We start from the raw sequence: 114,672 nt of genomic DNA on the forward strand, positions 1-114,672 counted from the left end.
AGTTTTCAAGTCAGTATAAAATTTTTTACTGTATAGTGGACATGCTACCAATTATATTTTTCATGAATATTTAACTTTTTTAGATTCACTGAAACAGAAGTTGAGGGTTTACTATAAATGAAATTTTAAATGTATTTGAGTCGGGAGTAAATGATGATTTAGGTTCTCCATGGCCGAGTTCACTACATAAGCGAATTATTATGTCTTGATAAGAATTACAAAAATAACAAGTATGTTCTTTATCTCATAAACAGTTATAATTCGAATATCATAAGATAGATATTGATAATGTTGTTAAAACAATTTCAACTTCATATATAAGGATAAATATTTAAGACATCTTTTATACGTAGTTCTATAGTTGAAATGTAACAATTGTATATTCTATAATGCATTTTTAAAATTCTTGTAGTTTTAGGTTATGTTTGCTAAATATTTTGAATGCTCTCTTGTCCAATACTGTGGTTTTGGATACCTTGTAATATGTAACCTTGTAACGTGTAACGTGTAATACTGCTGTATTAAGGCTGAAAAGCTGTTCTCGGCAGTTTAAAAACACTTTTAAATAAATAAATAAATATTTGTATCAAGCAATGTAATTCCGTCATTGTTAAGTGTCTTAATTATCTAAATACTTACTATCAAATGTTTTTAAACAGTTGAAGTGATCCACTCCACACAATTCTTCGCCTTCTAAAATAGATAGAAAAAGTGAATGAGTTGCATTGCAGTGCTCCATACTTAGGAAACTGAATCAGTGACACCAGGAAAAAATGGGTGTGGAGATTGGAGGCGGGAATGTATTCTGGTGGGGGAGGGGGAGTCACATTTTGTGTTCACCTTAATATTAGAAAAATTCATCTTTGGGCTAAGAGAGTATTTATTGAAGAGGTTTACTCGGACAATCAGCCAGAGAATTTCCGGATAGGCTTCCGAGCTTTCGAGAGCTAACGTTACTCTCATCTTCAGGGATATTGTTTTTATTTGCATTAAGGTTTAGATGTTTGTGAATGCATATCATTTGCACATTTCACCAATAAAAGTTACTAGCATCTGCAGCCTATATGAAATGACAAATGAAGTCCAAATTTGCTACATTTTTAAAGCTTCACACGGTAACTCACTTTTGTTAGAGGAGAAGGTCTAAATATGGGCGAAGGTTTAAATATGGGTTTTAGGAGTTATCAGCGCTCTGCAGCCTGGCAGAGGCTATTGGAACTGATCTGTCAAGGACAAAGGTTGTGGCGCCAATTCGCAAGAGAAAGTGGTGGTTAGTTTCGGCTTTGGACGCCGTTATAGAATTGCGACCTCCGAAAGCTTTTTGCAGGTATGTTTTAACTCAACGTTTTCTGAATTCTCATCTGATTTGTATAAGTTATGATATTAGCTGTACATAAAACAAATGTGGGCTTTTATAATGCCATGATTTTTTTGTGAAATACGTACCACAGAGAGCGAAAATAAATTGAAGAAGAAAAATAGCGTGATGGTCTAAATATGGGCTATGACATGAGGTCTTATGTTGATATCACACTTTCAACAAATATTTGGATGTTTTTCTTAATTTCGATTTTTCCCATTCCGCTTGATTTTCAAAGCAACAGATTATTCATAAATATAAATTTTATAATGTTTAGCGATAAATGACTGTTTTTTAAATTTGAATTGCTTTTTGTGATATTGCCACTAGTAGCCCATATTTAGACCACAATTTTGAAATACATCATTTTACCATTTTTTTGGAAAATGCTTTTTATATAAAGAAATGGAGGCCTTCTATACTTTAACATGCTATTACATTTAAGTATATATTTCATTGATATGCATTTTAAAGGCAGGTGCTTGAAATATTAATTTTCTCCCTCCGAAAATGACAACATAAAAAGGAGGGGGGCATATTTAGACCTTTTCTTCTAATGCTTTTCATGCATTCAGCCTTTTCCATCATCCTCAAGTTTTTGTGATTTGTTACCAGACAATACAGAGAACTTCATAATTCTATGAAATCAGTTCATTATGAATATTCTTAAATTTTTATATGTAAAATGTCACACACGTAACGCTGGAATGCCCCCGAAGCAAGAACCTTAATTCGCTCAGTGACTAATTGAACATTATTTCTGTTATAAAAGTAACAAGCTACAGTTCTGCCACACTTTATATAACTTCAAATGAAGGATGCCAATTGGCAGGGTGGGTCGACCCTTCGTGTCGCCCATGGCAAACTGCCCTTACCTTTAGGGGAGAAATATAACGTGCAGTTGCACTTCTTGAGTATGTACTCCATCCTGCATTCCCTGTAACACGACACCCGGTTGTACACTGCGGTGGTGTTTAACCGGATCTCGCCTGCAAAGACACATTTTCGCTTGGTCATCGCAACGGACTTGACCCAGTCCACGCTGTACATGTGCTCTGGGGAAACGAATATCTCCATGATTTTTCTGTGGGCGATCGGAACGAATGTCTTCGTGGAGGTGTCCGGGAAGCCGTACGGGCTGTGCACGTACACCTGAAAGCAGAACAGATCATTGTATAAATATTACCTTAAGGCGAGGGGGGACAATTAAGCACTAGTTATGCATTTATTTCAATATCGTCGGGTTGGGCACTGCTATTTAAAAAAGGGTTTAGTATTCAAGAGAGTATGAATTTCTCTCCATTTTGCAAGTGGAAACTGTTTTTCAAGTTGATTAGTAAGCTAGACACGATGTTTGAAACATACGATTAATAAGTATTTACAGAATCCCATATATTCCTTATGGGAAATCAACTTCAACTTCAAGTTACGGCTAATCAAATGGGAGTTTCGATTTTTCCTTCTACTATGACATACTTCAACGTGTCCTTTTTCCATCCATGTACTTTTCTACGTCATTGGATGTTTGATATTCTCGAGAGGACGAATAAAATAATAGTCCCATAAACCTAATGCATTTCTCCTTCCCTCATACGGCCATCCTGGCAGTGTTGCCAAACCTGAAGTTAATGAAAGAGCTACATTTTACCATTAATAGAGCTAAAGATGACTTCAAGGAGCATCCTAGGGTAATTTTAGGTGTCAGAAGGGTGGGGCGCTGCTATTACCTTTAGCTTTAAAGCTTCACCGCCTAGATTTGGCGGTACCACCCATCTCAATAATCCAATGATGTTCATATGAAATCGAAAACAAAGGATTCCCGGATAATAATATTGTCATCTTCACCTTAGCCACAGCGCTATATATAAAATTAGCTGGGGAGGAAAGAGGTGGGTGGGTGATGCAGCCTATATATGAATATCACGTCACGTGCAAAATGTACACTCATGGCAAAGGTTGGTCCTTATGGGCTGGAGCCAGTGGTGGCATCATGGTGGGGCGGGTGTCACAGTTCACAGCCAAACGAGTGCACGAAAGAGCCAGATCTGGCTCCAAAAGAGCGAAGTTGGCAACAGTAATCGGCAGCTGCCCCAGCGAGAAAGACCTAGGGGAAATTGTCCCTCCTCGCCTTAAGCAGCGCTTGAAGTGGAAAATGTTAGCTGGAGGGATGTTTAGTCTGGCCTTGATGTTACCTGGGGGGATGCTCCTCAGTTTAACATGGTGACAATGAGACAGCTGGGGGGGGGGGGGTTGCTTTGCGAAAATCTTGCTAGCTGGGAGGGATACCAATCTCCTTCATTCCCTCTGACTTCACCCACCCGAACAGAAAGCAACAGAACTTCTGTTGTCTGCTTCTATTGAAATCAAATGGTGGAACGCCCACTATAGGGAAACACGTAGAACCGAAGCCAGAATTCCTGTGCCAGAAGTCTGCAGACAGTGGGGGCAATTGGGTTCCAAACCTAGGGGGATAAAATGCAAAAACTGGGGGGAGGCAAGGACAGTCTACTTTCCCTTGGTACATAAGGTTTAGCATAGTGCGGGGGGAAAATGGCAAAAAGTGGGGGGGGGGGGCATCTGCTCTCCCCTAATCGCCGCTACTGTCTGTAGGTTATCTTAAAGGTTATTGCCCACTGAGACGCGGGAAACGGCTTTGTTGCGTCCTGCTGCCGCACATAGGCGTAGCTACGGGGTGTGCCGGGTGTGCCTAGGCACACCCTAATGGCCTGCTTTATCAAAGAGAATTAAAGATAGATATTTCAATAAGAGAGAAAATAAGCGGCAGTTTATAAGAAGTTGAAAATGTCATTACTTGGTACAAACGTGTGCATTATCGCTGATGAAACGGGTGTCTATAGATTTTCGATTTTTTGATGTCATTGGAGAAAGAAGATATTTACTGCATTCTACTCTGTACTAAAGTGCCTTTCTTCTATACCTGTCACAAACTGCACGTGTGAGACAGAGCTTTCTCCAAGCTTACCCAAGTTAAAACTGAATTAAGAGCAACTCAGAAGCAGGATAGATTGGAAGCCCTGCTCTTGCTATTTGTGGAACAGGAAAAAGCTTAGTCTATTGATGTAAATGAAGTTATTGATGAGTTTAAGAACATTGTACCTTTTGAGAAACGTCTCTTGTTGTAGATGACGTGTATTTTGATGTATTTGTTTGTAACATTTATGAACATTTTGTGTGTGTGTGTAATTTCTATGCAATTTGATTTTTTCTACTACATATATTCAGAAATTTTCAACACTGTCATTTAGTGAATTTATATTCCTTTACAAACATCAGTGCAGTTAAAGAGCCAAGTGATTGTGTTGAAAAATATGCTATTAAAAAGGTACAAGACCTCATTTTTTTCCTTTGTGCACACCCAAATATAAAGTTCTAGCTACGCCTATGCTGCCGCATTTCAGTGGACGATATGTAATGGTGTTGAACAATTCGCCTAGTATTACTTTTGTCGTTGGATGTACAAGTACTCTATTCTGTAAGCTGATTCAAATGAGATACATAAAAACACTAATATTAAAATATACTTACGTTAAAACCTCTAAGTCTGTTATCCTGTTGTAAATATTCATCACTAACATTCCAGAAAAATATTTCCAGACCAGATGTGGTTCCTTGGGCGAAGTTTCTAAAAAATTCCTTCTTCATCCTGCAATTGAGATGTTTGTAGTTTAGATTCAGCGTTTGAAAATATGTGTGTGCTTTTTATTATATTGAAAAGATTGTGCTGTATTGGCGACCAGGTTAATGTATCAATAGAATGCGACAGAATGAAACGACAGTGTCGCAATGTGCACATGTTAAACACCTGAACAGGATGTGTAAAGCGAATGTGGAAGTCACTAGCGCCATCAAGCGGTTGGATGGCAACTTAAAGTTACAAAATCACGGATAAGTAACAGGCTTTTGCGAGTCCGAGGCCGACAAGAAATTCGAACTAATATCATCAAACCACATTGTAGCGCGTATTATTTGTGTTACATTTTGTGTTTATGTTGTAAAATATTGACTCAACAGATCTTAGTGGTCATTTTAAACATAGGGCAATAGTTTTTACTTCATGTTATGTATAATAATATAAGTAACCGTCATTATATTCAATCTATGTGACGTCAGAAACTGTAAATTGGTTTATTGCTTATAAAGAATAAAACATATGGCACCAGGAAATACGTATGTATGTACTCGATTTCTTGTGTTCTTTCGCGATTAGCCACAAGTGGCAGAAAAGCGAATTAAAATAAATCAAATCAATCAATCTTGTGTTCTGTTTCTGACATTTCTTCCTATAGCTGCACAGTGCAACACTAGCGCATAGATATCGTATTTGTTTCATGGATAATTTCACATTTAACCGTTGTTACGTCATCACGAAGAAAACATTCCATCTGCCCAACGTCTATGCTTCTAATAACATTGGTGTAGATGTGGATTGCACGTCATTTCTTGTAGGTGAGTCGTTGAATGGAAATCACCTTTCCTACCTGGTTGGGGAATTAAATTCGGTAATTATGCGATATCGCTCGTTTATTTCGTTAATTTTAGCATTGATACTTACCTATTCTGCATTGCGGAAGATTCTTTAAAGTGAAGTTATGAGTTTTTCCATAAAATAGTGTCAACTTTTCAAATTACGAGTCATTATTTGTTTTCCTTGTTCCGCTTGTGTAACAGACAATGTGGCGTGCACTCGTCATGGATCATCGCGCGTCGTGCTTTTGTTTTGTCGATTTGGAGTGGGTGTGCAGTGTTTCAACCTTCTTAACCGAAAAATACCTACTTTCGTGTTTATTATGTCATCAGAAACCATTGACGGATAGCCCCAAAAAAACATTCACGATACCCCCAGAAACCATTGACGGATAGCCCCAAAAATTATTCGTGATAGCCCCAAAAACCATTCACGATAGCCCCAAAAACCATTCACGATGGCCCCACGGACCATTTCTGGCAAGGTTAGGTTAGTTGGGTTAGGTTAGGTAAGCATAGTTAAAAAAAAAAACAGAAAAAAATTCTCGTAAAAAGAGGCACGTTTGGAAACACTGGCGAGAACGCGTGACTTTCGACGCTCGCGCCATCTGCAGGTACATAATAGAAACAACGGCATAATGTTGTCGCTTTACTGAAAATGCAAGTTCCTTACATAAAAAGTTATTATTCCTTGTTCTGCAGAATTCTATGGTGAAGTTTTCAGTTTCCGCGAAAGAAAATATCTCGAAGAACTTCGACAATGCAACAGAAACTGATTTCAGTAAGTGGTTTCTCCTGTAAATTTGAAGAAATCCGTTCGGGCGATATCGCATATTTACCTTAAATTTAAAGAGGCTAGAGCTAGAACTGGATGTTCGTAGAGCCATACCTTTTGCTTCTGTCCATGACCGTTGCGGAGTTGAAGGAGTAGCAGAAGCCTTCCTCCGTTTCCTGGAGTTCCAAGATGGAGCAGCAGTTGTAAATGTCCCCTTTCCAGCAACACAGAGCGAACAGTTCGCCACAGGTCGGAAGAACCTGGAATGATTGCTTTGCTCATAAAATACTGATATTTGTTGTCGATCATTTTGTAAAACCTTGAAAAATCAGGGAAGTGCGATTGAAAATCCCTAGATTCAGGGCGGCTTAAGGACAGGGCAACTGCCCGGGGCCCCACCCTCGGCGAGGCACTAAACCGGAGTGTCCTCATTTAGTAGCGGCAAAACCTTATTTCTGATTAACTAACCGAGACTATTTGTTTTTTTCAAAAGTTGAGAAGAGAAGAATTCATTTAAGTTACTTCTTCACATCATAATAAATACATATTGCATAATTATGTATAGTAGAAATTTAAGCTAGGAGATTACTGTTATTTTGATATCATTATGTAGGTATTAAATAAATGCATAGTTGCAATAAACGTAACACTAACACTTAAAGTATTTTAAAAATAAGACTATTATTTTTTTAAACCGTAAATATGTAACATGATCAAGGTTTTTATTGGGATGAAAAGTAGGGGGACCAGGGTGGAATATAAAAGGTGTGCCAAAAATCCACATCGTCCAGGTGAAAATGTTATCCCAGACTAAATTGGTAACTGCTGAGTTCATTCAACGCCACTCACTCAGTATGTTGAACTAATGGTTCGGCGTAGATACTGCTGGATAATTGTGATTGTTTTTCTTACTGGTTCGATCTTGAGGGGCCACATTCCCTCCCTCACCATGTTTGCTTTGACACCTTCAAATATTGCAACTTCTTGGCAGCAAGTCGAAGAAATTATACACATCTGGTTTAAGACTGTTCTGGTGGCACAGCATTCAGGAGACGCCTTCAGGATACTAGAACACCCAAGAAGGCCCTGATTTTTTTGGAGACTTGAGGGGCCACAGCCCCATCTGGTGAAATTTTGCTTGATAGAGTCAGAAATGTGGAAAAAATTAACTATTTACTTTTATTTAATATCTTTAAATGTTATCTCTGGTTTATTTTTATTATCACAAAAGCGAAGTAGAATAAATCAAATCAATATCGTATTCCAGTATGTTTCCAAAACCGATAAGATTCATTTTTGTTATAAAAAATACATTTTAATGAAGAAATTTCAAGAACTATTAAAATATATAACCACTTAGCAAATTCCACTACAAATAAGGAATTCCCTACCCCATTGCGTAGTGTTAGGTAGCTATCGTCATCGCCTTGATCCCGGGTTCGATATCCGGTGGAGGAACATCTACTGGTTCGGATATCACTGAAGGTCCGGTCCCGATTAGCCTACATGCTCATAAAGTGGACTTAAAACGAGATCTCCTACAACTAAGTGACTGCGGAGAGTGACACAAGGACCAATAAGGAATTTGCAATCTACCTGCAGCATAAGCTCCGTGATGTTGATGTCCTTCAGACGGGGAATGGTGTCGATCCTGTCCTTCAGGAACAAGGTTGGCTGGTAGTAGTTGGGATAATCGAGGTAGTTGAATGCCTGAATGGTTGTCATGTAAGGCTCCAGCTCGCTTGAGTCGCTTAGGTTGTAATGCCTGTAAGAGAATATCTTATTCTGTATCAGTGAGTGGCGTAATGAAGGCGTTCTCTCTGAAAGGACAGATGCCTCTTCGGTGCCCAGCGGAAGTAATTTTCGCTGAGAAGTTCTATTCCCCAAATAACTTTTTATCAATTTAAGTTTAGAAAGTGCACGTTCTGCAGAGGACAGAGGCCGTGTCCCAAAGGTGCAAGACCGTACTTGAAGCGAGCATCCTCCGAGTATGCTCTTGGAGTGCGGTCTTCAAGTCGTGGACTGGAAGTGAAAGTCTTTCGAATTGCACTTCGACTGCAGCGCCAAATACGATCAGTAGATATAACTGAGTACTGGTTGTTCTCCCCACGTTTTAAACACTTGTTTTTCACCATAGAAATCACGTTGCATTTTCAAATGTTCGTACACATACATTTCCACACACAAGAAGCACTTTAACCAACAACTTGCTGACCCATAACGTATATTTAACCTGTGTTGCTGGCTTTCTATCTCCGCGATTTTAAACAAACGAACAACGAGTGTGGATATCACGTGACCTAGTGACCAACCATCTGCACTGCGATCTACGCACTTGCGTACTCCTGTTCTTGGCGCTTTCGAACTGTACTAGGTGACGTCACTTCCGCCAAGACCATACTTCAAGTCCGTACTTTGTACCTTTCGGACAGAGCCTCAATCACGGGCAAAGTGAGGAAGTTTAACCAAGCAGTAAATAAATATAACATTATTGTTGTTATTATTATTATTCCAAGAATGACACAGCCGACCTCCGTGGTGGAGTGGTTAATATAGCACGCATAGACGCCTGGGCATGGGTGCTCTTCGTGACTGCCCCTTCATCGATTTAATCATATCACACATCCTCATCGTCGCGATTAGTCAAGAGTGGCAGATAAGCGGCGCTAAATAACACAAATCAAATCAAGAATGATACAGATTAATTGTGGCTTAATCAGTGCTTGAAGTGAGGGGGATGCCGGAATGGTATCCCCACAGTGGCGGTGATTAGGGGGTGTGGGTGCAGTTACCCCTCACTTTTTGTCACTTTTGCCCCCGCACTATGCTAAACCTTATGTACCAAGGGAAAGTAAACTGTCCTTGCCTCTCCCCCGTTTTGGAAGCCAATCGCCGCCACTGCTCCCCCATCTAGCAAACTTTTCACAAAGCAGTCCCCTCAGTCATAACCTCAAGGCTTGACCAAAGCTAACATTTTTCACTTCAGGCGCGGGTTTTAAGGGAGTCAATTTAGAAAAGAACAAAAAAAAAAAAAAACGACTTTCCCGTACATCATGTAGGTTCGCTTGGTTCTTGATGTGATGTACAGTGAGTGTAAAAAGTGTCTGGACACTGCTGTAGTTACGTTAATAATGGATCTTCTTGGCGTTGTGGATGATGGCAAGTGAGCGGGATAAAAGTGCAATGGTTCTACCACAAATTCTTTCTTTCTTGGCACAACAACGAAATAAAAATATCAAAACATAAACAAACAATGAACAATTATAACAAAAATGCCCCAAATTATGGGCACAGAAAGTCTTTGGACACTTAGTAAAAAACATTATAAAGGACCTCTGCAAAACACGATCAATAAACCTGGTCTGCCATAGACGTACCACACCCATTCAACCTGTGGGCTCACAGCTATCAGTTCGCAAGTCTCAGTACTGGCAGTAGCTCCACCTCATTGAACACGATAGGGCAACATGGGTCCCGGAAGGAGAGAGTTCACCGTTTGTGAACTTCGGCAGGTTATCCGTCTACACAACCAGTGCAAATCGTTAGGGGAAATATCACGCTTGTCCGGAATTCCTAAAGCAACAGTGCACGTGATCATAGATCGCTTTGGCGAAAGAAAAACAGTAGAAAATAAGCCGAGGTGTGGACGACCAAGAGTGCTTTCTGTGCAAGACGAACGGTTTATTTTGCGAACTATCAAAAAGGACCCCAAAACTAGTGCTCCGACGTTGGCTGCAAGCTTTCAAGACCGAGGTAAGCAAGTTTCCTCCAGTACAGTTCGTAACGCATGCCGACGAAATGCCTACCATGGACGCGTGGCAAGGAAGAACTTTTGGGGTTAGTGCAATAAACAGAAAGAAGCGCCTCGAATTTGCCCTATACCACCGCAATTACGATGCAGACTTCTGGAACAAGGTCATTTTTTCGGACGAAAGCAAATTCAACTTATTTGGGTCGGATGGTAAGCATATGGTATAGCGGCAAAGAAATACAGAGTTGGAGCCGCGAAACATAATCCCAACTGTGAAACACGGTGGCGGTTCACTCTTAGTATTGGATTGTATGAGTGCTGCCGGGGTCGGCAAGTTGCATTTCATAGAGGGGACGATGGACCAGTACATGTACATTGATATATTGAAGAATAATTTGAGCGCTAGTGCGGCTCAAATGAACTTGGGTAATGATTACTTGTTTCAACAGGACAACGATCCGAATCATACCTCCCTTAATACAAAATTGTGGCTGTTATATAACACCCCAAAACAACTTCACACCCCCTCAATCCCCAGAACGTAACCCCATAGAAAATTTGTGTAGTATATTAGAGAGACAGATAAGAAAAGGAAACATATCCAACAAATCCGACCTAAAATTAGTACTGCAGGAAGAATGAAACGCCATTTCACCTCAGATTACTGCAGATCTGGTCAAATCTGTACCAGACAGGCTCCAGGCAGTGATTCGTGCCAAAGGAAATCCATCAAAATATTAAATGCTTGTGTTTTTTGCAGAAAATATGGACAAGAATGGCAAGTGTCCAAAGAGTTTTTGTGTTCAAAATATGTGATATTTTCGTTATTATTGTTTATAGATGGTTTATTTTTTATATTTTGTATTTTCCTGTAGTATCAGATAAACACGTATATGAGGTAGAATAATGTGGTTTTTATTCCACTCGTCTACCTGCACCCATATCCCTGAGCGGATTCCCTGTTTACGTACCATCAATTGTGTCCAAACACTTTTTACACTCACTGTCAATGCCCTCCGATTTTTGGAAGGCTGAAAATGAAAAATGGAAGCGTATTGTAACTGGAGACCTTACCGGATGAAGAACTCTTCCGCCCTCGACCTCTGGACCTTGTTGACGCTGCAGACGGTGACCGCCGGGAATGGTACCTCGTGGACAGGGAAGTAGAGGTCGTCCACCACTGTCCTCGTGGGGCAGACGGCGAACTTGTGCCAGACGGTGGCTGTCATGAAAGTGGCCCCTGCGATCCCCAGCACGCACACGATGCACCACATGAACCTGCAATAAAATATACGAGGATTGTGCTAGGGTTACCAGACGTCCTCTTTTTTCCGGACATGTCCTATATTTTAGACTAATGTCCTGCGTCCGGGAGGAATTTTTTTTAAAAAAAATACAAATGTCCTACTTTTTGAGCATCACATAATTTAAAGTATAGCGCCTTGAATAACGTAGTGTGGAAAACGACCCAAGAAACTGGTTCCCGAGACGAAGACAACATAGATGGCAGTGCGATCAGTACAGCTGCTAATTTTCTTATGAAAGTAATGCGGCTTAGTTAGATTTTGGAATATATTGTGTAGATTTGTTTGTCTTGAAATGCGGTACGTGAATTGATGGAAACAGTTATATTTGTGGAGTGATTTGCAGTCACGAAATGGCATTAATTTGGAAAGAAAAATTAAATAAAATTAATAAATAAATAGCATGCGTAACACAAGAAGAAACATCGCAATGTGATTCCGGGCGTCAGGTCTTGGACTGTGTATTAGAGCTTATTTTTCTATGTTATTAGAATATAAATAGTATCCTGAGAGATATTTCATACCGAGGCGACAAACCACAAGTGTCGCTTGAAAGGGAGCCGTTGGTAATCAATGCAGCCTTTCGAACCGCGGGGACATAAGCTTTGACTGCATCGTTCCGTTAAGGAGATTTTAGATCAAAGCGACATGCGACAAACCATACGGGGATTTCACACCAAAGCGACACGGGTCCTTCCGTCCAAGGCAACTTTGATACCGAAGCGACACGCGACACATGTCTCTTGGAAACGAGCCAATCAAGAGCAACATTTCACATCGTAGTGGCATGACGGGCAGCACAGGCTAGCGTTCGGTTGGTGAAATACTCAAACGATAAGTGTCGCGTGCCGCTTGTCGCTTCGGTGCGCAATCTCCCTAAAGCAAGACACTCATTGCATCGCGCATGGGCGAACAACAAACAACGGCAACACGTTGCAAGCTATTGGGGAAAAGGGCCCAGTATGAGCGACACGTGTGGCTTATCGTGTCGCCTAGATCTGTTGTTGTAACATGCGGTTTATCGTGTTGCTTAGATCTGCTGTTCACATAATTAGCAGCAAACGCTTGCTAATAGACTGAAGGCACGAACCACGTCGCTTGTCACTTAGTTGGGGACTCTTCCTTTAAGAAGCTTTCAGATTGAAGTAACAAGTAACACGCGAATACGGCATATGAACGTGTCGTTTGCTGTTTGGACCCTCATGCGCAATGAATGCTATTTTACAGTCTGGAAGTGTCTGTGTCACTAGTCACATCAGTGTGAACATCCCGTGTCGCTTGTCCCATTCGTCTGAAAGTTTCCTTACACTCATGTCGATGGCACTAAGGAAGTTTTGTGGGGTTCTCCTTGTTGTTTTATGCAATCATCATTATCATCATCGCCGCGATTAGTTTTAAGCAGAAGAAAGATACCAAAAATACAAATGCTTCAGTGTGTATATCTTTAAAACAAATGATGATGATGATAATAATGAACCTTTAGTTACCAAGAGCATTCCACGTGTATTTTTTCTCCCGCATTATTAATGAAAGTATAACGCGATAACAGGAGGTGGTCGACTGTCTAGAATGTTCGTTAATATATTCTCAACCACTGTACCAAATATCATAGCAATTATCACATTCATAGAAATGCTTCATGTAAAAGAATCAGACGTTGCAGCGAAAACTCCATTTACTTCCGTTATAAGCAGTCGAATACCATGCAGCTGTGCCGACACCAGCGCCTCTAGCGGTATCATATTCAAGTGTGAACCAGCCAGAGCTCTCAGAAGAGTTCCGTTTTCCACACTACGATATTCAAGGCGCTGTAATTTAAAGTAAGAAAAAACATGTGCTTCGGTCGAAAAAAAGATATAATCAACAGAAACATCATCCATTAAAATTGTGTAGACTACACTCCCATACCCAATAGTGAAATTAATTGTGATACGCTCCAATAATAATAACTAACTAACTAACTCTCTAGCCTTCTTAAACCCGAAGGTTCATGGCTGCAGCAACACAGGCCTTCCATCTGTCCCTATCTTGAGCAAGATCTATATACTCTTTTCCATCCCTACCGATTTCCTTTAGGTCCATCTCAACGTTGTCCCTCCATCTTCGTCTTGGCCTTCCTACAGGTCTCTTACCATCAGGTTTCCCAACAAGAATCCTGTAAACTCCTCTTTCCTCTCCCATTCGTGCCACATGGCCTGCCCACCTAAGTCTTCTTGATTTAATTATTCTAATAATATCTGGACATGAGTACAAATTATGTAGTTCTAAATTATGTAACCTTCTCCACTCACCTGTCTCCTCATCCCTTTTAGGTCCAAAGATTTTCCTAAGGATCTTATTTTCAAATACTCTCAATTTATGTTCCTCTTTCAATGTAAGGGACCAAGTTTCACACCCATATAATACTACAGGCAAAATTACTGTTTTGTATATTTTAACTTTTAGTTTCTTAGATATTAAACGAGAAGACAAAAGTTTATGAAGAGAGAAGTAACATGCATTTCCTGAATTAAGCCTACTTTTTATTTCCTCTTTAATATAATTTTCATTTGTTAATATTACTCCTAAGTATTTGAATTTGGAAACTGGTTCAAACGAGTTGTTATCAATAATTAAATTTTGATTATTACCTAACACTTGGTTTCGGCCTGTAAGCATATATTTAGTTTTCTCTTTGTTAACTTCCAACCCTATCTCTTTTGCAGTTTTGAAAAATATTTTAGCATTATTCTTAATTGTATTCACATCATCCCCCAGTAAGTCTACATCATCTGCATATGCTAACAACTGAGTCCAATAATAATAATAATAATAATAAAATAAACAGAAAAAAGCCAGAATAAAGATTCATACAACAAAGTTATTGAACAATAAACAACAAAAATGAAACTTCTGGAACCATTTCACGTTATTTTAAGGGCACTATGTTTTCACGAGCAACTTTTCATTCATAAAAATACTCACTGTAACATTTGGCAACTGTGCATATAAATCTTATAATTTCATTATTTTATTTCACTTCATTATTATTATTATTATTATTATTATTATTATATTTTTCATTGTTCCAGATTACGTTATATATACAGCGTGTCGCAAAACTCTTTCAACAACGCTTGCCTGCTGGTAGATATCATAAAAACAAGTAACTTTTCCCCATAAAGATCACCTCGAATTCGCTTAGTTCCCGCGCTATAAGCACTTAAAATTTATCCTGTGCAATATGCAACCCAACACAGCAAACGCTTGCTCTGACATAATTACCAGCGGCGCGTGGCAGGGTTGCCACTAGCGTTCCTCGTTAAGAGAGACGACTTGAAAACAACAACTTGGAAGTCTTGCCTGAGCAAAATCCAAAACATTAATGATACTTACGATGTTGTAAGAAACATTGACAGTATTTATAAACTGACCAAGACAAATAATGGGCAGACTGAAATTCAAGATTAGGTCATTCTAAAATATCTCCATAATTGTTTCATTGATTTGGTTTATTTTAAATCGCCTTTCTGTCACCTTTGGCTAATCGCGAAGATGAGGGTGATATGATGAAATAACAAATGACACCAATGTCTAGGCCAGTATTTAAACCCGAGTCACCTGGCGCCGTAGCGAGCGATACACATCACCACGGAGTGTTTCGTGTATCATGCAATATCAACAATTGCAAGGGACACGTGAGATAGGACGTGAAAATGACGTACAATGAGAAGAATAGAAATTCATAAGAATTATCCCGGAAATTCATTTAGATGTCAGAATCTCGCTCGTTTGCTACAAAACGTTGTTTCCAGGGTGAACTAAAAGTTGACATTTTGGTGCCTTCCGAAAATGTTACTCTTACATTTCAATGTTGATATCAAGTTACTACAATGAATGATAAATATGTACAATTTATGACGTGTATACTTAATGGTTTCCTTTTAATTTTTTTTTCACGTTCGATGATAGGAATGGGAAGCAAAGACACAAAATGAGAAAACTAATTCCCACACATGAAAATAGTGTAAATTACGAGGATTTCTCTTGATGTACCAATATCAAGCGATATCGTTAAGTGCGGAACAAACTAGTACAGGGAGTTTGTACCGAACTCAATGTAATTCCGTTCAATGAAATATTAATTTCTTCCTACAACTTCTTTAATAGAGCATTAAAGATGAACCAGTTTGAGTGGAGAGAAAGAAAAAGAGAGAGAGGGAGAGAGAGAATGAGAGAGAGAGAGAGAGAGAGTTTTTAATTTGCATGTTCCTAGTATTGCAAATAATTTTCAAATAAATTGTAATAACATTGCAGTCTGCATGTTCGAAACCAGGCAGCAAACACATCATGTTTACATTTGTTCGTTCGTGGATTTTCCCTATCTCACGTGTCCCTTGCAATTGTTGATATTGCATGATACACGAAACACTCCGTGGTGATGTGGTTAGAACAGCTCGCTACGGCGCCAGGTGTCTCGGGTTTAAATCCTGGCCTAGACATTGGTGTCATTTGGTGTCATTTGTTATTTCATCATATCATCCTCATCTTCACTATTAGCCAAAGGTGGCAGAAAAGCGAATTAAAATAAACCAAATCAATGAAACAATTATGGAGATATTTTAGAATGACCTAATCTTGAATTTCAGTCTGCCCATTATTTGTCTTGGTCAGTTTATCAATACTGTCAATGCTTTTTACAACATCGAAAGTATCAATAATGTTTTGGATTTTGCTCAGGCAAGACTCCCAAGTTGTTGTTTTCAAGTCGTCTCTCTTAACGAGGAACGCTAGTGGCAACCCTGCCACGCGCCGCTGGTAGTTATGTCAGAGCAAGCGTTTGCTGTGTTGGGTTGCATACGTACAGGATAGACTTTAAGCGCTTATAGCGCAGGAACTAAGCGAATTCGAGGTGATCTTTATGGGGAAAAGTTACTTGTTTTTATGATATCTACCAGCAGGCAAGCGTTGTTGAAAGAGTTTTGCGACACGCTGTATATATAACGTAATAAAAACAAAAGCAACAAACATTAGATACCTATGTTCAACAATTTATGGTTAAATCTGTTTTTCTTTTTCATTATCTATACATATACGCGTATATACCTATATATAATTGTTCTTATTTGTATTGATATGTAATCCTTTTCATGTTTTTATTTTTTTTCTCTCTCAATGTATACTCTTTATTCCATTGTATTAATCTTTCAGACAAGAGTCTGTTGTTAGAAGGGCCCTGAGGCCGAAACACACCCGCTCCAATAAAGACGATTTTACTATTATTATTATTATTATTATTATTATTATATATGGTTATGTTAATTTCTGAATATTCGTTTGTCATTTCATGTAATAATTCAAATGTTTAGAGAGTATTTTCATTAATGTCAGCACAATGTAGTGATGAAGGGGAAAAAAATGTCACAGAGACTGTAAAAGGTTTGGTACTGGTTCAGTATAATTTCAAAGAGGTCAGGGTTCCATAAGTATGTTTTGACTAAATCTGAAATTTTAAGAAAAATTGGCTCCTCTGAGAATATGACTGAAAACACGTGTGGTAAGAAATGTATTGTTTATTACTGATTACAGGTTTGGGATTTTTTCGTCTAAAGGAATCCTTTAAGAAATATTATTTATAAAAACTGAAAATGGGTCAATTTTTACATTATTCACTAACATGTTGTAGAAATGTGTACTATTTACCGCGAATGATTTGTGTCCTACATTTTGACTTAAAAGTCCTACATTTTGGGATAGGAAGTCCTACTTTTTCCTTATAGTGATCTAATTTTTTAATGGTAAATTTCTCGTATCGGACAAACGGATGAAATTTGCTAGTTCATTTAATTTGAATATTCGTACTTACGTATTCTGCATTGAGAAACATTGCTGAAGGTGGCATTTCGCTTATTCCACGGAAATAAGCTCTATTTGCGACATATCGAGTAAGTTTTCTTCGTTTCTTTTTGCCTTCGGTAACACGCAAAATGGCGGTCACAGTTTCACTACCGTACTCGGCATGCAGTGTTTCCACCCCACTGCACCCAAAAATACCTACGTAGCCCCACAAACCATTGACGCATAGCCCCACGAACCATTTCCGGTAAGGTTAGGTTAGGTAGGGTCACGTATAGGTTACAATAGTTAAAAATTGGTTTAGAAAAAAATATGCGTAGCCCCACACACCATTCTCGCATAGCACCACGAACCATTGACACATAGCACCACGAACCATTGACGCATATCACCACGAACCATTGACACATAGCCCCACAAACCATTTGCGGAAACGTACCTTCTTCAGTTAGAAAAACACGTGTTTGGAAAAACTGACCGGGATTGACCGGGATTACACAGAGGCTACATCCACCTGGAAGTAAATGGATGTAAAAGCTTTCGTGCATCGGTCACACATTTATATCGAAAAATAGATGATTTACCGGCAAAATTCAATGAACGATGAGAGAAAACACTTCCCCGAACTTCCACAAGTATAAAGAAACTGCATTCGGTAAGTAATTTCTCCTGTAAATTTGAAGAAATCCGTTTGTCTGATGCGAGAAATTTACCTTTTTAATTTTCTTTTCTTTTGTAATTTTTTATATTAACATTTATATACTTATTATGATGCAATTATGTTGTCTAATGACCAATAAAGTATTCTATTCTATTCTATTCTATTCTGGTAACCCTAGGTTGTGCGAAATGTATATATGAAAAAACGGGTTATTTGAATTAATGAAGCATGTTTGATTAAGCCTTTAGAAAACCATAAGCAAAGAGGTTAGTAGCCTTAACTAAATTTCGTGATCCTGGCTAAATTTTTTGGTAACTCTAAACCAGTGACGTGCAGTGACATTTATCCTTGGGGAAGCAGCCCCAGAAAAATTAAGATACTAAATAATATTCAAAACTATATTTAATAAATTAGCACTAGGATATGGTGAGACAGGCCAGGTTTTGAACCCTGTATAAGCCACTACCTGTTTTTCTAATGCGCAATATCAATATCCCAATTGATGTAAAAACCTCGTACCTGTGGATTAAATACACATTTTCTAAGCAAATGTAGTTAAATCCGTGCAGCGACGTGTTCCTCAGGTACAGTAGGAATACCGCCAAAATTGTCTCCTTCGGCCTTTCGGCACTCTCATCTGTGGTCACCTGGGAAGTCTCCAAAGGTTGCATATTTTTTAACCTGAAAGAACAAAAACCTGCAATTCTTCATGCAAAATATATCCTACACGTTCTTTCGAAATATGTATAGCCTCAACAATTTCACGCACTTTAACTCGCCGATCATCTAATAATATATCGTGTATTTGTTCAATGATTTCTGCTGTTGAACTTTTTGGATGTTCCTCACGTGGGATCATCTTGAAGGCTGGTACCAAGGTTATTAGAAGTATAGGTTGGGCCAATCCGTTGTTTACTCGTGATGACGAAACGACGGTAAGAAGTGAATTTATCAATGAAATGAATTCCAAATCTATGCGCTAGTGTTGCACTATGCAGATAGGAAAACCATACCAGAAACTGAACACACGAAATCGAGTACACAAATGAGCATTTCCACCCATTTACATTTTGTGGCTTTAGACAAATTGAAAATAAATATCGATAGGTACTTATTGTTATGCGGGACAGAATATTATTGATCGGAACGGGATTTTTTTTTTAATCCCGTCATTCGGGACGGGAAATATTCGCAATTTCTCGACTAGTCGGGAAATTTCCGAAATTTTCCGACGCTCTGGAAATTTCAAATTCTACACGTCATTTTCACCTTAAGTGATTGTCCTTGTATTTCTGGAATGAAAACTAACAATTTCCGATAAGTTCCAGGCACTGTAGAAAAGAAAAGAATTAATACCGTTTTCAAATGACCATTCGGTATTTTCCGATTGCTCGGGATCCAGAAAAGTAGGGAAGTCATTTGCTGAAGTCGGGATTGGGACAGAATTTTTCTTTCCGATCCCGGTCCCGACTTTTCTAGATAACGCACACCACTTGTTATTATTATTTATTACAAGATACATCTTCCAAGTACGTTGAACATAATGTACTGTGTATACCAGAAAAGAAAAGTTCAAATGAGCATTTATGTACGCTATATTTACACTAGGCTATGCACTTGTATGTTTTTCTTCAGTGCACAACATGTTTCCTCGAATATATCAAAGTCTGCCTAACATGAAATGTAATAGTGTACAACTTTGCTTTCACGCAAACTTGGCATAAAGTAATATTTCATTCTCACAGGCAGTGGCGTGCCCAAGGCGGAGTTGGTGGGGGTTATAACCCTTCCCGTTGGCCCAGTATTCCTAAAAAGAAAGAACGTCAAATGTAGGAAAAGATGGCAAAATGAGGGATGACTACCAAAAATAGTGTACGTAACCCCTCCCTTTCGAAAATCCTGGGAACGCCACTGCAGTCTCAGGCAGTGATGTGCGTCTACGCGTAAACAACGATAGTCTACATTCTACACGTAGACTATTTTATATACGTAGATTACGTAATCTATGTAAACAACATGGCGAAAGGTGATAACTTAGCAAAGGGCGTCGTGGAATTAAAAGAAAATTATACTGCGTATCAGTTGCTGATGTGCGAAGAGAACTTTTCATACTCTTTCTTCTAAATTCGAATAATTTCTCACCTAGGAAAAAACTAATATAGGAAATATTCTAGTGTTTTATTGGAAAAAGACCACTCTTGCCTCACGACTGCCATCTGTTGTTGTTTTTTGCATACTATTTATCTTCTTCCATAGTTCATGATTGAAGAAATTTTGTTGTACAAGCAAATAGGATTCTTTTCTGTTCGTTAAGAACCAATATAGTTGAAAATGTCACTTTCCTTTCATGAAAGCCTTGAAAATTAATTTTAATGCACTGTAGATTGTCTACGTAGTCTATGTAAACTACAACCCAATGTAATCTACGCGTAGATTACGTGTAGACAACGCATGTAGACGTAAACTTATAGTCTACGGCACATCACTGGTCTCAGGTCAACATGCAAGGGCAGATTTTTTCCACGTTTCGATGTGTAGTCTTTAATTTCTGCAGTAGAAACCAAGTGTGGCTTCTTACCGATGTGTAAAATGATTAATACAACTTTCGTGTCGGTATTTTATAAGCACAACATATACACGAAGTTTTGTTCAAAGCTAAGTTGCGTTACTGCGAAGCCGTAATTAGATTTTGATCAGCTGTAGGAGTTTAGCTTAATGGTTTAATTTTTGCTTTGTAACTTGGCCATAAAGCAGAATTGAGTTGCAGAAGTATTGTATTTTTTAATATCGCTTATACGTTCTATGAAATAAATGTTAATGTGTCTGTAATGGTCTTACATAGTAGTATACATTTTTAAGAATACTTCAGTGAATTGAACACGTTGCCACAAATATTTAAAATAGTATTACTAATTTGTATAATACATTTTAAACTGCTGCTCTATAGAATCCTTCAAATGTCACCAGTATTTTTTTCATACAATCAAAAGAACATCACGTTATGAATCTCCTGCATGTGATTGCAGAGTAATCAAACAAACGCCAAATTATCTATTCTTCCATTGCACGTTAAAGAACAAACACAGACACGCCCTTTTTTTAACAGACTACACAGAGCCAATATACCATTTCCTGTATCATACACTCCCTGTTATCGTCTCCCCACCCCCTCGTACAATGTGGATACTATATAGTTTTGCCCGCCAGATTGGTATTTAATTTTAAAATTTGTGTGTATATGCAAGTCTGTGATCAGTGTTACAGGTCAGTGAAGTGAAGTATAGTATTGCGATATCTATATGACCACAGCTACTACTACGAATTTAATTCTATGGTACTCCTTCACAATTCCCAGTGTTGTACACCTTCTTGACCAAGACTGCCACATACCCGGCGGTGAGGGTCACGAAGGAGAAGAAATACAAACGCTGTCTTGACTTTTTTATATTGTTTAATCAGCACTATATGCCTTAACTTTGTTGAGATGTCAAATGGGAGAGGTCTATGATGCGCTCCTTCAAATAATTGGCGACAATAAAACTGTCCAAATGGTCGCACATGAGGCTCGGTGTATTGCAAACTAGTTGTGTGGCTTTACATTTCTTTGCTCACTAGTTATATGGTACGTATGACTTCTTATTCCACGTAATGTAATGAGCAAATGCCTTCAAAATATTAATCTACGATGTGTTTGATGATTTCTTGCAAGCATATCGGCGTTTTGAAAAAAGCAGGAGTGATGAAAATTTCAAAGTTTCTTAGACGCCACTTGGCAGCCTGGTAGGACTTCCCTCCCTCCACTCGTGGAGGCGTCGGGGGGGGGGACCTTTGAGTCCAGGTTGATGAGAAAGAATTGGCATCGAATTTAGATATAGATGATCTAAAGATAGGCAACACTGTACAGGGCCGAAATCGAAAGGAGAAGCAGTTTCAGTATGATGAAACTGTTGAAGATCCACTAAAGCGGTACAAAGTTGATATTTATTACCAGGCCGTAGACGATTATTTTAGCTCTAAGAGAAAGATTTGAGCAGCTTAAACATCATAGTGAATTTTCCATTTCTTTTATGATATTAGCAAGCTTAAAGACATGCAATCTTATCTTTATTTGAAAATTGTAGAAAACTGCCGGAATGTTAACACATGAAAGTTACTGAATTAAAAGATGAACGAAAAGCGTTTTTGGCTATAAAAAAACAATTACACGAAAGGAGACCTTAAACTGATAAAGAGTCATGATTTTGCACCTAATGTGAGTGTAGAACTTCGGATGTATTAACTTTGTCGGTAAACGTGGCAAGTGGCGAACAAAGTTCTTTTTGGAAATTAAGGCTAATAAAAATACTATCTCCTATCAATCATGTCTGAAACACCCTTGTTTCTATTTTATGCAAGATAGCTTTATACGAAGAAGAATACTAAATGCAAAGGTAAAGTTCCCTGTGCACATAGCACCATGTCATGAAGGCACGTTTAGGGGATGTGGGAGTAGGCCCACACACATTCTCGATCTCAGCCATTTTAGAGGTGATGTGATCAGCACCACTCTCCGGCCGCCTTTACCTCCCAGGTTGCCCCCATGGTACACCCATTCATTTGAGGCTGGGTGAACCCCAGAGCCGCTTTATGGAAAGAATTAAAACCTTAGATCACCCACATTTTAAAAATCCAATCATGTATCACAGACCTACAACGTTAAACATATAAAGTCAAGCCTTCATTTCTTTCCTAATACTTGTTACATTTAAGATACATTTAAAAGAAAGAGAGAGTTTTCATAAAGTATAATAATAAGTCTAATATAAAATTAGTGTTTAACTGTGGTCGAGCAAGATATCCTTTTTTGGTTAATAGTATAATAAAATTATTTATTTTATAGTTTGATGTTTTACTTAGGAATATATTAATTTTCAATTTACCGTTGCTACGTAATGACGGGAGGGGGGGGGGGGGTTCGAGAGGGAGAGGCATCTGCCGCCACCTCGCAGGGCGGCAAAATTACTAGCGCCGGCCCTGGTGTACACTGTATGTAACACACCTTATTACTGACTTCCTTGACCCTGGATGTACAGGGTCAAGGAAAACAAAGAAATGAGCATAATTTTCTCTACGGAGAAGATATTGAACCTAAACCAAAAAGAACACAAATAATAAACTCGACAATGTAAATTGATGAGATTTAGTCAACCATTTAATGAAGTGACTAATCACAAAGGACATAATCAGCTCAGATCCTATTACTTCTTCATGGTATGTGACGTGAAGTTCCCGCCCAACCGTTTGACGGCGTTAGTGGCTATCGTATCTTCTTTTCCACAGCCTGTAATACGTACACATCCTCATCTAGACATTGTTCTTGTTCTGGTGTTTAATATCTGCATACTGTAACACTGTCGTTTTGCCATTTCCGTGACTTTACATTGAAGTGATGGATTCACTTGGCCGGTCACACGTCATCGCAAGCAAAAACTTCAACCGTTACCATGGTTTTGGGCCAGGGCTGGCTGGTACGGCCACGTTTAAATTAAGCAGCCTATTCTTTTATTTTAATTGTTGAAAAGGAAGAAGAGTCCCCACAAACTTTGATGAACTTGTAAAGAATTTCATTTGACAAACATTCTTTTACTAAGAATTTATCAGTGCACGACATTCAGTTTTATCCATTTGAAGAATACACATAACACATCTGCTTCAGGCAGATGTATTAATGAAGGTTGGAATTATTACCACAACACTTGTTCTTCTTCTTCTATCTATCCGAACCTAACCTAACCTCACATTGTCTGTGCTCACACTAATGGCGTCACGTCACGTCAGCCAATCGGTTTGCTTAAAACGGTTGTGGCGGCAATCACTACCATTAAATAAACTATTTGAAGAGTGGCTATCAATTTTACATGTATGCTTATGTACCAACCTAGAAGAAGAAAAATTGCCGATAGCATTGCCATCTATGGTCGAGGCCAATAACTTTTCAGAACACCCTCGTATATATGAATTCTTCACTTGAAATTTAATCTTGATACTTTCTTGGAGAATAATGTTCAAACTTTATATACAGGCTTTGAGGAATGTTTCCTATCAGGATAGAAGTAATTTTTCGCGTACCTGCTGCTATGGATGTCTGGACACGGTCTATTTGTGTGGATTGTTCCTCGTCCATCAGTCATCGGCTTGTTGATCTGTCCTTGGACTCCAGAACTGAAACATGAATAGGTTATTGATTCCCGTCATAATTACCATGTTATTTTAGTTGGGGGAACTGAATTGCTGGTAAACAGAATTGATCACAGAACCAACTGGCAGGTGCCTTTCTGTCTTCAGTTATCTTATCGGCAATGGACTTTGTCTCAAATTCCCGCTCTTTGTTCTTGCAAGGAAGTGTTTTTTTGTTGTTGTTTTTCAATCGTATGAAAAAAGCTTGGGATATTACAGACTGGTTTCCTCTCGTATTGTAGAGTAGGATGCATAAATATTATCAACCATATAGCCCATCATTATGTTTATATTCTTTGTTTTACGAAACGAATCGTAAACAATTGAAACAAAACGCTAAACAAGATGTTGACAGCCTCTGACCAGCTTATGTAAAAAAATCATTCCTTAAAAGCCGACTCAGGGATCCCGGTTTCGAATTTCGGCCTGGGCATCGGCATTCTTTGTGAGTTACATCATATCATCATCATTCATCCTCATCATCGCGATTAGCTAAAAGTGGAAGAGAAGCGATGCTAGATTTTAAAAAATATACACTCAATGTGTATATATTGTATATAGTCCGAATCTATGGTTCATTACGCGTATAACGATATATGATTCGTCTGTTTAGGCAATTAGCCTCCGATCTACAGCCATCTAAATGAAACTCTACATTTTGCTAAAAAATGCCCCGGTACCGGAGCACCTGGATGGCAAAATGGGGATTGGGTTTCAAAAGGTTAATAGTGTGTCTTGGGGAGAGAATAAACTATGGGACGGAAATATACAAAATCGGATCCCAGCCAGGGGCGCGTCAACGAGCAACGTGATCGCTCGGCTACTTGACGGCCAAATAGGCGTTGCTCCGCGAGCGCTGCTCAGTTGATCGCTGAGCGAACTTGAACCTTGCTCGCCACAGAATATAGCGTTTCTCTGTTTCGATCTCGTGAGGCAAAGGGAAGAAGAGGAAAACTGTATGAGGATGGCGGGGTGGCGACGAATGAGGAAATATTTATGATGAACGGCTTGCGATATAGCGTAATTATAGAGAGGAAGTTCAAGTAACAGAAGGTGATGTAATATTCCAGTTTTGGTAATTGTATTAAAATGAAAGTGTTGTTTATTCCAAATAATAAATATTACATGTAAATATACACCGTAGTTTTGGAAAGTTGTGCAAGGGTGTGAAAAGGAAAATTTCGACAGTTTTTTACACATCAACTAATCTATTTCCATTCCATAATTAACAGCATTTCAAACACCGAAATCTTGTCCACTCGACGCAGCCACATTGACCACAGATTACTCAAAAGCACTGATATTTTGATCAATGAGCGAACTGAGTCAAGTAAATGATCTGTCTGCTCAACGAGCGAAAATCTTGCTCAGCGAGCGTCGCTCAGATACTTGACGGGCCCCTGGACATTTGTCGCGATTAGGCGAGAGCGACAGAAAAGCAAAGTAAAATAAGAAATGTACAATGGGATTCACAAGCATTGCTATGCAAATTGCCCATGACATATATTTTCTCTCGTATCGAATGTAATTTGATTTAACATATTTTACAATAATTTATCAAAGTTGCTAGACGAACACAATATGTGGGACAAACCGTCCAACTTCTACAACTGTGACGAGACAGGCTTGCAACTGATCTACAAACCAAAAGGAGAAGTCGTGAACCAAACGAATTGTAAAAAGGGAGAAACAGTAAGTGTTATGACATGTGTATCTGCAACTGGCCAGTATGTGCCTCCTTTTGTTATCATGAAGGGTCAAAGATATAATGAGAACTATGAAATTGGCATGTCTCCTGAGACGAAAATAGTTCTTTCGAATAGTGGTTATATGCAATAGAGTTTGCTCATTTTATGGACCATTTCATTAGTGTCAAACCCCCTGGTCCTGTTGTGCTCATTCTTGATGGACACGGATCAGATCCACCAACTCTGGAGAAGGCATTAGCCAATAACGTGTACCTTCTGAGTTTACCTCCACACAGCACACACAAACTTCAGTCGCTCGACGTTTCGTTCTTTGGGCCACTTAAAACATTTTACAACGACAGCTGTAGAGTTTACGTGCGAAGAAATCCTGGGAAAGGTATCAATAAAGTGGCCTTTGGTGGCATTTTTGCAGAGGCTTGGAATCGTGCGGCCACAGTGGGGAATGCAGTAAATGGGTTTCATGCGTGTGCGAGACATCCATTTAATCCACAACGCCTGCCTGAGCACGCATTTATTCCTGGAACTGTCCATGAAGTGAATGGTCAATATCAGCGATCACCAGAACCTTCAACGACAGACGATGATGCCTCATCCCAAGGAAGTTTTCAAGAACTCAACCCCTTGCCATCAACTTCTGGGACCTCGAACAGGAAACGAAAAACGGGGGAATTGCACTTATTAACGGATCCTTCTTTCATCGCTCGCCTCAAAGAGAAAAAAACTGACTGCAGCAAATCAAACAACAAGAAAGGCAAAGCATGTTAAACGCACCGCAAAAGATGTGTGCCGTGTATGAAACGGTGTGTACAAGCAGGGTCAACACTGGGTGCAGTGCTTAGTGTGTTCTGTCTGGTTCCACGTAAAGTGCATTGCGAATGGAAATGACCAATACTTTGTGTGTTCTTCTTGTGAGAATGATGACAGTTCATAAATGAGCTAGTGTCCATTTGCCCCTCTCACATGTCCGTTTGCCCCGTGATGGTGATGCTGATTCATTTAACAATTTGGAAGCCAACTTTCATTATTTTGAATTATACATTGTACTATTTGTTAACTCAATGTTCACACTTTCTGTATCGACCATATTTGTAATTTTTCAATAAACAGTTTGATAGTTATTTTGCAATATATCCTTAGGGTGTCCGTTTGCCCCGTCCTTACCCTATAAGGGCCTCCTTCGCCTTACCCCATTTTCGCGGCACAAGGTCTCTGGGCCGCTTATCGCCACCACTTTTTGAGCAGAAGCGTACAAACCCCAAATATCAGGGTTTTTAAAATGCTGATACTGATTTCTGCCAGTCACAGAATGGCTTAAGATATATATGAATAAAATTAGGAGAGTCCACTCCATAGCAGAAGAGTTGACATAATAATTTGTCAAAAAATGAGGTTGTGCATGAGTTACTTTAACAGACGTCTGCTACAAGCACAATGTATTGTCATTTTCTTGAACCTATATTCATAGGGTGCCGCCTGATAGCACCGACATCTTGCACAGCATGTACAGGACATCACGGCAAGCAACTTTTCTCAGTCACTATTTACTCATCTAATTCTTCTTCGCAGTTGCAAATGTCATTTATTTTTACTGCCGTTTAAAATTCTGAGAGCAATATATAAGATGCTATGGAAACTATAACATGGAAACAGACAGCGTTAAGACTTAACTTTTCCTTTATAAAATGGATATCATAACACACGCCTATGTTGCTTATCTTATTTGTGCATGCGAGCGAAGCGAGCAAGAAAATTTTACGAAATGTACTTTTATTTGTACAAAATTTGAAATCGAGCGGACAATTGGCCCTCTGTGCCCTCTGCAAGTGCCCTTAGCCGTCTGGAAGAAAAATGCAAGAAACAATTGAAAACTAATTCCATCTTGAGTATCCATTTGTCCTGCTATTCTTAGATTCTGCTAGTCATGTTTCTTTACTTCAATGTTTGCCCCCCCCCCCCTAGATTGGACTTCCATCCAACATTGGGGAAGGGACAATGCCCCTGCCCCGCTGTGGTTGCAGCACTGTTTGTGAGTGGCTCTTCATAAATTTCACGTTATCATTCATTGTCAGGATTAGCTAGATGTGGCAGAAAAGCAACGCTAAGTAACAAAAATCAAGAGGGAGTGGATATTTGCAACTGCGAAGAAGAATTAGATGAGTAAATAGTGACTGAGAAAAGTTGCTTGCCGTGATGTCCTGTACATGCTGTGCAAGATGTCGGTGCTATCAGGCGGCACCCTATGAATATAGGTTCAAGAAAATGACAATACATTGTGCTTGTAGCAGACGTCTGTTAAAGTAACTCATGCACAACCTCATTTTTTGACAAATTATTATGTCAACTCTTCTGCTATGGAGTGGACTCTCCTAATTTTATTCATATATATCTTAAGCCATTCTGTGACTGGCAGAAATCAGTATCAGCATTTTAAAAACCCTGATATTTGGGGTTTGTACGCTTCTGCTCAAAAAGTGGTGGCGATAAGCGGCCCAGAGACCTTGTGCCGCGAAAATGGGGTAAGGCGAAGGAGGCCCTTATAGGGTAAGGACGGGGCAAACGGACACCCTAAGGATATATTGCAAAATAACTATCAAACTGTTTATTGAAAAATTACAAATATGGTCGATACAGAAAGTGTGAACATTGAGTTAACAAATAGTACAATGTATAATTCAAAATAATGAAAGTTGGCTTCCAAATTGTTAAATGAATCAGCATCACCATCACGGGGCAAACGGACATGTGAGAGGGGCAAATGGACACTAGCTCATTTATGAACTGTCATCATTCTCACAAGAAGAACACACAAAGTATTGGTCATTTCCATTCGCAATGCACTTTACGTGGAACCAGACAGAACACACTAAGCACTGCACCCAGTGTTGACCCTGCTTGTACACACCGTTTCATACACGGCACACATCTTTTGCGGTGCGTTTAACATGCTTTGCCTTTCTTGTTGTTTGATTTGCTGCAGTCAGTTTTTTTCTCTTTGAGGCGAGCGATGAAAGAAGGATCCGTTAATAAGTGCAATTCCCCCGTTTTTCGTTTCCTGTTCGAGGTCCCAGAAGTTGATGGCAAGGGGTTGAGTTCTTGAAAACTTCCTTGGGATGAGGCATCATCGTCTGTCGTTGAAGGTTCTGGTGATCGCTGATATTGACCATTCACTTCATGGACAGTTCCAGGAATAAATGCGTGCTCAGGCAGGCGTTGTGGATTAAATGGATGTCTCGCACACGCATGAAACCCATTTACTGCATTCCCCACTGTGGCCGCACGATTCCAAGCCTCTGCAAAAATGCCACCAAAGGCCACTTTATTGATACCTTTCCCAGGATTTCTTCGCACGTAAACTCTACAGCTGTCGTTGTAAAATGTTTTAAGTGGCCCAAAGAACGAAACGTCGAGCGACTGAAGTTTGTGTGTGCTGTGTGGAGGTAAACTCAGAAGGTACACGTTATTGGCTAATGCCTTCTCCAGAGTTGGTGGATCTGATCCGTGTCCATCAAGAATGAGCACAACAGGACCAGGGGGTTTGACACTAATGAAATGGTCCATAAAATGAGCAAACTCTATTGCATATAACCACTATTCGAAAGAACTATTTTCGTCTCAGGAGACATGCCAATTTCATAGTTCTCATTATATCTTTGACCCTTCATGATAACAAAAGGAGGCACATACTGGCCAGTTGCAGATACACATGTCATAACACTTACTGTTTCTCCCTTTTTACAATTCGTTTGGTTCACGACTTCTCCTTTTGGTTTGTAGATCAGTTGCAAGCCTGTCTCGTCACAGTTGTAGAAGTTGGACGGTTTGTCCCACATATTGTGTTCGTCTAGCAACTTTGATAAATTATTGTAAAATATGTTAACATTTGCCTTAGATAGTCATTTAGCACGAGCATATGACAGAGCCTCTGCAACACGCAAGCTGAGTCCCTTCTGACGAGCTAAAAATCCTTGTATCCAGTTCTTCCCTGCCATTTGTAGATCATTAAATGAATGTGGCACACCATTTGTAAATGCATACCGATATACCAAACTCCGGAGTTCCTTATAGGTCAAACTATATCCTATAGAATCAAGTTTCAGAAGGTGCTCCACCAGTTGTACCTCCACTGCATTTGAAAGTGTAGTGTGCTGGCCAAATTTCAGAATTTGCACGTTGGTACCCACCCATCTCCGTAAAGTGTTCCGCGGAAAAGACAATGTTCTTTCGGCTGTAGCTAGAGGAATGCCATCTTGTACTGCTTTAACACCCCTCTGCATATTCTCATCTGTCCAGGAACAGCGGTCTGTGGTAAGTTCACGATGTCACACCAACCTGTAACAAGGACAAATTATTTTAGAAAAGCATACATCTGAAGGGTAATACATGCATTACATACAATTCACACATGCCCTTTCGATTTTGAGTCAAATGTAGATTACATAATGCTGAATTACATAATACCTTATAGTATTTAAATGATATGCACTTTATGCATGTCCGTTTGCCCCAACACAAGCCTGTCCGTTCGCCCCGCCTGTAGCCTTGCGCTTTACATTTTCAAAAAAGCCCACCACATGACAGCAGCATGTTGACACAGGCTGTGTATGTCGAGGAAGCAATGGCGTATCCACACTACAAAGCGCAATTTTGGCGGGATCATCATAATCCACGCAATCCTTATGTTCCTCACACAGATTTTTACTGTTTTGGTTTTTGCTAGTACAATTATCCTTACCTGGTCAGGTTTTACGGCTGGATTGGCGTTCTTCTTCAAGATTTCAACCGATGTTCGACACATTCTCGCCAATGTTCTGCTTCAAATCACAACGCCAACTGTTGCAAATTTGAACGCCAAATTATTCTAATTTTTCTTAGGGACTGTCCGTTTGCCCCGTCCTTACCCTATCGTTCGGTTTCGTACCATAGTCATTAAGGAAGATATTTTTCATAATGTAAAGAGGATACAACATTTCCCTCCATAACACTTATTATGAAATATTAATGATGACACTGTAATCCAAGAAGTCATTGATCAATCAAGGGATTCCTATTTGTTTTTCGGGTGTCAAACACATGTCTTTCAACAACACAATATTTTGCAAAATGGTTAACGTAACCAGTAGGCAAATATTGTCTGTAGGGATGCAAGAGTCTTTCATTTGAAGCAAATAGAATCCGTGGTGGAGTAAGGGACCCATGTTTTAATGTTTTAGCAAGTAGGCCTACAAAAATGTATTACAAATTTTTACACAATTCATCAAAGTGTAGATAATACGTAACCATTATTATTTAATTAATTTAATTTTTCTTGCATAACACAACACAATGGTGTTGTTGGATTCTCGTTAGATTCCTTTGTGCATAAAAATCTTGCATACTGGAAACTATAGGGAATCATTATAAAGCATGATTTATAAAGGGCTCCCTTAATCAGTTCTGCAGAGAGGCCCAAAGCTGTTGGTACAGTGGGATCCATGAGTATTACCGTGCAAATTGTCCATCACCGTGTTCGTGCACTTCATTTGACGCAATATGAGCTTCAAGAATTAAAAGAAAACTCAAAACAAGCTGTTGACAACTTCTGCACCAGCATACATAAAAATCCATTGCTTAAAAACACGTAGGATGTAAGAGAAAAATTAATGAAAATAGTCATGGACAATTTGCAGGACAATACTCATGGATCCCACTAATCGTCTATTAACATTATCGGCCTGTAAATATCAAGTAGATACAGTCCCTGTTAGCCTATTTATGTTAAAATTTATTTTCTTTGGCAATCTGGAAAGGTCATTATCCAAATATTGCTTTTTGATGTTGCTCGAACTTTGTTTGTTCGTTGGAGTTGCAAGATATCATTCCTTTTCTGTTACTTATCTCTTTTGATGGAGGGGCAAGTGCCTCTGTGTACCCTGCTATATCTGCCAATGCGACATAATATATTAACAATTTGCCCCCCCCCCCCACACAAATAATTCCTGGCTACGGGCCTGGCTGTGCCGCCGTTCGTCACCGTTCCCTCTGTTTATCTGCGTTGGTGCTGCCATCGGTGGTATGAGAAAACCCCAGTGCTGCAGCCATGTTGTTAACCGTTCATTATACGTCATCAACACATCTGCACGTTGTGTACTAAATCCGTGCTTCTTTCACGAACACATGGCAGATTTCAATTTTTGTTGTTACCAAGTTTGTATGTGGTTTGTAGTGTTCATCTACTGAGTTTCTTTTGTGACATGGCAGAATTTCAAATGAAGTTGAGCAATGACTACATTCTGACATTAGCTTTATTTACAAACGTTCAAAATACTTCTGACGTTAGGAAAAGTGTGATGAATGGAACTCTCGAGTGTAGCATAATGAAGCCTTCATTAATTATACACCCTTTGCAGGTTGTAGCGGCAGCAAATAAAGCTGTGCATAATCAGCTTGACTACAAGTTAACAACCAAATCAGTTTACACAGAAATTTTGTACAATCTGTCGTTGTCAAAAAACATAACGCAGTCCCTGCTCAAGTTTGGAATCGGGGATTCAGAAAAGGAATTGTTGGTTGCAACACTTTGTAACACGAACGAAGAAAAAATTAAAGCAGTTGCTGCTCATATTGAAGGTGAACAGTGTGCAATTTCACATTTGGATGATTATGCAGATAAAAAACTCGTTCAAAAGGTGTACAAAATTCAAGATTCGGAACTTGGTGTATCGTCTTTGTTAGATTCTGTTGTTAGTAGAATTGCAACTAAAGATTTTGTAGCCTACTAGATCCTGCTTGTGTTTTCCAAAGCTGGAAGGGTTCTGTGATAATCCTGAGAAGAAAATTAAAGGTGATTTTTAGTAACCCTATGGTATAGGGAAAACACATTTCGGTACCTGTTTCATAGATCGGAGACACATTAAAATCGGATATTTTGTGTTTCGCATGGTTCGTACTTACCAATTGTGATTAAATGTTAAGTATCCCCGAAACGCCTGAAATTCCTTTATTTTCTTCTTTTTCACATTGGTACTTACGTATTCTGCATTCCTAAGGATTCTTGAAGGTGCCATTTCGTTTTTTTCACGGAAATAATCTATATTTTCGACGTATGAAGTAAGTTTTGTTAGTTTATTTTTCCCTTCAGTAACACGCTAAATGGCAGTCACAGTTTCACTACCGTAGTCGGCGTGCAGTGTTTCCACTCCACCAAAAAAACCTACGTAGCCCCACAAACCATTCACACATAGCCCCATGAACCATTTCCGGTAAGGTTAGGTTAGGTAGGGTCACGTATAGGTTACAATAGTTAAAAATTGGTTTCGAAAAAAATATGCTTAGCCCCACACACCATTCTTGCATAGCCCCACAAACCATTTGCGGAAACGTAACTTCTTCAGTTACAAAAACACATGTTTGGAAACACTGACCGGGATTGACTGGGATTACGTCATCACACACAGGCTACATCCACCTGGAAGTATATGGATGCAAGAGCTTTCATGCATCAGTCACACATTTATATTGAAAAATAGATGATTTACCGGCAAAATTGAATGAACGATGCGAGACAACACTTCCCCGAACTTCCACAATTCTAAAGAAACTGCATTCTGTAAGTAATTTCTCCTGTAAATTTGAAGAAATGCATTTCGGGGATACTTAAATTTTACCAAATACCTACTATCGTGTTCGTCACTTGTGCAAATTGTACATTATGCATGGGTAGCTGACGGATAGCTCCACAAACCATTCACGGATAGCCCCACGAACCATTATGCACGGTAGCTGACCGATAGCCCCACGAAACATTTCCAAAAAGGTTAGTTAGTCAAGCATAGTAAAAAAGGGGGGGTTTGAAACACTGACACGGGCTTACGACATCAAACGTACACAGCATCCAGTTGTCGTTGGGCAAGCATATGAAAGCAATGGCAATTGTGCGTCGGTGAGATATTTATCTTGAAAAATACATGATTTCCCGGTTAAATATATTCCACGATGAAAGAAAATACCTCGACGAACGTTGTAAACCTTGGAGAAACTCATTTCCTTAAGTAGTTTCTTGTGTAAAATTGAAGAAATGTGTCTCTGATGTATGAAACTATTACCCACATTTCTTCAAATTTACAGGAGAGACTACTTACGGAACTGCGTTTCTGTAAACGTTTGAAAGCTCGTGGAAGAGTTTCCTCGCTTCGTTCGACTTATTCGGCCGGTAAATCATGTATTTTTCGACATTAATGTCTCTCCGATGCACAAAAGCTCTTGCCTCCATTACGTTCGACTACGTGAACCAAATGTTCTGTGCATTCAATAATGTAACCCCCGGTCAGTGTTTCCAAACTCGCCTTTGTTTTGCCAGAACATGACAATTTTAACTGTTTGCCTAACCTCACAGAACCTAACCTAACCTTGCATGGTTTTGGGGGGTATTTATGAATGGTTCATGTATTTATGATTGGTTTGTGGGGCTATCCATGCATGGTTCGTGTGGCTATTAGAATGGTTCGTGGGGTTTTCGAACCTGGAAAAAAAAATACAAAATTAGTAACACGAAAGTAGGTATTTTTCGGTAAAGAAGGTTGCAACACTGCAAACCCACTGATCATCGACAACGCTAGTAAAGATTTCTCCGCCATATTGTGTGTGAGAGGAACGAACAATAATTACTCGATATGTGGAAAATTGAAGCTATTTTCGTGAAAAAAGCGAAATCCCACCTTAAACAATGTTTCGCAATGCATAATAGGTAAGTACGAATGTAAAAAATGACGAAATGAAAGAGTGAAATCTGTTTTCCCTTTTTCCCTATACCATACTGTTACCTGATGTTTTTCAATATTTCAACTTCAGTGTGTATCAGATTCATTCACAACCTGCAAATAGCATGTACAGATCTTAAACACAGCTCCTTTGAAAACAAATTATGCATCCCTGCCCTCCTGAAATGGGCATGCAGTCTTGGTTTCTGAGTTACCCCACAGGTGTAACACTAGAATATTTGTGATAAATAAATGTGCAAAATACAGTTGTATATAATGTAGTATTGTACAAGGTGGGTAGTTGTTTACTTACTGTTACAGATTAAGTTTGAATTTCAGAATAAATATTACATAAAGAGAAACTATTTTGTTACTACAAGGTGTGTATAATTGTTATACACACAGCCTAAGGAACGTAATTGTTATACACACAGCCTAAGGAACGTAATTGTTATACACACAGCCTAAGGAAGGATGATTTTTTTAAAAAGACTATCATACAGGCCATGTGCATGATAATTACACACACTATCAAAAGAGCTCCGCCTCCCACACACACACAAAAAAAGATGTAAAATTTGGCATGGCAGTTTTAAGGTGTTTTTAAGTTATACCAGAGAAGAATCTAATACAAGTGTTTTAATAACTTAGTAATCAGTTTCAATTTAAACCTTGTATACTTTACTGATGTTTTGGGGTCCACAAAATGCCACGTTTTTGTGGAAAGTGTGCACTTGTCATTAATTGTGCACAAACACTGCTTGAACAATGGGTTTTGTGATTAAATAAATGGAGCTACTAGCTTCACCAGGTATTCTATATTTTTACAAGGTTAAGAAGGCCAGCCAGGTCTGATACTCTCGGTATTGTAATAGTGCTTGTGTATCTATCATTACTATTTACAGATTTTCAATAGATAGGTGTTAGGGTTTTTCCTTAGTGTTTCATCACCTTCCTCCATTTGCTGTTTTTTATATGTTTTCCATGCAAACTAACTAACTAACTCTCTAGCCTTCTTAAACCCGAAGGTTCATGGCTGCAGCAACACAGGCCTTCCATGTTTCCCTATTTTGAGCAAGATCTATATACTCTTTTCCATCCCTACCGATTTGCCATCTGTCCCTATCTTGAGCAAGACCTATATACTCTTTTCCATCCCTACCGATTTGCCATCTGTCCCTATCTTGAGCAAGACCTATATACTCTTTTCCATCCCTACCGATTTCCCTTAGGTCCATCTCGACGTTGTCCCTCCATCTTCATCTTGGCCTTCCTACTGGTCTCTTACCATCAGGTTTCCCAACAAGAATCCTGAAAACTCCTCTTTCCTCTCCCATTCGTGCCACATGGCCTGCCCACCTAAGTCTTCTTGATTTAATTATTCTAATAATATCTGGACATGAATACAAATTATGTAGTTCTAAATTATGTAACCTTCTCCACTCACCTGTCTCCTCATCCCTTTTAGGTCCAAAGATTTTCCTAAGGATCTTATTTTCAAAATACTCTCAATTTATGTTCCTCTTTCAATGTAAGGGACCAAGTTTCACATCCATATAATACTACAGGCAAAATTACTGTTTTGTATATTTTAACTTTTAGTTTCTTAGATATTAAGTGAGAAGACAAAAGTTTATGAAGAGAGAAGTAACATGCATTTCCTGAATTAAGCCTGCTTTTTATTTCCTCTTTAATATAATTTTCATTTGTTAATATTACTCCTAAGTATTTGAATTTGGAAAGTGGTTCAAATGAGTTATCAATAATTAATTTTGATTATTACCTAACACTTCGTTTCGGCCTGTAAGCATATATTTTGTTTTCTCTTTGTTAACTTCCAAACCTATCTCTTTAGCAGTTTTGAAAAATATTTTAGCATTATTCTTAATTGTATTTATATCATCCCCTAATAAGTCTACATCACTTGTTCCATGCAAGAACAAACAAACAAAAAAAAAACCCAACAGCTGAGACTTTTGAGTATCTTGGCTTACTCACCATAATTCTCACAAATTAATATTTTCCGCGTCTTTACAATGCACAAATTAGTTTCATTGAACTTACTTGCTTCAACCATCTTGTTCAGTATTTATACCCTTTTTCCATCCTTCTGTACAACTTGCAACAATCATTACACAATTGGAACCATGATCTGGTGCTCCCACATCCTTGCAGTGTTACTGTTTGTGTGTTTTGCCAGGGGTCATTGCCTTGTTAGCAACAGCCTATGAACAGACACTCACACAACCTAAGTTGCATGTTTACTTTTCCGCAAATTTTGAAGGTACGGATAAGTTTGTCTATAGTTTACACTTTCTCTCTAAATACTTTCATCACCCTGTATGTGTAATTATCATTACATGATTGTAACCTCCAACAGTATATTAACATGAACACACACAAATTTGTTATACATTTTTGCATGAGTGTATAGTGTAAAATGTGAACCAATTCACTCTGTAAAATCCTAATATCATTTTAGTTGCATGAGGTGTTTATAAAATTTATAAATTGTTTCACGGTAACTGTTATATTTTCCATCAGTTTATTTCCGTTTGAGAAGAAATTACACAATACAGTTATGTGCAGTTGGGGAATTAACCCCCCTTACCAGAAATCAACAAATGTTTAAATATTTGGTTATGTTTATACAACTTGACACCCTTTTCTTGCAATTTTTTTTAACAAGAATTTAAAATTTAAGGAAAGTGTTTTTTTAAATTAGAAATAGACATTAGATATCTAAGTGAATGTTTTCACTTTAACAGTTATGAATTTCCTTATAAGTATATGAAATATATAAAGGATATGTGACTTACAAGACTTGAAAACCACTGGTAACAGGGTCTTAAAATTTAAATTAAAAGTTCCGTGAATATTTCTTAAAGTTCACTGGTGGTTCATGTTGCAGAACTTTAGATATATTAAGATGATAATATACAAGGGGGTATCGTAAATGTTTAATTATCACCATGATCTAAATGAAACAAGGTTTATTTGAAGCTGTGGTCCTGGAGACTTCTCTACATAGTTACTGTACAGATTGAGCGCATTTCTCCCAGAGTTTCTTGACCTTCCACAGGCAGTCATTGTAGAGGTCCTCAGATTGCTTCTCGGCAACTGCAGAACCCAGCTTGCTGACACCTTAGATATGTGAAGTTCGTCATGAATAATTTTCCACACATTGCTGTACATCTAAAACCAGTTGCATACATGTTCATGTGGAGGGTTACTGTAGCCGCATAGTCCGTAAGTGATGGTCATCCAATTCTTGGCTCGTATGTGAGGAACATGTGGCCACTGAAAATTCCTCTTTCACCTCTCAACAGTATTGTATGATGGAAAATCGTCACAATAGACAGCCTTCATTTCATCATGAATTTGCTGGCCATTGTAACCCTTCAAATGCAGGAACTTAATCATGCTGCGAGCATCGCTCTTCATCTTGCAGTTTACTGACTGTGTCACGTGTCAAAAAAGTAAACAATATACTAAGAACATTTTTACACTACCATGCTCACAAGGACCAGTGATTACAATGGCGAAATTTCATTCACTTGGCTCAATAACTTGATCATGATAAAAAATTTACGATACCCCTCGTACATACGAAACATGCAAGTAGTTCCGATGTGGATGGTGAGAGTAGACGCTGAAATTAAACGAACAAAATAAACATGTACGAAGACACTTAAGCATGTTCGTGTGCATATTAATTTACTTGTGCTGGTAAATTATTGTATGCAATGTCCATGGTTACTTTTACATTTATTTCTTGTGGGCCTGACTAATTCTGGCATCATTTTCCTGTTTTAATTTCAATTCATGACCCCTTACACTGCAGAAAACAGACTGATCGAACATGGCAATAAAAAATGTGCTCCATGTAGCAGGTATTGTGTGGAGCCATATATCCCTGGTACAGTGCCAGGTATGGGGATAATTTTAACTACAGTCCCATGCAAATTAATCAGAACAAGATATTTTTATGCATGATAGAGTCTCAAACTTGACTATGGTTTCATGATGATGAATCTATGACAAATCGTGTAATACAAATTATATAACAGAAAGACAAACATATTTGCTATTAAGAAATATTACGAATATGTAATTTATTGTTTCTGAATAGTGTAATTGATGAATTAGGGTATAAGTACAAAAAATACGTAACATGTGTAATTATTGTCATATTTCAATTAATTCGCACTGGACTGTAGACCTCATTTCTGATTGGCCTACTTTATTTGAAATAATTTCTCAACGTTCATACATTTATTAGTGGGCGAATTCACACACACGTACAGTCCCGTGCAAATTAATTGAAATACGACAATAACTACATACTTTATGTATTTTTTGTACTTGTACCCTAATTCATCAATTACACTATTCAGAAACAACAAATTACATATTCATAATATTTCTTAATAGGTAATATGTTCTTCTTTCTGTTGTATAATTTGTATTACACGATTTGTCATAGATTCATCATCATGAAACCATAGTCAAATTTGAGACTCTATCATTATAGACAGCGAAAGTGAAAGCGAGTGGACGTGTTTTCGTTTGTCTCCAGCGGCCAGTCAAGTGGAACGAGATGGGGATCTCAGTGATGCAGTGGCGGCAGGCGATCGGCCTCTTCCGAGCTGCTTGGCGATCAGGCTCCCAAGGCAAAGTAGGAAGTGATTTACGGAGAAATACGTGCTACGTCGCATATGGATTGGTGGTGTTAACGCTATTGCTTATAGGTGGAATTGAGCAGAATCCAGGCCCACGTAACAACGTTGATGTCCAGAGCGAACTTTTCGAACTGAAGCAGGTTATGCTCCAGGTAAAAAGCTCGAATGAAGCTATTATGTGCGAAGTGAAGCAACTATCTGTCACTGTGAGCAGACTGGTAGGAAGAATGGAAAAAATCGAGGCCGAAACAGACCAACTCAAGTTAGATGTAAGTGAAGTGCAGTCTTATGTTCGATCTCTGGAGGATCATATAGATGACCTTGAGAACAGGTCACGGCGGCAGAACCTTGTTTTTCATGGTGTTCCGGAAAAAGAACGCGAAACGTGGGATGAATCAGCAAACGCGGTGCGAGACTTAATAACAAACAGACTCCATCTCTCCTTAACGTCGGACTCCATCCAAAGAGCCCATCGTACAGGGAGAGCGCACTCAGGAAAACCCCGGCCCATCGTGTGTAAGTTTCTGCGGGATACAACCAAGGAGGAAGTTCTAAAACATAGCAACAAACTCAAAGGCACCAACATTTATATCGAACAGGACTACTCCTTTGCTGTTCGTCAACAGAGGCAGCGACTGAAGAAGCATCTCTTCGAAGCCAGGCAACAAGGATGCAAAGCCCATCTCACGTACAAGTACCTCAATGTAAACGGTAAAAAGTATTCCATATGGGACCTGGAAGACAACCAGAGCGATTATGTAGGAGTTCCCGAGACACAAATTTCTTCGGACACTTCGTTTTCCAAGAACGAGGCTCTCCCCTCCCCCCTCAACATTGGAAATCTGACAACATCGGAGGAAGCAAGAGCGACAGCGTCCACACTTCCGTCTGCAAACCAGTGCAAGCAACAGGCTCCCCCCTCCACTAATCACCCACCTGTGACAAGAAAGGAAGAGGACAATGGCCATCTTCGACAAATAGGTCAAGATTCCACCTCTCTTCTAGTTCAACGGTACCCCAGGCACCAAGGCAACAACCTACAGAGAATTTGAAGGGAGGAACGCGGACTCGGGAAATGTAAACAAGCAAGTGCATGTGCCAGTTTGGACCAGATATCTGAAAGTGGTCACTTTCATCTTGGGCTTGGAAATCCCCACCCCCTCCCAAATCCCACCCCTCCCCCAAGTGACGTGGTAGCAGTGACAGCAACGGAGGAAGAATGTTAGCCCGGGGGCAACTCCCACAAACATAAACACGTAAGTTCTCAGACTAAAATATTTAGCATAGTGTACCAAAATGTTCGCGGGTTGCGTACCAAAATGCAAGTGTTCTCTCAGAACATATTATCTAACAATTACAGCATCGTAGCAATTACAGAGACTTGGCTTAATGAAAACCATCTAAGCACGGAACTTTTTGATGATCGCTATAACGTGTTCCGATCTGACAGGAACCCGACTGACTCTGGGAAAAATCTGGGCGGGGGTGCTCTTCTGGCAATTCATAACAAATACGCAGCGACGCTCGTAGGCAAATTTAACGACGACCCTAACGTCGACTCATTGCTTGTGAAAATTGTAATTCATGGACTGCCTACCTTATACATCTGTATTGTTTACTTTACTCCATGCTGTAATGACATGTCTTACAACTTATTTTATAATTTTCTTGAAAGGCATTGTAGACCCGCACATAACATTCTCCTCATAGGGGATTTCAATATCCCTTGCATAACAAGCAACGAATACAACCTCGTTAACGCCACTCCTGTATGTCGCGAATTATACAATCAAATGTGCTTTTTTCAATTACGCAGCGTAAATAACATTCAAAATAGTAACGGCAAAACTCTCGATCTTGTGCTAAGTAACGTTTTTGGCATGCTGTTGACACGAGAAACTCAGCCACTCGTGCCTGAGGATAAGCATCATCCTTGTCTCGTAATCGAAATAAAGCACAGAAAAAGGACACAGAGTAACCATCCACCAAACAACCTCTCGTACAATTTCAAAAAAGCTGACTTTAACAAACTATACAACAAACTATCGGTCGTTAACTGGGATACACTAAAACTCTGTGATAACGTAAACGAAATGACAGATATGTTTTACAACATAATATACGAAGCATTTGACGCGTGCATCCCCTTAAGACGCCTTACCCCTCCTAAATATCCATGCTGGTTTACCGCCAATATAATTAAAAAAATAAAAGCAAAGCTCACCACCACCAAAAATGGAAGCAAAACGTAGGCAACCCAGTTCACCATGCCAACAAATTTAAAGAACTCAGAAAAGCAATCAAAAAAGAAATATCAGCCGCCCATAATAATTACTTGTTCGACATCGAAAGCAATATTCAAAGTGACCCGTCACTTTTCTGGTCATACATAAATCGCAACAGGCAAAACAAACAGTTTCCAGTTTCTTCAAACAATGAACCCATATTAAACCTGAATACCGTCGTTGATGAATTTGCGAAATACTTTCAATCTGTGTATGCAAAAAATATGGCAAAGTATAACCTCGAGATCATGGCGGGGCACACAGAGTGCAAAACGCTAGATTCACTCAACATTCAGATGATCAGTTTGTCTGAAATTGAAGCAGCTGTAAAAAAATTAAAGCCAAAGAAGTCGGCAGGGCCAGACAAAATCCCACCCTACATCTTCAAAGGATGTGTAGACATTTTAAAAATTCCACTCTTTATTATCTTCAATGCGATATTATCTTCTATGCAGTTTCCCGAACGGTGGAAAGTTACTGCTGTATGTCCAGTGCCGAAATCCTCGGAGAACAGAAACATACAAAACCATCGTCCTATAGCTCTTTTATCTGCCCCTGCTAAAATATTTGAGCAAATCTTATATTGCCACATATATAACAGAGAAACTTTTTCTGAATACCAGCATGGCTTTCTGCCCAACTGCTCAATAGAAACAAACCTTGGCGAGAAACTGCATTATATAAGCACGGTGCTAGATGATGGGGGGCAGGTGGATGTAATATACACTGATTTTTTCCAAAGCCTTTGACACTGTAAATCATGATGTACTACTAAGTAAATTGGGCACTTTCAACTTTTCTCTTCCCCTCAGGAAACTTATGGCGTCATATTTAATGAATAGAAAACAATATATTTCGTATAAAGGCCACACATCCAGCGAATTTCTAGTACGTTCCGGAGTACCTCAAGGGTCGAACATAGGACCTCTTCTCTTTCTTCTATTAATCAACGATTTACCAGAGCATTTGATTAATTCTAGAAAACTGTTATTTGCAGACGACCTGAAATTCTTTCAAAGAATAAAAAATATTGAAGACTGTGTCTGTCTACAACAAGACATAAATAGGTTGAGTGCGTGGTGCTTGCGCAACGGTCTTTCTCTTAATGCAGCAAAATGCTATTCTGTTACTTACTCTAAACAAAAAACGATCTTAAATTTTCAATATAAACTTAATAATACCAATCTAAAAAAATCTGAAACAGCAAAGGACCTAGGAATATATTTTGACTCTAAGCTAACTTTCACTCACCATATTAACAAAGTAATAGGCAACGCTTACAAACTTATCGGGTTCATTATTAGAATGGGCAGAGACTTTCGAGACACCCAAACACTTAAGGTATTATATTACTCATTAGTGCGTTCAAAACTTGAATTCGGGTCTGTTGTATGGAACACTGACAGTATAGTACAGACTACAAAAATAGAGCAAGTACAATCAAAGATGTTACGTTATATGAAGTATAAACTTGAAGGTACTTATCCCAAATTTGATTCGTACAGTAATCTAATAGAGGAGCTCCGAATGCACAGGCTTGACGATCGAAGGACAGTGCGCGACCTGCTGCTGCTCTGGAAAATATATAATGGAAAACTTCGCTCTCCTCTTTGGATCTCACAATTTAAATTACGCGTTCCTAACAATAAGACACGACCCAATCATCAAACCTTTTTTGTGAATAGAGCACGAACAAACATTGTCAAGAAATCCCCTATCTGGAGAATGAGTATTCTCTACAATGCCTTGGAAAAGCGTAACAAAAATATTGATTTGTTCTCTATGCCATATATACAATTTAAAAACTGTGTAATGAAAACAATATCAAATAACAGTCACTGAAGCATGTATAAAAACCTGTATCTCTGAACTCTCTAACTGGGCGCCAGCCTGTTGAGTTCATTATTGAAAATAAATAAATAAATAAAAATATCTTGTTCCGATTAATTCGCACGGGACTGTACTCCTCTACACAGGTCAAAATTTATCGAAAGGAACCATAGACTAGGAAGCGTTATAAATGGCCTATGAAGGATGACAAAAGGATGTCGAAACTGGTGACCACCATTCCATATTCAAGGCATTCCGTTGTTAAAGGAAATTCTCACAAATGCCCCCAAGCATCTCCTGAACCACTTCAGATGCTGCGAGTATCCTGGTTCAAGTGTTTCTCAGTTGTTCTCCTGTGTCTTGTAAACAAGGATCTTCATATGCCCCCAAAGAAACAATCAAGAGGCATTAAATCAGGGGAAAGAGCTGGCCATACAATCAAATCCCTACATCTTATCCATCGCTGGGGGTATGCATGTATAATGTGTCCGAAAAGTCCCCATACCACAAGATCATAGTACATATGTTACGGTACATTCTTTGCCCTGTGAGTTGTCATTCATGCACACGTCACAAGCTGTTCTTTCACAAGCTGTTCTTTAGCAATGTCTGCCCACATCAGCCATGGTGCAATAAAGATCCATCATGTGAGCATTCCATGTTACAACTAACTAGTGGCAGATTTTCAACAGTTGCAACAGGATACATGAAAATACGGGCACAGGGACTTCTCGGACATACTACCTGCTCATGCACAAGTAACAGCTCTTCAGTTTATGCACAACTTTTTCAATCACCTGGACAGAATTAAAATTCCCCTACTCAGAGAGCTCTGGAGCCTCTGATTGCGCTGAAACTTGGTATAGAGGCTATGGAAATCATGGGGAAGCAAATGGTGCCGATGATGATAATTTTCTTTTAAAAAAAAACATTCAGATTTTCACCCCCAGGTGCAAATGTGCTGAAATCTGGTACACAGCAACGTCATCCCAGGAAAAGGTTCAAGTGACCATTCATCACGCTGTCTCACCCTTTAAAAGGGTCATTCATGTTGACAGCACACATATTCAACAATGCTGCGCTGACAACTAAAAAATAAAGTTTTGCATTTTCGACTTGTAGTTGTTATTTCAGTACCATATTTTCACCCTGGCCCGTAGCAAGGATTTTATTTCAGGAGGGGCTCATCCCTTATCAGCAGCCAACATCTAAAGGTGAAAAAGGGGGGAGGGGCTAGAAACCCCAAAGATAAAGTTCTTAGTATATTACAAATTATTATGCAGGATGTTTAATCCTGATAAGTAAAATTAATTACCACTATACACTATTTAAAATATATAAGTATTTGGGGGAGGGGGCGCTTCAGCCCACTTAGCAATATTCGCTTCCCCATGATACGTTTCACAGCAATCCGATGCTTTGAACAGGCCCCAGAGGTCTCTAAGCAAAAAGGTAAAAGTTCCCTGTGCACTTTGCACCATGCCAGGAGATGTATGTAGGGGGAATATGGGGATTAAGGCCCCACACATTCTTCGATTTCTGCCATTTTCTTACTTTTTACTGAAATAAAATTACATTTGAAATGGCATAATTGTAAGATGTTGGGAAGGATCAATGTACACAATCTTCAAAATTTAACATTTTTATTTACAGCCATACTTTGAACAGAAGGTTATGGCAACAAGCATAATTTCACACTCACTGTGAGGATCCTGCTCTGCAGTGTTTCCATGTCAGGAAGTATGTACATACTAATTACATTATTTGTCATCAAAATATTACAATTCTGTACAACTATTTATCTGGCAATGTACATTATGTGTAAATTATATATATATTTATGTACCTAACAAAACTAGTGTTTGATATTCTTATTGTATGTAAAACTAAACTTTTAACCATCCGTATGTTGTTTCTGCATTTTAATGGCTTGGTCTTCCATGAAATCAGAAGCGAGGTTGAATAAATTTAGCTGATGTGGTGTACAAGTCTAACTTATTTATGATTTTATTTTGATGTGAGAAGTGCTACAATAAGCATGGAGTTCTAATGTGGTATATTTGCAGAAATTACTACAGGCATACCACCCACTTTTCTATGAACCTGTGGTGCATTGAAGTGTTTGTGCCATGAGCAGCCAAATCTGCACAAAATAAATTTTACCCAGGTACTCAACATTGTTGTTGGTTTTGAAAAAAATTATGTAAATTTTGATTATTTTTTTTACCATCTCTGGTTTGCGAGCTGTGCATGGCTTGACTCTCATTGAATTTCTTGAGAAGGTAGGTACCAAGAAGTTAATCATAAAATTTGAATCCTAAAGTTATTGGAGAGGTTGGTTAGGGTTAAATGGGGTAAATGCATCTCCAAAATGGGTTAATTTAGCAAGTGTTGCCACTTCTGTTTATACCAGAGAGCAGTTTTTATCAGTTCATTGTGCTATCATGTTTTCCACTCTTAACAGCCACAGTAGCTACAACAGGGAGAGAAGATTTAGAGTGAATTTCATGGGTAATAACATGGCTGAGAAAATGGGTAAACTCAAAACATCATCAATGTTTGCTGGACCTGTTCTGCAGCATTTTCCAAGATTCTGGATAATTATTCTGTTTAAATGCATTCCTAAAGCACTGAAGAAAAATCTTAATGTGCATTTTAGCCCTACTGCCAGGAAAGCTGCTTAGATAACAGGTAATTCCAGGTTCTCTACTTGTTAGATCCCTTGTGGCACCGTACCTACTAAGCTATTACAAATATCCCGGCAACAGGACATCTAAGTCACACGAGGGTCTCCTATATGCTCTGGAAATGTTTTTAAACTGATTTAGCTAATTTTTCTACATAGTTTCCTACTTTGCGATCAATTTTGCCACCTGTCTGGGAACTTCATCAGGCGAACATCATCAGCGAAATTGATCGTGAACAAAAAAAATTATGCAGAAAATGCGCTGCAAGTGATTTAGAATGAACTACCTCTCTCCGCGTAACCACCAAATGGGTATCTTTAGATACAATGCAAATTGATTTAATTTTTCAGAAAATTTTCTGTGTTTTTGAAAAGAAACATTGTCAAGACAGTCCAATAGAATCTTACGCTGCTGGTGCAATCCAAACAATGTAAAAAAGAAAAAGTGAAGTGCACCCCTGTGCTTAGCACTACACCATGAAGGCATATAGGAAGTGTGGGGGTAACACCCCACACTTTCTTGATCTGGCTGTGAGTGATCCAAACAATGTGCAGTGTGAAACTATCAAATTTCACATTTCTTTAACAAAAAACCTGCTATCACAAGCCACGTGACACATATGAAAACATTAACATCACACGTAAACCTCATTGCCAAGGAGACAAGCCACTGAAATGCAGAAACAATTAAAGATATCCATGATCGAAAATCTACTTTTATCTACAACACTACCTTGAAAGTACACATAAATGGCATCCGCTTCTGTTCATAACAGATGATATAAAACTTAACAATCTATTTAAAGCTCGCTATTCTCTAGTGCACAGTAGCAGAACAGGAAAAAAATTCTATTAAACAATATAATGATTGCTACCTGAAAGACTATGTTGTATGAATAAATATGTACATATACTTCTCCTGGTGGCGATTATCCACAAGAAAACTAACAACTACTCTCGTACAGTTATCATGAACCTTGGTCAAGCTTATAAAAGGTTGCTCGTTAGAAACAAACAAGGGTGCTAGGATATTTCCTTTGATGTAGCAAGCACACAATTGCATGAAAGTAGCTAACGTTAATATATAAATGGGGTTAACGGCAGAATAAAATATTGAACACCTCGCTACTTTCTATTAGCTTGGTGCAATAGTAATGGTTGTAGTGTGTGCATACAATTCAAAATAAAGTATCAAATTATTGTTAAACTGGCTTCAACTTAAAAAATAATAATGAAAGATAAAATCTACCCTGAAACTTTTTTTTCTAGACAATCTACTTCAATGGGACTCACCCTAAGCAAAAGCAAAAACTGTTCGTCCTTTGCTTAATTTTGTACACGTGTTATCGTTGGCTGCCTACCCCTCATCACTGATATCACCTCTTCTGCTCTATGGAGTAGACGCTCACGTAGTTGTCCATGCTCCCGGCAGCTAAGCACACTTTATGGGGATGGAAGCTAAGGCAGCTCACAGGACCTATCCTCTGCCCCATGAATCCATCGTGGTATTTTATCACATTTAAAGTTGCCCCACTCATATTGTACACACTGATAAAGGGATTCACTGACCCACTGAAAGAAAAGCAACAAATCAGGTGACAAGCTGTACACACACATACGATGCTCCAAGATTAGAGCTGGTACCTATATTGTTGGGAAACCTCTCCAGAAATCACATGGTGATATCCCTCCACAATCAATTCCCCCATAAGTAAAGGCACGTCCATTTTTGCTTCTCAAATATTTACAGCAGAATTAATAAATTCCCCGTGATTTGCATAACTCACAGAATAATTCAGACCTCACAAGGTGTCCCATCGATAAATAAACCCTGAATTTCATGTTTAAGATTTTATTTCGCATTTTGCAGTTTATTTCACATCGTTTCGTAATGAAACATGGTACCAAATGCACCTCGCACCTTTCAAAAACATGAAAGCTTAGTGTTACAATGTGTTATTTCACATTTTGTTTTTTCATCAAAAACAAAATATGCATGTTGTAATTCTCTGAATGTTTCTACATTCGCATGCAATGTTAATTGGCCATAATCCATTGCCTAGTGCGTTTAACTACACTTATTCTAAAACCACGTTTCTCTTGTCTTCAAATGAACAAATTTCTTGCCAGTGGTGGGAATCAAACCCAAAATATACCTATCCAGGATGGCTACCCACTGAAAATTCTGCACGAATTTTTCTCTGTAGTTGCAACTTTTATTAATCCAAATCCCATTGAATTCTTACATGTTTATAAATGCACCAAGGCAAGTTTTTCACAGGTTTTATTTTTATCAAGGAAGAAAAAAAGCTGCACGAAAAAAACAAAACAGAATTCTCTCAATCTGTTTGCTTTCTTAGTATCCTTTGCAGATTAATCTATCGTACAGATGAAAGATTATTGCAAGATAACATATCTTGAAGTTGATTAGGTAAATTTGAATTTGAAATTATTATACAATTAATAATTTATTGTATATTATTATATCCCGTGACTTCTGTTTGTAGATGTATTTCGAGTCAAGAGTATGTGAAATGATAAATGAAAATCCACACCTTATATGTCGTTTAATTCAATTGAATTAGAATTTTTGGATACATTGGAATTGTACAGAGCCTTTATAGTGTTAATATTTGAATTTATGTGGGTTTTGAGAGGTGGTAAGGTTGAAATAGAGAAAACATCTTGTGTACCCTTTAATTTTTGGAAAGATTGCCTTGAAAATTGTGAATTATACTTGAATTTTATCATGGTCCTAAAGTGGCCACCCTGCTATGATTTTACTTAGGGATGGGCCAATATGAAATTTTGTCCGATACCGATAAAGTACCGATAAAAAATTTACCGATACCGATAACCAATATTCTACCGATCCGATATAAAATTAGAAATGGTCCTTGAAGAACCTGAAATGTTCATTGATCTCCTTAATAAATTGTATCAAGGTGACTGCAGTGCAAAAGAAGTTGCATATTTAGATATTTAATTTTTTAGAAAGTAGAGCATGGAGGTTATCCATAAAAATTACATCAAAATGGTAGCATTTTTGCACTAATTTATCAGATATTTATTGATATATCGGATCAGTAAAATAATCTGTAATTTTACCGATAAACCGAAGCACCGATATGCCTATTTTGGCCGATACCGATAGAGCACCGATTAATCGGTCCCATCCCTAATTTTACTACAAATCCAGTACGCAAACCAGCTATTCCATGGCACCTCCTGAAATTCTGCATAAAATTCTACAGACCAAAACCTCACCTCCTTGTACCACTTTCCTGAGTCACTTAATTCTACTTAGTCCTCAACTGCAACAACTTTACCTTTGAAAAGCAAATCCATAATATGACAACAGGCCCAAGAATTGCCCTATTTTATGCTAACCTTTTCATGGACAAGTGGATTAAAAATACCTTGCCACCTAACCATTTCTCAGACCATGGCCAATATGCAATCATGGTATCTGTGGAATGGATGACTGCTACTTGGAAACAGTCTTGAAGGTTGGATTATGGCAAACCTGAAAAAAGTTCGGGAATTTTGTTTTTACTGAATTTTGACAGACTGGAACTGTTTAGGTGGTCAACGATTGTTGTCCGAGGGTTCTTCACATCTCCACAGAAGAAAAATGTCATAAATAAATGAAAGGGTGGAAGAGAAAAGTGAATGCATGGGTTGGGTGTCAAGGTATTCATAAAAGGGTCAGCATTGGGTGGGGCAATCCTTTTACCTAGAGTTGTAACAGATTTGGAGGTAACAATTGTTCTGAAAGGTAAAGTTGTTAGAGTTGGCTGCCAAACAACTTACCATGCAAACACATTAGCATGTTGATGAACTGCCATAGCAGTCATACCCTGTGAAGTCGGACAGGATGCAACTGATGTGGTTTTCCGAATATCAAAAAAGCGGATGTCGCCAGCTACACTGGAATAAAAAAACGAAAATAATTAATGAAGAGAGGACATGATCAACTGATTATGATAGAGGAATACTGGGTTACTGCTTAAATTGATAATTCTACCAACTCAATATTTCCATAAATGCCCTCAACATGTTTCCATATTTTATTTTATTTTCTTATTGTCATATGAAAGGAAGGATGGCCATATTAGGCCTAACACGTAACTGCCTTTTCCCATCATGACCCCAGCATAAAACCCATAATCTTTCCACTAGTAAGAAACTTAGCAACTGAACTTATCCGCACCACATACCAATCCTTTCTGCATTGTGCCAAGGAACGATCAGTTTCCATCCTGTCTAACAAAAATCCTGTTATTGGGCCTGAGGTGATTGCCACCAAAATTTGACTCATCCTGGCATACTGCCCATTCCAGTGGCAGCAATATGAACTAAAAGCACCTTAAAAAACTGTCCGATCTCTGCAGTCAGGATTTTATGGCTGACTGCCATCTCCACCCACATTATCTCTGAAATCTGCTTGTCCACCTTTACAAGATGCCATCCTGCAAATTCCCCTGTTCCAACATTCAACCCACAAACCCCTCCTCAATATCAAATTTGCAGTCGCAAATACTGCAACCAGTTCACGCACAGATCCACCCCTGTAAGATCCGTGGTTACCAATGACCCCAACTCACCTCAACAAATGGATGTCTTGACCAAAGGCCTCACACTCGCCTCCCAATCAACTGCCTCCTCTTTGATATCCACGCCTTTGGCTTGGATGGCTATACATGTATTTATTGGCAAGGAAACCCCTGTCTCCAAACCATAAGCCACAAAATCCACTCTACCCTCCTCTCCTGCCTACAAGCACCCTCTTCAAAGGTACATCACCCACATAATTTTTACAAGTTTGACAGCTCATTTATAGATGGCCTCCTAGCTGACAAAGGGTCCACCACAGGTGGTCTTGAATGCTCCTGATTATCTGGCTGAAACCACTGAGCAGCTGGCAGACGTCTTCACCTACAATATCACCACTGATGACCTATCAACCCCACACCTGAGCAAAATCCACGATTTCATCCACACCTGAGACCTTCCTGAGGGTCTGACATCCACTCATCCCAGGCAAACGCTCTCCCCCACCCTCAGTTTTCTCTACTGCCCAAAATTTACAAATCAGGTAACCCTATCACACCCCATCATGTCCAGCTACCAATCGAACACAGGACCTTTGGCATGTGAAACTGATAAGTTACCACCGCACTACCAGACCACTTGGCAATCGGACAATACAGTGGAACCTTGATTTTATGTTGTTTCAGGGGACCAAGTTGAAGAAACTTAAAATGGGGGAAAATGTAAAATCGAGGTTTCACTGTATATTTATCTCCTGAGACAAGCATAAAAACTTTGTCGGGAATGGCCAGCTAGTGCATGCTAGAACCTTGACCTAGAAAGTACCCTACCACTACACAAAGTCTTGTCCCAAACTCTATTTCCCAAGCCGTGTCTTCCTTGTTAGTCAACCATGGTTCATGGTCACCCTGACTACAAAACAAATTTCCTAAGCTGCCTTGTACCAAGAAACCTGACACCTACCCCTGTATTTGACATCCAATACCAAAGTCAAAGCACGGCCCCCCTTTTTTTTAACAAAAAAACTACATACATTCTTCTTTACAGAAAACTACATTGGCATTATTTACGGAGACCTCAGCCATCAATCAGGAACACGAAAGGTAAAAAGTGAAGCTTCTAGGTACTTTAAAAAAGGTTTTAAAATGTTGAAATACAACCTTTTAATCTGTTTTATTTAGGCTGAACAGATACCAATACCACTGTTGATACTTGGAAATTGAAATATTTTAAAGTGGTTCAGGATATTTATTAATTTTAAAATATGGTCTTTATATCAGTTCAGTCTAGCAGAGTTGTGCATTAAGATATTCATAATTTCACACGAGATAATCATTTGGTCACAAAATCCTCTCTCCCCACAACGTTGCTGTAAAAAAAAAATTATGAAATTTGCATAATTTCCAGGATATTTACACCCTGTGAAAGTGTTGTGGCCTTTTTGCAGACTCCGAAAAACATTTGAACTGAGTCAACACTGAAAATTTGGAACCTAACCCAGGATGGCTCATAGCTAGGGACGTGAAGTTTTTGCTTTAACGATAACACCAAAAAGTTGAGGAATGCAAAATAAAGTGTTTAAAATGTATTTGGGTAGGTTGAGAAGGCAAGTTTACGGTGTTTCGTAATCGCGAAATAATGCAAATTAAGCCATTTTTCAGAACAACACCAAATTGTGCACTTCAACGCGAAAAATGCCGCATAATATGCAATATAAACTGGGATAACATTTCTTCTATCGTTTCTAGTCTAGTTGGTGATAGTTTGATTCAGAAAAGAATGTCACGCCATACGGACATTTTGTAGGAACGGGAAAATTTTCAGGGAGAAGGATCTGTTGTGTTTCAGGGAAGAGATATATGTATAAAAAATGGTATTTTCAGTTCGCAAGGTTTTTTTTTTTTGGCATTGTTAGGGAACTGCAATGTACATGATTGTGTTCCAAGATTTGGGTGTCATCATTCAATAAACATTTCATATTTAGTGTCTGATGAGATGAAATAGTTCTCCAAATGGAAGAAATTTGGTTATTTCCCACAAAGGTAAGCCATATATTACTTTTTGTCATTAAAACTAAATTTTTGTCTGAATTTTCCAGAACTAAAACAATGTGAAAATCTTAAGTATACAATGAACAGTAAAAATGCATGTAAAAATAACACCGAATTTTGTCGTAAACTGCAAAAAATAACACCCAATTGCAGTAAAATATAACATCAAAATTTAGGAAAAAATAAAACTAAAACTTCACGTCCCTATTATATATTTGAACCATTTATTAAGAAATTGTTATATTTTCATCATGTTAATGTTATTGGCAAGCATCTTATTATTACAGTCAACTCTCGATTCAACGACCTTTCACAGTTCTCGGGAAAAGGGTCGTTATTTCGAAGGGGTCGTTATTGGAATTTGCACCAATTTTCAGCTTAAAGGGAGCTCAAACGGACACAAAGATGCCTAGGAGATGGTAACACCATTTATCCTGGTAGTTATACAACCCGTTATGCACAGGATGCGTGTTGTGAGAAGGAAAATAGAACATGAAAAAGTTTTCACAAAAGAGAATTTAATGTTACTTTGTTTCAATTGTGCACAGTCGTTGCTTTTCCAGGAAATTCTTACACAATTCTAGTTCATGAGAAACCCGTTTGCACTGAGACCAATGAAAAGGAAAATAATCTCTCGCTTATTGCAAGCGAAACTCGAAGAATCTTGACACCAGTCAGACTGGTGCCAGCAAAAGTCGGGAGATAATCGGGCAGAATGAATGTTGGATTTTATACCGGTCTACTGGAGCATTGTCTGTTACAAGATTAACTGGTAAGATTAGATCTCTCGGGAGAAACAACACAACCTCTCTAGGTACCTGACAAAAAAAAAATAAAGGCAGGGCTGTAATTTTCGTTCTGGTTCCGCTGTGTAAAATACATCGTAAAAAAAAGTCACTTTTCTTTGCTTCAACCAACTTCATTCACCCTCCTTCCCCATTCAAGGGAGCAGTCCAAACTCCTTCCTTGACTTGCATTGTAATCCAGCGTGAAAAAGGAAACTCGCAACTTGCGATCTGTTTCACCCAATGCGGACACGTCATTAAACAGCTTGGCAGTCGATAATCATTCGGGTTTGGAATTGAATTTCACTTTAAACTGTATATTTAGTCCCGATTAGCCCATCAGCATAAAATGAACTGAAAACAAGCTTTATGTAACTGCGCATTTTCACATATCAAAATGGTAGATCCTTATTTACTCTCACGTTTTATTTACTCTCACGTTAATCGAAGATTTAATGTTGGATTTAGGAGTATTCTCGATGTCAAACATTTTCCCCTTGAATAATGTCTTTTTAATCAGTCTCGGCAACCATTCCTACATTGAACACTTTTTTTTTTCCTCCACATGAATGGTTCTGAAAAGTGGATGCAAATTAAATTTACATATTTGCTTATCAGAAGGCGCAGAACATGAAGTTATTTTAACTCTTGTTTTCCTTTCTGGAGATCAAATTTCTTTATGGTCAAATCAAAACAGCTTTGCGAGATTCAAAACAATAACTTTTTCCTTCACGCTGGATGAGTCATCGCTGTTATCGGCAAGCAAGAGCTTTGCAGGTGCTAGACAAAACACTGGCGCCAGCTGCATCGTAAAAACAAGGAGACCGGCTGGAAGTTCGAGCAACAGGTGGCGGAAGAGAAAAGTCCCAGCATTTTAAAGATAACGCAACTGTCCAAGACGGAACTTTTAACAGCAGTGTAAAGAAGAAAGAAATGACCCTTGCTTTACCTTTTACCATGCAACAGACAATAATACGGGCAATATTTCCTATGCAGACAACAGCATTAAAATAATAATAATAAATAAATAAACAACTGAAATCTGCAATTATCAACATTGCCGTGCAGACCAGTGGCGGAGAATGAGCTTCGGAAAGGGTAGAGGGTCACTTTTTTTTAATTGTTCTATGGTTTTTGTTCGTTTTCAAGAATATATCTAGAACTGGTTGCCCCATTTTAGACGTCAAAGGAAAGGAAGAGGGGTGGTTCCTTTTCCACACTCTCACCTATAATCAGCCCGCATCAGCAAGAAAATCGTGGCTGAAACAATCTGCATCACCCCCCCCCCCTTTCCGTTTGCTGACAGAAAAAGAGGGAGAAGTCAGTCAGCCAACGGAACACTTTCTTTGCAGATATTACGACATCGACACAATTAGGAAAACGTATGAAGTGGGAAACGGGAGTTATGATGCACGTAAGATCGAAGTAAACTTTTGTGGAAACCTGGATGACAACACATTAAGCAGGTTGACGATCTTTAGTTATGCGGTTTTGATTATCTCTATCAGTTTCGCTTTTTTATGAAGTGTTGCAGGGAACAAAGAACAAGTTTTGAATGAAAGCGGTTACCGGAAGTTGTCTACAAGGCCGAGAGTTGCTCACTCACGGGAACCTGCTGAACTCTAGGTCAGAGCTGGACAGATGGGCCAGACTTCCAGGCACCACGCATCTGTATTTTCGAACATTCCTGCACTCTGATCTCTCAAGATGATGTATTTATCGATGAAAGAGCTTGACCTGCCATACACATTGGCAAAGACTGCAAGTCCAGCAGTCATTTCCCCCCCTCCCCGTGAGTTTTCAGCAGCTCTTAGGACAAGGAAACAAGTCAAGTCGATTTAAAATAACATCCAAGCACATTCGATCTTCTCTTCTCGCGTATCCAAGAGAAAGCGTGGCAAAACAAGCCTGGCACGTTGGGTAGCGGCCGTCGGGTGCAAGGTAACATTGGTGCGCTTGAGGGAGGGGAGGGCAGAGGTCAAGTGCTATTGGATATCTCTCAAGCATGGTGTGGTGGTGTCTATTTTTAGTTCAGGCCTAATTGTGAGCGGTAGAGCACTTGTAAAGGGAATGAGTGGAGGAAAAAACAATGCAGTTTTCGGCCGATTTCCTTCAATTTTTCAACTTTTTTTCCCCAAATTTTTCTATTTTTTTCTAAATTTTACTTCGAGAGGGTCGTTATACCCGGGGTCGTAGAATCGAGAGTTGACTGTATTATTATAGGAAGGTTACTTACGATCCACTGATCACTTGTCCCCTGCCGTCAGAAAGGCCATGTAGATGTGCACCTACCACCCACGCCGAATGCTCCCGCCACGTCATGACCCTACTGTCTTGTGGTGGACATCTTCTGTCAAACAGCCTCACAGATCCATCACCACAGCCAACTGCTATCAAGGAACTTCCTACAATAATAAAGGAAGTCAACGGTTGTTAATACATATACATGTGCACATACATGTTATCATACAATTAATATATACCATACAAAAACATATTTGAGGTTGTTTTCTATTTAACTCCCCCAACTGTAATAACAAAGCTTGGTTAACAATGATATTTTGGAGTTCCCACTTGGGATCAAACCTGGGACCGCTAACACCAAAGAAGAGAGTTCTAACTATGAAGCTAAACACGATCAAAGGAAGTAAATACAACAAACTTTTGCATATTTATTTAAAGTAAAGAGAAATGCAATATAATCTGACTACTCCGTGGAAGCATAGCATGCTAAGATACCAGATGTTCCGGGTTCAAATCTCAGCTGGGACCTGGATGTTCTTTGTTAGTGTCCCGTCATCAATATCATCACCCATAGTGATCTTCGTGATTAGCCAAAAGTGGCAGAAAAGTGAAGTAAAATAAACCAAATCAAATGCAGTGACAAAGTGGAACGATATGTGTACAGATTCAATTATTTCATTACATGAGAAGAATAAGATCATGTAATTGGAGTACACATATCTCTGGTAAAAAAAATGTCAGTAAAAAAATATTAACTGAATTTTAAGTTCAAATCTGGTATATAAAAATGACACACTGGTGATGTTATGGCAAATAAAATATCTGATTTGATTTGGAAACATTACGCTTATTATAGAAAATAAAAATTTACATTCTAAGAAGTATATTTATAATCTCTGCCTCTGTGAAAGGATTGGAGCATAGTGCAGTAAATCATTTAAGCACAATAAAACCAATTGTGTGCCAGGTGAAGAAACATGACAAGATACCATCTTGAACATATCTTGCTTGGTTTTATTCCCTGTATATTAAACCTACCTCTGTTGTACACCATTACCTTCCTGACCCTGTACCGTTATTATTTTTCTGCACACTTGCACAATAGTTGATGAAGGCCATCATTGTCTGTGTAAATTCAGTTTGGAGTCAGACGTACTAACGGGTGGGAGTGCAGCATTCTGAAGCTTGAAATAGAAGGTAAAGGTAAAGTGTTCCCCTGTGTTTAGCACCATGCCATGAAGGCATATAGGGGGTGTGGGGGTAACGCCCCACACTTTCTTGATCCGGTCATGAGTAGGGGTGATGTGATCAGCACCATGCCCCTGACTGCCTTTACCCCCCAGGTTTCCCCAGGTACCCATGTTATTCGATGCTGGGTGGGCACTTCCGTTAGAAAAGTTCCCAGATTTGAACCAGCCGGGGATCGAACCCGGGACCTTTAGCATGGTAGTCAGATGCATTACTGACTGAGCCACCGCGGCCACTTGAAATAGAACCAGTGTGAATTCATTTAAATTCTGTCGCATCTCACAAGTTTGGTATCTAAATTTCTTGTTGTTCATGGTGAATACAAAGTAATTTGTACCTTATGTTCAACACTGACACTTATCATTTCAAGTGTTCTAGTATATTTTCCACATTTTATATTCATTTATGGCAATCCAGACTGAATATAACAACAGGGTCAGACTGACTCATGTCTACAAACCATGTAACAAAAATATGTGTGTACAGGTGATGAGTTAAGAATGGTGACCCCCCCCACACACACACAAAAGTACAAGGGTATGTATTTACCTTGCAAATCAGTGGACACACTAGTTACACAGCTATCTGCTCCTGTTGGGATATCTTGTACTTTGAGCTCCCGCTGCGCATCCCAGATGCGAATAATGCGAACGTCCCCTGTCACCACCAGTTGCTGTGACTGCTGCTCCCACGATAGCACCAGGCCTGCACCTGTCAATGAAAATTAAAGCGTATTAATGCATATAAAAAAGAAACTGTATGTACACTATATAACCTAATGTGTAAAAATTGTATCATGAAAATTCTGGAAAATCCCCAATATACCTAGACTCTATGACTAGAAAAAAAGAGAGAGAGAGAAAGAGAGAGCGCTTCTGATATATATTTGATAAACACAAAACTAAATTCTCAAAATCTTTGAATGTGCACTTTTGTTTTCTTGAACAAGATGACTTACTAAACAGGAAATGTATTTATAATTTCCACACCAAAGTCAAGCTAACAGAACAAGTAAAGGGTGTTTCATAAAGTGTGCAGGTTTTAAATTGCTAGTCATTTTTTTATTATTTGAAATTTGGCAACACTGGTCTTATCATTTTAGTTATCTCTTAACATTTCGATTATTAATTGAGCAATTTTTGTTTTTCTTCAGATGTTCAGTTGAGTTGCCATCAAGCGGTTCACTATCGAGCAACGTGTTGTTATTTTGAAAACACATTACAGAAACGGGGAGTGGCCTGCGCTGGATGAACTGGAAACCGTGAATATGTGATTTCCCGTACTTTTCTATTGTTGTCGGGGTGCCAGGAACAAACATCCGTTAAGCAAACAATGCATGGCTACCGCATAGTCGACAGTTTAGGAACTGTCTCTGCGTAGCACTCCCCGTTTCTGTAATGAGTTTTCAAAATAATGACACGTTGCTTGATAGTGAACCGCTCCGTGGCAACTCAACTGAACATCTGGGGAAAAAAATTCAATTAATAATCGGAATGTTAAGAGATAATGAAAATGATAAGAACAGTGTTTCCAACCTTAAAACAAAAAAAATGACAAGCGATTTAAAAACTGCACACTTTATGAAACACCCTTTATACATTATCCTGAAATAAAACTATTTTGAAAATTAATTTTTATCCCTCGGAGAGACAGAAAGATCATTTAGCAAGACATCTGGTTACATCATACATTAAGGTGGTGAATGAACCATTTATGTTCTTCATGGAACGTAAGTAATTTTATATCAAATTGGTAGAATATCAGCATCAGTGAATTTTATGGGTCCACTATATTTTGGTGATTAACATTTGGTGCCTTTCTCTTTACACACTCTTTCACCTCTGCCCTCTGGCAATCACTTTCAAACTAAATGCTGGATTTCTGTACAGTGAAATGAAGACCACTGCCAGTGAAATGCAAGAAAGCTGCTAACAACTTTTGGGAAGATTTTTAGAGCCTACTGAAGCTGATGCTTTTTTCCTGCTTTTTAAAGCTGAAGTTCTCAGTCAGACTTTGGAATCACTCGAAGCTATCCTAAATGGAGATGGAAAAACAAACTACGCTGTGGAGGGTTGGCATTGAGGATTCCAGTTGCATGTTTCCACTGACCATCCCACGATTTGGAAATTCCTGGAAGTCCTGCATCGAGAAGTAGTACTCAAGAAACTCATTACGGACAGCTAATCAGCGGTAACACCGAGCAACAGAGAAAGAAGTACAAAGACTGTTGCGTTCGACTTGAAACACTTCTGGCTGCTTTGATGGGACAAACATCGTTCGCTACTTAAGAGGTGTTACCCATAACATTTCCATGTAACATTGCCTGCATGTAAGGAACATAATCAAGAGCAATCAATTCAAAAGAACATTAATTTGTTTCTGTACACAAAGTTACATGTTGCTTGCACCAAAATGTCCTGGTGCCTGAGTGTGTGGCACCAAAATGTCCAACTCCTGAATTTTATACCAGTACCGGCAAAAAAATTTATTTTGGTTCATCCTTAGTGCATATATTTTACGTAATGTAACAGTCATTAATTCTCATACAACATACTGAATCAGAGCCAAAATAAAGGCTATACTAACAACAGTTATAATAGTAGAGTCTCACCGTTTGTACCCTGTGATGCAGGTTTAATTTCTGTAAGAGCTTGCCATGCTGTGACTAGAACTGGTTCCCTTCCAAGGGCAGGAGTGTAATTCTTCCACAGTTTAATAGCACCATCGTCTGATCCCACCAGCAACAAAGCAACATCGTGCCCATTTACAAAATCCAGAGCCGTGATCCGAGCACCTTTGACACTATGGTTCCAGCAGTAGCTCAGTTTAGTACCATGCTGCCAGTCCCATATTCTGAAATAATGCATAAAATTACAAAAATCTATAAAACATATCAAATGCACCAATGGCTTTTAATATATGATGCTTGGAAATATGTTCTTTAAAATATTGAAAATAGGGATGGAACAGATTAATCGGTACTCTATCGGTGTCGACTGATATATGCACTCAGTTTATTGGTAAAGTTACCGATAATTTTATTGAACCAAAATATATATGGGGCATTCCTTGTGAAAGTGCCCCTGAACCTCAATTTTTGAAATTAAATGCAATACTGTAACTTTATCCTATCTAAAATTGTCATTTGGATAAAAATTCAAGTATTATACATAATAACTAACTAACTCTCTAGCCTTCTTAAACCCGAAGGTTCATGGCTGCAGCAACACAGGCCTTCCATGTTTCCCTATCTTGAGCAAGATCTATATACTCTTTTCCATCCCTACCGATTTCCTTTAGGTCCATCTCAACGTTGTCCCTCCATCTTCGTCTTGGCCTTCCTACAGGTCTCTTATCATCAGGTTTCCCAACAAGAATCCTGTAAACGCCTCTTTCCTCTCCCATTCGTGCCACATGGCCTGCCCACCTAAGTCTTCTTGATTTAATTATTCTAATAACATCTGGACATGAATACAAATTATGTAGTTCTAAATTATGTAACCTTCTCCACTCACCTGTCTCCTTATCCCTTTTAGGTCCAAAGATTTTCCTAAGGATCTTATTTTCAAATACTCTCAATTTATGTTCCTCTTTCAATGTAAGGGACCAAGTTTCACATCCATATAATACTACAGGCAAAATTACGGTTTTGTATATTTTAACTTTTAGTTTCTTAGATATTAAACGAGAAGACAAAAGTTTATGAAGAGAGAAGTAACATGCATTTCCTGAATTAAGCCTACTTTTTATTTCCTCTTTAATATAATTTTCATTTGTTAATATTACTCCTAAGTATTTGAATTTGGAAACTGGTTCAAACGAGTTGTTATCAATAATTAGATTTTGATTATTACCTAACACTTGGTTTCGGCCTGTAAGCATATATTTAGTTTTCTCTTTGTTAACTTCCAAACCTATCTCTTTAGCAGTTTTGAAAAATATTTTAGCATTATTCTTAATTGTATTCACATCATCCCCCAGTAAGTCTACATCATCTGCATATGCTAACAACTGAGTCACACCATTTAGTTTTAGTCCTTCTTTAGTTTCGTTTACCTTCCTAACAGCATATTCTAAGGCAAAATTAAAGAGCAATGGAGATAATGCATCTCCTTGTTTTAACCCATTATGAATTGTAAATTTGTCAGACATATTAATATACATATTATTATACATAATTAAGTTAGAAATTAGAAGATATTTTACATATTGATCGTTTATTTTAACTTTCTGACATACTTTTCTTTTCTGTTGTCTCTCACCTGTAAGACCAAAAACAATTTATTTTCCCCCTACTCCACTAATATTCAAAGGTCAATTACCTTCTCTGTTTGTCTTAAATAATTTACTTCCCATCATTTGACAATTCACAGAATTGCAGACATACAATGTTTGGTGAAACCTTTTTTCTGCTGCCCATCATACGGAAACACTTTCGCCATAAATCACACACTGTACTCTTGGGATCACCAGTAACAAACTGGAATTAATAAATTCCTAATTTGAAGAAGAAAAAGAAGAATACACACCCATAGTAGTCCTTGCTGGCTACTGCCAGGTGGGGATCGTAAGGATGGAACTGTACTATTGCAGGAATATTTTGGCTTCTGTTAATGAAGACCTGATCGTCCAGGCGGGAGTGGACTATCCTCTTCTGCTCATCTGACGCCTCTCTTCGTAAATGAGCATTTCGCAGAAACCTTTGGGAACATTCATCATTATAAACAACAGTAAACAAGATTGTACTCATTCCCAAAATCAAAATTAAATAGAAAAGGAAGGGCATGTTATTTGCACTCATGTTGTTTTTAGAAATATTGAGCAGCTTAATGGTAACGAAATGAAGATAAATAATACGAGGGTTTGGTCAAAAGTCATGGCAAATATTTTTTATTTTCGTGAGAAATATGAACAATGCAGATCATGTGATGGATTGATGGAATTTGAAATTTTGGGTGCATCACCACTTAGGCTATTTTCCACCCGTCAGATTATACAGGGTCCAGCCCCTTACCATAATTAAAATATAACTAATATAACACAACTGTAATGTCGAGGGCCTAAAATATTCTTACTTAGGTTAAAAGCTGAGGCTGTAAAGGGGCACACAGCACATCTAAGGACAAAACACAGGACAACACACACAAGGATTATTCTGGCAGTAGGTCCAGATGCTGGAGCCTCATTAGTAGAAGCATGCAAATTTCGTTTTGGACGAAAACACGAAATATGAAATAACATGCTGTAATGTTCATTTTTCATGTTTCTGAAAGGTGTGAGGTGCATTTTGCTACCCTGTTTTGTCACGAAATAATGCGAAATGTACTGCAATATACGAAATATACTCTTAAACACGAAATTTACAGTTTATATACCAATGCAACACTTTCTGAAGTCTGAAGTATCCTGTGAGTTATGCAATTCACGGAAAAATTAATTCTGCTGTAAATATTTGAGAAGCAAAAATGGAACGCTTTACACAGGAATAAACTTAATACTCTGATAACTACATACAGGAAAACCTCGTTAATACGAAGTTCAAGGGACCAAAAAATGTCAACTTCATATTAAATGACTTTGAGTTATCCAAACTTTTCAACATGGCGCCTGTTTTCAGGTGTAAACAAAGTAGAGTATAAATTACCCCCACAAACAATGTTTTATACTTGGTGGTAGCGTTTTAAAGAAAGTGTAAAAAATGTTTACGCGGACCCAAAGATTCCTGGAGACCATTAACACCATTTATCCTGCCTAGTTATACAACCGGTTATGCACGGGATGCATGTCGTGGCAAAAAGTCTTATAAAAAACGGTATTTTCTTTTAATTGTGCAAAATCGTTGCTCTTCCACGAAATTCTTACAATTTTAGTTCATAAGAAACCCGTTTGCACGGAGACCTACGGAAAGGAAAACAATCTCGTTTATTGCAAGAAGTGAAACTCTGAAGAATCTTGACAATAGTCCAACTGGCGCGAGCAAGAGACGGGAGATAATTGGACAGAATGAATATTGGATTTTATGTGCCTTCACTAGAACATTGTCCGTTACAGGATTAACTGGTAAGAGAAGATTCTCCTGGGAGAGAACACAACCTTTCCCTGGCACAAAAAAAAAAAAAAAAAAAAAAAAAAAATCGGTGCTGTAAATTTCGTTCTGGTTCGGCTGTCTAAAACACATCATAAAAAAAGTCACGTATTCTTTGCTTCAGTTAACTTCATATTCGCCCCCTCCCCCTTTGCAGGGATCAGTTCAAACTCTTCCTCAGCTTGCATTGTAATCCATTGAAAAAGTAAACACACAACTTGCGATCTGTTTGCACCGAATGTGTATCCTAGGACACATTAAACAGTGCTGGACTCGATAATCACTCTGGTTTGGATCCCACTTTAAACTGTATATTTAGTCCCTCTTAGCTCATCAGCATAAAATGAACTAAAAACAAGCTTTACGAAACTTGCGTATTTTCAGATTAATCGACAATTTATTGTAGGTTTCAGGAGTATTCTGGAGGTCAAACACTCGCTTTTTTTTTTTTCCCAGCAGCACGCTAATGGTTCTGAAGAAAAGCGGGGATTATATGGCTTTGCGAGATTCAAAACAATGACCCTCGCACTGGATGAGTCATTGCAGTTATCGGCAAGCGACGGCTTTCCAGATGCTAGACTAAACACTGGTGCCAGCTGCAGCATAAACACAATGAGACCGGCTGGAAGTTAGAGCAGCAGGTGGCAGAAGGGAAATCATCGGCATTTTAAAGATAACGCAGTTGTCAAAAACAAGAAAGAGGGACCTGAATTCTGCAATTATCACATTTCCATGCACACCAATGGCGGATAATGAGCTGTTGTAGGAGAAGGAAGGGAGTCACTTTTCTTTTACTTATCATGCGGGTTTTTGTTCGTTTTGAAGAAGTTATTCAGAACTGGTTGCTTTTTTTTTTACGCCAAAGGAAAGGAGCCCGTGTCCGCACACGAGCAAGAAAATCGTGGCCGAAACAATTAGCAATGGACCCCCCCCCCCCCCCGTTTGGTGGTAGCAAAAGGGGAGAAGTCACTCAGACAACAAAAAAACTGTTTTGGCAAATTTTATGACCGGCACAGTAGGGAGCGGTAAACTGGAGATGTAACATACGTAAGATTGACGTCAACTTTTGCGGGAAACCTAGATGACAACGCATTAAGCGGGTTGACCATCTTTAGTTGGCCTATGCAGCTTTGATTATCTGTAACAGTTTCCCTTTTTTTATGAAGTTCTACAGGGCACAAAGAACACGCTTTTAATGAAAGTGGTTACCGGAAGTTGTCGTCTACCAGGCCAAAAGTTGCTCGCTCACGGGAAATTGCTGTATCTCGAGCTCAGAGCTAGACAGATGGGTGAGACTTCCAGGCACCACGCATCTTGTATTTTGGAACATTCCTACGATCTTATCTCGCATTTCTCATCTAGCACTGGTGAATATTTCCAAGGTGGCGCATTCAGCGGGGAAAGAGCTTGACCTCCCATGCACATTGACAAAGAATGTCAATGTCCAGTGGGCATTTTGGGCTGCTTCCCTCGAGTTGTCAGCAGCTCTTAGGACAAGGAAACATGTCAAGGTCAAGTTAAAATAACGTCCAAGCTCTTTCCACATTCAATCTTCTCTTGTCGACTTATAATAATAATAATAATAATAAATTTTCTTTATTCAGCGGGCGAGGTTCAGCCAAGGGCTGCTCTGCCACCTAACCCTTGTCAATATGAGAATACATATGAGATGATTATAAACTTATGGAGTAGTAAGCTAAACGTAAAATAATAATAATAATAATAAAAATAAAAAATGAAGAAAGAAAAAAATACATAGGAATTAGTTGCATACAAAAAAAAAGTGTAACTAGAAATAAAAAAGACAATAGTAATAATAATACAATTCCTTATAGTGAGTGACTTGATACCTTCAGTATGTGCCTCGACTCTGCCATTGTTCCATTAACAGCAGATCTTTCATTTTACCTTTAAAATATAATGGGTTCTTTACACTAGCGATATTTGCAGGCAATGCATTCCATGCTTTGGGAGCCGAAAAAGGAGAAAGAGGATTTGTAGGCCGTGGTAGAGTGATGGGGTAAATCAAAGTTGTTCCGCTTACGGGTAACATACTGATGGATTTCCCTACGGGAATGCATCTTCTCAAACAGGTACTGTGGTTTACCTTCTGTCAGTATGCGGCGTATAAAACAGAGATAGTGCAACTTCCTTCTGTTTGCCATGGTAAGAACCTGATTATTATTTAAGAATGGAAGAATATGATCGGATCTTTTTGCTTGAAAAATGTATCGGAAGCAGGCATTTTGCACCATTTGTATTTTTTTACTGAGTTTTTGCGAGAGTTGAGGGCCGAAAACATTATCGCAATAGTCGAACAATGGGTAGATTAACGCTTGGATGAGCCTTAGCTTGCATTCCGCAGGGAGGAAGTCACGGAAATGATTCAGATTCCTAAGTGTTCCATAAGCTTTCCTACATTGCGTCTTTACATGTTCTGTCCAATCAAAAATTTTGTCAAAAATCAGACCAAGATTTTTAGCAGTGTTATTCCTGACAATGGGCAAATTGTTTATTTTGAACTCGAACTTAATATTTTTAATTAACGACCTTGAATAATTAGAACCAATGATCATGAAAGTGGATTTTTCTGGATTTATTTTAAGACCGTTAGATACACACCAGTTACTGATGATGTTCAAGTCAGAATTTAGTGACTGAAGCTTATGTTCCAACGAAGCGTAATGATCTGAGAAATATAACTGGGTATCGTCTGCGTAAAAATGTGGAGTGAAGAATTTTATAACTTGCTGCAAATCTGCAGTGTAAAGGGTGAAGAGGAGGGGGCCTAATATCGAATGTCTACTTCGAACTAAGCGAAACCAGTTTTGCGGAAGGGTCTTGTAAACAACTTTGTATTAAAAATTATCTGTATTTCAATTTATCCGTACTGAAATACATTATAAATCCTATCTTATTGGCTGGGGAATGGGAAGAACTTTGGATTAAAGGGTACTTCGTATTAACCAATATCGTATTAACGAGGTTTTCCTGTACATGTAAATGTGCTATTAGAAGGGGTAAGTTTATTTTGTGTAATAAGTGCAGTTTTTAAATCAAATTTATGATTATATTCACAATTTTAATACCGAAATGTCATTTTATATAGCACTTTTGATGTGATTATTCACCGCTATAACACCGAAATTTTGCTTTTTTATTTACCAAAAATATGTGCCTCTACTCAATAGTCTGCAAAATGCAGTCCAGGGTGTACTATGTGGAAGTGAGGTTGACACTTGGGTGCACTACATGGAAGGGTCACCCTTTACACCCTGCAGATCATGTGTACCAGGTGTAGGATAGGGAAGCGAGGAAAGCATCCTTAAAAATAGCGTTTCATGCCACAAGTGTTTACAAATCAGAAAGCATATATTAGCTTATAGGAACAAAAGAGGAGCACACTACGGTAGGCCACTATTCCCTCAGTTTCCACCAGCTTCCTGTGTCATTCTCTGGCATTTCTGTCCTGAAGAACGGTTATTTTGACACACGAACAATGTTCATGTTGACAGAAGTTGACTCAACAAAGAATTACCGTTGCCCTCTGTACAATAAGCATTCATCACACAGTCATCTAGTAACATGTTCACATACTACGGGTGCTATTTTCTCTGGAACAGACATCATATTATGATACCACTGTTTAACTTTGAGAAAAAAATACCGCTGCCATGACTTATGCCTCAGCCCTCGTAATAATAAATAAAATTGTAAAATAACAGGAGATAACTGCACATGATCCATGAAGAACCTGAATGCTTAATTCACCTACTTAATGTGTATAACCAGGCATGTTTTGTCTTCGAAAACAAACAAATGGCAGAATTTTACACTAAATTTAAGGCTACCTGCATAAATATCAGATTAGTAAAATTAAGTTCTGGTGTAAATGTTTACTATTTTATATCTAATGAATTCACTAATGAAAAACTGTTAATGTGGAAGAATTGTGTGTTAAGATTAACATTAATAACTTAAAATGAGTGACGGGAAACATAGATTTGAATGTCTTTGAAGCTTCGTTCATTGCAAAAAAACAATGGAATAAATTAAATAATGAAAATGGTAACATGCAGTAGGTGGAGTAGGCCACCATCTTTAAAACTTGATGTAACGGAAAACATCAAGAATATCTGTGAAAGCAATGATGATTTTGAATTGCATGATGATATTTAGGATTCATAATTTTTTAAAAAAAGGTGATCATTTTTTTATCTGAAATAATAATAAATCAGACTACTTATTTCACAGTTAAGTTGCTATATTACAACAATGTAACATTTACAACATCCATTGTATAACTGATTCTTTTTTGTTAATTTTTTTTTAACCATTGTTATAACTATCCTTAATCAAACTAAAAATAAATGTCTGATGAAGGGAGCGTGTGTTCTCCTGAAACATCACAATGAAAAACTATGTTTTTATCCTTGTAATAACCGTAGACTACAAGAGAAATGAAGAAAAAGAAAATTAATAACTTCAAAATATTTGGAAAATTCTGAAATGTCTGATTATCACTGCTTGTGCAAATGAAACACCACCACATACCTCCATTCTCTTTCGTAATGCAGTTTACTCTCGTTGTCTGCATCCTCTACATACTTTCCCACAGGTTGAGCAAAGAACTTGCAGCTCCACTCCACAAAGTGGGTTTTTACCAAAGAAGAACGTCTCTTTTGAGAATCTTCATTTTCTTCTGAAATCTGAAACAATGAAATGGCTAAAGTACAAAAAAGAAATGCACTCTTCAGTACAAGCATTTATACGAGGGTCATCCAGAAAATAAAGACCGTTTGGTTATACAAAATGAAAAACACAATATTTATTGGAAAAAAACAATTCTGTTACATACCTGAAGATTCCATCACTTCTCTACATAATCACCTCCTATATTTAAATATTTGTCGTACCTGGGTACAAGCTTCAGACTTCCCATGTTATATTCTTCTCCCGCCAGTTCATTAAGCCAGGTGGTCACTGCATTCAAACAAAAGATCGCTCACACATTTCCGCCAAAAGGCACTACAATCAATGCAAATCATTATTGTGAGAGACTAAGAAAACTACAGCGAGCCATCAAAACAGGAGGCGAGGAATGCTTTCTGGAGAAATTGTGCTCAGATAATGCCCACCCTCACGCTGCTGGTGCAACTCAAGAATTGCTGGATCAATTCGGATGTGAAATTTTTGATCATCCACCCTATAGTCTGGACCTTGCTCCTAGCGATTTCCTAAGCTGAAAGAGTTTCTGGGTGGTAAACGTTTTGGAAGTGATGAAGAGTTGGAGAATGCAGTGACCACCTGGCTTAATGAACTGGTGGCAGAAGAGTATAACATGGGAATTCTGAAGCTCGTGTCCAGATACGACAAATGTTTAAATGTAGGAGGTGTTTATGTAGAGAAGTGAAGGAAGCTTCAGGTATGTAACAGAATTGTTTTTTTCCAATAAATATTGTTTTTTGTGTAACCAAACTGTCTCTATTTTCTGGATGACCCTCATACATACCAGTAAATGAATATGGTGGCACTTGGGTATTGATGCATGTTGTAGGTTAATATCACGTTATTGTAGTTCTGGCCATTTAGCTATGCCTGAACAATGATTTCATTTAACCCTTAAAGCCGAATCACACAGAGCTGGAGTTCCTAAGGGAATGCCATAGTTGGCACTGGACTGTCAACGAATCTCGCATGTGATATGATTTCGTTTATTTTACTTTGCTTTTCTGCCCCTTTTGGCTAATCGTGAAGATGAGGATGAAATTGATGAATGGACCCTCAGAAAGAACACCCATGCCGGGATTCGAACCAGGATCCCTGGCATCATAGAGCACTGCTAACCAGCATTCCTCCATGGAGGTCAGCGACTCTCATACATGAACATACCCAAGTTCATTAAAAACCATGTTGAGTACACCTTGATAAACATTTCTTCTTTCAAGCCAATTTCTAGGCCATACTTTTCTTTTTCTTAAACCACCTTCCATATTGGCAACTGTAAAGAAAATAGTAGTGGCAACTATTAGGAATTGTAGCTTTCCTGGCGACCCGATTCATCGTTGGATCGAGGAGTTAAGGAAACAATTCCCCGGGAAAACAAATATAAACAGGGACGTGGGACTCTAGGTCAGTTATGCCTGGAATCAACTTCTCCATATTAGCATGACATTCACCAAATATACACCAGGATCCAGAGCGAACCAATAGACAGTCTCCAAGCTTCACCACACCACAGTCATAACTTTAACCTTACGCTGGTCTCCAATTCTAGATTCCCTGATGACGAGAGCAATGTATGGGCTCGAAACGTTGGAAGCTAACGCCAATTTTACCAGGTCTGTAACACGACAACACTTGTTCGAAGTGGTAGCTATTGTTCCATGATGTTCCTCAAGTTGCTCATACATCTTCTTAGCTTGTCTGCTCTATGCAATGCCTTGTGGGAACAAAAGTCTCCTAACAAGTATTGTGTGAGGCGCAAACTAGCAGGCGAGTCCAAGCCTTGTATCATCACGAAGGGGTAATCCATACATAGAAAAAGTACACACACAATGTTTAACATTGTTGAAGTTTGCAAGTGGTCCATGTAGCCACATTCATCTTATAAATAATTTTCATAATAATTCTTTACACTGAATCTCAACTCTCCAAGTGGTGCAGTAAAGCAGAAATCCAGGTCAGACAACCCTCACCACCACCACAACTAACTCCCAAAATCAAGAATAAATGGTTCGCCTTCACCTACCATCCTACCACATTCAACTACCTTTCCAAACTTCTTTTGTTCTAAAACATCCAAGTAGCGCACAAACGAACTGGGAAAATAGCCAACAAACTAAACAAACATAAATTATACTACCTCTCCCCCTCTATAACCCAGGTGTCTATGAAGCAGTGTGCAAGTGCAAGGCTTATTATATTGGCAGATCCATCAGTGAGAGAATTCAACAGGCACCTAACAGATGCAAAATAAGCCCAACCCACCACAGGACTTGCAAAACATATAAAAAATCGAAAAAAGTACGTCAAACACAAAGCGCACACTCTCATAGATACAAAAATCAAGGAAACGCACGTCATCATGCAATTTCAACACCAACTAAACAACGATAGTGGACAAGCACACCATGCGTGGATTCCCCTACTGGGGCATCCCAGCATTACGTGTGTGACATTTTACACACAAAATTTAAGGTTCTAGACGTGAGATTGAATTAAACTATTTATAATAAACTGATATAGAATTATGAGGTACTTTCTGGTGTCTGCTAACAAATGAAATAAAAACTTGAGTATGATGGCATAGGCTAAACACATCAAAATCATTAACAAAAGTGTGTTATGTGTGTGTGGCACTTTAAAAATGTAGCAAATTTTGACTATTTAGCTGTGAATCATATAGTCTGCAGATGCTACAGTGCACTTAGTAGCAATCGACGAACAAAAAATGACAAACATGCCAAGCAACAACACAACAAGTTGTAATGAGGATGGCGGCAGTGGCCACCAAAATTAATAGAACGAACTAAAAACAGCTTCGCGGAAACCGTGAGTACCAAGTTTCTCTGTAATTATTTACTACAGCATCTCTCATTACCCAAAATATGAACTTTTGTTCCTTTAGTACACCGTAAAAAATATTTATGTGCAGTATCTCAAAATACTGAGCATATAAAATAATTTCAGTAAACGAATAAACAAAATATTAAAAAGTAATTGTAAAAATTCATTGCATTTGTTATTTGAAACAGGCATGCAACTACAAGGACAACCTTGAAAAATCTACTTACAGTGTTTGGCATATTCTTCCTTGCACGAACTGTGATTTGACTTGCACGGGAAGTAAGACGATGCAAGTCCGTTGCTGATCCCCCAGTAGGTGGACTCTCGCCTCTGTAGATAAATAATATAAAGCTATTATTGCAAAATCACGCTTAAACCACTGAATGGAGAATATTTTAACACTTTCAAAGCCTAAACCAATACCTACCCATGTTTATTTCACATCATTTCATGACAAAATATGGTATCAAAATGCACCTTACACCTTTCAAAACCATGAACAATTAACATTACAATGTATAATTTTCATAGGGATGGACCGATATGAAATTTTGGCCGATATCAATAAAGTACCGATATAAAAATTACCGATACCGATATTCTACCGATCCAATATAACATTTAAAATGGTCCTTGAAGAACCTGAAAGGTTCATTGACCTCCTTAATAAATGTGTGTTTCAAGGCGACTGCAGTGAAATAGAAATTCTATATTTAGACATTTACTTTTTTTTAGAAAGTAGTGCATGGAGATTATCCATAAAAATTACAACAAAATTGCAGAATTTTGCACTAAATTATTAGATATTTATCTATATATCATATTGGTAAAATAATCGGTAATTTTACCGATAAACTGATATGCCTATATCAGCCTATACCGATAAGAGTACCGATTAATGGGTCCCATCCATAATTTTTCACATCTCGTGTTTTTGTCAAAAACGAAATATGCATGTCTCTTATCAATGAATCATTTGGAATTTTATATTGGACTGGTAGAATATTGGATATCTGTATCGGTATTTTATGAATACCAGCCAAAATTTCAGTCCATCCATACAATTTAGGTTAACAAATACAAATGTAACTTACGCCATGAAAGAAGGTCGATTGGATGGTGACGGAGGGAGAGACATCGAGGACGTAAGTTTGGATTCGTTCACATCCTTCTGCAGTGTGTTCTCTTTCACCTAAAAAGAAAATAGAACCTCATATAAAACATACTTGTAACCGGAGACAAAACAATGACTATTATTGCATAGAAACTGCATAAGTCGATAGCTAAAGGCACAATGACTTAACAAGAGTTAGTCAGCAATGCAAATTTATGGAGATTAACTTTAAAATATAAAGATTCACAGGAAGACATACCTTGTTCCTAACGTAATCCGTAATGGATCGAGACATAAGACTCACATCCGGATGTGGATCACGATCCATGGTTGCAAGGCCATGCCACAATTTCATGTAAATGCTGCCAAATGAAAGACTGGGTAAGCTCGCTAGGTTTCCATGCCCTGCTGAACAAAAATATTTATCAACACAAAAATTTACTAAGGCTGCACTGGTGATGACCTACATCAAACATCAGTGACATGTTGAAGTATTCACTGCAACTTTCCACAAACAAAATGTGACAGAATGTTTAGACAAATTGCTTTTCCATGCCAAAATATTATGACTTACAGTCATTTGTAACATGAAATATTATTTAACTGATTCTATACCTATTAGAGACACACATTTTATAGTGAATAAAATATCAAGATTTTGGTACAAAACTGTGCATATTTTGGGATCAAAAGCGGTATATAAAATGGCATTTCAATGTTGAAATGGTGAATAAAACCCTAAATTTTATTTAAAAACTATGCTTAGCACCCAAAGTAATAATTTCCTTTCTAATCGCACATTTATGTAGTTATCAGAGTATTAACTGTACTGTGTAGAGAGTTCATTTTTGCTTCTCATATTTTTACAGAAGAAATTATCAATTTTCTGTGATTTTGCAAACTGACAGGAAAATTCCAGCTCCAGAAAGTGTTGTGTTAGTAAATAAACTGTAAACTTAGAGTTTAAGAGTTCACTTCGCCTTTTGCAATTCATTTCACATCATTTCGCGATAAAACATGATAGTAAAATGTCCCTGACACAGTTCAAGAATAACAGCACATTATTTCACATTTTCTGTTTCCATCAAAAAATTAAATATGCATGTGTGTAACTGTTTTACTTTGCTTTCCTGCCAGTTTTGGCTAATTACGAAGATGAGGACGAGTGATGATATGACGAAATTGATGAAGGGACACTCACAAAGAACACCTGTATCCAAGCTGAGATTCAAACCTGGGACCTCTGGTGCCATAGCATGCTTCACTAGCTACTCCAGCATGGAGATTGGCTGAGGGAAAATCCACTACAGCCACATAGTTCCACACATTAAGGTGAATTAACCATTCAGGTTCCTTAAGTATCATTTACAGTTTGTCATTAGACCAGTCGGTAAATTTTACAGCAGTATCTGCAAAAATTTCATATTGGTCCATACCTAATATGAATCATAATTATTTTCTGGGAACAAATTGTCATGCTGAAAAATATGAGGACTTGGAAACGGGTTCATACCAAGACTACTGATGGAAGAAGACGAGGATACTCTCTTCATTCTTTCCAAAGTAACAGCTGGGCTGTTGATATTCTGTGTCATTTCCCCTGAAGCAATATCTCCAGTAGGAATGATCTGTGATTGTGGCGATAGGAACTTCAATCGATCTCTGGATGCAATCCTCTTCATCCCCCCTACCACAGGAGACAATGTCACATCTGCAAGGAAAACATAACCGTAAATATAAATGTTTCAACTACCAGCTTCAAATTTTTCACAAACTTTCTAACTCAGAAATGTAAATTTTTATTGCATACGTGACCATTTCTTAATATGAAATGTTATTGATAGAGATAGGGTTTTTAATGCACAAAACAAAGACTACATGAACAGTTTATACCATGTACCTGCTTCAAATTGCGTCAACCCTTCCGAATACTTAATTAATCTTCTGGCAATAATCAGTTTTGATAATAATAATCTGTGGCGTAACAGCTCATGAGCCCCAGTGCATACCTACTGACTACCAGCCTCACTTCCATCAAAGATGGAAGATCATGAAACTGGTTACGAGGTGATGTGTGGTCAGCACAACAAACCTCCAATTGTTGTAGGTTTTCTAAGACTGGGTTTAGCTACTCATTTGTAGCTCCCCACTTTCCTCATGATGGGTGTCCATCAGTCTCATACACAGGCCGAAATCTTAGGTGAAAATTTGTTACACTTCCCCCCGGAGACTCAACCCTGAGCACGTCCTGCAGCCAGACTGCAAAGGTTGCACCTTACACTGCACGGCCACAGTGCAGGACAATAATCTGTTTTAAAAAAAGGTAAAGCTGTCCCTTGCATATGTGGGGATGTGCAGGGTAGGGCTCCACATATTCCCAATCTCAGCCTTCTTCAAATACCCAACTATTGGAGGCTTGAACCACAGAGCCAGTCCATGCACGGAAAGCATTACTGGAAAAATGCTCACCTGAAGTTGAACGCAGGCCCCTCATGTGGCAGTCAGACACCATACCAACTGGACCACTGCGGAATTTGGATAAATCACATTTTTAAAAAAATGTGTACTTAGAAATGGTTGGACCTTCTGGACCTTTAATCAGGGAATCCCAACAATTATTTTCTTTTTTAACTTTATTCATACTTGGGGGAACAAAAACATGGTAACAAATTAATACTGCAATCACTGATCTGTGACCTGCTACTGCACTGGCCATCAAAATTAACTAAACATTTGAAAAAAGAAAAAAAAGAGGCTTTGGTGGTTAAAAGTTAGGCTGACTCATGAGTTAAGATTCTTGTCAATAATTCCTGGAGCACTTATTTCGAAGTGCAACTTTTTCTCATGATTCATTCATGAATATTCAATGTGTATCTTGGATGTAACAATGAAGGTAAATAAATGAGGGGTCTAGTGAGACAGGGAGCTATGCCACAAATCTTGAAAATTTTATTTTTTGCCATTTTCAGTCTTCTCCTACCATCTGTCATCTATCATGTGAACTACAACCATGTGGCATAGCTCCCGCTTGTTCTGCAGCAGATTTTCTGAGTTCTTGAATACGTCCTCATCAGCCTTTTGAGTGAGAGAAGGAGCTATGCCACTTACTGATGGTGTCTGCAATAGGAGTGGCAGAGGTTGTGTTGCAGTAACCGGTGCTAGATTTAATATCAGCATTGAAGTTAAAAGATCTCATGGCAATAATGCCTTATATTCCTCCAGTTTTTCATGGCGTTTTCCAAAAACTAAAATCCACAGAAACAATGGACAGTGAAGATCCTCCAGAAGACGTATGAAGTTGTCTTTATGTAGATCATATGTAACCCTGTGAACATGATTTACACTCAGGCAAAGGTATTTAAGCCTTGTTCAAAGTATTTGATGTGCTAGATTGATTTTTCCACATGGGTATACTACAACAATATACCATACATGTTCATAATAAATGGTAATTATATTGAAATTCATATTTTTCCTTTTGAATAATTTACATAACAATATGTTCAGAAAAAAAAATTACCCTTTGTTATACAAATTATGACTCAACGCAATGCTTTAGAAAACTCAATTTATTTCCATTTCTTGTCAAAGTGGCATAGCTCCCTCTCTCACTAGACCCCTCAAATCATGACCTCATTAAATAAATGAGAGAACAAAGTGCTTTCTGGGAATTGAACATAAAACTATCCAGCTTTGAAAATTGCCATCCTGCAAGGCAAGATGAAATTGGTCAAAATCCATAACCTTTCCAGGTCAAAGGCAAACCTGCTTACCAAGTTGGAAGTATGCAGCAGGGTCTGTCTATAATCATACTATTAAGACCTAACCAGCCTAAGAATGAACTTCAGGGGACCCAGACTTTTCGCCTGGAAAAGCTGTGTTGCTACATGCCTGATTTTTGTTCAGTCGTACACCCATTTTGCTGTCAACATGCCCCCTTTGCTCGCATTTCAGGGAGAGACAGGGAATCTGAGATCCATTCGCTTGCTACGTGGCAGCAACCATTAGGCTTTGCTGTGCTTGCCCTTGTTGAGGAGTGTCACCAGTTTCGAAAACAACTCCAAACGAAAAATTTGGCAACGCAGAATACCACGAGAATTTTCTCTCCCCATGGCAACTGGACCAAGCTGATTGGTTCAGCGGTTCATGTGACCCTCCCTGGCTTTCGATGGAAAAGACAAAAATGTAATTTGGAAGTTCCTTTTCGCTCAACAGGCTTTAATCTCTAATTTCACAGCACATTGTGTTGACCACTCTACCACAGAGGCTGGGCAACAGTTGCAGGCAAAACTAAAACAAAGAATTCCTTCAAAATCAGTAAAAAAAAATAAGTAATGCACTAACCTCCTGGCAACCCTAGTTGGGGACTAAGGGTTCCCTCTCTCGACCTTTCGTCTTCATATTGTTGCAAAGCCACAGCCAGAAATGCATTTTCAAAAATTAGCACCATCCATTGGAGGGAAACCACCAGCTCCTTTAAGAATGGAAATAAGTATATGAGCACTCTTAGAGTTATCATTTACAACAACCAACTACAGATACATCTATATCAATATATTAACTTCAACAGAGAACAATTTATTTATTTATTATTTGGTGTTTTAAGTCCACTTTATGCTCAGTAAGGCTAATCGGGACTGGACCTACCGTTTAAAGTGAGATCCGAACCACTATGTGCCTCCATCGGGTATTGAACTTGGGACCCCTTGATTACAAGGCGACTCAACAGAGAACAAGTTCTCCAATTACAGAAGGCTTTGCCATTACATACATAATAGATATTACATACATAACAGTTGGGCTGAAAAGTTCGTAGGCTAACATAGTAAAAAATATTTTTTTGACAAAATTCGATTTTATTATTCAATATAGTTGCCTTCGAGGGCGATACAACGATTATAGCGGTCATACAATTTTTCGATGCCATTTTTATAGTACGATTTCTCTTTGGCCTCAAAATAGGCCTCAGTTTCGGCGATTACCTCTTCATCAGTGCTAAATTTCTATCCAGCGAGCATTCTTTTAAGGTCTGCAAACAGGAAAAAGTCACTGGGGGCCAGATCTGGAGAATATGGTGGATGGGGAAGCAATTTTATTATGGTTGAATATCGCTAAACATTGCTCCGAATCATCAAAACGTTGTTGCTTTTGATCGATTGTAAGCACGCGCGGCACCCATTTTGCACACAGCTTTCGCATGTTCAAATATTCATGCACAATATGTCCAACATGTTCCTTTGATATTTTTAAAGTCTCAGCTATCTCGATCAACTTCACTTTACGATCATTTAAAATTATTTTGTGGACTTTTTTGATGTTTTCGTCGGTAACAGTCTCTTTGGGGCGTCCACTGCGTGCATCGTCTTCGATGCTCATTTTGCCTCGTTTAAATTAAGCAAACCACTTCTCAACGGTTGATTTTCCTGGTGCAGAGTCCCAATAATGTTTATCAAGCCAAGCCTTGGCTTCAACAGTATTTTTTTTTCACCAAAAAGCAATCCTTTATTAACACACGAAATTCTTTTTTATCCATTTTTTCACAATAACAAAAGCTGCTTCACTCACAATGCTATATCTTACGAACTAATTATCCGGCAGCTGTGAAATTTATACACGTATCTTTTGAAGGTTAGTACTAAGTAAAAATCACATGGATTTAATTCTAGTAACGCCATCTATGAGTCAGCCTACGAACTTTTCAGCCCAACTGTTATAACCATCACTAGCACCACCTCTGGCGGCAGTGAGAGCTGATACCCTGTGCGGAACATATTTTCTGGAACTCTCCTCTGTAAGAGGATCTGTAATTTGTATTCATGTCCAGATATTATTAGAATAATTAAATCAAGAAGACTTAGGTGGGCAGGCCATGTGGCACGAATGGGAGAGGAAAGAGGGGTTCACATGATTCTTGTTGGGAAACCTGATGGTAAGAGACCTGTAGCAGGCCAAGACGAAGATGGAGGGACAACGTTGAGATGGACCTAAAGGAAATCGGTAGGGATGGAAAAGAGTATATAGATCTTGCTCAAGATAGGGACAGATGGAAGGCATGTGTTGCTGCAGCCATGAACCTTCGGGTTTAAGAAGGCTAGAGAGTTAGTTAGTTAGCTCCTCTCTAAGATGGCTTTTTTTTACATGATTATTTTCCCCCCAAGAAGCAATTACCTATTTTCTATGTAACTTGGCATCGTGGTAGGAGTGTACCACTGTTATACTTCGGCCACGCTAACTCCTGGCTCCTATTCACAGTGCAGAACGGTTACTTTGACAAAATCCTGTTTCCCTGCTGGCTGCTTCAGGGAGGATGGATTTTAATGTTCTTGCCCAAAACAGAGAGAGGAGACATGGTAGGCCTAATTGGTTGTTTGACCGCAAGTTTCTTTGTAGGTAAAGATGGTAACAGCCATCACTGCCATAAAGGTGTGTTCCATGCGAGGAGTTAGTTTAGCTCAACCCTACATACTTAATTTTTTTTTTCCACCTTGGTCTATTGTGATGGCCACAGAGGAGTGCCAAATATGAATTTCTGTGTAAATTTCAGTTTTCTTCTCTTTTTTAAATCTCATTATTGGGGATGCAATATATAAATTTTACACTGAATGGATAAATGTTGAAATGTGTAAATTTCACCTCTGCTAAGAGTTCTGCCACTCCGAAAAAACAAACAAAAAAAGGGGAAAATCACTTCTCTACGAAAATTAGTTCTCCTTGTTTTAATTTATTTAAATTTGTTATTTAGTGTCGCTTTTCAGCCACTTTTGGCTAATCACAACATGAGGGTAAGTGTGATATAATGAAATTGATCAAGGGGCACTCACAAAGAACACCCATGCACCGGATGGCATTAAAACCCAGGTCCCCTGGCATCGTAGCATGCTGTGATAACCACTCTGCCACAGAGGCTGGCAATTAGTTCTACAAATATTTTTGTGCATCACGGTAAGATACTAACACACAGGAGGGGCTCTCATCTGCTAAAGGTTAGATAACCAAACACAATACAATTATTTCACGTGTAGTCTAGAGTTGTTACAAGCATAAAAACACAGTTTTAGTTGTGACGTGTCAGGAGAACGCATGCTCTCTTTATCAGACATGTATTTGTAGTTTGATTAAAAATACAGTTATAACAATGGCTAAATTAAAAAAAAAATCAGTTATGGAATGGATCTTGTCAATGTTACATTGTTGTAACATACTGTGAAACAAGCAGACTGCTTTTATTATTTTAGATTATATAAATCCCAAATATTATCAGTCAATTCAAAATCATCATCTCTTTTACAGAGATTCCTCATGCCTTCAGTTAAATTAAATTTCAAAGATGGTGGCTCACCTCACTTGTGAAAAAACAACTCCATACTGGGTCTATGTTGCCATTTAAATAATAATTCTACAATGCAAGCAATGTGTACATACCAGGACAATTATACAATACAATGCTTATTAATAAAGAATTCTTACCTTCCTGACTAATGGACTCATATCGTGGGTTACGGCATTGATAAGAGTCATGGAAATACTGTGGTCGATGTTATTTGCATGTTCACTCCGTTCAATAACGCTACTGATGAATGTTCCCAAGGCATACACTGCTGAGGCACGGACCTGTAATTAATACCAAGTATTTAGTCAGTTTTTCACAATTTTCCATGCAAAGTCTCTAATTATTAGATGGATTGAATGAAGATGTTACAGGCAAAGTAACAAGTTCTTTACATATCATCGTTAGATCTAGAGAATGAACATGAGAAACAGATATTAACTAACATTTTTGACAAGTTATTCCAAATCCTACAATGTTTTCCCAAATATTAACATTATGAACTAAAAATAAGATATAGAGCCATAATACAGGGTGATTCTAAAGTCACTATACATTTCTGCATGAACAGGATTTATTGTACAAAATACAATATGTACCGAAACATATATTACAGTAGGACACAAAATCAGTATAACTCAATGTGTCCACCCCTCAAGTCTAAGTGCATATGCCAACAATACACATCAGCCAACATAGCTGGTGTAATCCCAACAACAACGGCAGTAATGCGTTGTTTCAACAGGGCTATTTGATAAACCCTCAAATGGAAAAGTCTAATGGTGTCAGATCGAGGGGGGGGGGGGCAACTCTCCATTGCAAGACACGACCAATCCATCTACCGGTGAAAACTTTGTTTAGGTGATACGAACAATGACGGCAAAATGGGGTGGTGCATAGTAAGAAGCTTGGTGTGCCCCAATCCACCGTGCTATGATCCAGTTGGTAGATGCTGGGATTATGGATACTGAGTCGCCTGGTCGATGTGGTGGGGTTATGTGTGATCGCGTGTCATTCTATGCAGACATGCTCAAACAATGGCTGTTCTTTCTTCCACTGTTAGCATTGCTTCACATAACATGCAAAAGAAATGTATTTTGTTACGATATCGCTAAAATGTATAGTGACTTTAGAATCACCCTGTACAATAGTGTCTTATCTATATTCACCTCTACTTGTCACTCACATCTTATCATGAAGCTTCTCTTCTTTCTTTTCAAGACAAAATTCAAATAAATTATAATTCAGTTTTCCTAGAATTTCCCAAATTGTAAGGCTACATATTTTTGTATGTGCGAGTACCGTATTTAGTCATGTATAATGCACACTTTTTTCCAAAATTTTTGCCCCCAAAAACTGGTGCGTATTATGCACGGAATAATTTAGACAGCCAACATGAAACCGTACAGGGTCATTCCATGATTTTGGAACACGTGCATTCATTTTTCATGTTTACGGAACCCTATCATGTTATATATCATTGTAAAGCTTAAATCCTGCAATTTCTGAATATGGAAACAGTATTCCATTCAAGATAACGACATTAATGTGAAATGCGGTTGAAATAAGTTCATCACAAAACGAAGGAACGTTCTGATTTTTATGGTACTTTGGATGAAAGAAAACGTAAGGAAAAATATTAAAATGTACTACTGGCCAAATAATATGACATACATGGAGTGTGTAAATTCCTTAATGGAAGAAATCTTGTGGAGCTAACTGCTATTTGGAAGGTCCCGAATGTGCCTCGTATAAATGTTACATTAGTCACGGAAAAAGAAAAAGTATATATTTTGAAGTTCTTTTAGAAAAAGTAAAGAAGGAATTAGCAAAACCATGTATAAATGTTTGAAGGACACTTCACATGATTTTTCACTTTATAATCTAACGTTCTGCGACACAAAGAAAAGCAGTGCAACTCTGGCGGAATTCAAGCATGCACCTTCCGTGACATGGGATGCATATCAGCAGTATTTGATGGGGAAGAAATAATAGGAAATAACTTTCTGAGCACTGCAAATCCATAACGTAATTTTGATAAGCTTTCTACTATTACAGAATAAATAAGGTGGTTAAAGAGTGAAAGCTTTGGGATGCTAAACACAATGGAGGGAGAGGAGGGAGGTGGCATGGGTTGAAGACTTATTGTTTATACGAGGATATTTTCCTCTTGGTTCACATAGCAACAGTTATGCACTAAAAAAGTGTAAAATATGCACTTAAATATGCACTTTAAAAACCGGTTTAATTCATAAATACTGTATATTACAAACTATGAAAGATTACATGCCAGGCAATGAATATGCATTATTCTGAATGCTCATTTGCTACACAGATTTTTTTCAATTAATATGATTCTGTGTTAAATGAAACACAATACATTACAGATCAAGATCATGATTGCATTTGGTAACAACTTGATCTCAAATTTTCGAACTTGAAACTCCTTCTGTTTTCAGCTAGAATAGTCTTACATTCAAAAAACACACGTTCCACTTTGCAAGATATAGGTGGACTGTATTTTAGGGCAACAAAGTCAGACACATCAAGTTCCAGATCATCCACACGTTGTCCATTTGTATGCAGAATTTTGCAAAGTTTCACCATTGTTGCATAAACACTCTTCTTTTTCAATACTGCATCCAATTTCTGTACATATACAGGATCTTCAACCTGGGCGAGGACCTCTTTAACGTCTTCTATAATGTTGATGCTTGTTGTTGACAGAGAAAATATAAAGAAAGAGAAGCGAGGAGAAGAAAAATAAATACAGTATAGGCCTATGCTCGGTGTTGGTTGTGGATACAAAAATATGCACATCAACTTATTTTCATACAAATATGCACCTGCATATGAAATATGCATTTTTAGTTAAAAATCCTTAAATATGCATTTGCATATGCAAAATGAATAATTATCCGAGCCCTAATGATATTTAAATATAGCATTAGCACAGTTAATTTTTCATGCTCGCGAACAAAATTAATACCAAGTTCACATTTGATTCCAGTGATTTGAAGGAATTCAATCAATGGACATACTAAACTATATTTACCTGCTGGTATGGGAATAAACAATCTCAACCCCAGCAATAAGACAGATATTTAAATTGTATACAAGTAACAAAAAAATACATATTAGTGTAATTACCTCCGGAACAGGATCCTGAAGAAGAGTATAGAGTTTCTCATGGGCTATATCACGAACTCCACACCACCTTGCACTATCGTAATCTGTCCACAAGCGTCCCAAACAGATGGCTAGCCATTGGCGGAGAAGAGGGTTGCTGTCTCCCAGCTGTTCCAGGCAGATCGAGACCAGGTTCCCTTGCAAAGCAGCTTCCTGTCCAGATCTGTAGTTGTTTACGATACTAGCCAGGACAAATGCAGCTAGCGTTCTATCCTTTCCCTGAACGGGGGTAAAAAATCCATGTAAGACACAATTTTGATTACATATATCACATAATGATAATATTCACAACTGGGTTAATGCCATTTTAAACCTAGTGATAGAAAAATCGGCTTACACCTGGTATCTATTATGTAGTAAAATTATTCACAATCCTTACAACAGTTTAGAAAATAAGTAATATAGTACAAGTACTGGCAAAAGTTTCATACTAGTCCATTCCTATTTGCAGTTTGATGGGAATCTCTAAAAAGTAGGGATGGGCCGATATAAAATTTTGGCCAATACCAATAAAGTACAGACATAAAATTTACCGATATCGATATTCTTCTGATCCGATATAAAATTAGAAATGGTCCTTGAGGAACCTGAATGGATCACAGACCTCCTTAATAAATGTGTGTTTCGAGGTGACTGCTTAGTGCCTTCCCAGTGGCACAGTGGTAGCGTCGTCGCCTTTTAATCAAGGGGACATCGATCCAGTGATGATACACAGTGGTTCGGATCCCACTTTAAACTGTAGGTCCAGTCCTGATTAGCCTTACTGTGCATAAAGTGGACTTAAATCACCAAATCAATCAATCAATCGAGACATCTGAATAGTTTTTCTTGTATGTACGCATTGCTTGCATGATAGAATTATTTTCCTGTAGTTTACGGTTATTACAAGCATAAGAAAACAGTTTTTTTCTTTGTGACGTTTCAGGAGAACACACGCTCCTTTCATCAGACATTTATTTTCATTTTGACTAAAGATACAGTTATAACAATGGTTAGTAATTTTTAAACAAAAAGAATCTGTTATATAATGGATGTTGTCAATGTTACATTGTTGTAATATAGCAACTTAACTGTGAAAAAAGCAGTCTATTTTATTTTTATTTTAGATTTTTTTTTTTTTTTTTTTTTTTTTAATTATGAATCCCAAATATCATCAGGTAATTCAAATTCATCATTGTTTTCACAAAGTCTCTTGATGTTTTCTGTTACATTAAATTTTAAAGATGGTGGCTTACTCCATTTGTGAAAAAGAAAACTCCACACTGGATCTATGTTACCATTTTCATTATTTAATTTATTCCAGTGTTCTTCTGCAATGAACGAGGCTTCCCAGACATTCAACTCTGTGTTTCCCGTTAATCTTTTTAAAACCCTTCTCTTTTTAATCAAATGCTTCTCTTCGATGATATGAGTTGACAAACCTGCTCTTGGGTTTAGATTTATAATGTCCAAATCATGTTCGTGCCATCTTATTGCCATTTTCCTTGCTGTTTGTCCCACATAATCTTTTGAACATGAACAACTTATATTATATATTCCTGTGGTTTCCACATCTGGTAGCGAGTTTCTCATTTTGAATTCATTAAATGTACATTCCAAACTTCTTGGTGATTTAAAAACAATTTTGAAATTAAAACTTCTAAAAATTTTTGCAATTTTATGTGAGAATCCCTTGTGGAATGGAATGTTTTTTTTTTGTTTTTTTTTATAGAATTATTTTCCTGTAGTTTACGGTTATTACAAGCATAAGAAAACAGTTTTTTCTTTGTGACGTTTCAGGAGAACACACGCTCCTTTCATCAGACATTTATTTTCATTTTGACTAAAGATACAGTTATAACAATGGTTAGTAATTTTTAAACAAAAAGAATCTGTTATATAATGGATGTTGTCAATGTTACATTGTTGTAATATAGCAACTTAACTGTGAAAAAAGCAGTCTATTTTATTTTTATTTTAGATTTTTTTTTTTAGATTATAGAAGTTTTAATTTCAAAATTGTTTTTAAATCACCAAGAAGTTTGGAATGTACATTTAATGAATTCAAAATGAGAAACTCGCTACCAGATGTGGAAACCACAGGAATATATAATATAAGTTGTTCATGTTCAAAAGATTATGTGGGACAAACAGCAAGGAAAATGGCAATAAGATGGCACGAACATGATTTGGACATTATAAATCTAAACCCAAGAGCAGGTTTGTCAACTCATATCATCGAAGAGAAGCATTTGATTAAAAAGAGAAGGGTTTTAAAAAGATTAACGGGAAACACAGAGTTGAATGTCTGGGAAGCCTCGTTCATTGCAGAAGAACACTGGAATAAATTAAATAATGAAAATGGTAACATAGATCCAGTGTGGAGTTTTCTTTTTCACAAATGGAGTAAGCCACCATCTTTAAAATTTAATGTAACAGAAAACATCAAGAGACTTTGTGAAAACAATGATGAATTTGAATTACCTGATGATATTTGGGATTCATAATTAAAAAAAAAAAAAAAAAAAAAAAAAATCTAAAATAAAAATAAAATAGACTGCTTTTTTCACAGTTAAGTTGCTATATTACAACAATGTAACATTGACAACATCCATTATATAACAGATTCTTTTTGTTTAAAAATTACTAACCATTGTTATAACTGTATCTTTAGTCAAAATGAAAATAAATGTCTGATGAAAGGAGCGTGTGTTCTCCTGAAACGTCACAAAGAAAAAACTGTTTTCTTATGCTTGTAATAACCGTAAACTACAGGAAAATAATGAGACATCTGAAGTGGAAAAGAAGTTGCATATTTAGACATTTACGTTTTTAGAAAGTAGGGCATGGAGATTATCCATAAAAATTATAACAAAATGGCAGATTTTTGCCCTAAGTTATAAGATATATATATATAGATAAATGGGATCCGAAAAATAATCGATTTTATCGATATGCCTATATCTGCCGATACCGATAGAGTACCGATTAATACCCCACTAAAAAGTAATTTCAACAAACACTGTCAAAGTTCCTTTTACAGTTCACTTTATGTTCAGATAGGATAATAAGGATTGGACCTACAGTTTAAACTCTGATCCAGGTCACTGTGAAATGTACCTCCATCGGGTATGAAACCCCGGACCTTTGATTACAAGGCAATATCATTACCACTATGGTATCAGGGAGCCAGCTTAACAGACAAGCTTGTTAAGTGGTCAGCTTTCGCTCGTCACCAAAGTTCCCATGACCAAGAGTTGTTCTTCACAGATTCCATTTAATCATCACTCAACCTCATCGTCTCAATTAGCCTGAAGTGGCATAAGATAAAAATATGAATCTGGCATCAGGAAGACCTGAATCTGTATTGGTAATGCAGGCATTCAAAAACAACTTCAACCACATCACACTGTCACTAGTACATATATGATATAGGAGCTTCACACATGAATAATGCTAGTCATATAGAAACTTTTTTCTTCTTCTTGTATGTAGGTATTGCTTGCATTCTAGAATTATTTCTATCGTAGTCTTGTCTGATGTAGGGAGCGTCTGCTCTCCTGAAACATCACAATGAAAAACTGTGGTTTTATGCTTGTAATAACCGTAGACTACAAGAGAATAAATATTGTAACTTCCTTACTGAACTTACATCCATCGAGGGATCTTGCAAAACAGCCAAAAAGTACTTGTGGCCATTGTCCCTGACTAGATCAGCCTGGCAGGTCTGAAAAAAAAGAAGAAATGGTTAATAGGACTGAAATATTCCACACATAAACTTATCCTTTTCCCGGATGATCCAACTTAAACAATAATCATTGCAGAACTAGGGGCATGCATATTTCATTTTTGACGAAAACATGAAATGTGAAACAACGCAATGTAGTGTTCCTTTCTCATGTTACAGAAACGTGTGAGGTGCACTTTGCTACCATGTTTTATCACGAAATGATGCGAAATAAACTCAAACATGAAATGTAAGGACATTTTGCACTTTCATTGAGGATCGTGGGAGTGGCCACTGATATTAATAGAACAAGAAAATACAGCTTTTCAGCAAACTGAAAACATCAGTTCTCTGTATCTAAAACAATGTAAGATATTTAGGTTACATATATTAATTTCAAAATGTTTTCGGATGTGAAAAGAACATAATCTCAGTTGTATGGAGTCATTGAGTATACAAACAAAAATGTTACTTTTGTAACAGAAATAGTAGTCAGAATACAAAAACGAACTTACACTGTCCACAGCTAGAATTTTCGCCCAAATAAACACCAACTGAGGCCTAAGCTCCCTTGCAGAGCTTTGTAACAACTTCAGCACGTAGGGGAAAATTCCAACAGATAAAGCTAAATTCACAGCCCAAGGTCCCAAGTCAAGGAATCGGCCCAGCAGTTCCAAAGCTCGCAAACGATGAACCTGACTCAGGAGAACCTACAAAGTAAGTAATTCATACAAGTAACATTGAAGGGACACATACATCTGAGGGAAACCAACTACAGTTTCTGTCACGATCATGCTGAATAGAATCTAACTTTGGAAAAACAATTTGGTGAGCATTACAAATATAGTTTCATTTCTTTTATTTGCCTTGCAGACTGTCTACCAAAATAACAAATCCAAAATTCTTGACTTTTTCATGACATCTCTCTCTCCCTTTTTTTCTCTCCTCTCTCTCACCATTTATTTAATCATCCCCTACTTGGGTGTAGTAGCAAAAATGAAGAAAATAGATATTTTTATTCAATGAAAAACTCCTATGACACGGACAGTTATCATGAAAACTGAGGCTGTACTTTAACAAGAGATTTAGAGTTGCTTTAATTAATAATACATGTAGAAATTAATGCTTCAGACTTCATACAGGATGAGGAATGGCCACATTACTTTATTTAATATTTCTTAGAGATGAGACCGATTAATCGGTACTTTATCAGTATCAGCCAATATAGGCATATCGGTGTATCAGTAAAATTACCGATTATTTTACCGATCCAATATATCCATAAATATCTTACAATTTAGTGCAAAATTCTGCCATTTTGTTGTAATTTTTGTTAATAATCTTCATGCCCTACTTTCTAAAAAAGTAAATGTCTAAATATTCAACTTCTTTTGCAGCTGCAGTCACCTTGAAACACATATGTATAAAGGAGATCAATCAACATTTCAGGTTCTTCAAGGACCATTTCTAATTTATATTGGATCGGTAGAATATTGGTATCGGTAAATTTTATATCGGTATTTTATATCAGCCCATCCCTAATATTCTTACAAAACTTCATGCATACAAGAATGTAATTCATAAGAAACAAAGTGAAAAATCTAACCACAACTCACTACAATTTTAGAATTTCAAATATTCAATTTTATCAAATCCCAGTATAGGTATATGGCAATGTAAGTTCACCTATTCTGTAAAAAATAGTCAAAATGCTTGACCAAAAGCATCATTTCTTGACTTTTCCTTGACCAATCTGTTGACTTCTTGACATCCTTAACTGGTAGACACCCCGTTTAATTTTATCTTGTTTTTCTGCCACTTTTGACTAATTGTGAAGATGATTAATGGTGATAATGGATGGAGGGAGAGCACACAAGACCCACATAGGATTATATACTAACTGCGAGCCCAGATGCCAGAGTTCGTTAGTGTGCAAAATGAAGTCCACGGTGTACTACTTGGATGGGACGTTGACATTTGGGTGTCTCCGGAAAGGGTCACTGTCTTACATCTCATAGTTTAAAATAGGGAAGGGGCATACTAATTGATACTTTTATTGGCACCGGCCAAAATAGTGATATTGGTGCATCAGTAACATTGCCAATAATTATACCAATTTGATATTTCTACACATAGACTTTTACATGGTGCAAAATTTTGCCATTTTGATATTTCTATAAATACCTAGGTAGGGAGGTCACTAGAAAAATTTTGAGATGTGTCAATCAGGTGAAAACTTTGCTCCATTTAAACTGGGATCTGAACCAGTATTTGCTTCCACTGGATATTGAACCCAGGACTGTTTAATTACAAGGTGATTATATTACCGCTATGTCATTGGGAAGGTACTGAACTGGGGAAAAGTACTTGGAACATGCAAGCGAGCAGGCTCCAGGTAACAGTGAGGATGGGACTTGAGCTGACCAAGAGTACCGGACCTTCTTTTTGTCAAATACGTTTCAGTTTCGTAACATTTAAGGATACTTTTCATCAATTTTACAAAGGTTAAAGAAACTTGTATACCTGCAACACTATCGGAAGCTGCTCCGGTGGGTTTCTTTTGGCCGAGCCAAGCGAAAGCCACACTTGAAATGCAGTCAACTGCTCCTCGAAGAACGGCGAATGGGCAAACTGATCTTCACGCTCCAGAATGGTAGGCAGCTGGGCCAAGCAAAGATCCAGTGCCAAGTCCCACGCCTGCCACATTGGGTGCTGAAATCAAGATTTATTCAAAATGATGTTCTTTCTTAGGGTGAAAAACAAAAACATTGAATTATCTATACTGAAATGAATACCTTGATTAAGTACGAGGCATATTTTTTAAGTAAGTACCGTTTTGATATGTACAAAAAACAAGTAAACTTTTTGTAACAATTTTATTGTTACATGAAAGACCACACTTTTATCTACTTTTCCACATAATTGCCACCAATATTAAGGCACTTATCATATCGAACAACATAGAAGTTTGCCGCCTGAGTTGACAGCCACTGCAACACGGCCGTTTTGAGGCTATCGTCGTCATCGTAGCGCTGACCTCCGAGATGCTTCTTCAGTTGCAGAAACACGTGGTAGTCACTGGGTGCTAGATCGAGGCTGTATGGAGGAAGATCAAATTGTTCCCAGTCAAATGATGCGATGAGATCTTGACAAGAAAAGTCAAGGCGCTACCTAAACGTTTGCTTTTGTGCGCCTCAGTTAACATTTTTGGTACCCATCGTGAGCACAATTTTCGATAGTTTAAGCGTTCGGTAACAATTTCCTAGATAACACTTCTTGAAACTTCAGGGAACTCCTCTGGTAACGAAGAAATCATGAGGCGTCTGTTCTCTTTCACTTTTTCGTCGACTTTCTGCACCAAATCGACAGTGATCACTGAGGGTCGCACACTCCGTTCCTCGTCATGAACATTCTTTAGGCCATCTTTGAAAGCTCTTACCCATTTGCGTACCATTCCATCACTTATAATGTTTTGTCCGTACACTTCACAAATCTGACTGAATTTCAACTGCTTTTACGCCTTTAGCACTAAGAAAACTAATAACAGCACGTATTTCACAGTCGGCGCGATTCTTAATCGGCGGAGGGATTTTAAATACGCAAAAGCAAATGTATACATGATCGATTGTTGCCGCAATGGCGTCTGTGGCTTGCCAACAGATGTAGGTACACAGTGCGCATGCACGGGACACCGACCGCAGCGCTGCAGCGGTGGAATTTCAAAACGGTACTTACTTTAAAAATACGCCTCGTATTTTAGTATACATTTACAAGTTACAGTCAACTCTCGATTCTACGACCCTGGGTATAACGACCCTCTCGAAGTAACGACCCTTTTTCCGGGAACAGTGAAAAATTTAGAAAAATTTGGGAAAAAAAAGTTGAAAAATTGAAGGAAATCGACCGAAAAATGCGTTGTTTTTTCCTCCACTCATTCCCTTTATGAGCGCTCTACCCCTCACAATTGGGTCTGAACTAAAAATAGACACCACCACACCATGCTTGAGTGATATCCAATAGCACTTGACCTCTGCCCTCCCCTCCCTCAAGTACACCAATGTTACCTTGCACCCGACGGCCGCTACCCAACGTGCCAGGCTTGTTTTGCCACGCTTTCTCTTGGATACGCAAGAAGAGAAGATCGAATGTGCTTGGATGTTATTTTAAATCGACTTGACTTGTTTCCTTGTCCTAAGAGCTTCTGAAAACTCGCGGGGAATGGGGGAGCAGCCCAAAATGACTGATGGACTTGCAGTCTTTGCCAATGTATATGGCAGGTCAAGCTCTTTCATCGATAAATACACCACCTTGAGATATAAGATCGCAGGAATGTTTGAAAATACAGATATGTGGCACCTGGAAGTCTGGCCCATCTGTCCAGCTCTGACCTAGAGTTCAGCAGGTTCCGGTGAGTGAGCAACTCTCGTCCTTGTAGACGACACCTTCCGGTAACCGCTTTCATTAAAAAAAAAACGTGTTCTTTGTTCCCTGCAACACTTCATAAAAAAGCAAAACTTTTAGAGATAATCAAAACCACATAGGTGAACTAAAGATCGTCAAACCGCTTAATGCGTTGTCATCCAGGTTTCCACAAAAGTTTACTTCGATCTTACGTGCATCATAACACCCGTTTCCCACTTCATACGTTTTCCTAATTGTGTCGATTTCGTAATATCTGCCAAAAAAGTGTTTCCTTGGCTGACTGACTTCTCCCTCTTTTCCTGTCAGCAAACATAGGGTGGGGGGGGGTGCGATGCAGATTGATTACAGGCTAGGGTGGAAAAGGACCCACCCCTCTTCCTTTCTTTTGACGTCTAAAATGGGGCAACCAGTTCTAGATATATTCTTGAAACGAACAAAAACCATAGAACAAGTAAAAAAAAAAGTGACCCAACTCCCTTTCCCCAGATCATTCTCCGCCACTGGTGTGCACGGAAATGTTGATAATTGCAGAATTCAGTTTTTTGTTGATTTTTTAATGCTGTTGTCTGCATAGGAAATATTGCCCGTATTATTGTCTGTTGCATGGTAAAACGTAAAGCAAGGGTAATTTCTTTCTTCTTTACACCGCTGTTAAAAGTTCCGTCGACAGTTGCGTTATCTTTAAAATGCTGGGACTTTTGGGACTTTTCTCTTCCGCCACCTGTTGCTCGAACTTCCAGCCGGTCTCCTTGTTTTTACGATGCAGCTGGCACCAGTGTTTTGTCTAGCGTCTGCAAAGCTCCTGCTTGCCAAGAACAGCGATGACTCATCCAGCGTGAAGGAAAAAGTTATTGTTTTGAATCTCACAAACCTGTTTTGATTTGACGATAACGAAATTCGATCTCCAGAAAGGAAAACAAGAGTTAAAATAACTTCATGTTCTGCACCTTCTGATAAGCAAATCTGTAAATTTAATTTGCATCAGCTTTTCTTCAGAACCATTCATGTGGAGAAAAAAAAAAGAGTTCAATGTAGGAATGGTCGCTGAGACCGATTAAAAAGACATTATTCAAGGGGAAAACATTTGGATTGGTGGGTGTTTGACATCGAGAATTAAACGTGAGAGTAAATAACGATCTACCATTTTGATATGTGAAAATGCACAGTTTCATAAAGCTTGTTTTCAGTTCATTTTATGCTGATGGGCTAATCGGGACTAAACATACAGTTTAAAGTGAAATTCAATTCCAAACCCGAATGATTTACGACTGCCACGCTGTTAATGACGTGTCCTAGAATAGGCATTGGGTGAAAACAGATCGCAAGTTGCGAGTTTCCTTTTTCACGCTGGATTACAATGCAAGTCAAGGAAGGAGTTTGGATTGCTCCCTTGAATGGGGAAAGAGGGTGAATGAAATTGGGTGAAGCAAAGAAAAGTGACTTTTTACGATGTATTTTACACAGCCGAACCAGAACGAAAATTACAGCCCTGTCTTTATTTCTTTTGTCTGGTACCTAGAGAGGTTGTGTTGTTTCTCCCAAGAGATCTAATCTTACCAGTTAATCTTGTAACAGACAATGCTCCAGTAAACCCGTATAAAATCCAACATTCATTCTGCTCGATTATCTCCCGACTTTTGCTGGCACCAGTCTGACCGGTGTCAAGATTCTTTGAGTTTCGCTTGCAATAAGCGAGAGATTATTTTCCTTTCCATTGGTCTCAGTGCAAACGGGTTTCTCATGAACTAGAATTGTAAGAATTTCCTGGAAAAGCAACGACTGTGCACAATTGAAACAAAGTAACATTATTTTCAATTCTCGTTTGTGAAAACTTTTTCATGTTCTATTTTCTTCTCACAACACGCATCCTGTGCATAACAGGTTGTATAACTACCAGGATAAATGGTGTTACCATCTCCTAGGCATCTTTGTGTCCGTTTGAGCTCCCTTTAAGCTGAAAATTGGTGCAAATTCCAATAACGACCCCTTCGAAATAACGACCCTTTTCCCGGGAACTGTGAAAGGTCGTTGAATCGAGAGTTGACTGTACTATGTTATCTGACTGAATGACAAGATGGTGCAGAAGCTGACGATCAAGCTCACCTGATATGTTGGAGGCAACTTCGGAGAAGAGACAGGAGTGCAATCGTACGATCTCATTATTCTCTCTGCCAGCAGAAAGTTGCGAAATAAGCTTGCAACAAGAAGGTCCTGGCGAAACAATTTCTGGAACAAATCTGTAAAGAGGGAAAAAATAACTTTCACTTTATTAGAATAAAAGTAATGGTAATAATAATCTTGGTCAAGTGTACAAATGAGCATTCAGATAAAATTTGGGATGAGGTAATACCGATACATCGGTATTGGAAAATGTCAGCTGGATTTGATTCATTGAGTGGTGGTTTATTTTACTTCTTGTTTCCGCCACTTTTGACTAATCGTGAAGATGAGGATGAGTGATGAAATTGATGAAGGGACAATCATGCCCAGGCTGGAATTCAAAGACGGGACCCCTGGCATTATAGCATGATGTGCTAACCACTCTACCATGTCAGTTTGAATTTAATCACCAATGGTGGGCCATTATTTTTCTGGAGTCTGGGATGTCTCATATAGAGATGAAACATGGCAATTTTGCAGTCTGAATATCCTGAAAGTTATTCTTGCAACAACATTGTGGTAGGCATTTCTTGAGCAAGCTACCAAAAACAAGTCTCTGTGCAAGCAGAGAGTCGAGAGGGCTCGACCAATGAACACGTGAGAAGGGAAGTGAATGCAGCAACATGATGTTTGCAGCAACGTGCACTACTTTGCTCTGTGAACTTGCTACACTTTAGTTCTTTTTTTAAAAAAAATATTCCCCATGCATATAGTATGCCATGAAGGCACATTTAGGGGATGTAGAGGTAGGGCATCACACATTCTCAACAGCTGCTATTTTGGAGGTGATGTGATTAGCACCTTGCTCCTGCCACCTTTACCTTCCAGGTACTCATTAGCCCCGTCTAGTTGGCTGCACTTTCTGACTTGCCTTGACTCTCTTTGCACTAAAGTGCCTAGTTGGTTGCATGGTGCAACACCGAATCTAGTTTGTTGATTTCGAGTCAAGTAGTGTATTTGGTGTCTGCACCGTTTGCACCATGTTCTGGAGCGGTGTAATGTATGGTTACGTGGTGCGTGCTAATTAATCAAATGACCGTTTATAGCAGCAGATAGGCATTTGTTAAATCTTCTGAACTTGAACACCGCTTTCAGTCTAGTTGGTTGAACGTAATTTCCTTGCACTACCCTGACTCTGGATACACCTGCACTGCACCGAGCGTCAAAAAGTGCAGCCAACTAGATGGGGCTATTGATTTGAGGCTGGGTGAGCCCCAGAGCAGGGACAAGGTCGGAAAAATTTTGACCTCACATCACTCACTCGGGGTCTCCTGCATGGCAGTCAGATGCTGTACTCACAAGACCACCAAGGAAACATTTTAGTTTTGGGTTCCAAATAACAGGCACAAAAAGCTTAAACAACCAGCCAACACATATCCTATGACAAATGGTCATGAATCTAGGTGAAGGGTTAAATCAACACTCTTGGCACAAAATTAATGAAAATTGCACTTTACATATGCAGTGAGCTTAAACTCTACAATATATTAACTGTTACTGATGCTGTTCTACATGAAATACTCACACTTGCCATATTCGTCTTAATTATACTCGTGCATGAATACACTCTTTACCTTCACCCTATAAGTGCATTACCTCTTGGCAGTGTGTTCCACGCTATTGTGTCTGTTATGGCTGTGAAGATCCAGTTCAGTTCACCCAACATCGTCCGCCTGTCGTTTAGTTGGCCAGGAATTCTGAAAAATACACAGAAGATATTAGATAAATCCACAATAATTCAATCTTTTACAACAACTGAAGATTATACCTTCAAATTCACCTACCCACGTATTTATATATATACACATCACCATATTTACTAGAATCCCTCACATTCTCGAATTACCTATGACTGAAAGACAGCAATCAGTAACAAAATACAGTGCAACCACAATTTTATGTTTTTCAGGGGACCAAGTTGAAAAATGTAAAATCGAAGAAAATTTGATGACATTTTGCTATGTTGGAACCATAAATATTGAATGTGTCATGCAGGAAAATGTAAAACCTGGGAACATAAAATCAGAGTTCCACAGTATTACATTCTGTTATAAGTGTTTTAACACTTAACACATTAGTTCTATGAAAAAACAATACAAAGAAGGTATAATTTCATTGCAAATTACCCTTTCAGGAATATATATTTTGAGGACTCCCATATTATTTGCAATATAAAAATATTTTAATAATAAAGCAGATTGACTGGTTCTCTTGATATCAGCCGATAAAGGTATATTTTTTCATTGGTACAACTGAGCGGTCAGGGGCAAGGTGCTGATCACATCACCCCCAATCACGACCGGATCAAGAAAGTGTGGGGCGTTACCCCCACACCCTCTATACGTCTTTATGGCATGGTGCTAAGCACAGGGGAAAACTTTACCTTTTTTGTGAAAATAAAAGTATAATTAACGGAAATAGGTTTTGAATAATACACATATTTCTTGTATATTTCATTCCCTGTTTCCCTAAACATCTTGTGTGGAAGCCTTTTCATCCCTACATAGATCTGAAAAATATGAAAATTCAAATAGTGCGTGTTGTAACTTACATCAAGGTTATAAATTATGAGATAAGAAAAACTAAAGTTGATCTGTAACCATCAAAACAACTCTCCACCAACTCCATATCATGCACTGTACACAGAACTTCTTAATTCAATAATTTTTTTGAAAAATAATTCTACCTGTGCTGTGTGTACTTACTTATCAATGAGATCCAACGAGACCTTAGGAACTAACTTTGCAGTATTCTGCATCACAAACCTACAATACACAAACAAAAACTTAGTGGACGAAACAATAAATACACAATAAACACAAACATTATGAATTAAAATTTGCACCAGAAACAATAGGGAAGGGAGTGGGCAGAGTCAAGCTCTATAACATATCTAAGGAAGTTCAAAACAAACAAACAAGTGACCAAACAGTAGTAGTGGTATCTTGTCTACGATTAAAAGTTGTAACCAATTATTCTACGAGGCTTCCGAGAAGGAAGAGGACAAATAGGAAAATTCCCCTCAAGCGAAATAAAAAGAGAGAGAAAAGAATAAAGGCAGTAGAAGTTTCTAATTGTTGGAGGAGATATTTTTTAGGAACACGTTCGCAGGAATTGACAGCAAAGAACAAGCAAGTTTTTATCAGAATTTACACCTGTTATCTTGTAGTAATTATCATTCATCGACCGAGAGAGAAGCATTTCAAGTTTGAACTCAAACGGAACGGAACAGTGTGAAAAGTTGGAAATTTGCGAGAGGTGGTCATCTGAACAGTTTCAAGTACAAAGTTTTCAGACTTTCTATGAAAGACAGTGGGAGGACATGGAAGAGAGAAGAAGTAGTGAAATGTGGAAGTTATAGTGAATAAGTGGTTTTAGAAAAGTGTTGTAAGCCCTTGAGGTGTAATTTGAAGTCTCTGAACAATTTGGTTACAATGAAAGCAAAAGAGCAGCACTGAACTTAACAGAAATATAGCTCGTTACGTAAGTAATCCTTAATCATATCATATTTTATATAATAAATCATACATAATTAACTTTCAATATATGTAAAAAAAAAATACTGTGAACAAGTTTACATTCTCTTCCATTAGCAAGACAACTGGAGGCATCACTGTATTTTAGTATCAAGATTTCCTTGAGTAAATTAGATGAAAGTGGCAATCCAGGAGCCTAAAATTTCTTACATTTTAGGAATAAAAATTATAATAGTATTTCTATCTTTGCTTTAACAGTTTAAAAGAGTTCACAATCTGTGTATCTCTTAAAACATGTACCTTTTTGTTTGTTATAAAATTAGATATTTTGTTGTTACTTACCACCTGAGTGCTATTTTGATTGGTGTTGTCAGACAAGACGTGAAGAGATCCGCAGGCAGATCAGGGTTCATCGGAAGTATTTGGTTTGCTGCGCATGCGGCTAGCTGTATACAGTTCTTGAACGAAGGAGGGGTCATCTGAGCTCCGTTCTGATTTGCCATTTGCTGCAGAACAAAAAAAAACATATTACAATTATTTTATATATTAAGGATGAATCACACGGAACTGGATTATTAGTAGGAATGCCCTAGTTGGCTGCTAGACTGGTTTTGACAACTAGACTGTGTTCTACATAATTGCAACTGGCTTTGTCTGCTAGATTCTGCGGAACAGCCAATCAGAGCAAAAGTTTGGTCATGTGGTCATTGGTTTCAGTGTTGATTGGTTTTGTTCACTGCTAATGAAAGAAAAAGTAAATGTGGTTAGCCGATAATTAAAATCCTTATTATTACCAGTGTATTAATTATTTGACATATTTAGTTGAACAAAATACCGGGTGATGCATTTGGGATGTCATAAAAGTAAAGTGTTATACACACAAGGTTAATGTACATATCTCTGAACAGTTTGCCGAACTCTAAGCAGTAAGGTCAGAAGTTTCGAGTGAGTGGAGGTTTGCAGACTTCAAACACGTGGCAGCGCTAGCGTGCATGCATGAGAGACAAGATGATGGTCACGCCACACCAGCATGCTCAGTGTTGTATGGTATGCAAAATTGGGATACTGGACACCATTATCTTTCAACAGGACGGTGCTCTGCCACATTGGGCTCTCATAGTGCAGGATCATCTTAATGGGATATTCGCTGGTGTGGCCGTGGTGGACCCATCCCATGGCCTGCGAATAGCCCGTACTTAACGCTTCCAGATTTTTTTGTGTGGGGGTACGTTAAGTCATTGGTGTATGCACAAAAACGACAGACTGAAGCCGACCTGCGATTGCAGATTAGAGCAGCTTTCCAACAGATCACTCCAGAAATGCTGCACGCTATATGGCGCAACATGTCTGCGCGGTATGAACTGTGCCGTGTCTGCAATGGTGGACCTGTTGAGTGCTAATGTGCTGGGATACAAAAACTGTGACTCTCCTACACATGTATGTACCATTAACAGGCAATAAATTTGAATGGTTTCTGGTATATAACACTTTACTTTTATGACATCCCAATTGGATCACCTGGTATTTTCTTTATGAATAAATCCTGCAAATCTCATGTATGAATATACATATTCGAGTTCATTAAAAAGTTGTTGAGTACACCTTGATTATCATATTTTCTTTGAAGCCGATTTATAGCTTATACTATTCTTTTAATTTTTAATAACAGCAGTAGCTATTCTCCTATAGCATTCCTCAAATCGCTTGTCCATCTTTTTAACTTGTCTGCTCTGCGCAATGCCTTGTGGGAACAAAAGTATACCAACAAGTACGGTAGCAAGTATCGTGTGAGGTGAAAAGTAGCAACTGAACCAGTAACACACAACTAGTCCAAGTCCAACTGGAAAATACAGCAGCAAATCTAGCCCCGTGTGATTCATGCATTAGTTTATTCGGTAACAAGATGATTATAATGTGAATGTGTGAGGGCTGCTTAGATGGATACCATATTTTTTAAATTTACTGCAGGATTATCAGTCTGTGTCACATGAATGACTGCCTTTTAAAACGACATTGTTGCAGCATTTTTTTTTCTTTTTTCATGATGGAAATGCTCTACTGTGTATGGAATGGCAAAAAGCCCTTAACTACTATGGACCATCTCTCAGACCACTCGGATTCTTACTCGATTTCTCAGACCTCTCCAACACAAATTTCGACATGTTTCTTCAACTAAACAATAATAATTGATTTACAGTGGGATTCTATGACTGTGTCAAGTCACATGAAACACATCAGACATTGAAATTAGAAGAACAGCTAGTCCACAGTTCAAAAACAAACATGGAAAGTGGCCAATTCTGTGCATTTCCCAGCCTGCAGCCAAACATTGCATCACAGCACAGAAATGGTAAGCAATGGGTTCATCATCTATACCCCCTCCCCCCCTCAACAATCAAGGCTGAAGAAGTTGTGGCCCACTTGACAGGAACCTTTTTGCTAACCGGCTCCCTAGTTGCTAGTCCCTCTAAGGAAGTTTCACTTTCCCCTCCATGTCTTATTTAAAATAAACTGATACATTTGCTTTAAAAAAATGCTTCGTACTGTTGATTTCATCAACAGGGTATTTCCGTAACTTTTTTACACACTAGACACACATTTTTCTTGAACCATGGTTGTGTGGTCTAAGGCACAAGCTTTGGGCTCCAGCTACGGGATGCGGACAGGTTCGAGTCTCCTGGGGACAGCCAACAGCTTTCCTCCTCAGATTTCGGCCTGTGTATGGGACCGGTGACCACTCCCCATCATGAGGAATTTTGCTTTTTGTTATGTTTATTTTACTTCGCTTTTTGTGCCACTTTTGGCTGATTTGCGAAAATGGGGGATGAGTGATGATATGATGAAATTGATGAATGGACACTCACAAACAACCATGCCCAGGCCAGGATTTGAAACCGGGACCACTTGCACGGTAGTGTAATGTGCTAACCACTCCACCATGGGGGCCGGTGTGAGGAATTTGGGAAGCTACAAATGAGTAGCATTTAAACCCCTTCATGAAAACCTACGACAATGACTGGGGGTTCGTCATGCGGACCACACGTCACCCCCTAACTGGTTGCACGATCTCAGAGTGGGTAGGTAGGCACTGGCCCACATAAGCTTTTATAACATGGATTATTATTATTATTATTATCATCATACTAAGTAGAACTCACCTCAAACTCCTTTTCGTGTTGTTCCGCAAACTGCCTGAATGATTCGACTATGATTCCAGCATTAGAACAATCATACACGTATATAGAGGGAGCTCCCATCCACGTTTGCAAGTCATACACGGAAAGAGGAATGTATTGTGTGTAGGTCTGAAAACAAAAATATTTCAGAATTATATATTTGCATCAACAGTAGCTTAACATCAGACTTAGCATCCTTGTAACTACTGTTACAAGTTTGTTTGAAACAGCTGAAAAATTGCACAAACAAAAAAAATAAAACACTAAGTGTAAGGTTGGCACAAGACATACTTTATTTAAAATTATGTTTTAAAATAGTAACATGGTAGCTAAAAGGAAGCTTTCAGACCAAAGTGACAGGCGACATGTGTCTCTTAGATATGAAACATCAGTGATCAATGAACCCTTTCAACCAAAGTAACATGGCAAGCAGCACATGTCTCTTCGGTCTGTTGTTCATGCATGCATGATGAATGCTTCCTTATAGACTGAAAGGGTCTATGTCACTTGATGTACTTCGTTTTTAATTTGGTGTTATAAGTCCACTTTATGCACACTAAGGCTAATCGGGACTGGACCTTCAATTTAAAGTGGGCTCCGAACCACTATGTGCCTTCACCAGGTATTGAACCCGGGACCTCTTGATTACAAGGCGACGACACTACCACTGCACCATCGGGGAGGCCCTGCTGTACTTCGGTGTCAAACTCCAGTATTGCTAGTCACCTGCCACATGGCGCTTGGTGATCCAAGGTTCAATACCTGGTAGAGGTACTTAGTGATTCAGATCCCACTTTAAACTGTAGGTTCAGTCCCAATTAGCCAGTCTGTGCTTAAGTGGGCTTACTGAAACAAACATGCAGCTTCTTGTCTGTTCTTTTGGTCTGAAATCTCCGTAGCCTATTGTACTAGGGATGGACTGATATGAATTCTTTGCTAATACCACTTCAGCCAGTAAAACATGCTGCTTTTGAAAACTATCCCTTCCCTTCAAAAGATTGAAGACTACTAGTTTAAACAATAATCTGTTGTAACTTTAAGTGAAATTCAGAGGATACAATCTATTTTGTGAACAGGCCTTTGTACACACCTTATTGAACACCCACACTTCTCCATTTGAGGTAGGTTTAGGCACACCATGGCCATTGTAATGAAACAGGACCCTCTCTTCCTTTGCGTTTCTACGAAGTGACGTGCACAGCTTCTTCACTTCCTCCACCGTTGGATCCAAGGACTGCTTGTAGCGAGCACGAGGTTGCCACCTCTCATACTGCTTCTGGAGATTTACACCAATGGTCTCCAGAGCTTTCGGAGGGCTCATGGACAATGGGTCTAAAGAGCAGAAAGGCATAACTTCATTAATATATTATTAAAGAGTCTTATTAAAGTCTGGACCATCTCAGCAATGACTTTTTCGAAAGTTGCTTTTCTTCCAAACATGGATGTCAAACTGTTGATATGAAATTGAACAGTAGAATTAATAATAACAGTGTTTGATGGTTATTTTATTGTCAATTTATTATTATCGATATTATATCCTTGGGGACTCTCTAATATTAGGTTTACCAAATGAGTTACTATTCAGTATAATCATTTTATTTTTTACATTTCACACAGTTCATATATTACAATTCCTAGATGTTTAAAAACTTAGGGGAAAATTTTAGTCACAAAATTTATATGGTGTCATATCTCCCACACAAAAATCTCATTTTGAGGATTCTGAAAGCTCATGGAACCATTTTTTGTTTGAATTAAGAGTACTTGATTATTTAGAGTCATTTTACTGCCACTTTTAGCTAACTGCGACAATGAGAATGATATTGATAAGGGGACACTCGCAAAGAACACCCATGACCAGCACGGATGCGAACCCGGTCCCGTGGCATTGTAGTATGCTGTGCTAACCAATCTGCCATAGAGGTCGGCGAATTAAGTGGTATGATATTTATAATATGAACTTCACCAGAGTTGGCTGAAGTAGTTGGCTACAGCACCTCATTTGGAACAAATTACAGGTGCATCATGGATTTGATCCCCACCACTGGCAACAAGAGGATGGGGAATTTACATTTTAAGAATTTAGGAATGCCTCTCCACAATATATTTTTGCAAAGTTATTGCTCAGATAGGCCCAAGATCCATACATGAAAGTTAAAACAAACTCTCGACGTATAACTTGTTAAATGAACTGTGAAAATAATAACTATAAAATTACAACTTAGGTCGAGGTCGAACTGGTTTACTAAATTATGTTGATATGGATACTTGAAAATTCTGGCTGTGTGAAGAAAAACTGATTACTAGAGGCATACATATTTTTGATGAAGACACGAAATGTGAAATAACTTCTACCAATGTCCATTTTTCATATCTCAGAAAGGTGTGAAGTGCATTTTCCTACCCTGTTTTGTCACGAAATGGTGCAAAACGAACTGCAAAATGTCAAATAGACTCTTAAACATGAAATTTAAGGTTTCTTTACCGACATGACATTTTCTGAAGTTCGAATTATCCTGTGAATTTTGCAAGTCACTGAAAATTGATTAATTCTGCTGTAAATATTTGAGAAGCATAAATGGACCCCATTACACAGAAAGAAACTTAATACTCTGGTAACTACATAAATGTGCTATTAGATGGGATATGTTTACTTAGTGAAATAAGTGCAGTTCGTAAATAAAATTTAGGATTATATTCTCAATTTTAAAACCAAACTGTCACTTTATATACCACTTTTGATTCAATTTTTCACCACTATAACAACAAAATTTTATTTTATTTACCACTCTTGAACCCAAAATTGCTTGTTTTTGTACTGAAATTTTGCAAATTTTATTTGCCAAAAATATGTGCCTCTGTAGATTACTACTACAACTTAACGGTGTCAATCTGACAAAATTTCCCCTTGCATATTCATACATTATGTTATTGTATTACCCTTATGGTTGTTACAAGCAAGTAAACACCATTTAACGAGTAACAACCATAAATTAAAAAACAAGTTCTACAAACACTAAGTACAGAGAGCATTCCCTGACATTCGCTACAAGACTCGGCAGCAAGCAACCCGGCATCAGCGTTTGTCTTTCCCGGCCAACGGTGTCCGCGACAGTCTCTAGAGTTGGCTATTAAAATTACAGTTTTCATATTCTATACTAACCTTGACTACAGAAGGTGTTGAAAATGATGGCCCTCTGCTGCAACACATTCCTGGCATCTCCGAAGGAAATTGGCATTTACATGTGCAAGTTCGTCTACTGTAATTCTCCTGATTTCTCGTACAATACTCTCTTTTAACTCACGGATGGTGTGCGGATTAACTTTGTATACTTTATTTTTTAGATTTCCCCATAAATAAAAATCGCAGGCTGACAAATCGGGGGACCTAGAGGGTTTTTGAAACACCCGTTTCTTGTGAGAGGCGGCAGATAGATTTCCGAGGAGACTGTTCTAACCTTTGTCCTATCTCATCGAGATTTTCCTCAGTAAGTACACGTGGGTTTTCCTTTCCACTTTTATTCAGAACTGACCCTGTTACTGTAAACTTTTTTACGAGGTTTAATATAGTGGTCCTATGTGGAACGGGAACACCAGGAAATTTCGTTGCAAAACGTCGTTGCAGTTCTCCACAATTCCTCTTTCCGAAGTAACACTCGACAAGATAAATCCTTTGTTGTAATGTAAACTTTTGTGGTGCCATATTAAGCCACAAATCTTCAACACACGGACACGACACAACACAACACAACTTCCGAGGGAGGATTATACTGGCGTCAGTCTGCAACGTCAACAGAAAGGGAAAGAGAGCGGAAAAAAAACCCAGAATGTAGCGTGCGACTGTCGCAGACCCGTTCACCGGGAAAGACAATCGCTGATGCCGGGCCGCTTGCCGCAGAGTCTTGTAGTGAATGTGGGGTAATGCTCTGTACATGCACAAAAATTACGGGACTGGTGACCGATCATACCGCCTAGGAAATTCCAACTTTTTCCTTTCCATTCTGCACATTTTGATGTTTTAAGGTGCCTGAAAGTGATTTTAGTATGCAGAAACCACAAATAAGCGAGATATTTATCCTCGAAATGTGACCACGGCACGTCTAATTTATTGCATCACGGGCCACTTATTTGAAGAAATTTTCGTCATACACGCAAGAAATCAATAGCGGATATCGAAGAATAACGCATAATAACAATCACCATGAAAAAAGTGTCAATTTTAACAAAATAATGTCTGCTACAATTCACACATTTCATGTTGTTGGCAAATATCATAGAACAACGTGACAACACAATTGGTAGCACACTTTCCACTCATGACGTTCACTTCAACGATATTTACGCTATGGGAACCAAACCTAACAGACGTAACTTAACAACATAGGCATTCCTCGTGCGTGACGTCATAAATCATACCTCATAAAATCACTAATTATTCGCCTATAACACATTTCCGCATGCTAAAAACAACAAGAAATGTTCATATGAATAACAATCTCTTCAACTCACTTAAAATTTTCAAGTTTCTCAAGGGGTTACGGGGGTCACCATCATCAAAATTACTGTATTGTAGTTTGTGTTGCACTGTTCTTCTACCTCTAATGAGCAAATTAACATTAATTAAAAAGATATGGGTGCACACTGCACATAGATACCTACCAATCCAACATTCTAACCTAGCACATGGCTGTGTCTTCACTATGTCTGGTGGATCAACTCCCACATTTAAACAAAGTACAAGGGCTACACTCACTGTTTTCATCTGTAAATAAAAAGTGCAAAGGTATATATACACGTATACAGGAGCAGAAAGATAAAGCGTGTATGGTTGACATGGCACCTGAACATTTTCACCTGAGACTCAATTTTTAAATACAGTTCTAAACATAATTGGGCACTTATACAGTATGGGGGAGACACCTATAAATCATATATTTCACACTTTTTTACATTGCTAACGTACTATTTTGGAATGTGGAACATTTCCTAAGGTGAAATAATGATAGTGTATATTTCTTACATTTACGAGTATTTACTGTTACGTGTTATTTCGATTCTCTAACACAATATGGTGGGCGATAGCGTACTGGTTCAGGGCACGTTGTGCGAGTGTTTTGTCGATTTATGCAGTGTTGCAACCTCGTTCACTGGAAAATATCTACTTTCGTGCCCGGATTTGAAATTATGCTAATACCTCGCAAACCATTGACGTTAGCCTCACAAACCATTGATGTTAGCCCCAAAAACCATTGACGTTAGCCCCAAAAACCATTTTCCCCGTAAGGTTAGGTTAGGCAAGCATAGTTAAAAAAAAATTAAAAGTACTCGACACGTCATGTTCTAGTGAAAACACGGCGAGTGAGAAACACTGACTATGGGGTTACGTCATCTTAACACACGGAACATTGCGCTCTCTTGCAGAAAGCAAATGGCAGCAGCAGAAACAGCGTGTCGGACAGAGATTTTCGCAGAAAACAACATGCATTCGCATTAAAATGGATCAAAACTACATTCACGAACTTCCACAACACTACAGAAAATGATTTCCGTAAGTACTTTCTCCCGTAGATTTGAAGAAATCCGTCTCCCCTATACTATAATGTTACTGAGAATTGTTTTTAATATTTTGAGTTCGATTACAAAAATTTCCATTTGTTTTTTTGTTTTTTGATATTTGTTTGTTTTCCAATCACATGTAGACTCGATCATTAAATCAGAATAATAAAGATGAGATTATAAATTTTTGCACTGTTGCTAGCCAAATTTTAAAATAACACTTTCATATAGCTGAAACGGATTTCTTACTTTTTACATAAGAAAGTAAAGGTAAAGGTAAAGTGCTCCCCTGTGCATAGCACCATGCCATGAAGGTGTATAGGGGGTGTGGGGGTAACGCCCCACACTTTCTTGATCCGGTCGTGAGTGGGGGTGATGTGATCAGCATCACGCCCCTGACCGCCTTTACCCCCCCAGGGTTTCCCCCAGGTACCCATCTTATTCGACGCTGGGTGGGCCACATAAGAAAGTACTTATGCAAATCATTTTCTTTAGCGTTGTTGAAGTTCGGGAATGTAGTTTTGATCAATTTTAATGCGAAATCATGTGTTTGTCTTGCGAAAATATCTCTCCGACACGTTATTGCTGCTGCCACCATTTGCTTTCTGCATGTGAGCACAATGTTCCATGTGTTACATGACATAACCCCCAGTAAGTGTTTCAAACCTCACCGTGTTTTCACTATAACATGATGTGTCGAGTAGTTTTAATTTTTTTAAAATTGTTTAAACTATGCTTGCCTAACCTAACTTAACCTAACCTTACGGGAAATGGTTTGTGATGTATTAGCATAATTTCAAATCCGGACACGAAAGTAAGTATTTTTCGGTGAACAAGGTTGCAACATTGTATACACACTCCAAATCGACAAAACAATTGCACAACGTGCGATGAACCAGTACGCTATCGCCATATTGTGCGTTACAGAATCAAAATAACAAAGAACAGTAAGTACAGTAGAGCGTCGATTATCCGAAGTAATTGGGGGACATGGGTGTTCGGAAAACTGGTTTGTTCGGATAATCGAACTGTACATGTTTATTTGCCAAAAAGAAGTACTGTACAGTAAATTTATTCATAAAAACAGGCATCTCTTTAAGTATGTATTACAAAGTAACGTACAAAGGCAACTTTAGTAGGAATATATAGTATGTGGTACAGTTTATTAAACAAAAATATCTACATATTACATACGCATTTTGCATGAACACTACACACAGTACACAAAATTAACGTTTAAAAAAATCCTTTATTTTGGTCTGTCTAAGCAAGCCTACATGCTTACGAGCAGCTAAGTCACGTACTTTTTTCATTACAGATATCTGAAAGTGAGCAAGTACACAGTTCGGTTAAGCGGTCGTTCGGTTGACCGACGTTCGGATAATCGACGCTCTACTGTACTCGTAAATGTAAGAAATAGACATTATTTTCGTTAGAAATTCATTATTACACCTAAAGAAATGTTTCGCAATGCAGAATAGTACGTTAACAATGTAAAAAAGTGTGAAATAAATTATTTAAAGGTGTTTCACCTATACGAAAGTAGTAGCCTACCAATTTAATCAAACCTTGCATTAATTAATAAATTGGAAGTTTTAATATCACATTTTGTAGTATCTCTTAGTTTGTATTAAAAAAAAATAAGGCTGTAACCTGACTCCTGAGAAAAAAGGGCTGGCACATGAATTATTTTTAGTTTTGTATTTAATGTACACACTGGACAATATGTCATATTAATAAATCAAGATACTGAAAGATGAGCATAATTTAAAACAGTGGCTTACTTACCCACGTAACAAGGTCCACTTTCTAAAACCAATGTACAGAGAGTTTTCTCAGATAAATGGGATCAATAACGCATGTGTCTACACTTCGCCTACACCAAATACTCTCATTCTTAGCCAGATGCAAATGTACTTAATTTCAGCGAAACCTTCATACATTTCCTGGTGCCGTTTACCCACCGTACCCCCTCGATAATTATGTTGAAATTTATATTAATCCACAGATTTTGATGTTTTGCGTAATATGAAATTAGTTCCAGCATGCAGAAAACACAAATAACGGACATATTTGATCACAAAGTATGACCCACGTCAGCAAAAACCTGCCATTTTGGTGTGCTTTTTCCACTTTTTATTATCAAAACCCTTTGTATGCACACTCAAATAGCGAAAGAACAAGTCGATAATAACTATTGGTACCAAACCTAACGATCGGTAACGGTTCAGATTGTTTTATGATTTTTTTAAATTCTCCTAGCAGAAAGACTAATTTTCGTAAAATTTTGGAAATCGTTGTCACACAAAATTTGAACCTTCCTTAAAGTAATGAGCACTGTTTGGATTTAAAAAAAGTTATTTATGTTGGGAAAAAAACTTAAAATTACCTTATTCAAGCATGATTGGTTCCCATGGACAATATATTTTCCGTTGACAAGCGACTGTAAGTATCATAGACTAGTGAGAATGAATGTAGAAGTAAATCGGAACCTTAGTATAATGCATTTAGGGACTTTATTTTAATGCTAAGAGAACCGAACCTGGCCTGCCTAACCTAACCAAGAAAGCATATATTCAACAAAATCTCAAGTAATCGTTAAAACTCTGCAATATGTGCTAACGGACGTAAATCAAAATTGAACCATGCAAAAATTGCATTCGTAGCATGATGAAATCGCACGAAAACAAAAGGAACTTTGGCTTAACCAATCCTAACCTAACTAAGTAAAATTATAGTTGCTGTTGTGGAATGTCAGTTTGAGTGCTAGATTAACTTGCGCGAAGCCTTCAGGTTGTTGTTCATCACGGTAAAGTAACACGCTAAGGTAAAAGACGTACTTTATTTCACAATAACACATTTCCGCGAGCTAAAATCAAGTGAAAACGTTCACAAACAACAAAACATTCATATACCATGCAAAATATTTCACTTTCTCTAGGGGGTACAGAGGGTCAAGGGTACACATTTTCTTTGCAGTAAAGCATGCAGAAACCTGATTTGACACATATTATCCTTAGTAAAAATGCAAACTTTAATGTGAATCAAAGGTGAACAAGTTCATAGCCTACCTATCGTACAAAAAAATAAATCGACAGATTCGGAACGAGTTTACAATACCGGACCACTCTCCAATTTCTATGAAATTTCGCCTACTCACTAATTGTGAACTCCTAATCACGAATCTGCATGTAATAATTGGTGGTCAAGTATGGAAATTGAGAAAAAAATGAAATAAACTATGTTTTCTTAACGTAACGTAACCCTACCATAAGAACAATAGCTCCACGGAAGACGCCATTTTCCCAACATGAAGAAATCAACAGGCAAGATAAGGTATAGTTCTCTTAGCTAAAATATTAATTTTTCTTTGTATTTATGCTAATGGAACCTAACCTAACAGGCCTAACCTAACCTCATAGGCATTCCTCGTCTGTCGTCAACAAGATTGTTGTGCGTAAAGGAAGACCATTAGCTAATTAATTGCGAAAGAAAGATGGTTCCGAATTGCTGTGTATGGACAATCACCGTGGTAAATCGCAGGTTATTTTACAAGTTGTACACGTAAATGTACAATTTTAACAAGTGACCGCCAAATATGAACTACAGATACGTCAACAGGACACCGAAATTAGTAAGTAGGCGAAATTTTATAGAAATTGGAGAGTGGTCCGGTATTGTAAACTCATGCCACAGATTCAAAGGTATGACTTAAGACCGGACCCCTCTCAGATTTTCTTCATATTTGGCATACTTACTAATTGAGGCCTGCTAATGACAAATCTGAAGTTAAAATTTGTCGGAAACGTCTAGAAATTGCAAAATAATTGCGAACCATTGACGCTAGCCTCACGAACCATTGGCGCTAGCCCCATGAACCATTGACGTGTGGTTAGGTTAGGCAAACATAGTTAAAATTTTGTGTCGTGGTAGTATCAGGATCTAGAAATTGCAAAATAATTGCGAACCATTGACGCTAGCCCCACGAACCATTGGTGCTAGCCAAACGGACCATTGATGTGTGGTTAAGTTAGGCAAACATAGTTAAAATTTGGTGTCGTGGTAGTATCAGAAATATATATATTTGCTTGTGAAACAAAAAATTTCGCGAAAATAGACTGTTTCCATCCCGAAAACTAACGCCTTATTTTCGCTTATTTTGAAATTTCTAGACGTTTCCGACAACTTTTAACTTCAGATTCGTGATTAGGAGGCCTCAATTAGTGAGTATGCCAAATATGAAGAAAATCGGAGAGGGGTCCGGTCATCTTAAGTCGTTCAGATTCAAAAACTAGTTATAAAGTATGAGCAGACGTTTGTCCTTCAATGAGTTTCTCAGGGAAAAAAGAACCGATATAATTTGTTTTATTTGAAGCCGTAGATTTGAAGTGTCAAAAATTAATAATAATAATGAAGTCCTGGACAATATGTATGTAATATTTTTTTAAAAATGTAGTTATTTTTTAAAACAAGCCAATTTCGACAGGAATTTGTGTTTGTAGACTGAACTGTATTGCTGTTCTGTACAATAAAAGTAGTGCATCTACTTATTTACTTATTAGTCAAAATCTATATTAACATTGTACTGTAAGACGCTATTCTTGTGCAATATCCGAAATTAACTCAAGAGAATTATTGAGGGTTGAAATACGCGTATTCATGTTATATGACGCCATACTAGATGATCTCGATATATATTGCAACGTAAATAAAACTGCTAATAGAATCGAGTGTTATGTAATGCAATTACATGCACAAACAAAATTGTGCATCGTACCATCAACATTTCAGTCCAGCTGTGTATAATGAATGAAATTATACTCATGTCAATGTCAAAATTTGACGCACTTACATAAAAATTTAATGTTTGCTAACATACCCTTTCTTTCATTCTCCATGTTTGTGTTACTGTATTTACACCTTCTATACTTTCCGTGTGATGCTTTTTGGTAAAAGCCAACGGGAGTTTCCAGTCAACACATTCTATTAATTCTTCGTCAGTATAACGACTATTTAAATTAGCAGCCATTGTTTATACTTAAAAAATTAACCTTCCTTCTCTTATGAAGGTTTATGTCAGAATCATGCCGCTTTAAGGCAGTACTTTCCATTTACAATGCGACGATATTATCTCACACGCGTTAAGATTCGCACAGGGACCAGTCAACACATCCATGTTTGCTTGCTTGCTTGCTCCCTTTCCCTTGTGCGAGAAGAGTGCGCATACCTACTACCAGATACATAAATATAAATTACACTAAATTTGTATTTCACAATTATATATTTTAACAATGTAATATGCCACAATCTTCATAATGAATGTTTTAATAAATTACTAGCAACACAGATTAATATTTAATATAATTATCTATCTCTCTTGACTGACTTCCTTCGCCAACTTTCATCGTAGCGTGTAGCCTAGCCCTATGGCGTGAAGCAGTAGAAGATGAAGATCACCCACACAAAAAGGAGAGAAAGTACAGCTGAAGGAGGAATACACATTGGCGTACTCACGACATTCGAAATTGCAAAATATGATCGTACTTGAGATTAAACCAGTCCTATATTTTGCCACTCCATTTATTCCTATCTTGGGCGTATTTTTTCCTCCGAACCCTGGGCCGGCAACCAGACCCCTCCCTTTTGACAAGCCACAGGTGTTACGGAACCATAAATAGTTACTTTCAAGTATTTTCGTGTATTATTCATGGACGCCCAAAAGGGGGATGGGGCAAGGGACCTAGCCACGGCCCTTGGCTCCCTGAAGAAACAAGTCGTCTAATATTATACAGGGTGTACCAGAAGGGATGACTCAAACTGAAACAGTGAAAAGTACAGGATAGTAGATGTAGAGAAGTTTGTTCTATTGAGACCCCATGTTTGCTTAGGCTTTTTTTGCTTCTACTGTCATGTACTTTTCACCATTTCAGTTTGCGCTATCACTTCTGGTACACCCTATACAGTTTAGTTTAGTTTACATGCTAGCAATAATGAAATGTTACCGTCTAAAGTGGGCCTTTATTTATCCATTCACAGTAACATGATGTGTTTGCAGTAGTGTGCCCAAAGAGAAATTGGTGAGTCATAATTAGGCCCATAGATAGAATTTTATTTTAGGGGGCTCATCTCTGAAATGTATATGTAATATGATAATACTACCTTCTGTAATTGGAGACTTGTCTCTGTTGAAGGTAAATAAATAAATAAAAATAAATCCCTTATCAGCAGCCGCCATCTAAAGGCAAAAAGATGGGGTGGAACAACTTACTAACACAAAGATGTTTAATCCTGCTAAGGAAGTAAATTTAATTACCACTATGCACTATTTGAATTAGCAATAAATAATATATAATAATAAAATATTTGTAGAATTTTTGGGGGTTTCAGTCCCCGGAGCACTGCCCCTGGCTATGTGCCTGGTTATAATCCCTCTGGACATCAACAGCTGCTGCTTGTCTAAAAACGTTTTATGGCATCAGGTGAACTTTTAGCATGTGCTCGCCACTAGTTAAAAAAAAAATTCATCTATAAAGAAAATCCAAAATGCATTTCCATTTTCCACCTTACTCGAGCATTATGTTAATTCAATCGAAATTGTACCAATATCTACAATTGAATGTGAATGCAGGCTCAGTAACATCAATCTAACTCAGTGGTTTCCAACTGCAAAAGGTCCGAGGGCCAAAATTATATCCAGCAGTTGATTGGTGGGCCGCATTTTTTTTTGGGGGGGAGGGGGTATTAAAAATTACAAAAATTGTAAGTACTGAACTGAAAATGTAGTACTTTCGCATGACTTAAATTTCTAAAATGAGGTAATAAAAACAATGAAATCACAAATCAAAATTGTATAATTACAATTTATTTCACAAAACCCCAATACTTATGGATGAATTGAAAGAAATGAAAAACACACCATAAAAATAAGAATCCTTCATAGTAAGTGTTCAATGTGAAAATTGAGGCCGATCTGCTTCTTCTATTAAAGTTGGAATGTCCACTTCAATTTATGTATTTGAAAGTCTCAGAAGGTGAAGCAGTGAAGAATCTGCCAGTCGGCTTCTATAGCAGTTCTTGATGAACTTTGTTGAAGAAAGAACACTTTTACACGCGTATGTGCCACCGAACATCGATGTCATTCTTTGCCCAAAACTACAAAGGTTTGGAAAGCGTTCCCTTGAGAGGTATTTGAAAAACTCTGGACCCTTTTCTTGCTAGTTTGAAGGAACACAAATCACACAATTCAAGTTGGAGAGAAGCTTCTTATTCTTCGATGTTAATGCCAAGAGGATTGCTAAATAGCTGGATGCTGCTTTTAAGTTCTTCAAAATCTTTAAATCTGGAGTAAAACTCATCCATTATTTCTTGAATGTTTGCACTGAATTTAGAAAAGTCCAGTGTTTCTCCATCATCTGCTAGCCGCCGACAGCTTGGAAAATGAACCAGGTTATTCCTCTCCAAAGTAACGTTGAAAATCTTCAGTTTATTACGAAACCCATTTATGTTCCCATTAAATCTGACACCAGCTGGTTTCTTCCCTGCAGTTTCAAGTTCAATTCGTTAAATGACCTATTATATCTGTTAAAAATGCCAGTTGCTTAAGGAAGTCCATACTCTGAAACTGTTCCAGTTGTGTTTCAGCGAAGAGGTGGGAAGCGGGCGAGTACATTCCGCATAGGGAAGGGGTGGAATGCATGGTGTGAAAAGAAAGTTGCGTCATTTTAGATTCTTCTGATGATCATTCTTGACTGCAAAATCAATTCTACCTGTGATATTGTCTTTCTGTACAGAGCTTCCGTTCCTTCAGTAAAAATAGAACGTATTTTAATAAAAATACATAAAATTAATGTATTTTACAAACTGGCTTCGCAGGCCGCAGAAAAAGGCATCGAGGGCCGCCAGTTGGAAACCCCTGATCTAACTGGTCTGAGAAATCATTTTGGAAATCACTGAACCTCCAAATTTTCAAATCTATTAAAATTTTCAAGTTAATGGTACTTTTAACTTCCTGAGACTGAGAAGCAAGTAATAAGCAACTTTTTATCTCCAGGAGTTCTAAGTTTTATTTGAAACCTTCATTTTAAAAGTTTTTTCAGAGACAAAAATGGTTATCAGGGGTCATTTTAAGCAGGTTTGCACTTACTACTTTGGGTTTTCCCGACTTCTTTACTGCTTTCATTTGATTTTCCAATAATTTCGGGGGGGGCTGTAGTCCCTCTGTGTACACCAGTGGTACTGGCTATGATTTATACTCTTTCTGCTATAGCAGTAGCATGATGAATTTTGAAATGAAATAATAGTTTAAATGCTAACTGGAGCCTCATGGTAAACTGCATAAAATTAGGCAGTGTTCTGCTGTAAACTGAGATATTTGTAATCCATGATGAGGTCATCAGTAGCCTGTGGTTCCATTAGTGTTAACATTTTAATTTACATTAACTTTTTTAATTTCCTTGTGTATGTTTTGAGAACTTCCTTTTTTCTTCTTTACAATTGAACTCTACTCATTCTAGGTAACAAGTAAAGTTTCTCTTGTCCACACCAGTGCTCAAAGTGATGTAGCACAATTTTCTCAAAGCATCCCCCCAGCAAGGGCCTCCCCAATGGAGCAGTGGTAGCGTCATTGCCTTGTAATCAAGGGGTCCCAGGTTCGATACCCGGTGGAGGCACAAGTGGTTCGGATCCCACTTTAAACTGTAGGTTCAGTCCCGATTAGCCTTACTGTGCATAAAGTGGACTTTAAACAGCAACTCAATGACAACTCATCCCCCCAGCTGTCAAATTGTCACCATGTTAAAACATAGGAGCATCCCGCTAACCTTAAGGCTCGACCAAACATCCCCCAAGCTAATAATTTCCACTCCAAGTGCTTCCCCACACAATAAAGATAGAAAACAACAAATTCTTGTGAAAAATGTCATAAGCCCACATGCAAAAACATTTTAACAGAGAGTTCTGTAAGCGCTGCATTGCCGTATTTCACTGCATAATCGTCGCAGGCTGTTTTTTCAGTCCAAAAATTGGCTTTAACCTTACATCATGTAACCGTCGACTTGGCATGACAGATAACAAAACTAATGATAGTGGTGCAGGATCTTCGTCGGACACAGAAGATTAAATTTTGCAAGTCCATACTTTGCAACACAGTAGTAAATTTTGTCAACTGTAATATTTATTTCGATGAAGTCCACACTATCTAATCTGTCTGTTTTTTACATGACAGTGTCCAAACTTTTCTTGAACCTTTTATATGTCTTTGTGTTAGTTTGGAAGAGAGTTTTGGAGATGACATGGAAGATTTCATTGGCAGCATCAATCTTAGTGACAGCCACAGAGGGGATGGAATTGTAAAGGTGGATAATACTACTAGCTGCTTTCTTGTGGGGGGGGGATACACAATTCATATATTTAGAAATTTCCATACTTAAAAATGTGAGGTGTTATTTAAAGGGAAGTCTGCTTGTACACTCTGGATTATCCTGAGTTTTTCCACTGGATTTAAAAAAGTTGATTTTCTCCAAAATTCGGAGAAGGCTGTATCCCCATCAGCCCCCCAACCCAATGCTTATGCCAGTGCTTATGATTATTTATGAAAAAAAAAGTAGTTGTACTTTGAATGGGAAGAACCATTGAATCCTTTTTAAACACTTACATCTTTCAAACTTATTTTTACTTCTAATCTACTAAATAAATATA

General features: G+C 38.1%; 3 protein-coding genes across 4 annotated transcripts; 1 reads left to right on the plus strand and 2 right to left on the minus strand.

The window, feature by feature from the left end:
• Positions 1–619: 619 nt before the first annotated feature.
• Positions 620–30,891, minus strand: LOC145978202 (pickpocket protein 19-like). Its single transcript, XM_083110643.1, has 10 exons — positions 30,829–30,891; positions 29,781–29,944; positions 24,280–24,372; positions 18,691–18,852; positions 11,446–11,649; positions 8,217–8,385; positions 6,735–6,880; positions 4,907–5,024; positions 2,236–2,512; positions 620–693 (listed from the first exon to the last, which is right to left on the minus strand). The coding sequence occupies exons 1-10, from the start codon at positions 30,889–30,891 to the stop codon at positions 620–622; spliced, it is 1,470 nt and encodes a 489-aa protein (XP_082966769.1).
• A 1,299-nt stretch (positions 30,892–32,190) lies between these two features.
• LOC145978093 (EKC/KEOPS complex subunit TPRKB-like) lies at positions 32,191–35,164 on the plus strand. Its single transcript, XM_083110534.1, has one exon. It carries the CDS (start codon positions 32,327–32,329, stop codon positions 32,852–32,854), a length of 528 nt encoding a protein of 175 aa, XP_082966660.1. The 5' UTR covers positions 32,191–32,326; the 3' UTR covers positions 32,855–35,164.
• Positions 35,165–45,279: 10,115 nt separating this feature from the next.
• raptor (regulatory associated protein of MTOR complex 1) lies at positions 45,280–110,166 on the minus strand. Of its 2 annotated transcripts, none has more exons than XM_083110809.1 (25): positions 109,856–110,166; positions 104,080–104,182; positions 100,511–100,752; positions 99,403–99,549; positions 96,587–96,750; positions 95,474–95,533; positions 94,365–94,465; positions 92,712–92,845; positions 88,710–88,898; positions 86,702–86,896; positions 86,112–86,186; positions 82,442–82,699; positions 79,432–79,575; positions 76,309–76,438; positions 73,478–73,675; positions 72,224–72,369; positions 71,945–72,042; positions 71,078–71,180; positions 67,836–67,990; positions 61,726–61,896; positions 59,808–60,049; positions 57,746–57,907; positions 55,941–56,109; positions 50,128–50,244; positions 45,280–47,886 (listed from the first exon to the last, which is right to left on the minus strand). In XM_083110809.1, the coding sequence occupies exons 1-25, from the start codon at positions 110,003–110,005 to the stop codon at positions 47,691–47,693; spliced, it is 3,849 nt and encodes a 1,282-aa protein (XP_082966935.1). In that variant the 5' UTR covers positions 110,006–110,166; the 3' UTR covers positions 45,280–47,690. The 2 variants fall into 2 exon arrangements, with proteins under 2 accessions (XP_082966935.1, XP_082966934.1); XM_083110808.1 differs by having other exon boundaries at positions 72,224–72,372.
• Positions 110,167–114,672: the final 4,506 nt, after the last annotated feature.

The sequence above is a fragment of the Lepisma saccharinum genome, chromosome 24 (assembly GCF_977018435.1).
Source record: "Lepisma saccharinum chromosome 24, izLepSacc3.1, whole genome shotgun sequence".
Classification (NCBI taxonomy): domain Eukaryota; kingdom Metazoa; phylum Arthropoda; class Insecta; order Zygentoma; family Lepismatidae; genus Lepisma; species Lepisma saccharinum.

Bases quoted from the DNA above. Each gene is read 5' to 3' on its own strand.
- LOC145978202 (XM_083110643.1), bottom strand. From the start codon at position 30,891: ATGTGTCGAACATCGGTTGAAATCTTGAAGAAGAACGCCAATCCAGCC. The intron at 29,945-30,828 runs GTAAGGATAATT...AATTTATCAAAG, and splicing joins CAGCCGTAAAACCTGACCAG to TTGCTAGACGAACACAATAT. The intron at 8,386-11,445 runs GTAAGGTCTCCA...ATTCTCTTACAG, and splicing joins GCGGAAGAGTTCTTCATCCG to GCATTACAACCTAAGCGACT.
- LOC145978093 (XM_083110534.1), top strand. From the start codon at position 32,327: ATGGCAGAATTTCAAATGAAGTTGAGCAATGACTACATTCTGACATTA.
- raptor (XM_083110808.1), bottom strand. From the start codon at position 110,005: ATGGCTGCTAATTTAAATAGTCGTTATACTGACGAAGAATTAATAGAA. The intron at 71,181-71,944 runs GTAAGTTACATT...ATTTATCTACAG, and splicing joins AATCGACCTTCTTTCATGGC to AGGCGAGAGTCCACCTACTG. The intron at 56,110-57,745 runs GTAAATACATAC...TTATTATTGTAG, and splicing joins TGTGTCCACTGATTTGCAAG to GAAGTTCCTTGATAGCAGTT.